Genomic DNA, 139,446 nt, shown 5'->3' with positions numbered 1-139,446 from the left:
CCGTTGCTCCATTGCGTAATATAGCGCCCGGCCCAGCGGATGAATACATTCGTCCACGACCTACTTTGCCGTTTGTTACTTCACTTTTCAGTGATTTTTTTTAACCGAAGACAAATTAAGTCTTCATTTGTATTCACACAAACTACCATATGCAACTGGGTTTAAGTGTATGCAAATTTTAAATTTCAACATGTTTGTGCTAGTCGCAAGTCCAGTCAGAACCAGCTAACCCGACTCCACTTTAAAAGTAAATTTAAGTTAACATTGAATCAATGCAACTGTCGTCTTTTTGAACGTCGCCATCTCTACCTATGTACAAAATAGCAGAAATTCTATCAATGTACGTCGTTCCTTACTCGTTGTAAGCATTGTTAGTGGAGCCCCGGAGTGTGGTTACATTGCCACCAATGTGCTGATGTAAGTTTGATTTCAACTATCAAGTGCTCTCAATAAACTCTTTCATGTCTCTGATGTTAACTAGTACCTCTGTGATGTGTTTCTACAGGTTACATGTTGGACTGCTGGACTGACTGTTGGACAGCTCAACAGGTCGGTCCACAACTACAGTAACAGTACTGTAGGCCTATTATAATTAAGGATACTAATGGGCTCTTTGCACAAATACGCTACTTCCTGAACTCAATGGACTAGATGCCACGCATTTCCGACTTCCGTAAAACACACAACAATAATGTTTAATGTTACTGTTGGTCGCGTCCCAATACTGGCTTTCCACCGCCACGCACTTCCGACAAAAGTGTGACGTGTACCATTTTAAACGCTCGTCTTCTTTCATTGATCACCTATCTTGAAAAAGCCTCATGCATTAAATCATATTAATGACAACTAATGTGGACAAATACTGCACGCACATCATCGTGCCGTGCAACAAACGCGCCTACAGTAATTTCACCTGCCCTTTGGCACAAATATCATTGCAGTATAAAAGGCAACATAAAACTATTCGTGCGAGTATTGGGTGAAAACCCGTAAGTCCCGCCTCCTCCGTGGCATATAGTCCATAGCACTCCTTCATTTCCTGATTTTCATGAGTGGACAATCTGATTAATCCAGGTGTGCCTGACCTCACTAACCACATGACGGCAGTGGCCAGACACGCCTGTATTAATCAGTTTGTCCACTGATGAAAGACAGGAAACAAAGGAATGGTGTTACATTCAGGAAGTAGTCGAGCTGGGCAAAGAGCCCATGACTGAGTTTTCATGATTTTTTTTTGATGCACTGTCTGCCACTATGGATTTGAAATGAAACAATATGCGATTAGTGTTTACACATTCAGCTTTTATAAGGCATCAGGAAGTAACGTAAAAGTAGGCTTACATTTAGCCTACTTAAAAGGACAGTGTGTAGAATTTAGCGCCATCTATAGGGTGAGATAACATTTTTAATTGCCTACTATTATTTCAATAATATGAAAAAAAAGTTCTGTCACATCAATATACAATTAAAAAAATATATATATATAATCGGAGGTCAAGTAGTCGCTAATTATGTTACATAGATCGCACCGCGCTGTACTGGAGGCTGGCATGTTTCACCATGCATCTTTCTGTTACGGATACCCAGAGAAAAACTTGGTGGTAGGTTTGCAAAATGTGGTCTCTCTGGCTACGTTCACACTGCAGGCAAATGCAACCCAAATGAGTTTTTTTTGGAGTCAGTCTAAACCTTTTTCAAATCCTACCTGGGTCACCTACATATATGGTCCTAGATCGGATATGTATCCGAATTTTTGCAATGCAACCTTTGTCTGAATGGCCAAAACTCCAATATACGCTCTGCGTGGGCGGGAGAGTACTCGGTTGACGTACTTGAATCTGCTGTGACTCTGTTTTGAGTAACAGTTATGACTTTACTTGTATATTGGACTTTAATTTAATCCCACTGGAAACATGAAGCATAAAGTTGACATTTGTGGTGATAGTAGTAATTTAGCTATGCAGAAAGTTCATTTATTACACAGTAAATTCAAAAGAGTAAATTTAACTCTATTTAGAATGGGAAGAAATAGACTCAGTTTTAGACTAATATTTACACTTGGACGAGAGTAAAATTAAGAATTGAGAGAAAAAAAAGTCACTCAAGGGTTGCGGAATGAACTCACGACCTTCAGCTTGGGAGACTGCCACACTACCACCTGAGTTATGCTCCTCCAACTGTTTGCATATATCCAAGACAAGGCCAAACACATCGCTTTTGGTCTCTTGGAGTTATGAAGAGTCCAACTGAAACGAGCGATATACTGACAGCAGGAGCTGCGTAGCTCAGGGAATAGATCAGCTGTCTCCCAAGCTGAAGACCGTGTGTTCGTTCCTCAACCCTTGAGTGGCTTTTGTTATTTTTTCCTATTCTTTATTTGACTCTTCCAAGTGTAAGTATTACTCCGTTTGCTGTTTACCCCGGCGTCGGCGCTACCTGTTAAATTGTAAATGTAATTACAATGTATACATAATGAATTAAATGTATAATGTTTAAACATAAATGTACGAGTTTTATTAATAGTTGTCTTAGAACCCTCAGAAGCAGACATTTGATGCAGAAGGTTTTCATTATGCTGAAGTGTCTGAATGTAATTTTACAGTTTGGAAATACAGCCTACAAGATGCCCAACAACAACAAAAAGTGTTGTATAGCAGGAAACAGATTATGTCCATCATTGTGAAGCAAGATAATAAAGAATAAAAGTGTCTTAAAAATTGAGGATTCCTTTAAAGGTTATGAAAGGAACTTTAAGCTTTGTCTTTTCGTCTCCTGAAGGGCGGGGCACACCTAAGCAACTTGTACGAGCATGTTGCATGCTAAATGGAATGCAGCATTCGACTGTGTGCTTTTAGTATCATTTCAAGGTGTATAAAACAGGTTTGAAAGCAAATCAAAATGTTTGTTTGTAGCTTATCACAATCACATTATGGAACTCTATCTTACTATAATTTACGGTACATGTGAAAGTTAACATTTAAAGCGTTAACATTTGATAAACCTGCAAGTACCTCTTAACTCCTTTCTCTTCCTTATCCTTTGGTATTCTTGCGGCAGAAGCGTAATCTGTTAAATAGGCTTAGTGGTGGGAACACATTACATGTTAAGTGTTTAATTCAGGGATTAAGTATGATAAATGTAATTGCAAAAGTTGCGAAAAATCAACATGGCAAGCCTGAACAGCCTGTGACAGCATGAAAACAAGGCCACGCATACTTCACATCCCCAAACGGGTGGTGAATAGTTTAGCTGATAAATTCTTACCCCTGTTCAGGCTTGTTCAGGGAAGAAAAAGAGATTCTTGAGGGACAACATATTCAAACTTCTTGTACTAAAGGTGAAATCCTACAAAGCTAATTATTTCAATTTCAGACTTAAAACCATTACAAAATAATAATAATAATAATAATAATAAAAAGCTTTGAAAAAATATTGATTTTCTTATTTTTATCTGAGTGTGGTTTATTCATTCACTTAGCATTTTAGTGCTAACCAGGGCTGGTGGGCCGGCGTCTTATAATAATAATAATAATAATAATAATAATAATAATAATAATAATAATAATAATAATAATAATAATGATAATAATGCATTGGATTTATATAGCGCTTTTCTAGACGCTCAAAGACGCTTTACAGAGGAATGGATACATTATTCATGCACTCACACATTCACACTGTGGTGGCGGTAAGCTAATTAAGTAGCCACAGCTGTCCTGGGGCAGGCTGACGGAAGCGTGGCTGCCAGTGTGCGCCTACGGCCCCGCTGACCATCACCAAACATTCGCACCTTCCATACACCAGTGTGAGTAGCACTGGAGACGATGCAGTGCTTTTTATTTATTATTTTCCTCTATTTTACCCCAAGAGACTGGGCCACAATTTAGAGGGACTAGTCCATTAATTCATTTGGAATATAGACAAACTGAACCAACATCCGTCAATATCAGCGGCAGAACTACTCTATGTGTTAGACAGCGGTGGTCGTGAGTCGGGCCAGGCCGGCGGGCTTAAGTCAAACTACCAGGGCCCATTTTTTTGTGCCAGTCCAACTCTGGTGCTAACTACAACTAAATAACAATTAAGCAAAATCATGTAAGAGGGATTCTTCTCACCGTCCTTTTTGAAAGTGATTCAGTTAGGTCTGGTCTTTGTTTTCCAAAATAAAAGTAGATGTTTGCAAACGTCTTATTGGATTAAACACAAAAGAATCAGCCTGATTTCACAAAGACCTATAAAAATCAGAGGAGAATTAATGCTAGGAGGCTGAAATCAGAGGACTTGGAGAAGTTCAAGTTAAACAATGATTACTCGATTATTAAAATGGTTGTCTATTAATTTGTTAACCGATTAGTTGTCAACTAATTGATGAATTTTGAGAAATCTACTTAGCATGCTGTTCAGTAGTGGATGGTCAATGGAGTGCATGAGATCTCCATTGGTTCACCACTTTACTTGAAAACACGAATAAAAAATTAAAAATGGTGACTCAAGTGGTCTTTATCTATTTTTAGATGAGCAACGTAACTAGTGTAGTTAATGATGAGTAAAGTTGTTTCATTGTGCTCCTTTGTCCGATTTCATGATGCATTTTCTGGTCTGGGGTGCACAAATCATTGCCCGTTGACTCATGCTAAAAGTTTGAAATACACAGTTAGCTCTTCAATGCAATACATAGGACCTAGGTGGGGAGCAATATTCCAGATCCCTTAACTGTCTTAAGTTTGAAGTAGAGCATCACTCTTATGATGAAAATAAACAAAACACACAAACGCACATTTATATATTTTTGAGAGAAGTAAAGAAATTGTCACACCCTCCTGGAGTGCATTAAATATTGAGTAGCAAGAGGGGAAGCGGAAGCATGTTGTTCCTCTTTGTATCTTAGCAAATGTCTCCTCTTGACTCACAAGGCCGTGTTCAGACACACACAAAGAAAATCTATAACGCAAAGAATTTCACGCGTTTCTTTATACTGGGCAAGGATGAACACTGTGTCTCTATCTGTACAAGATGTGTGTCGAGTGTCCTTTCAGAATTCTTCTTCTAGGGGTTCACAAATCTCTGTGCTTAAGGGCTACATTAAATATTTTAAGTGGTCGGATGGGTCAAGTCATTTGGATATGAGTTAAAAAAAAAAAAAGTTAAATGTTGATCTAAATATAATGTTTAAACAAATCAATGTATTAATGCATCAATTGTATTAACTGCTGAAGGCAGCTGACTTGGCAAAAGGCAAACTCCACCCTTGACTTGTCCACAATCAATCCCAGGTCTTACTAAAAGACATGCTGTATTTGAGGAAAGTGCATGGCAAACGTGACTGAGATTAAGGATGACCCATCTGCATCTCAGTGTGTCATTATGCATGTGTTCCCCACACGCTCACCCACATGCACAATTAGGCCTTTTCAGAGGCCAGTTTGGGCCTACACTGTCCATCTGTGAAACTGATCAACACTCCATTGATTATGTATGGATTTCACCCACACAAAATTATCGTTATTCCTGATTGACTGAAAGTCAACACATAAACAAGGTGAATTTGTCTTCTTGCATTAACAAGCCGTGTTCCAAATTTGAGAAGCATTTACAGGCATCTTTCTACTTCCTGTTTCTTCTCCAGTTCAGAGGCCTCTTGATTGTGAGAAACAGGAAATGCACCGGTATCACGTTCGCGCATCGTGTTGACATTTTAGTGAGTGACATCTACGTTTGACAGCAAAGCTCGTTGTTGTTGTCCTGCTTCACATCTAGTTCGCCTCACACACTGACAGCATTGTATGATAATGTTGAGGCAGTAGAGAAAGGCTGCAGTGTTCCTGGCCGATGAATAGTCATGATTCACAGAGTAGGATGAAGTGAGTTCTTCTCTAGATGGACATTCTTATGGCGCTTCGCTCATCATGCTCTCTTTCACGGCTTCATTGAAACTGGCAATTCATTTCTCGCTTATCTTTCTTTTGGGGTTTTCTGCAAAGGTGGCACATATAATTACTTTTTTTTTTTTTAATGGCTGACACCTGCCTACTTTGGTTTCTTTAACGAATGTGGTAAAAGAGAGCATATCCTGTGCAACTTCTCATTTTTTCTTTTCAGCTTAGTCTGAATTCAAAGTTTGGACTCAAGGCAGTAATATGGCTATTTCTGTCATAGAAACAAGTACAGAACTATATTTATTTGCCAAATTAAGTAGCACGGTGGTACAAGTGCTTAGCACGACTCACTCACAATTGTGATGTTTGGGTTTTGAACCTCAGTTACAGAAAAAATTAAAAATTTTCAGAATGTGCCAAACCATAGGTCTATGTCACCATAAAAAAAAATCAGTCCTGATCCAGTAATTGTCATTGCTGTATTCTGAACTCTGTTGTGTTTGCAATATTAAATGCTTTGTGCTTTTTTAAACACTGTAATACCCTTCAAAATGTGTAATGGTTAATCATAAGGGTAGAAATGCATTTCATAATTCCACTTTGATGTAGAAATATAGTTAAAAAGATTATTGAAATAAACAAAAAAAATGCATTAACTGCAAGATATTTAAGGGGGGTGGGGGGGTGGGGGGATCAAATTCCAAACTTCCCTATGCCCGACATGCACTTTATAATAATGGTAAATGAAGACAATATGGGTGTGTGTGTTTTTGCACACACCCAAATATCAATGGAAGAAGGCAAATTTACCTGAAAATATGAGCAAAAAGATTTCAATACACAAGCTGCAATAGTTATCATATCATAGCCCCTTAAACGTGGGACATTGTGCTTTAAATGATAAAACACACGTGACTGCGTCTTGCCTCCGTGTGTCCTGTATGTATGTAAGAAGAATCAAGTGTACTGAAGTGTACTTCCAGGCACTATTAACAAAGTGCTGCAGCTAGTCCTGTCTGCTAGTAGATAGAGCGCTTCACTTTTTTTTTTTTTACCAACTGTCCTGTGTGTGACGCAAAGTTGCGTTTATGTAAAAAATAAATAAATAATATATATATATATATATATATATATATATATATATATATATATATATATATATATATATATATATATATATATATATATATATTTTTTTTTTTTAATCGTTACAGAATAGAAATACAGTATTTCGATTCCAGAATTTGATAATTCGTTGATAATTAATTCAAATGGTTCATGTGATACCTGGTGAGTCATTCAGTTGTTTTTGTCTTCTGCTTTGGAGATGACCTCGTGTCCAAAAGTCAAAGTATTCAGCACCTGGTTGTTCTTTGAAGCACCACACCCAGACTTATAGAGTCACACAAGACATACAGTCAGCACTCAGCAATCAGCTCCATAAATATTGGGACATCGGATCCATTTATCATATTTTGGGCTTTAAATGTCATAAAATGCATTATAAATGAAACAAACCAGATTTGCTTTAAATAGAATTCAGACATTCTGTATTAATTTGAGTTTGTTTACATTCAGGTCAACTGTAGGAATTACAACAGTTCACTGACCGATGTGCCTTCCACTTTAAAGCAACAAAAACTAATGGGACAACTGGCTGTTTGCTGTTCTATGGTCAGACTCAGCATGCATGGCTGTGCTTCTATGGGGCCAGAACCGCTTTTTTTTTTTTTAAAGGCTCTCCACATGCTTTCCAGTTTGACATGGAGAAACAAAAACATTCGCAATTAAAATAAATGAATAAAATAAAATAAAAAATAAGTGAAACATCTTTGATAGTTTCAATTGAAACTTGACACTGGCTGACATTTTCTAGACTGTGCTTGCACACTAAAATTGCCTATAAGCGTTTTTATCATGGCTGCTTTACTGGGCGCAAGGGTGTTATGCTGCTTAACTTAACGTCTGGTGACACCTTGTGGCCGTAATTGTCAACAGCGTCTTTGTCTGTTTTTTTGGTGCATGAAAAAATGATACGAGAATGATGCAAACATGCAACTATAGTATTTTGTCTCTCTGTTGTGAGAGTGATCACTGAATTTTCTTTCAGAGTTTAAAATTAGTACAACACAAGTGAAATATAAAATATGATAAATTATGAGCAATTTTGCATTGCACCTCCTCCAACATTGAAATGCATAATTCAAATGACTGGATATCAGCATTTTCCACAGTCTTTAAATATACAAATAAAATAGGGTTCTTATGGATCATTTGAAGATGTGTAAAAAAACAACAACAACAATCAAATTTAATTTTTTTTTAATGCCGCCTTGGTGATCTATGGGTAAATATTTCCCATGCTGAAACAGCAATGCTTAAATTCCTACTGTATTTTCAAAAAGTTATTGATGATTAAAAATATAGACATTCATAGTAAAGGCAATCCTTATTTACAGCACAAATGGTAATGGTAAAGACAAAAAAACTAAAAATTATGTGATGATGGCTAATGGCTAAGGAAACACAAACTTGTCACTGAGCCACTAAAGCTACCCAATGGTCAAATTGACCTCTGAGATTAGTTGAAAACATGCCACAATCACAAAAAAAAACATGGAGAACAGTGAAGATTTTGGATTGTGGTATACACAATACAGTACACACATTTATTTTCTATAATGATTGTCCTCAATAGGTTCACCGATTAGCTGGAGCCTATCCCACCTGACTTGGAGCAAGAGACATGGTACCTTGGACTGGTCACCGGTATATCGATAGGCAAAATAATTTGCACTTAAATTGACACCCATGAATCAGAGTTCCTGGGGTAAACCCACACAATCATGGGGAGAACATGTAAAAACCTAAATCTAGATCTCCAATCAGTGAGTCAGATGTCGACACCTTCTTAAAATAAACACATAAACTTTCCCCCCCAGATTTTTCAGGAAACACAAAAAAATTGAACCATTTGCGTCATGAGCAGATGATTTAGGCAAGAAATAATAATTTTTGCAAAAAAATTACATAGTTTTATTTAATTTTTTTTAAGAGGGTGACAATGTACTGCCAATACCGCGCCATAGTGTCTCACAATCAATTATCAATCCCTGCAACACAGGAACACAACAGTGTTATATATCCCCCACCACCACCAATAAAAGGCTAGGTTCACTGGTTGAGGCTTGGATTCAGGGGGGTTCTAAAGCTAGAGGAGAAAATTCCAGTTTTAAAATCCATTACATCTGAATTATTGCCACACGGACTTCCTCAGCCCAGTGTTAAAAGTCATTTTGTAAGACACAAATCAGGGTATTCAAAGAGGCTCACAGGATTAAATTTTTTAAGTCAACAGACAAGGTTTGGTACCACTTGGTGTAGTAAATCACACTGACTGGATTGTATTGTTATAAGTAGAAGCCATGGAAAATGACATTCTGTAAACATGGCGATTCCAGGCAGAATTGAATGATGTAATGTGTGGTAGTTGCCATATGAACGCATCTAATATCTGGACAGTCCTGCAGTTAGATTACAAAAACAAAAACTGCATATTAAAATTCTCTCTGTGACAGTTTTTTTTAATTTAACATTTATTATACTGAATTCATCTCCAAAAGAAAGTTCTAATTTCACTCTCAGCAGGATATGAACAACTGACCCTTGACCTCAGATACTTAAGGATTGAGCTAATACTCATAATTCCTCTTCCAACAGCAACATACTGAACCCCATAAACAACAAATTATGTGATTCAGTGCAATACAGTAGTACTTCACTATTCCAATGGCATTTTAGCTAAGTTTCTCATTTGGCATATGCATCATTTCTGCATGTCATCAAACAAACAAGCAAACCAACCAACAAATACATTCATACATAAATAAATACAATGGAAAACCTTTACAATTGACAGCGAATACTACCGTAAAGTAACTAAACATGACTCTTAGCAATGTCTTAGAGATGGGGATTTAAACACTACACCAAATGTAAGAGCATTGCACTTGGCCTAAAGGTGTAGAGATATCAAATCAAATCAAATGTTATTTATATAGTACTTTTTAAAATAATAAAAATGCAACTCAAAGTGCTGTGCAATTAAAACATCCATAGTTTATCTTAAAAAGAAAACCCAATTGATTCACATTCACTATTTTGAAACTACACAATACATAGAAATATAACACACAAGAAGGATAGAAAATGTAAGTGCTTCTAAAATATATTAGAAAAATAAATAACAAACTTTACCATACAGTATCCTTCCCAAAATAGGGAGGACCCGTAACGATTGTGTACATCTTTTTATTTTTTATTTTTTTAGCAGATTGCAATAGGACAATACGGCATGACAACCGAAGCGTCCTCTGTTGGCCCCACTAGTAAACAAACAAACACTTTTGCTATTTGACCAAGACAAAGCGATTGAGAAAACGGGGTCATTGGCATGAATGAGTTATTTTCTTTTTGCATTGTGGTACGGTAAAAATCTTCTCTACCGCCATAGGATGGATATACTACATTTAGTAAAATGCATACAGGGGCGACCCAACAGCAGTCAAAATATACATTTCAACAGCCAAGCTGATTAAAAAAAAAAGAAAAAAGTAGTGAAAATTCAAATATAGTTAGCATTAACATAACCTTAAGGATATTATACTGCCATAATTTCTAAATCAGACTATCCCGCCATTGAATGGTTGTTTTGGTAACTGATGCTGTTTGACTTAAAAATCAGTGAGGCTTTGGTTGATGGACTAATTCTCTGTTATCTAACTAAGAAAGCTATGATCGCTTGCGCGTGACTTTTCTGTTGCTTAGATTATTGGCACAGACATGCTCTTTTGACTGTGAAATGGATAGCATGCTGTAACGCAACCAAACATTTTATACATGCCTGTGAGAAAACCTCTTCCACAAACATATTGCTGGAGGATAGTTGCCAGTTTGCCTCTTTAGAATTGTCTGCTCCACTAGGTATTAGGTATTGGGTATTGTACATACAAAAAAGCCTTCAGACTTGAGTTTGGTTGAACAACTTAAGGCTATCTGGTGAACAGGACTGGAGACGACAACATGAAGTATTGGGTGCAAACATGCATTGACAGAACGCTCCTATAGACATGGCAGGCATCGCCATGGCTTGTGTTTATTTTGCCGGATGTACTCCGCTACACACATATGGGAGATTCTCTACTACCTCTTCAAAAAGATGGAACACTCATATTAACTTGCATGTAATGATGTTAACTAAACATGAATAGAACACAGACAGCAAGGTTGTGAATGAATTATTGTATTTAGCTAGTTGTCATTAAGATGTCTACAAGGACTATTACAATGTGGTCAAAATGCCACAGTAGTGTGTTAGATAATCCAACTTCATGGTGTTAAAAGGCTAATTGATAAGGAGACGATTTTTAAGTCATGTCAACACAGACGTCAACAGTCTGAGGCCGGGAAACAAGAAATACTTCACCACATTTTTGCTGTCAAAACAGGTTGAACAAAAGGATTCTGTTCAGCTAATATCTTGCAAGTCCACATTTCCCTCCTCCTTATTCGCAGTAAAACTTGTTTAGACTCTCCAATCTGCAGAATTACATCATAGAGGAGCTTAAAATCAAAGCGATCCAAAGAGGAAACAGCTCAAACTGTTTTTCTAGATTTAGTCTCGTATTGTTGCACCACGACTTTAAACATTCCTGTGAAAATATTACATTGTGGGTGTGTTGCCATTCGCTAGTCCTATTGTTTCTATGCCTGAATACACGCACACATACTCATCATAAAAATGTAGCAGAATAAATAATGAAACTTTAAAGTGGCCCAAAAATTTGCACACATTGAATACAATAATAGCTTCTTAAAATGTGTTTCCTTTATTTCATATTTTTTTCATGTGACATGCTACTCTGCTAACTACAATGTGTGTAATAAGTGGTTAGATTATACTACATCAAATTAAAACAACAACAACATGATTTTATTGTCTACAAGTAATTTGATTAAAACGAGTCATTTTGTTCATGTACTGTATATTCAATCTGATGCTAATTCAGAAAATGGCCGGATGGATATTAAATATGTATATGTGTGTGTGTGTGTGTGTGTGTGTGTGTGTGTGTGTATATACGATATATCCCAGAAGCTGATGTCCAACCTGTCATTATGGGGTCGATTCCCCTTTCAAAAAACAGGAAAAAAATAATCTCTAATGTTTTCAGCGACATTACTACCATCATTTTGTCTTTCTCAACATAGGCTGAAAAGAAACATTAAAAATATGTCTTTAATAATTTTCGTCATATTATGTGTGTAGTAGTATTTTTATAGTATGTCCTCATAGTATGAGCATTTAGCATCCACACAGTGATCGTGAAATACCCACTGAGTTTAAAAACATTTAAAAAATGTACAATATAGTATATTTGTTAAACAATATGCAGTCAGTTTGCTAGGTGAGTCATGTAGCTAACACTCATAAAATGCTAACATTGTCCAAAAATGCCCACCCTGCCTGTGTATCCTGGCAGGAAGTTCACCTAAATGATAATGAAGATGATGATGATGATTATTATTAGCAGTAGTAACTTAACTGTTTCATGTTGCTAAGGTCCACGCTCATAAAATTACATTAGCCAAAAATGTCAACAAGTCCTCCAGCAATAACAAGTCTACCCTGCCATTGTTCATTCTGTCAGCAAGCTCACCTAAATGATGACGATCATTATTATTAGTAGTAGTGGAATTGAAAGACCATTAATTGACAATAATATTATTATTATTAATAATAATAATGATAATGATGATGATGTTGATAAGTCTATGTAGGTTGGCCCAGGTCGGACAAGCTGGTGCCCTTGCTGGCTATGAGTCATTGAAGATAATAAAAGCACAGTCACACATTGCACCTGTTGACCATGTTGATATTTGACAGGAATGCTAGGCAACAGTGTGTTGTTTTCAGACCATTTTCAGTGTGTTTTGTATCTTTTGAGATTTAAGAGGTAAAGCCTTGAAAGTTAAAAGTTCATGATAACCATCGCACACAGTTTTATGTAATAGCTGCACATTGTTCTGAAAACTGAAAGAATTTGTGAGGTTGTCAAAAACTATCCGAGGGAACACGTCAGTGTTGAACAAAATATACAACTGATGATCTCCCAAAATACACCAGACTTTAACTAAGCCTGTTTTCGGAATCGTGTATTCAGAGCTTATGCGAACAGAGACGCACCTTGACGCATGTATGCAATGGTGATTTCATTTTTACCGACTTGATTTGTGGTCAGACACTGGGAAATGAATCATGGTCAAGAAAAACCTGTCACTCGGAAACATGTCCAAACCACCACATGCAATGTCCACATGCATTTTTTCCATTATTTAGAGTTTTACTGGTCAAACCCATGTACACTTTCCTTCAGGTAAGCCCTTTTTAGCGAGTGCTGAGTGATGTTTGGTCACTTTGTTTATTGATTGTGCACCAACGCTGCTTTGCTAAAAGCCATAGGTCTCCCAAGTTGGGGCTGCTGGAAGTGACCACTGGCCCCAAAATACAGACAGCACAACGTTTGTCTTGTTTCTGCGGCGATGTGCTGAAAGTGGTCGGCATTTCGGCTTGTAACGTGCTGCAGCACAGCCTGGTAGTCTTCAGCCTCGGAACAGGATAAATAAACACACGCAGCTATACAAACACTTGGTCTGGAGCATGGAAAGGCAAAGGCAAGCAGGGAGCATAAATATATATGGAATGACTGATATGATGTTGCAATATTGCCTTTTCCAGCATTTTAAATGTTCATATAGAAGATATTTGCTAATTTGTAGACAGCTGGGGTCAGAAAAATTAAGCTGATATTGATATAATGCTGTTTTTATAAGAAACCACAATGGGCTAAAAAGAATAGGGATTTGAAGAGAAGCTTTTATTTGAAAGGTTTCACAAAATTAGTAGTACTTTTTGAGGCACTGACCTACGTGAACAACCTAAATTCCAATATTTTTTCCATTAAATTAAATTTAATTTAATTTAATTTAATTTAATTTATTCCAGTCTATTCCCTTAATTTCAGAGCGTTTCTAGTGGCTGCACTGCTTCCAAATGTGATTGTTTTTGTTTGTACAATCAGATCAGTCTTTATGTGTTGTCATTGCAATCTAATCTGCCCAAGGCCTTCGGAATCAGTAGTGCTGGTTGTCGTTGATGACATCACCATTTTTCCATCCTCTGATTGGTTGGTCAGAGCAAAACTTGTTGCGGCCAACTTTAAATGGCAAAACAGGTCTGTAGCGAATTTCATACTTAAAGGAGTATTCAAGGATTTTGTCATCCTACCAGCTCACCTGCTCGTTCGGGCCTCTCAAATGTCGCTAACATGCAACCTCATCATCATCATCTTCATCAGTCTCTGCAGCCGGCCACATTTAATAGACTGATATCCTCCTGTGGCTCTCAGCTATTTTCAAATTACGCGATGAGCAAGGTGGCGCTACAACAATGAATGGCTGAATCCAAAGCTGTACGGCTACATGCTACAAACACTCGAAGTGTGTATGCGCAGCGAGCACGCACGACGTTGTTATGGCAGATTAATTGACAGGATCGAGAAACAATCATTAAGATGACCCACCCAGAAGACACAGCGACCAAAACAACAACAACAACTGGAATACAACTTTAACTCATTTGCCCCCCAAAACATATAAATACTTTCTATTTAAAATATTACCATGCTCTCAAAGACGTATGCGTTTTTTGTTTTTTTCAAAATCTTTTTTTAATGCAAGAGCATAAAGAAGGCTTTGATGCCGCCTCTGAACTGAAGAGAATGGTTGAAGCAATGGTAGTTATCACAAAAACGGCCAGCAGGGGGCAACAGAGAATAAGAGATCAACCAGGGCCGGATTTGTGAATAATGATGAAACTTAGCTATATATTCTAATGCTAATTGCTGCAAAACCGAAATAGATAGAAATATATTTCTTTTCCTGATGAAAGAAGAGACTATAGCAATAGAACACAATATTCTGTGGGCCTTGCAAAATCCGTCAAAATCCAGTAAAACAGCTGGGAGCGAAGGGAGTTGCTTCAGTGAAAATGGCTGGGAGTGAATGAGTTAATAATCAGCATCTCTGGTGAGTAAGATTTTTTTATCTGAATATTTTATGTTTTCGTCATTTATATCGTCGCTACTATGTGAACCCCCCTTTTTTTGTACGTTTTGGGATGAAACTGAATGCAGACATGCCAAAAACGTATAAATAAAAAAAATTAAAAAATGGACATACTGGTAAATGTTTTTCACATAGCAGCGACGATCTGCTATTATAGTATACTGTTTTTGTTTATTAATGGTTTCTGCAATTGAGATGTTAGTTATGATATCTATTTTAGTTATAGATTTCTTATTTCACTTTCATTGATATCTCATTGGATATTATGAGCTTCCAAGATGTGTATTGAGTTGTTTTCCATCTCCAATATCTCTTCAGCAGAATGATTTTTTTTTTCAGACAGACCTTGTGAGTTGGCACTCGCACATTATGTAACCATGTAATTTGAAGATTAGCGAGTCATGGTGGGGGAATAATACTGTATGGCATAACAGTTTCTCACCAGACTACAGTATGTCCTTGTACCTATATAACACTTGTTCTCATCAGGGTCACGGGTGAGTTAGAACCCAGGTGACTGGTTGCCAGCCAATCATAGAGCACATATAGACAAAGATTCATGATCACATTCACACCTCTGTACAATTTAGTCTCAAATTAACCTAACATGCATGTTTTGGGGATGTGCATGGAAGCCAGAGCACCCATGAGAAAACCAACATAAGCATCGGGGAGAACATGCAAACTCCAGACAGGAAGAAAGGAGGTAAGATTCGAAACCCACATCCACCTCACAGACTCATCCCAAAAATATGAATAATATCACAGTTATCAAATGGATATATAGCATGGTTAATAAGAAAACAGTAAAATAGTTAAAAGCTTCAGATATTTTAAGCAAATCGTATCACATAATTGATCAGAACCCTGTGAAACAAGAGACGGGGCGAATGAAAACATTACTTTTGTAGTGGGGATAAACAGCAAATTCATTTACCACCATCACTAAGGAGAGAATCAACAGTGCAACCCTTTCCTTTTTTCCCCCCTAATGTCATGCCCCCATCCTGTGACAAAATGTTCTGTGGTGAAGTGTTACACAATAAAGTAGCAGCAGTAAACACAATGTTGCCTAAATGACTATTAAAAAAATTATAGAAATAAGGCCACCCTGTTGAATGGAATCTTCCCTGCGGTGAGTATGACGTTGAAGACATAGTGCCCCGATAACAGCACCGTCATATGGTGATGTTCTTAACCGGTTGCGAAAGATGATGATGACTCAGTGCAGTCACATGTTAAGTATTGATTGTGAAATCATCCCAGGATGATGTCACTGTCGCTTGATCAGAGGCCCATGCTCTACTTCCTGCCTTTTTTTGTTGTCTTGGAATGGAAGGCATGCCTCGAGGCTTGTGCATAGTGTTCTTGTAATTTATGGGTTAATATGTTGAACAATAAAATACTGTATTAGAGTGTCTATTTCTGTCAGTGGTCACATAGCTGCAATCTTACAAATGTAACTGTGCACCAGGAGCATTATTCTCAACAAAACTTATATAAATCTAAAATGATGCCCATAAAAAACTGTTTAAAAAAACACACACACATGCATTTTTCTCAACACCCTAAAGTGTTTCATTTTGTGCTCTCTTTCAAGGAGAACCATATGAGCCTTATGTATGAACATTTTCCTGACCACTAGCCAAACACTATTGCTGAAGTCACTCCACTAACTGGTTCACACAGGAATATACTAATACTAGTAGGGAGTCCATTTTATTTTCTAGTACCTATAGTGGGGATTTAACCGACTTAATCAACTGCTACATCATTGTAAATTTAGTGTGCACTCTTAGGCAAAAATGCTAACAAGCATTGGTTTGTAACACTGTTATGGTAGATGCTGGACAACTTGTAGTGTCCATTCGTAAATATGAATCTGCACATTTTAGCTCAATACCTGTTTACAAATAGTTAACCTTAGTACAGTCAGTATAGCAAACAAACAAAGGAAAAAAGACATACAGGTAAATATCCCAAAACATACATAAAAGAAAAAACATAGACAAAAAGTTTACACTCATCGACCTTTACCCCTTTTACATTCTCTCCACACCCGTCTGGAATGGGACCTAGTTACTTTTCATTAGAAAGCAAATACTGCAGACTACCAGGTGGAATGCAATATTGGGATACCACAATAAATGACATAAAGAAAATGGGCCTACCTGAAAACCACTGTTTCCATTTATATATATTCATATCTAGACAGACAGACAGACGGACAGACAGGTACAATAATGAAGGTGATGGCATGTAGTTGACCGGTTAGCACATCGGAATCAAGTTCTGAGGTTAGGTGCTCAAATCCTGGGTCTGGTCTTCCTGTATGGAGTTTGCGTGTTCTCTTGTGCTTGTGGGTTTTCTCCTGGCACTCTGGCTTCCTTCTGTGTTTCAAAAGCATGCATTTAAGACTCTAAATTGCCCATAAGTGTGAACGGTTGTTTGTCATTGTGTCCTGAGATTTGCTGGCGACCAGTACAGGATGTCCGCCGCCTCTTCCTAAAAAATCAGATGGGATAAGCTCCCGTTCACACTTGACCCTATAGGAAAAGTGAAAATTGGTAGATGGACAATGAAGGTGCAATTTTATTAATTTGCATTTAAGGTGTGTCTTTGAAACTTAAAATAATTGCCTTGGGTGCACCTGATCTTAACAAAGTAGTTTATTACTATAGAAAAACACATTTTCTGATCATTTTAAAAGGAAACCAAATGTTTTCACAAAAAGCAATTTGTTTATTTTAAGTAAACTATTAATAGTATTTTTCATTGGGATGGAATAAGTACCAATTGCTAGAAATGACCCTTAGACATTTTTAAAAACACCTTCGATTTATATAGCTTTCATTACACGTAATACTGTACCCGGAATTTGAAGTTCTCTGTAGAACTCGTTTAAGAAACAAACCGGAAGTGACGACACGTCTGAAACACTTTTCCGTATTTAGTGTTTACTATACGGATTCGTTTCGTTGTGAAAATCGCTTTGACAGGAAATTATTCTGAGTAAAAGAAAAATATTATCATTTAGTTGTATTATTTAAAAAAATTCTTACGCTTGGGGTAACGTGTTGACCTGTTTACCCAGGATGCACTTGGCTCTTGCCATCTTGTCTGGTGAAAGAGAGGCAGCTGAGCAGGCAGGCAGCAGCAGCAGCTAGCAGGCGGCCAGCAACCGTGAGCTTCCAGTTGCGGTGCTCGTGGCTATCTGTCAGCTAACAGCCACAAGTAACTTACGACACTACGAGGCAAAACTTCAACGACTTCTGAGGTCTTTTCCCTCTCTCCTCAGCTGGACTATACTTTCTACTCGAAGGGGCCGAGAGGAATGTTTACATTATGATTCCACACCTGTTGGTATTGGGGCAGGCGAAACTAGCTCACTTGAGCTAACTCGGCTAGTCGGCATATAGAAGAAAAAAGAGAAGTGGGCTCACAATCCCGGGCCTGCCTCAGACTGAAGTCCCGGGGACAGCTGCTGAACAACTCGGACAAGGGCCTGCTTGTTGCGGGCTCCCTGGGACCTGACACAAGGACGGCCGACCCGGTGTCAGAGAGAGGCCGGGGAGGAATGAAGTGACCGGACACCGCGCAACGTCTCAAGAGTTTGGGAGAGTCTTGGACCGTGCTTGTGACTTTTCTCCGGTTGGATTTAGCGAGAGGTAAACGGCATGGAAAAGTCCCGTGGCGGTACGTCTCGGTTTTGTGTCCTCCTCCAGTGAATTTACCAGTAGGTTTCATGTGGGAATACACTGACTCGCCAGAGCTAGCCAACATGTCGAAAATGCCAGCGAAAAAGAAGAGTTGTTTCCAGATCACGAGTGTTACTCAGGCTCAGGTGGCGGCCAACAACACCGCGGACGACACCGAGAGTCTGGACGACCCGGACGAGTCCCGAACAGAGGATGTTTCGTCGGAAATATTCGATGTCTCACGAGCTGACCTTGCTGTGTGTGATCGGAGCTCGTCCGAGGAAACCTTAAACAACGTGGGAGACGCGCAGGATGTTCAGGCGGCTTTGACAGCTCCTGTCAATGGGGGTCTCGCTAATAATAAAAGTGCATGCGGTGGTCGTGTGACGCCGCAGCATTCGGTAACAAGTGTGCCTGTGGCAGCAACAACTCAGCCAATTGTCCCGGCCCCTGCCGCCACTGTTGCTCCTGCGCATACCTGCAGTTCTCGATTCAGGGTCATTAAACTAGACCATGGTACCGGAGAGCCCTTTAGAAGAGGGAGATGGACTTGCACTGAGTTCCATGACAGAGACTCTGATGCAAATGGCAGTCGGACTGTGGACAGTATCAAGCCAAATGTAACCCTCGATCACAGTGTGGAACGGGACAGTGGAATCGGGACCACCAGTAACACCGTGGTCTCTACCAGTGCTTCCTCCTCACAGGCTTTGGAGAATCCCGTGGACAGCGGCCACTCGGCCACACATCCCACTCATTCTTTAGAGACTGCGCAGCAAGGCTTTGGCTCGGTCCCGCTGATTGGGAGTGGAGCAAGTGCCTTCCAGCCCATAGGGTACTCAACAGCGACATCATCAAAACAAGCGCAACCTGCTGCTCCCCAAACCTTCCTCTCAAATAACCTCATGGGTGCGCACCAAGGTTCCCTACAGCAAAAGTCTCCCATCATGCCTCCTGCTACACAAGTCCAGCACTTTCCTTATTCGAACCATCTTGGCAGCCAGTCAGATTACCGGCAGCAGCACTTTGGTTCAAGCACTCTTCCTATTACTTCTCACTCTGTAGGTCCCTCGTCTCTTATCATGACAGCTGGCTCAGTAGCCCAGGGGCTAAGTGTTGAGGCAATCTCCACCCAGGGCCTCCACGTGGCACCAGGAGGTGCTCAGCAACAGTTGGTCAAACCTACACAGCCCTCGGGAGGGTTAGGCCTTGCCCCCACATCAACTGTTGCCAGCGGTGCCCTGAATGTGCCCGTCACAGTGCCCACTTCCACCAGTACCCCTACGGGTGGGGCGAGTCAGGCGCCTGCGGCCGGAGGAATCACCCCAGGCCTCCTGGCTGGATTCAGTAACAAGGCAGAAGATGGTTGGCCCAAATCTGAAGTCCTACCTCAGCCCAGTGGCAGTGTGGTGCCAGGAAAAGACAGTATGAAGCCTTTCATCACAGAGGGTCTCGGCCTTCCCAGTCCTGCTGTCAACAGCCTCTTTGGCATCCAGATAACCATGGATGGTGATGAGGACAGGTAAGAGTGTGTTTTGTAATCTGTACTATTATAAAGAAGGATTGTTTTATTATGCAGGGGGCGTGGGCTCAGTTTTCTACACAGGGATGGTGTGAATGGTTGTCATTTCTATGTTTACCCTGTGATTGACTTTTGATCAGTCCAGTAGGGATAGTGATATCATATTGTCACGATATGAACCTCACAATATTGTGGGGAGGTTGGTGATGGAAGAAAAAAAAAAAAGATCATCATAACACTGTATGAAACGTCACGATATTTTATTGATGTCCCAGTGAAACTGGGAGACGGGAGGAATTTTCAGACATTTTAATGAAAAGGTGGTTAACATCCTTTTTAAACGTTCGCCCCATCACACAAAACTGTTTTCAGCCATGGGAGAGTAGAGTTTACGGAGGTGGTAAACAACATGCACAGCAGCAAAGATGTAAAACAGATTATTTATTTATTTATTCCCTACTGTGACTATGAGAGACATCATTCTGGCCTTTTAGCTCTAAAATCTTGTGAATGTTGAGTCTTTACTTGCTTACAGTACCCCTTAACATTCACACAATCACAAGTTATTTTTAGGGGCTGTCATTGGGCTCTAATACTGCTTGAACTAAAATGTCGCCACAGTTTGTTAATCAGAAGTGAAAACGATCTGCATAAAAAGATGTTGGTACCAAAAATGACCTATTTGGCAAATGTGTCCTGTATATACAATGTTCTGTTGTTGAGTACGTCATCAAATGGTACAGCCAGAGGAGGAGGGGTGGGTTTTCAGCGGTACAGGCCTGCTCTATATTGTTCACTGTCTAGATACTGCCAAAGCTTATTATTGTTTATTAAGGAACTTTATCCCTGCAGCATCACTATAGCTGGCTTGATAATGTGCACTAATCAGGAACTGTGTGCCGTTGCCCCAGATAATCATGAAAGGAACAGCCTTAGCCCTTTCTTAGTCGGGAAGACAGAAAAGAGAGTGATGGAAAGTGGACTGACATCACTGCACGCCTGTGTAGCTATGACGATGTTGGCAGCAGGATAGGACATTTAATGGATGTGGAGAGGAGAAGGTCACTTTTGCATTACTCACACACACATGCGCACACCTATGAGGACCGTAGTGAGCATTTAAAGTGTGTGTCCACGCGTGTGTGTGCGTAGGATGACCTGGCAGGATGATGTGTGCTCTGTGGTCTGGTGCTCAAAATCAAGTCTTCCTAGTGTCTTTGTTGATACATCAGCGTAGCTAGGTGTTGACTTGTTTCTTAACTCAGATTTTTTCTTCTTCATAATTGTCTCGCCATTGCAATTTGTCAGGCTTGTCAAAGTTTAACTATTTCGTTTGATGTCACCTTTTTATGAATTTTGGCACCTCGTCTCTTGTCTTGTCTTGTCAAGGATTATCAAACAGTTCAAGTATTTCTAAGGTTGTTTGAAGAAATTACCCCTCCAATTAGGTTTTGGCATTTGACAAAACATCCTGACTGACAACAGATAAGTAATTTTATAGAGTCTACAAGTTTCCTTATGCAAATTTTCAAGTAAATGTAAGTACTAGACATTTTTTGTATTCATTTTAGATTTCTTAACAAAATATTTTATTTCATATGAAATGTGCATTATTTTAACACCTACCTTAAATGTGTTGTAACTTGTAACTAAAGTGACAGTATCTACTAAAGTGTCTTAAGTTCTAACTAAGAATCATACGTGATCGTTTTAAAGTTGCTCGATGCAGAAAATTGAATTTCGAATTGCTACTGCCACATGTGGCCAAAAAATGAAACTACACACTTCTCCTCACGTACACAATGCACACATGACGTCACATCCGCAGACAGAGGGCGGGAAATTAAAACCTGAATCTAGTCTGAAAACTATTGGCTAGAGACTTGCAGGAGTACCTATTGTGAACAGCTAAAGTGCTAATCTGCTAATTAGAAGTTGTTTTAGTCATAAATGGTCAAATAAAAAGGCTAATGTAAAGATATTTTTGAGCAAATTCCTCCATAGGGCAGCTTTAACACCGGAATTAAGTGCTTTGGTGATGGAGTACACTTCACAGAAGTCTGGCTGGAACAGCGTTAAAGCGGAGCATATCCAAATTTTAACAGCAAAATAACAGGCAAATTAGTAAGTGTCTGGACTGTGGACTCTGGAGAGAAAACCATACTCGCTAAACTGGAAACCTGAAATGAAAGAAGCTATGCACGTTTTGAATTAAAGAAATAAAAACAGTTGATTATATAAAAAAGAAAAGCAATTGTTAATTCGATATTTGTCATATTTTTATTGTTTAATATAACCCTTGCTTTAGGAGGTCCCTTGGATTAACCTGCAATAAATTGCTCCTCAAAATTAGAAATTTGCTCCTCAAATAAAGTCATTAACAAAACTGCTCCACAAAGAAAAAAACAAATCGAGCCTTGGACTTGATCAACATTGTCTTTGCTGGTTGCAGCCAAAAGTGCGCTCTATTATCGCTCATTTGCTTTGAGCTATCATCAAACAATCAGTTCCACACAATCGACAAAATAACAACAATTGATTAAATGACAAATTGTTACTTGCATGTACAGTACTACTTTGCATTATGAAATCTGGTAACTGCTACAGAGAACACAAAATTGTTATTTGTGCACGTAACAAAACTCTGAAAAGGACACGTGGTTGAATCTTTTACGTTCAAATACAATAGTCAATATCTACAGTATTTGAGTCGTCCTCATATTCATGAAGTTACAGCCAAGTTATCCACCTGCTGTGAGCCAAAAAATGCAAACCAAAACGGCCGTCTACTTCTGTGTCACCGACGTCATCATTTCATCACGTGTAGTGGATGTAGTCAGCTGTGAACCGAACATATAAAGGACTCTTTCACTAAATGATGTAAAAAATAGCAGTCAATTAAAATTTTTATTTCACCTGGTTAATATGATTTTTGCTCCTGAACAAGCTTACAACATTTGCACATCAGGGCTGTTAGTCGTCGCCTACATCTCAACATGATTTTAAGCAGTTATCTGTGAGGCTTATGTAAGTTTTTAATATAGTTCATGTAGCACATAGCATTAAATGTTCTGTTTTCGTTATTCTTTACTTACCAGGGGTCAAATAGCGGAATACATTGTGGCGCCATGTGATACTGTTTGTGACACATTATTAGAGAGACCAAAAAAAAAGTTTTATTCTAAGAGCACCAACATCAAATTCAGTGTGACATTTGGAAATCTGTGTGAATTACAAAATTACAGAAGGATGAAAGCTAAATGCAGCTCTGGCGCCGATGATTGCCTACCCTTGAGCTAGACACTTTAAAAGTAATTGTTCAGGTTTTTAAAGAAGTTACATCCATCCATTCATCATCCGAGCCGCTTATGCTCAGGGGGGTTGCGGGCATGCTGGAGCCAATCCCAGCTGTCTTCTGAATGTCCCAGCACATGTTCAGCCAACGGTTCCCTATCAAGAGCTATCAGTGGTCTGTAAAGTGTTGGCTTTTCTGTACTGGGTAGGATAGAACTTGCCACCAGTACAATTATATTTACATGATTGCGATCAGGTTAGAAGTCTGTCACCTCTTCAAGCAAACAAGGCAATGAACTTGGGCCCAGTCATTTGCGATAACTGACGTGTGTTGCCACCACAAAACCTTGCACATGCACACATACTGAATGTCAGGGAAAGTTGCAGTCTGATAAGGAGTGCTTTGAATCGTCAAGTTGCAAAATGAGTTCCATCACAATAAAATATGTGATCTTGTCATCATTGTGAGTTGTTTGACTACAGGCTAATTGGGATGATGGTGAGTGGGAAAAACATTGGGATCTTAACTTATCACTGTATTTAAAGCAGCATCCACCTTTAATATGGACATGAGTGTCCTATGTCATTACAGTAGTTTTCATTTGTTCTGTGGTGGACTCACTCCAAGTTATTAATAAGGTAGTGTATTTAGTTTTAGCTGATCAAATATTCATAATTTTATGTTAAAAGTGTATTCTCTGTAAATCCACCTCACCGTAACTGCCATTTCACTTTAGTAGCCATTAGCCAGTTCATGTAAACTAAAAAGTTTTAAGATTTATCGCTTTTCACCATCCTGCACTTGTTTCATAATATTCAAATTGTATGCGCTTGTAATCAGCTTGCAAAAACCCTGTTTTTATGATGATGATATCTTCTAGATGTTTAACATAGCTACAAATACAAAAGACTCCCATAAGACTTCAGGCAAAAATATTTTCCATATTTAATTGGACAAAAGGCTTCCACAATAGCGAGATATCAGGATGTGCACACTATGTATTTATAGTGTTGTGCGTGCCCCTCCCTCCATTCTCCCTCTTGGCAGTTTGACAATCTGAGGGGGAAGGGGCATGGATGGCGTGCAATGGAGAGTCGAACTGGGGAAGGGGACGTGTTACGGGTGGTAAATGGGTGGCTGCCATGGCATGGACACAAGGGAATGGCTTATTTTCCACTGATAGTGTAGCTGGGCTGCCTTAACCTCCAAGGGACAAATTCCTGGAGCCCTGAATGGCTTGGATTGTCAGCTTGAGCTCACGGCTCGCTGCCAGCTTGATTTTGGGCCACTGGACCACTGGCCAAATGTGGCTAATGTGAAATATTCTCACTCTGGTTTAGGATTGAATAAATTAACAAAAAGTGTAAAATAAAATAAACAACTTCATGTGTTTTAGTCTTTGTTCAAAATAATACACGTTCAACTGTTAAGCATGACACTATGGAGTCCAAAAATTGGGCTTAGCACTACATCTGAAAAACACATCACAATATAAATTGTTCATATCAGCTGATATCGATAAATAACAATTGTTTTTTTTTCTTCCTATTAGAAAAGGGATTAAGGATAAAATACAACCATCCAGAAGAAGCATACCATTCATATTCCAAAATATAGGCATTATGGGTATATGTGTATAATACACACTGTCTACACAATACTAGACAATGTGCAATTTCTTAAGAAATTGTGTGTGAAGGCTGTGAGGCTGAATGAAAAACATGTTTTCTGGAATGATATTGAATGATGTTGAAGTATAATTATTAAAATGGACAGATATACAATGACCTGGAAATAGGTGAGCATGTTAAAGTTGAAATGGTTTGAATCCATCAAGAAATGTTCAAGTAGTCGGCAGGTAAATGCTGAACAGTTGAAAATTGGAACAGTTTGAATCGGTGAATAAATGTAGAAATTGTAGTGGAAAAAGCAGAAAGGGGTAGTAAGGTGTTAAGAAGGCCACAACCTTCACACAATAATATGGTTAATCTCCTTATTTGAAAACCCGACTGAAAAGTATAATTTAACGAGTTCTTACACAGTAGGCGTTTTGCTTACTTGAGAATTGTGACTTGGTACAAACATCCAAGTAGGCTACACTTTCTCTCAAGTTTCAGAATTTTTTTTTTCGCAAACTGCCAGTTTTTTTTCTTGTATATTTGTGATTTATTTACTCTCACATATTTGCCACTTTATAATGTCACAAATCTGTGAGTTCATTCGTCGTAAATTTGGGAGTGTTTTTTTTTCTTTTTTTCTCTCAGGAAATCACGACACCTCCCCTCCCCCCATTGAATATGCTGCAATGCTGCATGCTGTTCCAGGAATAAGAACTATGTGTATACCATTGGTGTTTATTGGCTTTTCCAAAATGCTCTGAAGCCAGAACTGGTTTGACCCCACTTTTGAGTGCTTACAGTATGTTAAGTATGCACAGCTTATTTTAAAGGGAGTCCTCAAACCAAAAGGAGAACCCGTTGACAGCTGCTTGTTACCAGCCTGTACTTGCTACCTAAGTGGAGCTATGTTGAGCCATGTGTGACGTTCCAGTCTGAGTCTCACATCTTCTCCAAGAGATGTTCACAGTCAAGTCACTTGTGATAAATTTTTGCATTTGGGTAACTTTGATACAGTCTTACAGCAGTTTTATCATAATGGATATACAACAATACAGGGGAGAGAGAAATAATCAATTCTTAGATATGCGGATGTTGCTAGAACAATCAATGCATATTTAAATATGTCATTCACATGGTGCAGAACCCAAAGCAGCCGAACCCCCCCCCCCCCCCCCCCAAAAAAAAAAAAATTCACTCTGAGAAAGGTGATCACCTCATGTCAGTGATTGCTTCATTATACTTAACTGAGTGGGTGATCCCTTTGTAAGTGCGTTTGATGGATGTTTCTTGGGGTCCACATCCTTCAACAACATCCAAAATGTTAAAATATGCTCATTATGAAAATTAATGTACACATTTGTAACTCACCACTATTCTCCCTTTGGTTTTCCCGGACATATGGCTGCTTCTGTTTTGCTTGACCTACTTACTATATGCAGCATTGTGAGCCGTGTGGAAATGGATGTTAGAAAAGTAGATGCTAGATTTTGTGTAAAAATTACGATTTCCAGTACTCTAAGTGTACACCGGAAAAATATAAGGCCCACAGTTTTGTTTACTGTTTATGTTGGTTTCAAGACTTTTAAATGATGGCCACAGATCAGATCTTGGGCGCCATCATTATGAAGAAAGCAGTTAACCAATTTCTCTTGATGTACTTGTCAAGTTGTCATAGCCATACATTCTGTGAGAGTGGGACTCACGACTGGAACAAGGATGTTTCAGTGCTTTGGGCCTCTGGAGCCAGAGATGTCTGAGTCGTTACTAATGAGGATGTGAAGAAAGCATGGCAGCCAGCTGCACTTGAGTCATCTATTCTTCTCTCTGTGCGCTCGCTTGCTTTTAATGGGTGTCATCGACTGATCTGAGTCACTGGTGCCTATGACTGGTTGCTTATATTGTAGAATAGTGTGGGATTTGCTGCAAAGAAGTCTTTCTAATAATTCCGCTTTTCCACTAGACCGGTTCCACACCGAGTTGGCCTGGGATGTTCACGTTTCCATTTAACATTTTCAAGGCCGAGCGGTTACAATGGAATCACCTTTTAGAACCATCTCTGAAGTGGTTCTGAAGCGCTCATCGTCGGAAGCCGAGCTGTGATATGTGAACGTTTCTGTGCATTTGATGGTCTATACTTTGCGACGTCAAAGACAATGGAGACCGTCTGGTGCTGTGCGTGTCTAGTGGAAAAGTAGCTTAAGTTACACGAAGATGTTCCCTCGTCTGCAAAGGCAAGCAGTTAAGGTCTGAAAGACACAAAACTTCTATTTCCTACTTTTTTTTTTAAGTAAGTATGAGTGAGTAAGTGGATGTGACTCATTGGGCTGGATGAACTGCTAGCGGTTAATTCACGTCAAAAAGAAGAAAAAAACTCAAATAGATAGTACATTTACTTCTCAACAAATTAGACTTTATTTCTAAATTGTTAGTCATCGTCATTTGCAATTTGAGTTGATGCAATGTGGTTTCCACTAAAGTTAAGTTTGTGAAAATGCATGTTGTCATTTTGCCACTAATATCAGCATATTCAACTACTGATCTCTCGCATGATGAGCTAATTTCATCAAAGAATCTGAAAACAGGAAATACTGGCTGTGATTTGTCACAGGAATCTGCTAGTCTTCAACCTGACCTAGAAGTATGAATGCCCAGGCAACAAAGCAAAACAACAGGTCGGGAGACACTGGATCAAAGGCAGATTACAAGTTTGGAGTTATGGCTCCTTAAACGTAATCACACTTTTTACGCATTAATGGCAACCAAATAGAATGAAATATAAAAAGACAAATGACTCAAAAAAAGTGTTGCCACCCTTGGTAGGGATATTTTCTTCCATCATATTAACTAAGAAATACAAAACAACAAATAAAGTGGAACAATTCGATTTGGGTTGATTCAGTGGGATTGTGACTGTTTGATATGGTACACCTCGGTTATCGAGGGTGTGATACAATGAGTTTCTTGTTGAAACTAGACAATGTGCAATTTCTGAAGAAATTGTGTGTTAAGGCTGTTAATCTGAAGAAAAAACTGAGGAATTATCTGGAATTGATATTGAATGATGTTGAACGATATTGAATCTGATTTAAGGATAATTTTATAATGCATCAATTTATTGGTAGTTGAAAATTATTGTGATTGTGTTGGTTAGTCACCTGTAGCATGTAAATGAGGTGAAATTGTGAGCGCACTATTTGGCTAGCTAAGGCAGACCCAAAAATTCTAATATGACAGAGTTCAGTAGGTCATGAATGAAGTTGAACCCTGCGAAGCAAAATTGAGCATACTGGGTGACTTTGTTGCCTCAGGCTGATGTTACCAGCTGGCATCCTTCTGAATGACCCACCCATGATGGTCATATGCTGACTCATCATACTGTAATTCACATTAACAATTATGTGTGAGCTCAGCTGCTTTTTTAAAATAAGAATACTCAGATTTGTGTGAAATACAAACAGTATTTTCTCTCTACTTTACTGCAAACCTGAGCTATGATCTTATTTTATTCTACTCAGTCTTGTTAGCGCTGAACTTAAAAGGCTAAACAGTTCGCAAAAGAATCTGTAGATTGCAATGTTACTTTATAAAATAATTCAGCACTTGCTGTTTTTTTTTTTTAAGTTGAGGTACTAAACAAAGACACTTTATTTCTTCATGTTGTGTTGCAGTCGAATGGGGGAGATTGAGTTTTCAGTCGTATAGCAGAGACTTAATTTAATCAGGTACTGGCTGTAAGCATGGACCCATGCAAAGGGTCAAGTCCCTGTTTTTTTGTTTTGTTTTGGTTTTATTAAGGGTTGGGGGGGCGCTTTTCTCGTGTATCACAACAGGATGAGAACTCCTCCAAACATTGCAACATGTTTTGAGACTATATACTTGTCTTATTAGTAATAATAGTAAGGTTAAACACAGGCTGTTTCATTATACAGAACAACCTATTTCAAATTTTAAAATAATTTATTTACATAGGAGACCATGCATGGAAATTAAAACTGTGCCAGGATTAAACTTTCGTCATAAACTCTCAAATCACAAAGAAAAATTCTCGGCTTTCATAAGTGTAAAAAGTATTGCTAATTTTAAAATGAAACATTCAAGTTTTAAGGACATGGATGTATTATGAAAGGGGTTTGCATCACAGATGTGCCTCATGAACATTACTTTTTAAATATGTTATGGGCAAAAACAAGTTATCTAAGGTAAGCAACAAAATCAACAAACACTTGCAATTTTCCATGCATACAATGATGCTCGAGCCTTCAAATGTGTAATTTACCGGTACGGTAACTTCTAGTGTATATTACTTTTTCATATCTTTCCTTTTAACATCCCTTGTTGAGACTAATCTTTCTTTTGAAAGACGTGTAACTAAAAACTATATAAGATGAAGTCACATGCAGGGTTAATCATTTGATTCTCATTAACCTCTAGTCTTGTGACATGTTTTTTAAAGCTATTTTAATAAATTCTAATTGTTGTTCCATCCATCCATCCATTTTCCAAACCGCTTATCCTCAAAAGTGTCACGGGCATACTGGAGCCTATCCCAACTGTCAATGGGCAGGAGGCGTGTACACCCCCTACTGGTTGCCAGCCAATCGCAGGGTACAAATAGACGAACAACCATTGTTGCTTAAATAACTGAATTGAAAGATAGTCCATGGGGAAGAGAAGCTGAAGTAAGACATTTCCAAGCTGCAATTATATCCCAGCTATATGATTTATCTTCCTTTTTGTGTCCAACTCGGCGTCACCTGTCTGAATTTGCTGCTGCTTACATGATAACTAGTTGCAATACTTTTGCTTAGGAATGAGTGACTAACTTCTATTCCAGTGAAAACCTGCTAAGAAGCTGTGTCATGTGTAAATTGCAGTTTAGAGAAATGACATGTTATACACAGTTTCTATTAAGATAGAAAACAAAATAAAACCCTCTATGAATCTTCACCATCCACTATCCAGGTATTTAATTGACATAGAGACATTCAGCATTCACCAACCTGGCCTACCGTATTTATAGGCATACGTGTATTTATGGGTTACGCAGCATTTATCTTTCATATCAGCATAATTATTGAGGGACCATTGTCTTCTTGTCAAATTACATAATATTTTATCCAACCCTATACAGTATATATATTTACTGTTACAACACAGTGCCGTAGGCCCTGTTAGACAACTGAACCATATTTGAAAAGGTTTATTATCCAAACAAAGCTTTTGATTGACAGAGGTTTTGCTTTCTAAACTCCTTGTCAAGCACACATAAGACCACATATCGGCCCTTCAGATGTGACAGTTTGGTGCAACTTTGCCTTTGGCATCTCACAAGGGACCCATTCTTGGCATCCTGTTGCAACATGCTAACTGAGCTTGTATTCATTGCATATTTTGGATTTTAATCGATGTATCTCACTGTAACCCCAATGCTGATTTTTTTTTGTTTCCACAAATATGCTTCAGTTTGCGAACAGTCATACCATCTATCCATGTTTAATGCTCAGTTGTGCTTTCTGCCTAATAACTGTGCGTGAACATCACTCACTCTGTGCGTCACATATTTAACATACAGATAACTATCTTTTGTTTTTTGCTCTAAATTAGCCCTCAGTGTTGCTCCTAAGAAAGGGAAACATGCAAGTAATTGTGCAAGTCTTAAGAAGCCCTGTGTCAGAGTATGGTCCACATTGCTGACAGTAAGTCAGATTTGTTTCCAGTGAGGGTTGCACTCCGCCAAGGCTCCCAGCTACCAATTCTGTTCCTAATTTTTATGGACAGAATTTCTTGGCACAGCCACAGTATTAATAAGGGGGTTTGGTGGCCTCAGTATCTCTGCTTTTTGCAGATGATGTATGTGGTACTATTGGCTTCATCAAGCCGTGATTTCCAACTCTCACTGGAGCGGTTCGCAGCCGAGTGTGAAGCGGTTGGGATGAGAATTGGCACCTCCAAATCTGAGACCATGGTCCTCAGTTGGAAAAGGGTGGAGTGCCCTCTGCGGGTTGGGAATGAAATCCTGCCCCAAGTGAAGAAGTTCAAATATCTTAGGATATTGTTCACAAGTGAGGGCACAAAGTGGCGAGGGTGAGAGAAGTTGAGGCTTCCGTGCTAAAGCTGCTGCCCCAGTGACCTGACCCTGGATTAGTGGTAGTAAAAGGATGGATGGATGGATGGAATATCTATAGTTTAATATATACAGTATGTCCTTGATGTACAAAGATGCATGCTTTTAATTACCGGTATGTATTTATTTATTTTGATAAGAAGTAATAGGAACTGGATTATGGATCATTTTGATGTAATGTATAATTACTTAACAAATTCCTTCATCCTTTCTATATCGTCTTCTATTCATTCATATTTTATTAACATCAATTTATTATAAACAGTTGCGTAGTTACCATAATCCTATACAAAAGGCTGGATTGACATGCCATCTAAGATTGATATTAAGCGTCAAATTTAATAGTTGGATCAGGACTTCATTTAGTACTGACTTATGTAATTTTGTGCCTTACGTGAGAAGACACACTTTAATGCTTACCTCACTTCTATCCCTGACTGCGTTTGAAGCCTTTTCAGTCAGCACCTCTGATATATGAACCTGTCACTTTGCCAGCTGAAGTCATTGCACTTACAAATTTCTCTCACTGTACCTATAAAACCAGGCATTTGGCTTGTTAAGAGGCCCGAGCTCACAGGTGCTGTGTTGAAGAATGTGGTTAGTGAGATCTTAAAGCTTACAGCATTGACATACCTCAACAATGCATGAGGACAATGTCCCGGGGGCCTGTCACGGTACGATTATCCAGACAAGAGATAAAGCTTGTATTGGCCCTGATAGAGAAAGTTAGCTGTAAATCACACAGCAGTTCAGACAGTTAACTTCTCCTTACTTACAAGTATTCCTGCTTTTTGTTTTTCGCCCCTCTTTGACACTATGTGCTTTATGACTTTGTAGACCACACTTACCCTGGTTGAACAATCACCCCATTGGCATTGTCACATTTATTGTGCAAATAATGGGTGTCTGACATGGACCTGAACTCTTCAGGAATAATACCTTACTGATATACAATTTTGCAAATAGCTGCCTGGTTGCGTTAATCTATACATATTTGAACATTTGTAACTGCAGTGTATCTGAATGAATGTAAATACATTCATAATAATGAATTAGTTCAAATGGAAAATGGATTTGGTTTTATATTATTCAACTTTTTAAACAGTCTACACTGTTTTACTATTTCCTCTGACCTATTGTGCATCGGCGTCTTCTGGCACGCTCACTCGTGCACTTTCTCGCCTTCCCGCTCAAAGAACATCTTGCTTCCTTTACTCACGTTTCTCTTCTTCTTTTTTTCACTTTTCTAAAAAAAAATATGCAGGAACCCATCCACTACTTTCTACCAAGTTTTCCAACCTAGCGGATTACAAGGGCCAAAGCCTGTCAACAATAGGTACGAGCTCGGGTGTGTTTACATGTTTGTTTGTGTGGCCTGGAGTGGGCGCCTCAGTACCCATTCAATGCACCCAAACAACCTACTAAAATTAGTCCACCAGTAATATTTTATTGCTTTGACATTTATGTCATCCAAAGGTGTAATTTACTAACATGTAGTTCAGTTTATTTGATGATGTGAGAACGGATTACGATATCATGACACAAATCTTATGTAATATGTTTGTTGACAGTTGGCCAACGTCAAATAGGGAGTGTTGCACCATTCTCACCTGTAATACAATACAATTTTAACTGCAGAATGGTACACTCGTATGTATAATAGATTTGCTGGAACGACCACCAAGCGTGTTAATGGGTTTACCCACAAATGTAGTTTTGATGAAATGTAGTTTTGATGAATGAATAGCAAAACAGAGATTATTGTTGTTTTTGTTGTTGTTAATAAAGTACAGAGAAATATTTTTAGAATTCACAATCATTAAGTTTTGGGACTCCTCTACTTTTAGAAATTGAGCAATAGTTTATTCCATTAATAGTCTTTGAGGTATTGAAGGTTTGGCAAATGTCTATGTGCAAATGACTTGTGGGTATTTCAGTCACTGATTTTTTTATAATGCATAGTGATAGGTCGATAGATATCACTACACTCTCATACACGTCAATGCATTTGGTGACACTCCTGGCAGTTTGTAAGCCATCAGTGATAACGTTTTGTCAGTCTCAATTTCTGTGACTATGTGCCTAGAAACAGGAGGTTTTACAGTAGCACTGCAAAGAGCAGATCATATTACAATAACACGAGCAAGGCTTTGGTAGTTGAAGCATTCTTCCCTAAAGTCTCTCATTTATTTTTTCACACGATGAGAAGGTGATTATTACTCGTTTTGCATTCTTGGCCTGTTGAGCCAGCCATCTTGTACCTATGCTGTGGTTCTCTTATGTCATACGTCTTCGGGGGCAGTAAGGGGGAGTAGCCTGCATAAGAGTTGTATGCACTGAAGTTGTGTTATGAATGACAGATAAGTCAAATATTTGTTGTTGGGTTGATTAGAAAAAAACAACACTCTGACTTGTTGAGTTTTGGACTGCTGCCAGTCGTTGATATTTAAAGTTATGCCATATGCCATTGCTGTGATTAACTTCCTGCCATCAGAAATAGACAAGGCACATGTTGATAAAGGACAACAATGGAGAAACACCTCTGGGGAAACTTGAAACACATTGTGGCATCCTCTGTGGAACTGTTAAGTTGCATTGTTGAACCAACCTCAGTGATACACGGTGAGTAAGGCTCTCAACAACCTTGTTTTTCTTTTTCTTTTTTTCTTTAAGGAGCTGTTTTGGTAATCATGACATGGACAAGGTTCATCCCAGGGGTGTGAAGCAAGGGTTTTATTAAACAATAAAAATATGACCATATGTGCATTTCCTTGAAACCTATAGAAACTGTAAATATCCAAAATGTCATGTATTATTAATTTTTCATATCGGGGTTGACAATAAGCATGGATTTTAAACAAAGATGGGCAAAAACATCCCTTATGAAAATGAAACTGCACAAAAAAAGCCACCACAGGGTGCTAGACCTGCACAAATTAAAATCAACCTGACTTTTTTAACAGATGTGCTGCTTTTAATATCGTGACATGACGACGACGATATTGTGGCAGTTTTTAATATCGCGATATCACGATATTGCCGTTATCGTTACATCCCTACATATTAGTGGTTCTGTTTATGTTCCCATTCAGCTCCATGTGGCCTGATGAGCTGACTGACTAACAGTTGAACTTTTTTCAAGGCTTTCACCTAATTGCAGGCAAAGGATGTTACTTCCTTAAATCTCTCTTTGTCTGTAGACAAGTAATCTGTAAGGTTGGACTTGCAAGGTTAGACGTGATAGGTGCTGTGGGATAATTTGAGTATAAACAGGACAGTTCCTGTAAATCTGTATTTGCAAATTTTGCTCCCAGCCTGCTCTTTCTACGCAAGTTTTTGGTACTTCTATCCAGCTTGTGCTTTATGACATGAAATAATCTGACATCTCACAAATTGAATTTGAGATTTGTAAATGTTACTTAGATTAGAAGGTTGCTTAAAGTTACGTCAAGGGATTGAAAAGTGCTTGAATGTGACTTTGCAAATGTGTATAAACGTAGCACAAAGTTTTATTTAATGAGAAAGTCACAAAATGTCCCTTTATGAGTTGATGTAACAAATGTTTAAACATACCGTATTAGGTTGCTGTAAATCAGCACTATCACTGAAAATGTGACTGGAGTAAAAAAGAAAGAAAAGAAAAAAAGAACAAAAATAACCATCAATTAAATATTTCAAGCAGTATCAACAGTTTATGCAACATCCTATGAAGCTGTGTTTGTTGTTTTTGCAAAATATTTTCATTGGCACAGACTCAATTGGAATCACATTCTTGTCTAAAAATGAGAAACACGTTTACTAACAGGCTTTGGGGCATACTTAAAGTACCTTACCCAACCCAATTCAATTGAATCGTTCTTCAAAGACCGTGAGTACATAATTTTGAATGGATTACTAGGGCTGAGCTACAACCCTTTGTATATTGTGCCAAACTCTGATTTTAAACTTGGCAAGACTTTATAGTTGCAGGGCGGAATTGATGTGCGGATATCTCAACCATCTCCCAAAAGTGTTCTTCTTATGTAACTAACCACAGACAGGTCTTAAAAGTCGCTACTGTTTTGGAGGTAGCATTTGCATCTTGTCAACGGTATCTTTGGAAACCTGGATGACATTTGACCTGTATTTATACCACAAGCGTTTACTGAGCACACGTCTCCCTAACAGCGTCCTATTGCTTCACACTTGGTCAGTTCATGACTTTCATGCTCAGGAAATACCTATTACAAGCATAGATGTTTCTATTCAGCCTTCAGCAAACTCCCTCTCTAGATATCTAGAAATTAAGAAAAATTTCCCTAAATCCATAGATTTAAGTAATCGGACATTCAGCCACAAGCCGATTTTCATTTCAAAGTATGACTTATAAGCAATATCCCAAGTAACATGTAAGTATAAGCTTTTAAGGTACCGCGTCTAATGCTATTAGGTGGACACATAACATCTTCTTTAGATAGGATAGCCAAAGAGAGCGTCCTTGATCTTGTGATGGGTACACTGCTGAATACAGATGCTCTAGTCTATTACCATGAACCCTGGATTTTTCCAATATAACCTATGATTTATCAGCTAATGCATTCCAGCTGGGCCTTAATCACATTAGGACAAGTAAGTGGGGCATATCCAAATCCCGCAAATGATTTAAAGAGCAGGGCTTGGTTTTAGTCGAAGACCATTTTGACACTGATTACTTTAGACTGAACAACCATAAACATGGACCCCTGCTGTGTTTGCAAATTGAGCTTGGTCACACAACACCTCACAAATGCCGTCAGGAGCCAAAGTGGTGGAGTGCCAACTGCAAACATTTCTGTTCCTATGCAAGGGGTTTAAAATAACAAGATCTTTCATGACCCATTCAACATGATGGCTCAAGATCAGCCACATTCTCAAATATGTTGATTAAAAAAAAAAAAAAAAAAAAATCAATTAATTGACTCCTTAAGGGCTTTGATTACTTCCCATGCCCTCCATCATCTGGTCTGTGTGTCCTTTGGGAGGTTCACTGGTGGGCTTTGAGACATATGTAGCACTGAGTTGTTGTTGTTTATGTACAAGTCTGGGGATTATGTAACGAGTGGGGCCATTCCTTCTGCATGTTTTTGAGGAAGCTTTGGGGGCTGTAGGCACACCTTTTAATGACCTCCTGATTTCATGCTAGAAAAATAAAACTTCCATCCACAGACAAGTCGTCTCTCATGTAAACCAGGTTTTGTTTAGTCTCCATTGTTTATACTCGGTCCTCAGACCTCCACATTGGTAGACAACACATCCAACAATCCTTTTCCTCATAGGCACATATTAACATACTTCCAGCAATTGTCATTGTTAACTGCAGATTACAATAAGATATTAGTCCAGGTTATTTATTTAACAAATGTTTGTAATCAGGGGATTTTAAATGTGTTTAATGATGTTGGTAAAATTTAAGTACATATTCAACATAAGGTACTTTACAGTTGATTTAAAAATAAATAAATACAATTTTCTTGCTAATTTGGAGTTAAAATTGTCAGTCATGATTGTAAACCCATAAGAAACGTTTCAGTTTTTAATTGATAAAATAACAAAATGATTTCATATTATTTGCAATATTAATTGTTTTTATGCACAATTACAAAAATACTATTTCATTCATGACATTTTTTCTCCACAGCAATTACAATATCCAACATAAACAGCGGTTCCCAAGCCCTAGTTAGATGCTCTCCCTTTCCCTGTTGCATTTACAGTCCCTTCCAAAAGTATTGGAACGGGAAAGTAAACTGAAGAAGACATTGGGGGTTTCAGATCAGAAAATTTATATCAACAATTCAGGACAGAGCACCTTTTTGTTTAAAGCCAACCACTTTTCAAGTGAATAAAAATGTGGGAACTGACATTATTAAATTAACTGATAGTGAATAACATTTAATATTTGGTGGCATAACCCTTACTTTCAATAACTGCATCAAGCCTGGCTGCAACCCATTGACTTCCCCTCAGACTTTGCATTCTTCATTTGAATTGCTTTTACTGCAGCCTCTTTCAGTTTTTGTTTGTTTCTGGGGGTTTCTTCCTTCAGGTAAAATGCCTGCTCTATTGGGTTAAGGTCTGCTGATTGACTTGGCCAAGCTAAGACCTTCTACTTTTTTACTCTGATGAAGTCCTTTTGTTGTGTTGGCAGTGCGTTTTTGGTCATTATCTTGTTGCATGATGAAGCTTCTCCTGATTATTTTGGATACATTTTTGTATAAATTACCAGACAAAATGGTTTTGTAGACTTCAGAAAGCTGGAATTCTGAACTTTTGTCTCATATTCAATTATTCATCTTTCGATCTGAAACACAAACGTCTTTATTATACGTAAGAAAAACGACAACAACAACCTTGTCGTTTCAATACTTTTGAAGGGGGCTGCTCTCAAGATTCCTATCAAGCCCAAAACGGGTCACAATCCTGCCTAGGGGTCAAATGCCTTAATAAATGTGTCTTCTTAAAGTGGCCTCAGGCACACAAAAAAACTGTGATCCATATGGGAAGACATTACTGTACTTCGAGTTGTGCAATTGAAAACTTTGCTGACATCATCTGGTGATGTATCCAAACTGCACCTTGAAGAGAGAGAAAAAGCAACAGTGAGCATCCACCGCTATTGTTGTAGTCCCCGCCCTCCTACTTATTGTTTTGAAATCAGCTCATTGTGGGGGATGTTATCTCTCAAAGACAGATTTCATTTATCCAGCTGCCTCCCCCTCACTGGGATTATTTGTATGCATAGGGACAGGGACGTGTGCCGGTCCATCTGTGTCCCAGTGGAGAACTCGTTGATTTATGTGACGCCATGGTGAGTCATGTGATGTGGTGGCATGCGCTTGTTGTCTCATGCCATCCTTATGTGAAGTCTATCTATAGTGGTGAACTTGTAGTGTGCCAGCAGGTCATGCCCACTGAATTCACGTTCCCCAGCAACCCAAAAGCTTGTAGAAACAAATTGCCTGGACATCCTTTTAGTCCTTGCTGTGTCGTGTCCCAGCATGATGCTAGCTCTGACACAGATGTCTGGCTCTGGAGGCACTGGCCTCGAGGCCGGAGGTGTTCACGGATGGAATGTGCTGAAGGTCCCATTGGAGGATGCGTATGTGGATGCCGTTGCCGTCTGCAGGGCAGGCCCATGCGGAGGTTAACGCAGCAAGAGGTCCTTATATAAACCACCACATGTCTTCCCTCTTGAATAAAATGTACTGGGTGCTTTGTTTTTGTTGGAAACAGAATGGCAACAAATTAGATGAGGGGATTTTGTCTGCCTGCAGGCAAGAAGAATCTCAGTCACTTAACTAATTTGAATCCAACCGGCGTGTCTCTCGCTGTTGCTATAAAACAAAATGCATTTGAGGAAAGGTTGTTTATTTTATTTTTTTATTCATTTATATATTGACACCAACGTGAAAAGGCTCTCTTTTTAAGGGTGGAATGTGTTCACCTTGGTTGTCAGGCCTCCAAATCATACAGCCTAAAAGTGGTTTAAAAGGGTTTGTTTTTGTTCCCGAAATCAGATTTTACAGGCAGCGTAAAAGGAGCCCATCTACTGCAATTATTAGAGAGCACTTAAAATTAAGTACTACTGCGACTACTACTATTACTGGAAAGTGAACCAGCTGTCACCTTTTACATTCAGTCTTTCCTGAAATGTTTTCCATGTGTGCATTTAACAAATTTAAAAAATAAGATCATTTTCACAGCAGCGTGCATAGATACAAATCGTGTGTGGCTGCATTATGTACTGAATTTTGTGTATTTTACATCCGGCACCTTGTTGGGCAGCTATAGGTCTCGCAACGATGGACCCGAAGTGTGTAATTGGCAGCAATTAATTGCTTTCTTTTTTACATCGTAGTGGCTTTGAGTTTGTGTTGAAGATATCAGACAAAATATCCCAGGCAGTAAAATGCAGACAGAGGCTGTATCCTAATGTCCACCATTATCCCCTGACCCCTCATTCACCGTATAACACTGCACTACATAGTTGCCTAATATATATTGCCCTTATTCTGTTTGGCGATTCGGACAGTCTGCTAACTACTCTCATACCGTGCGACCGCCGTACATGTCATGATGCACCGGTGCGTAAGATCGCCAACTATTTATTGTGAATAAAAATGTGTTTAAACTGTATTTTATTTCCTTCATTGTACATATTTTCGATTAAAACGAATGAATTATTTCCGTAAGTCCTAAATACAGGTTTAATTTATCAATGTATCTTTTGATGTAAAAGTACACAAAGTAAACCTCACCCACAGTGTTATATAAATATACACTGACTGCTCGAAGTGATGACCTACAACGGTATTTGTGACTAGGCTAGATATAGTTGACACTGGCCCTCGGGAGTCACAGTGGACTATTTAAGCCAGGCTGCTGCATAAAAATATAAGATGTTTAAAAGAAATGCATTTCGTTGTACAAGTAGGAGTGGCGCTTGCTTTACTCCTCCCCTGTGTTTACGTCCCATGTGACCACGCGAGCTGCCTTTTTAAGACAGCTTTCGTCTTGTGCGCTGCTGTTGGATACACAACGACGGAACGTCGAAGTAGCAACAAGTCATAGCTGAAAGCTACCTGGAAACTTGAGGAGTTTGTTTTTTTGTGTGTGTGTTTGGGGGAGAGCTTCCAAGATGCGCTGCACAATGAGCTACAGTCTGTCGTGCTCACCGGGGTCTTCTCCCACTTATTCGGGACGTTTGATGCCCTATCGAGCGAGATGCGGCAGGTAAAAAAAATAATACATTCATACTTTTGGAACGTTTGCCTTCTTTATCTGATTGTGTGTGACTTTCCACGATTTGTGCCGCGCTTCTTATAACCGGAATCTTCCCGTTTGTGTGTGCCTGTGCGTGTGTGTCGTACTAGTGAGAGGGTCGTCTACGTGTGTTATGTGCGGTGGTCGCGCTGCCTGCTCTATGTGAGCTCACTTTCGTGCATTGACATTTGAACTCACGCACGCGGACGCACACACCACGTTATACTACAGTTTGCGTTCCTTGTCATTGTCATGTCATCATGTCGCGCAACTTCCCCCCAGTGGCCACTTCGTCCTATAAAATTCAGAGATTATCTCAACTTTTTTGAGCCTATGCTCCTATTGGCAAATCTTATGGCAAACTACCAAACAAAAGTGTCACAAACTGTGGGTACACAGGTTAACTATGGATTAATTGATTATACCTGTTATTATATTACTGTCATGGATAGTAAATAAATGAAGTGAAATTTGGCATACTGTATGCCACGTTTGATGCCCTATCGAGCGAGATGCGGCAATGTTGAATGTTGATGATGGGACAGCTGGTATAGGTGACTGTGAACATAATAACTCAAGTGCTCTTGAAAATGGATGGATTCAAATATTTGTCTTTATTAATTACAACCTCGATACTTCTGTTTTGACCATAAAATGTTATTTTTATTTGATCCCTTCCTTTCGTTTGTGTCAATACTTAAGTGTTTTTACCCCCTGCCATTGGCTGGCAACCAGTACAAGGTGTCCCACATCTCCTGCCAAAAGTCAGCCAGGATAGTTTTGACATTTGCTGTATAAGACACAGTACAGGGACTGACTTGGTGTAGTAGTTTCCAGCTTCCTGATGGCCACTGAATTATCTCTTTAAAAAAAACTGCATGTAAAGCAACTCCAGTGAAATGATGGTGTCATTTAGTGTGTGATCCCAAGTTTGTGTTGAAACGGTGTGTGTGTACTGGCCAGAAGGAGGTACAACTCATTTTTGTTCATTACAAATTATACAAATGCAAATGAATTTTTACATATACATGTTTGTTATGAAACAGAGAGCGATTGTGCATGACATAACTAATGTCCTTATTCATGACTTCATCTGGAAAAATAGTTTGTTTTGTTTGTCGTCTCCTAGCAAAATCCGCAATAAATTACTTTGTCACAGTAGTCGGCAGGAGCTGGTCGACTGCTGCTCGAAGGAAGTGATGGTGTGTGTGAATGTGAATTGTGTGCGGTATCAATGCGAAACATGTGGTAACTTGTATGGTTCTCATGTCTTTGTTTTTTTCCCCTCAACAGTGCATCCGGTGCCAGTGTCGTTGCCATTGACAACAAGATCGAACAGGCCATGGTGAGTTTTAAGTTTAACACTCATTGTTCTGTGTACTCCATGATTTTTCAAATGTTAAAAGATTTTTTTTTTCTGTAACATACCCCATACACAAAGATAAAAAATCAAGTATTTAACAGCTTTGGTCATATTGTTGTGTGGTCTGCTGCGATAATTTCAACAGAGAACACTACACACGTTAAGATTCTTCTCCCAACATTGATCTCGAATTCAAAATTCTTTGAGGCAGGAATCTCACAAAAACGAAAAACAGACACTTGGTTCCGATGTTTCCCGAGCGGCTCCGAAAAAGGCCGGCCGGAAGCAGGAGCATTGTAAGATTGCGATTTAGGCAAGAAAAACTCGTTTTGGAAATCACATTTTAATGTCTGGAGAACCCAGTTTTATACAAAAAACAACATCTGGTAGGACAGCTTTTGTTTTTTCCACTGCACTTCTTTGATTGGCTACATTCCATTCACGTCACAGAGTCAAATAATTTCAGTTGTCAGCTTTGCCGCACACATGAAGATTTTTGGTCATAATGTTAAAAATATTTAATATTTAAGATTGTCAGCTCAACCCATTTTGGACCCTATTATCGGGACAAATCCATTCTTAACATACCTCAGACATAACGATAATCTTCTAGGACAATCTTATAAGACATAAGATACTGTAGTCGGGCATTTGACGTCCTTGGTTAAGATTAGACAAACGTTGCAAGTTGTATAAATGATGATGATGATGATAATAATGATCTTTGTTTCTTCAGGATTTGGTGAAGAGCCACTTGATGTACGCCGTCCGCGAGGAGGTGGAAGTGCTCAAGGAGCATATCAAGGAGCTGTACGAGCGCAACTCCATGCTGGAGCGCGAGAACGCCGTGCTCAAGTCGCTGGCCAACTCGGATCAGCTCAACCACCTTTCCAACCACGGCAGCACGTCGCCCCCGCAGCAGCAGCAGCAACACTCAGCCATAACAAACAGCAGCGCCCCCTTGACGCACCACGATGGGGGTCAGAGCGTCCCCCACCAGCCCAACATCACCTCGGCGTGATCGCCCGCCAGCCCCGAACCCAAGCGCATCCATCGTTCACACGCTCAATTCCACACCTCTCTTGAGCAGAGACAAAAGCATACCGTCCCTGCAGCGCTGCGTTAAATATGCTCCATCTAAGGAAAGTAGTGACATCATCTTGAAAGAGCCGTCGTCACCCCTTGAGAAGTCTTCTTGTGGCTACAAGATGAAGTGGACGGCGGGCCAAGGGAGCAGGAGCACCAGGGGAGAAACAAGTGGTCCAAAAGTGCAGTGCAAGACATGTGGGGAAAAGCCCAAGTGGCAAACGACGCTCCCGCAATGTCAGCATCCACACGCCACATCATTCACGGGGGCCGGAAGCGACCCAAGGGACGAGTCATCATCAGCAGAGGCGTCCGGCGGAGCGAGTCGAGTGCCTCCTTCATGATATGCTGCGACAAAAAAAGCTTACCTTAGTTGTTGTTGTCGTTTCCTCGGAGCCACCATCTTTCGACATGTAACATTTTCATTATATGTTCACGTTTAGTATTTTCATTTATTTATTTCAGGGCTGCTATTTTCTTAATGTCATGAACAATGTCACAAAATCTTTTTACAATCTGTCAGGTCTTGGCTAGTCTCTCACAAACAAGCAAGTGTCAGTAAGTAGAGCAGACGGTAGAGAGGAAACACTAAAGCAGAACTTAGTGAGTTGAAATTCAGGTTGAATGTATATTTTGTAAAGTATTCAGAGCGAACAAGGTATGTACAGTACAGGAGAGAACCTGCTAAGAAGTGAAATATGTGCTGGGATGTTTTGATAAAGCAAACTATTCTCAGAGGTTCTTTGTCTAAATGGGTAAAAAAATAAATAATGGGGGCTTGGTTGGGGGATGAAAAGCTGTGAAATTGTTGGACCTACTTTATAACCAAAGACGCAAAGCTGTAAGTCGTTATCTGTTCTCACCCCTTTATTTTTATTTTTTTAAATGCACACCTTCTTTCATTTTTTAGGCTTTTTTGCATGACCTGCATGCCGTGTACGCAAACCACTTCTTAGTCATGTTTTTAAACACAGCACTCAGTTTGTGTTTTCTGTCAATGTGTCTGTCGGTGGCTATAAGGTGTGATGAAAGGGAACAAATTCAGCAGGGTTGCCGGAGAGGTGAGTGAGAAAAAGAGCCATTTTTGTTACATTACAGATTTTAATGTATTTAACAAAACTCAGCATTTACATTTTGATTGTAGCGTTCCAACATACCCTTAAAAATACAACGTTTTCAAGATACAAACTACAAGGAGACTAGTATGTAATATTTCTCAACTTGAAGCTGGAACCCAGTCACTCATGAGAGAGACTCTACGTATTGAGATGTTCGCGTTCAGTCTCATCTGTTGTGCCTCCTTTTGCGTCACCTGCTGTCATCAGGTGATTCCCATGTGGGCTATGTGGCTTAGAACCAAACCAAAATACTTGGTGATTGTACAAGTTACAGGATGGACTCTTGACCTTTCTTTTTTTCTTCTTTCTTTTTTTTTTTTTTTTTTTTTACAAATGGGTTCATTTTCCGCTCTTTGTTTTCCTTTGTGTTTGATTTGAAGGAGATGCCGTGTACATGCCAAGTGTACTGTATGAAAGTGATCACTGAGCCTTGGAGAGAAATCTTAACGATGCCCTTGTAATGTGCTGTTCAGACAGTTTTAGTTTTCAGACAATAATAAATGACTGTTTTATTAAGAACATGTGCCATGTGTTTATTGCCCAAGCCACACATTACACTTTATTAAATCAGCATAATAACGCTTAAGCAACTTAAGAGGGGTATGCACATAGCAACTTATAATTTAACATCTTCAATATGTGAGAAATGCCATGTGACATTGCTATTTTCTTAATGGGTTCACAATTTTTAGCAAATGCATAGGTGATTAGTTGATTTTTATTCAATTAGCTTTAATCAAAAACAGTCATTGAATTGTACAGGAAAAAGCCAACTTAAAAGTATTGGGGTGAAGCTGTCAAGTCATGAAAACTGGTATTGTGTTTTATAATTGAAGGTAAAAATAAATGTATATTTAAAAAAGACAGGACAAAAATGATCAGATTCGACCTTATATCTCTCTTGTGTGTATTTGGCTACATAACCTTTTGGTAAAATTTAAAAATTAAAAAAAACAAATTTTTCCCCACCTACAAATAGTCTGACCTAATACCGGATCGCCACTCTGACTAAATACTGTCTTTATTTTTGACAATGTTGTGTTGCCAAGAAGTGGCCAGAGATTTGGTCAAAAGTGCTTGAAGTGCAGTTTTACCATGTTAGCCCTATTGTCTTTCATTTACAGTTTATGTTCAGGGTCATAGGTGAGGCTACACCCTTGACTGATTACTGCCAATCGCAGAGCACATATATGTCCAACATTCACATTCACAGCTTTACATAACTCAGAACTGACGTTCTCCATTATAGTCTCAAATTTCATTGTAGGTAATTTGAGGTGCAAATAAGCACAACAGTGTTGCATCTATGATAACGATGTCCGTATGGAATGACTTAATGCATTTGATTGAAATAAAAGTCATATCTTGTCTTTTTTTCTAAAAACAGATTTAGATTATTACATTTCATTTGCCTTGTTAAATTCTATAACCACAAAAACAATTTTCTGTTATGTAATTCAAAGGCAAGTAGACGCCGAACAAATTTGTTCAAAAACATTCTGTCCCCTTTCACAATTTCTACAAAATACTACGTGTACTGTAGATCATCATTAAAATACTGGGAATTGTTTGTTCGCTTACCGAAAATTGGATAAAAGGCTTATTTATCTAAGATTTATGTTGAGCACTGTGTGCGCCTGCCACTGGTGAATTTCAGACAGATCAGGAATATTATTTATAACCACCCTTATTCATCTGTCATCACATAGTTTTCAGTTGAGAGTTTGACACGTAATTTAGAGGGGCGGTGAAGTACGCGGAAAGTTGCAGTCTAAAACAGGCAGAAAGGAAAGACAGCTGTGGCAGAGGCATGTGTAAAATCCCAAATGAAGTCATACTCATCTACCTACCTGCCAGATAGCTGTCATTTACATAATCTTTGATCTGTATTTTATTTATTTTTTAGATGAAAAACAAAATGTAGTATCATCATATTTATCACTATTGTGCTTGACTGCTGATTATTTGACTGACACATTGTGGGTGGGAAGTTAACCCGTCAAAGCCTTCTCCAAAATTGTTGTCAATGATTAAAAAAACAAGTTCGAACCTCCTCAGGTTTGTTGGAGCATTCTTCTACCTGATTTAAACATTCAAAACAGGTCAAGGGAACATCGAAGTAGGATGTCCCAAATAAACAGCAGTTTCTAAGAATCCGGGTTTGTTGGCGCCTCCATGTGAATCGACTTTACCTTTTTAATGTCTTGCAGAATCAAGTTAATGTAATCTTATTCACACTCAGTTAGTCCCAAAGGAACCTCTAATGGGATTGGGATGACCAGTTATTTCTATTTAATCTAATTGATGTGGTCAAGTTGCCTTATACGTTTTGTTTTTCTTCCGCAGACCATAACAGTGTTGCATAATACAGTATAAAATACTCGGACACTTTGCTGATGCTTTAAAGAAGGCTTTATTTTTTATTTATCATGCCATGATGATTAGGGACGGCAGCTGTGCTTTGCGACTAGTGAGCCTTCACAGGCTTCCTCTCACCAACAAGTGTATGCATAACAGTAGACTGGTTCTCGCCTCCAAGTTTATCTGTGCACATTCTGGCTGGTTTCTGGCCATCTCTTATTTTAGCATCGCTCGGCAGGCTGGCTTTGGTCATCTCGCCAGTAAGTGTGTGCGTTTTGGTTGGCTACTTGCTTGCTTCCACTTACGAAAGCAGACAGAGTTGGGGAAAAAAACACGGCGCCACAGACTTTGGTTATCATAATGACTGGGGACGGAACCTGAGCTTTGAGGCTAACAAGCCTTCATAGTCTTTCTCTCACCAGCAAGTGTGTGCATACCAACAAGCTGGTTCTCACCTGCAAGTATCATCTGTGGGACTGTAGCCAGGATCTCACTGGCAAGTGAGCACATTCTGGCTTGTTTCTGGCCATCTCTTATTCCGGCATCGCCTGCCTTTGGTCATCTCGCCGGCAAGTGTGCGCACTTTGGTTGGCTCCCTGCTTGCTTCCACTTGGGGGGAAAAAAACACAACAACACAATTTGTGTATGCCCCGCATGGACTCCCAAGTGCCGCCTATCAGATGCTAACACTGTTAGCTAATGCTATCTATGCCGCCCAAGAAAACTTCATGCAGCTCTCTGCTTACCTGTGGGCTTTCACATCATAACAGTATCACAAGTTTCTGCATTATAGTGTCTCTATATTTCATTCCAGGATTCCAGTTTTCCTGCAATTGGCTGACAACCAGTTCGGGATGTATGCCGCCTACTGCTTGAAGCCAGCTGAGATAGGCTCCAGCACCCCCCACGACCCTTGAAGACAAGCGGTTAAGAAATGGATGGATGGATGGATTCCAGTTTTCGACCAGTCCAGGTTGAGGTCGGGCAGAGAAGCTCAATGTGGGAGGCCTTTTCAGTGTAAATTAGCCACACTCTTACATAAGAGTGGTGAGTTGAGAAGGACTGACTAAGAGACACATTTTCAGAAATAAGCAGATAACAAAAGATTGAATTGGTTGTTTAATTTAGCAATTAATGGGTAGGCAGGCACTCTATAGACTCAAATATTTGTATACAAACAATAAAAGTAAATTTCCATAATATGTTCCCTTTAATGACTTTGCATGATAATACAAACTAAACTACAGTCATAAAGCAGAAACATATTTTCAATTATTTTTTTTTTTTAGCACAAATGCATAAAAAAAAGACACTTTAACTGTGTCCTTGACTAACCTGTTTACTATTGAGACGTCAAAAGGCAAATTTTGCATTACCGTGACAGACCTCCTATATTCATGCGTTCAGACACGGCTCCGCCATTTACAGTGGTGACTCCCACCAACCTTGGTGCAACATTTGCCTCCCCAACAACTTTGTCATCAACTTGCTCAAACGTGTTCTGACTCCTTCAGACTTTCCACACTTCTTGTAAGGGGGAAAAAAAAGGCATGTAGCTTGAGGCTAGCACATCATTCGCTATGTGGACAAAAGTACTGACACCCCACAGGGGCTGAACTCCCCATCCATCCATCCATCCAATTGCAATTGTAGGGTTGCAGGTGAGCTGGAGCCTTTCCCAGCTGACTTGGGGCGAGAGGTGGAGTATAACCTGCTCTGGTCGCCAGCCAATTGCAGAGCAGACATTTCCACCTGCTTATCGCACCACTTAACAGTGGCAGAGTGGGCGAGTTTGGCATGGTAGAACAACTTCAAACATCTTCCCATTGGCATAATGGTTTCTGTTCAAGAAGTTGTGAGGATTTTTTCAGAAACTAGCCAAACAATATTTCAGTGTCACAAATCTGGGTTGCAAGCTCTGAATTTTCCATTTTATTGCATGTGTTTTTTCTTGGTAATGATACCGGAACTTGCTGATGAGCTGATCATTTGATTCAGGTGTGTTGGATGAGAGAAACATGGAAAACATGCAGGGGCTCTTGAGGACAGGACTTGGTGACCCCTGCTGTAAAAGTATGTATTTGCAGGGGGGTGGGGGTGGGGCATATTTTGAATTAAAACAAAAGTAATTTGAACTTTAATCCCTTTTCTTATGCACTGCTATGAACACAAGTATGACACTAAATCAGAAGAAGAAAAATCAGGCTTTCTTAAGTCACTCGGTTATAATTAGACTGTTTGTGTATCGTTTGAAACGCAGAATTCAGCCATCTTATGTCATAGATCCTGTCTGAAAGCAAATCTATTTGGGTCATTTTGAGCCGGTAAGCGAATATAATCGAATTTCCGCCTGCTTCCGTCCGCACCAAAAATCACAAGCATCATATTAAAGTGACACAGAATGTATTTAGTATCTCAACGTCACACGGCACCACACACAGGAAATGTTGTGCAATCCATTTCCCCGCCCCTTCAATTCTAATTGAATGACTACCCGCATGTTATGAAATGATTACTCACTGTTCAGTCATCTGAAACCACACCTCATAATTACTGCGAAGAAGACTCACTGTCACAGTGCGTGTGGTGTACTCGACTGCAGCCACGTACTTGGGAATTTACATCTGTAAACTTGATGACTTGATGAAACAGATCTGTCACCAGCCTGTAGGAACATCTTGCGTAGAGAAAGTTTGTCTAATATGCAAATAATGTGATTCCTGTAATTGAATGTATGGATCAACAGTTTCATAATCATGAGAAGGAGGAGGTACAAGCCAAACTAGTAACGAAAACATTTGCTGGCTATTTCTATTAATAGGGGGATATATCAATGTTATATTAGATTGAGTAAACACTGATCACAAAATGGCTAAAATTCACCAGGGAGCTGGAATGTATCGCAACTGACTTTGACGGGTTAAAGCAAAAAAAATAAAAGAGAGAGAGAAAAAACACGGTCTTACATTTACACTTGTGGGCAATCAAGCTTTTTTTTTTAAAATTATTATTATTATTATTTTTTATTAACCTAACATCCTTGTTTTTGGTATGTGACAAGATTCCAGAGTGTCTGGACAAAACTCATATAAGCACGATGGCCAGTGGCATGCGCAAAACACCAAAGAGGGGCTAACAAATAGCTTCTATGTGTTATTAAAACCCTTTAAGTGAAGGACATTTGAACACGAACAGTAGAGCAACACATGCATCGAGACAATTTAATAATACGCAAAGGTAGCCTATGTAATTTTATCTTCTGTCCTGTCTGTGTTATACAGCTCAATGTGAGTCTGGAATAAATTAATTAATAGCATTTCCAATCATTTCAGTGGGGAAATATGAATTGAGATTCAGCTGTTTTCAGTTAAGAGTGTGCTCAAGGACCAAATAAAACTTTTAAGTCGAGGCACCATGAAATCTTATTGTATTATTATTAGGCAAGGCAAGGCAGCTTTATAGTACATTTCATACACAAGGTCAAAATGCTTCTTAAAACAAAATAATTAATTAATAACGGTAGGTTACTTAAAATGACTAAAAGAGATTAAAGTGCAGGAAAAAGATTTTGGAAAATTGATTTTAAAATAGTGCTTTAGAAGACTGCAGTAATAGCCTATGCATGGGGTGGGGGGGGGGTATTGATTAGAGAAAGCTTTCCATTTTTAACATGGATTAAAAGTATTAGTAGTATTATTTGATATATTTCTTACTCTAAGTGCCATCCATCCATCCATTATATATAGCACTTGTCCTCATGAGAATCACGGGTGAGCTAGAGCAGCCTAACCAGCTGGTTAGGTGAGCGGTTTGGTACACCCTGGACTGGTCGCTCGCCAATCATAGGGCACAAACAGAAACAACCATTCACACTCACATTTACGGTGTACAATTTAGCCTTCAACTAGCCAAACACGTATGTTAGAATGTTAAACAAACTGAAAAACAAAACCTCTCAAACAGGGGAGAACATGCAAACTCCACGGAGCACCTAGATTCGAACCCTAAACCTCCGAAATGTGAGGCATATGTTTTAATCTCTAATCTAGCCTACTGCCAAGAATGGTAATCATTCTATGGTAATCATTATGGTATAGCGTATCCTAACATTTTACAATGTATTTAATATTAGATATTTCTTTTATTAATCCACAGACTACGATTTTGAAATTACAATCCTCTACAAATGTAATGCATTATTAGAAGACAGCTAGGACAGGCTACAGCGTGCCCACGTCCCTGAGGATTAGCAATTCAAATAAAGGGTGGATTGATGGATAGAAACATAATTCTGTATTGGGGTATGAGAGACTTTTTTTTTTTTATATAAGTGGGTAAACGTGTCCTTAGTAACACAATAGTGTGTAGATGGCGCCATCATGTGGTTAACGAATGCAGGTTGTCATTCTTTTTGGTAACCAAGAGTTATCGTTATAATGTTACATTACTGCGCATGCGTATTTAGCCGCCATTTTGGACCAATATTTACAATCGGAGACGAACAACAGGGGGCACTGTTGGCTGATGCAAATCAATCAACTAATGTTGAAATATTTTTGCTGCTAGTTTATTCTAGATGCCACGGGACAGTGATAGCACATCTTAGCTAGTACAATAGTCGCAAAGAGTGATAATATAAATGTACACGCAGGTAAATCTAAGATTAGGGTCAAAGGGTGCAGTGTTTTAAAGGCACAAACACCTCCGCCCACTGGTTGATGCTAACAGGTCGTGTGGCCTCCACTGTTTGGATTCAGGGCTCAGGCAGGCGGGGTCGAGATGGCGGACAATGCCAAACCTGTGTATATTCCTCGACAAGCAAACATGCTGCTGATGTGATATCCAGCGATTTCCAGTGATTTTTGTGCACTCGATTTCAACCAGGACATGGAGATAACGTCTGACGGAGAAACGGCGGAACGCAGGTGAGTGACAGCCGGGAATGTGTCGGGCTCTCTGGACTGGTTGTCGGTTGACGTTTTCAACTTGTAGCTAATAAATATTGTCCACCATGGACATGGACGACGCGTCAACGCTCCCCAAAAGTGTGCATTTACATAGGCGCTTGGCAGTCGGCTAAACTGTTAAAGCTAACGCCCAGCTGAGCTGCTAGGCTAACTAGCTGTCAGAATTTTTTGACAGTTCTCAAATTGACATACAGAAACGACATTTATTTTTAATCACACACAAACCTCGTTCGTTCGAATGTGCATGTGTGGTGGGACAGTGTAGGTAGGCACTGGAAGCGAGAACATTTACATTGTGTTTTATCGTAAAATGTTTTGCATAGTCGAACAGTCTTTGAATTGAACTAGTCAGTCAGGCCTGCTTGACGGTGAGTGCTCACACAAACACACAGGTCAGTCGAGCGCTTTTCTGGTGCTGTTGCTTTGGTCTGAAACCCTTTTACGTTCATACCTAGCAAAATGCGCAACGTATCTGCGCATGCGTGAGTCAATTACGTTTTATTTTTTATTTTTTAAGGCTACCAAACAAACGAGCGGCCACAAATTTTGTATGCTAGTACTAAAGTCTATGTCAAACTGTAAACCAGTGGTGGGCAAACTGCAGGTTTTGGATGTTTCCCTGCTCCAACACACCTGTTCCAATAAACAGAATCGTTATCAGGCTTATGAGATTTTGCTGATGAGCTTCAGGTGTGTTGGACAAGGGAAACATCCAAAACCTGCAGGGCTGCGGCCTTCGAGGACTGAGCTTGGCTACCTCTCCTGTAAACCTTAAAGCTTGTAGACATTGTTTAAAAGGCATTAATCTTTAAGTAGCAAAATGACAGGTGCGCGTTGTTTAACTGCTCTAATGGAAATTCTAGACTTGAACGTTAGTGTAAAAAAAATACCATTGCAAAGGTCCATTAAGTAACGTCAGCAGTAAACCTCTGTTCCTTCTTTACAATTTCTCGACAGAAAAGAAACATCCAAACGGATGAAAAAGATGGACTAAAATTGTAAATTTCTTTAACACATATATTTTTTATATTTATTTATTATAACTTGTAACCGACGAGCAGACAGAGGCTAAGTATGGAAAGCTAGCTAGCAAACAGCAAAACTAATGGAGCGACAGAACATGGGATCAGCTCAGCAGAAATGGTCTGGTGGTCACTGTCGCTTTTTAAATTGAGAAATGCTTTCCACATTGTATTGGTGTTAAATATTATCGCAGTGTCAAAATGACGAGTGATACAGTGCCTACTCGGGTTATGTGGTCAAAACAACACAACATATGGAATAATACTACGTGAGTCGTGACATTCAAGTGCCACACATGCAGATGCAGCAAAAAAGCAAAAAAAAAAACCTCATATACTTTTCGTTCCCACAGACACAGATAAAGAAAGATGACTTGACTTTGAGATGTGGTTAAATTTACTGTCATTGTGCAGAGTGCCTGTCACACAGCCAACGAGTTCTTGTTAGTCCGTATTTAATTCTTCCCTCCCTGTAGCATATTTCATGACTGGCGGTTGACGAACACATCACATGTCAGCTGCAACCGCATGACCAGCGTTTATTACCTGACCCTCAAGGAATTTCTTATCAGTTGCTCGTCCCAACTCCCCACGGATAAGATATTTAATTGGCGCTATGATTTAGTGGCAGCTTTTTAGCAGCCTTGCCGTCTGCTGACTCGAGGCAAACGGGAGGAAATCCAATGTAAATGTGAGCCAGCGCTGAATGGCTTCAAGAAAGTCAAGTATCATTTACTTTTTTGGTGCATCAGCGTTCCGCAGCTGGGAGCTGCGGGAAGTCAGTTAGTCAGTGTTTGGAATACCACACATCAGCCCCGAAGACAATGCACCCATATGTCTTTGAGTGTTCCTCTCCATGCACAATGAACAGAGGATGGCTGACATAACAACATGAGGTCATGCGTTGTGCTTGTGTTTTGCTAAAAGCACAGTGGAACTTACAACACTACAACGTTTTAAGTCATATTTCCACATTTAGGTAACAGCTTAAAAAAATGAAAACAAAACTACTGCATTATGCTTTCAGCAATTTTTTATTTACGTTTGGTAAAATTAGTGTATGCCACTTATATTAATCAAACTGATTATATTAGCCACGTTGTACAACTTTTGTGGCTTTTGAATGTAAAAACTATTGAAGATCTTTTGTTTAAAGGGATTTATCTACTATGGCAAGAGAAACAAGATGATTTGTCTGTTGTTTATTAGCTGTCAGCACTTACTGGAACTGAGCAGTTAAATCCCTGGAAATGTATTTCAGTTGACTTGAGTAATGAATTCAGCCACAACGCAGCACTTCTTCTCCGTCCTTCCTCATTCCTAAACTTCCTGCCCTCATGATCTTCCTCCCAGGCGCGAGCTCTGGAAGTTGTTGTCCAGCCTGAAGACTACAGTGGAGGGCCTCCTGTCCACAAACAACCCCAATGTTTGGTCCCGCTACGGCGGCCTGCAGCGTCTGCACAAGGACATGAACAACATTCTCAGTCATGGACTGAAGAATGAGCAGGTCAGACATTCAGACTCGGGCCAGGTCAATATCACACACTTTTTTTTAGAAACAACTTCACAACAGATTTAAAGTGTGAAGTAACATTTTAGTATGTTTACTTAATCGGCATTTAAGTGCAAATAATGTTGCTCACTGTTGGATATCGCATCATATAGGTGAAGTGAATTCGCAAGGTCATATGAGTGTAAGAATAAATTAACGGTTACCTAATAAAACTGAACAAACTCCCATCAACGTGATGAGTGATGATGTGGCAACTGTGCATCAGAGGGAGAATTTTCCTAGCAAGTGAGACTTCATGTTTCTGTTATGTACATCAAAGCTAGCTTGCCATCACTGTCACTTTTCTGTGACTACAAAAAAAAGATAAATAAAAAGCATGTTACATGATTTAACTAGTACTCCCACTAATCCAAACTGTAATGATGATATCTATTTGCCATTGAAACCAGTTTAACCTGTGATGTTGCAACACTGCATCAGGCTTTAAAGAAACATGAATCTTTTAAGTGCCAGAATTGATATGAACACTGACCAAAAAGTAAATTCCTGTTTTGAGTACACCTTGTCATTTAAAAAAATGTCTAAGGTGAGTACATTGTCAGTTACATTTATGCAAACATTATTTCCTAAACTTTTTTTTCCCAATATGTATTGCAGGTGTATTACAAACAGAGAGACTTCTGGCCATTTGTGTGGTGTGTTCGGCACATCAGCCCTCACCTTGCTGCACATGTTGAACAGGTACATTATGATACGTACATGATACATGTGAATTGCCTTGTACCTGGCGATCCGATTTGTATCACGATTCATAGGTCGCGATTCGATACTGATTAATCCCGATACAAATCTATAAATTGATTATTGCGATTTTTATTTTATTTTTAAACTCAAATATAGAAAATACTCATCAGTAAACTTGTACATGTACACTGTAAGATTTGTATGAAAATGTATTTATTTATTTGAAAATTCAGGCTTATAATTGAGCCACTGCATTTAACAAACAGGTTGCAGTCTGTTTCATGTTTGAACAGGACTGAAATAAAATATTAAGGCTTAATGTTCCATTAATATAACATTCTTCCATGCTTAATGTGTAAATCCTAAACCTAAATAAGACGTTTTGTTGAATATTCCCATAAAAAATTGATGTTTAAAAATCGATTCGGCCGCATATTGAATCGATTCGAGAATTGCGCGCTGTAATATCGCAATATATTGCCGAATCGATTTTTTCTAACCCCCCAAGTACATACACATTGGACACATTATCTAATGCAAGTTAGTTAAGGAATAGAAGCATTATGTACTTTTTATATTGCGTATACAGTATATGCATGCTGTAATATTTTTTTCATGTCCGTTTAAATCATTTTAATTAAAAAAAAATCTTGAATTTCTCCTATGGCAGTAGGTAGATCATGTGTTGTAGTTTAGTGTTTTGCTCCCTCATGTAGCTAAATAAGAGCCAAGATATGACCAGCAGACTATGAACAGAATTGTGCAATCTTGATGTTTGGTTGATTACCATGAGTAAAGAATAGCTCAGTTATTCCCCCCGCTCCCTTTTTCTTTATTTGACTAGTTGTCTTTCTGTCTGTTCTTCCTTTCTGTCCATAGTTCAGTCAGCTGGAGCCGGTACTGAGCAGCCGGGTGCAGAGTGCTGGCGAAAGCTACAAGGCTGAGCGCTGGTTGCTTTACAGCTTGCAGGTTCACATGCTGTCGGCTCAGCTCAAACCTCTGCTCAGGTGTCACGGACATGCAAGGAAATACTACAATCGTAAGGCATTCATTGTCGTATTCTTTTGTCATTTATTTCTAGTCACCTCTCTCACTCAGTTTTTTTTTGTTTTATTTTGTTTTAGAAGATGCCTTTGTGCTCAGTGAGCCACATGTCACCGCCATGTTCCAGTGTCTTGAAGCTGTGGAACAAAATAACCCCAAACTGTTGGCCCAAATAGACACAGTGGGGGTGGGTCTGTTTTGGTTTTTGACGGGTGGTGATTTCACATATACCTTTCATTGATTACAGATCCGAGCTTTAACTTCATATTTCCATCCTGCAGCTGTCCCCTCTCAAGAACCCGCCGTGCCTCGGCCTGTTGAAGACCCAGAGCCTGTGTGTGTTGCCCGGGGCTGGCGGGCCCTGGAGAAGTGCTGATTCGACACCGGCGAAAGAGTCTTTAAATCGGAGGCTCACCACATCTAATTGCTCCCTCAGAGATGTGGCTGTCACAAACACCAGAAGCAACATGATAGGAGTGAGCAACAGTACAAGTGAGGAAATATTGCAAATTCCCAAGAAGCTTTGTAATCCGGTGGTCAGCATGAATGAGTAAATAGGTTTATATACAAAATTCGAGTTTCCATTTCAGACTCAAGATTTTTATTTTTTTTTCGGATTATATGATCTGATATAAGGCTATGAAATGAGTTCATCTCTGCATCTGCTGTGTTCTATTGTAGATCCTACCTCACGAACCAGCAGCCTAGGTCCTCCCTGGGTGTGTTTGACCAGCCCGGAAGAGAGCGAGCTGGGTGTGACCCCACCTCCTGGACATGCGTCCATACCCTCCATATCTCTTTCAGAGTCTCCCTCGCCCTCCTCCCCACAGCCTGACGCGGGAGACTCGGGTGACGGCGAATATGACGACGGTCCAGAGTACCTGGCCATTGGCAACCTGGGTCAACGCATTCGCCGCAGCACCCAAAGCTCCACGCACAGCAGCGAGCCCAGCGAGAGCAAGGACGACCAGTCCATGCAGCCAAATCCTCTGGCTCTACCACCACTCAGGCGCTCGTCTTTTTCAGAGGGCCAGAGGGAGCTCGGCAGAGGGCCCCGAGGACATACCCGCTCGTTTTCTGACACGGGGGTTGCCCAAAAACTCAGGAAAGGTAAGTAAATCTGAATTGGTGTTAAATCACCAATATCAATATGAAGCAATGTCCTTGAGACGTCACCTTATCGTTTGTGTCCCAATGATTATAGGACAGTGGTTCTTAATCTTGTTGGAGGAACTGAACCCCTCCAGTTTCCTATTCACATTTACAGAACCTTTCGTTATTGAAAAATAAAATGATTTTTGTCAAATTCAAGACATATGTATAGAGGTTGAACAAAATGAGCAGGTTGAGTACCCTTTTCATCAAATCTTGCTCTCTTCACCTTGAATTCAGAAAGCTATGTGTTCTTGCGCTCCACATCTCCATTCAGCTTCAGGAAGTGTTCTTTAGTTTTGCTAGTTGTGCTGGACTAGAATTGTTAACTTGGCGTTGCAAATTATGTCTGTAGCACACTAAATCCCATCACTCAACTCTACTCTATATTTATAGAGCACCTTAAAACAAACAATCATTGCTGTTTTCTTAAAATGCAATCCAGGGGCATCAGATACAATGGGAAAAAAAAGCAGAGGGCCCAGAATTGAACCCTGTGGAACACCATACGTTCTGTTATACTTGTGAATTCATATAGCACATATTCGCCTGTCCACTTTCTTTTTTTTGCTCAACATAGTTAGTATTAAGGGGTTAAAATAATAAATATCATCCCAACAGTCACAATTCAACCACTCTGTGCACCAAATTCCCTGCAGCACAGATAGGCCAAGCTATGTAGCGTGATCACCTGCAGCCAATAATGATATAATCTACATATTACATAATCATATGTGTCGGGTGTATGTCTCTGAGACCGACTGATCGAACCCAGGTTAAGTCCCACTGATCTTGGAGCTAAGTTTTCTGCGGTATAATTCCCCTGGCAGGTTCACCCATGGCAAACCGGTCCGAGGTGATTGACCAGTCAAAACACGACTTGGAAAATTCCTTTGAACTTCGATGGTGGGGGAAGATGCTAGTCCGACGAAGCAGATCCAAATCTATTGAGGGTCAACTCGGAATATCTAGCCCTTTTAGAAGGATTTTCAACCCACGTCCCGGGAGAGACTGGGGAAGTTGAGTCAGAGTGGACCATGTTGAGGTGGCTGACTGGAGCTTCGGCCAAAAGGTGTTTGGGGCCTGTTGTGGCAAAAATCCCCGAAAATGCTTAAGCACCGCACGTGTGTTTAAGGAATGACTCATCGACTAACCTTTTTGTCTAAGATAAAACTACAATATTCTCTTTGCTCCCACTGGTTTCCCTTCTTAGTTGAGGTAACATGCTCTCTTTCTGCTCTACTTCTTTTTCTACTGTTTGCGGGAAGGAGGGGCCCACCGGAAAATCACCATAATAATAGAGGATCCGGTAGCAGGTTGTCAGTGCAGTTTCACTGTACTCCATCACTTGAACCCTTCCACCCTTCTTTCTTTTCCACTGCATGTGGATGAACATTCCTTTCCTTTCATTGATATCAAGTTCCATTTTCAGTTTTTCAAAATTGTTTGTTTTAAGACCATCGTGTGCACCTTCTTTGCTATTGTTGTTGTTCCTGCAGTGATCGTGACATTTTCAGACTGACGTGTGATCAAAGCTCAGCAGCCATAATTTTGTCTCTGCATGCAAACCAAAAAACTGTCATTTTGTGGAAGAAAAATATTAAAAGCCATTTTATTTTCCCATTTTCATAAATGTGGCTTAAATGACATTAGTGAACGTGTGTAGCGCTAAATATGCATGCTTTATTCCTCAGAAACGGGGAGCGAAGACTGCTGCGTTAAGGAGTACAATCCTTTCACACCTCAGCGCAATGACACAAGCACGCCCACTTCCCTTTACATGGAGTCTCGTGAGTATAGACATCCTGACACAGCATATCTTGCTCAGTTTGTATAAAGGAAATAGGATGTTACAAAAAAAAAAGTTTAATGCTCGACTTCCCTGACAGGCAACAGAACAACAATTCCGGAATTAGTGTTCCCCGCTATATCACAGTTCTATCGTTCTTGTCTGCATTTTTTATATTGTTTTTTTCCCCCATTTTCAGTATTTACTAATGCCTCTTGTGCGTCGGAAGAGATAGCCACAGTTGCCAATGCACTTTCTAACTGTTAGGTGAACTCTCATAAACCCAATGGCATTCTCTTTTTGAGTATGTATTTTTTGTGGTTGCTGCAGATGGATCCCAATATAGCGGGACATCAGATGGTTTGTTCAGGAAGCCATCAGAAGGCCAGAGCCTCATCAGCTACCTGTCAGAGCAGGACTTTGGCAGCTGTGCTGACCTTGAAAAGGTTAATAACACTTGATGCTGAACTCACAATGTTGGAGTTGACACTTAAACCGGATGAGAAAATGGTCACCTCTTACAACAAGCTCCTGGTCCTTTTTACATTACGCAGGAGAACGCTCACTTCAGCATCTCGGAGTCTCTTATCGCAGCTATCGAGCTGATGAGGTACAATCTGCGGCGTCAGCAAGAGGAGGGTGAAGAGGAAGGAGACAGTGACTCTGAGATTCAGCAGCTCAAGCAGAAGATCCGCTTGCGAAGGCAGCAGATCCGTCGCAGCCGCCTGCCACCCTGCATGGCCTCCCAGCACCGTAAGCTGCCGTTAAACTGCCCAGAAAACTGTACAAAACCAATGTGGGCAAATATATTCAATTGCTATTTATCGTACAGTGACTGAGAATGCGGAGGTGGATTTGTCTTTTTTTTTGCAGCCATAACAGCTTCTACTTTTCTGGGAAGACTGTGTAATAGATGTTGGAGTGGTTTTGGTAATTTTTGCTCATCCAGTCAGAACATGTGCTGTCTCTAGCATAGTTCATCCAAAAGGTTTCACAAATAAGAAGTCGAGTCAAAACTCTAATTGATTAATTAAGCAATATTTATGGATATGGGGTATTTGTGGTGTTCGTCTTTTCAGTTGTTAGATGTAGTAAAAGGCAGCAACTCTGCCAGTTAAGCGTAATACAGTGGACCCCTACTATTTGCAGGAATAGGGACGGGGCTGGCCTGCGAAAAGTAAACATGTCATCACTGAATAATTTATGCCAATTATAATTGCATTGGGAATGTACTTATTTATTTATCTTCTAAAGGGAAAGTCGTCCTTAAACAATTCTTAAATATGTTTTATTTGACCTCACAATGTAAGCATGACATTCTGATTAATATTACATTTGTGGAATATGAGTTATGCCGCAAAATCCATCTCAGGGGGCGGCCATTTTTCCACTTGCTGTCGACTTAAAAGGACGTCACAGTTGCGCAGGGCTCAAGCAACAACCAATCACAGCTCAGCTGTTTCCTGAAGCTGAGCAGCCTGAGCTGTGATGTCATTTTCACTCAACAGAAAGTGGCAAAATGGCCGCCTTGTGATATTGATAAAAACTGCAGAATTTTGCTACTTAGCTCATATTGTAATTTTATGCATTATTAACCAGAATACCATATTTAGACTGGTGGTGCTGCATAGACCATATTATTGTCAATAATTTTGGGGGGAGTTAACTTCCCCTTTATACCCAAAATATATCGCTCAGCAAGTGTTAGCCGCCATTTTGCGGGAGTCCACTGTCTTTATGTATATCAATCGACTTGTGTTGGTTTGTAGTGTTCCATTCAACTGATAGCAACGGTTCGAGGAGGAGCTCCCAGGACTCCGATCACGGCTTATCCGATTCCGACTCTGCAGAGGAGGTGGAGGAGTGTGAGCTACGAGGTATGAAGATGGATGGAATTGAATTGAATCAATAAAGAAGAAGCTATGGGTCCACATTCATAATAACCCCATCATCACATTGTCTTCATACTGCTAACTAAACATGTCATTGTTGATTTAATCATTTACCACACATAAATAAGGTTGCAGAATAGCTGGGTTGAAGTGTTTGTTTCTTTGTAATGTTTTTCCAGTCCTTAGTTATGAATTACCAGGGCATAACAATCATGCATAAAAGGTGTTTTATTTGCTCTAAGAACGAACCCCATTTTGGATCCTGATTTGGTTTAGTGTTCATAGTTTCAAACGTCATGGATACTGGTACATATGTATGGACTTACTTTGTTTTGATTGTATACACTACTCACGGGTGACTTCTTGTGTATATGTCTGAGGTGTGTTTCATATATTGTGCGTCTTGGGGCCTGGGTGACAACGTGTGTGTTTGCATGCATCGTGAGCAATACTTGTTTGTGTCAGAAATGTTGGTGCTGTGTGGTGATGGCTGTGCTGAGTGTTAGTTTTTGTCTCTCAGATGGCTGTGAGGGTCAGTCCCTGCTGGCGGTGTCTCAGAACGGCCTCTCCTTGTCACTTGCCTCCCTCTTCTCAGGTATCTGCTGGCTGTTGAGAGGGGGCGGGGTTCCTTGGGAAGGGCAACACACTTCTTCACTCCAAATTGAAAAATTCGGTCTCATAAGCAGTCCTAATAAACTGATTCACACAGATTGCGTCATAGATAATAATAATTAGTTTGGGAGGAAAAAAAACAAGTCAAATAGTCTTGTTTGGTGCTCCATGTTTTGTTTTGTACCTCAGAAGAATATGAGACGTTTATTTTCAATTTGGAGTCAACTCGGAAAGGTTTGTGCAGGTGCTTGTTGCTTAGTACTCTGGTGTGTTTGGGTGCTGATGCCTGCGGTGGACTGCTTAGTTATACAATCTGTAGAGCTGCCATTCATCCTCTTCTGTGTCCTCGTTCCTTAGTCAGGCTTTCTACTGGGGGGCCTAGTTGCTGTCATACTTAGTCATTCCCATTATCATTCCTTCCTTTAATCAAGCTCAATTCCAACTGCTTTTTGTTTTGTATTATGACAGTGAAATGGCCAGTCATCCTTTTAATATCAAAACAGACCAGTACAAGGCGTCCTCCGTTTGCAATGGCGTTCCGTTCATATGGCGCAAAGTTTGAACGCAAATCAGAATGTGCCATGGTCTATTGGTAAACTACAGTTGTACGGTTATAATTACAGTAAATATTTGTATGAAACACTGGCCATAAATATGAAAATAAAGTCAAATGCAAAACAATAAGTACAGCTGAAACTGAGCGTTCCTTCTTTCAACTATTACATCTTTTATAACAATACAATTAATGTTGCTGACATTCTGTTTTTCAAAACATGTTTCTCATTTTTTTATTTCAATAGTTTAAATGCTTAGCTTTAGTAAGTAGTGTTATGTGATCTGTGGTGAAGTATCATCCACTGAGTACTTGGATACGTTGCTAGTATAGCGAGTGTTGTCGTCCTGACATCACGGGACCTGATTCAGTTCTCATTTTCAATGTTGTCGTATGTTTCAGAAGCAGACATAAAGCGCAGCGTAAGCTCCAGAAACAGATCTTTTCTGAGCTCCGAGTCCATGCAAGTGAAAAATATTTTACTCTTTGCATGATGTCAGGCTGATGATGTAGTATTGCAAAATTCTTATGCGGTTGTTATTAATGTTAGTGCTCCCCTGGTGTATAGTATAATTTATGTTTTTGCTCCTGCATTATTTATGTAATTCTTCTTCAGGTCCACCTCCTTCCTACAATCCAACTCTGCGGAGTCGGTGGCCATGGGTTTGCTCAGACAGTTTGAGGGCATGCAGCTTCCTGCTGCTTCTGAGCTTGACTGGCTGGTTCCAGAACATGACGCTCCACAGAAAGTACGTCTTCGGCGCATGCTACATCGTTGGTGACACAACAACAAAAGTCATAACACCGTTTGTCGGCCTTTTCTCAGCTGCTGCCCATCCCAGACTCTCTTCCCATTTCTCCTGATGACGGAGAGCATGCAGACATCTATAAGCTAAGGATCCGGGTACGCGGGAACCTGGAGTGGGCGCCGCCTCGACCACAAATCATCTTTAACATTCACCCTCCCCCCAAGTACGTGTTTTTGTCTACATTTTGTGTTGTTTGAAATTGCTTTCATGCTAAAGGAAACACCTTTTCACCTTACAATTTTTTTTTTAAATGTTCTTCTATCAGGAGGAAGATAGTTGTGGCAAAACAGAATTACCGCTGTGCTGGCTGTGGTACTCGCATCGATCCAGGTACAATTCTCCACTACAGCTGTTTCATCGCTGGTCCCATAGCCATTGTTACACATTTTAATAGCAACCCTTTTATCCTTTGTGGGACAGATTATATTAAGAGACTCCGTTACTGCGAGTACCTTGGGCGTTACTTCTGCCAGTGTTGCCATGAGAATGCGCAAGTGGTGGTTCCCGGTCGAATTCTGATGAAGTGGGACTTCGGCAAATACTACGTGAGCAACTTTGCCCGTGACCTGCTGAGCAAGATTGCCGGAGACCCGCTCTTCAACCCAAATGACATCAATAGCGGCCTTTACAAGAAAGTTAAAGCTCTGGAGTCTGTCAGGGTGAGCCATTATCATCCAATGGAATGTTGTATTTAAACGGTTTACAATGAGTTGAATGTAGTCTATGGCTGCGGACAAAATATGACTGATGAGTGCGAAATATCCTAATTGGGTAACGGAAGCTGCATGGCTAGTGATGACTAGATTGGGAAAGCAGAATGAATGAAATCCCTGCTGTGTTATTAAAACATTTTTAATCCTCATATTCTTGCTTTTTAGGTTTTGAGAATGCAGCTGTTTCATATGAAAAATCTCTTCAAGACGTGTAGATTTTCCAAGGAGTAAGCCTTATGTTTTCACATTCATGTCACATTATTTGGGCCAATATGTACAAAATGTCACCCCCTGTATCACACCAATAATAATGTCAGTATGCTTGTTATCTCTCAGGGTTCTTGAGCAGTTTGACACTCTTCCATGTCACCTGACCGAGGATCTGCACCTCTTTTCCTTGAATGACTTTTTGTCTGCGCGCAATGGAGAATTGGCCCCCCGAATGAAGGAGTTGCTTAAACTCGGCACTGTGCACGTAGCAGGCTGCGTGGTAAGAAAACCTTGGGTTTTATTCAGTATATGGACTGTTTATTTATTGGTTTATGTTTGTGATTACCGTAACTAAATTCACGGATTTTATTTACTTTGTCCTGTTCAGCCTCTTTGTCTTCTAATTCTAAATACCAAAACAAGTATTCAATTACCAAAATAATTTGATTTAGCTGATGTCTTAGCTTTGTGCTTGTTCTCTCTTCACTGGACAATCTTCATTTAATATTTGCAAATCTTTCAGTGATTTTAATGCAACCTTTGAGTTTGAATTTGCAGGATGCAAGTTGACCTTATTTATTGGAGTTAGAAGTAAGTTCTTCCATAAGAAATAATGTGTCCCTGCCACCACCGTCAAAACCTTTAACTGTACAGTAACATTTACGTATTGAAAGATTAGCTGTTTTAGTAATCTTTTGCGTGTTCAAATAAATCAGAGTTGAGATCTCGTGAAGAGGGTCCTTGCAAGGTATTTTAATCAGAAGCTTCTGATGACACAAAGAAATTTCACCAAGCCATGTTTCTGTCCAAATGTGTGTCCTCTCTCTCAGACACGTGATTTTTATTAGAAAACGCCTCCCCCTCCCTCCAAGTACAAAATCTGATTACATTCTCCCAGTATACTAGATTGTCCTTGAACTCTCAAAAAACGGATTTCTGACGAACAGAAACTAGACTTCTTAGATAAATAAAAGACACTTATTAACTTTCTCATTTCTGGGAAAAGAGGACGAAAGATAACAAAGAGGAGAAAAGCATTACTCATCAAGCTATATTAAGTTAACATAGTTATATGTACATCTTCACAGCTGTAACTAAATTCAAAACAGTTAAAAAATAAAATGAAATAATAAAATGTCAACAGTATGTATCCTAATTGTCACACAAATGTAAAAAAGTTATTAGTAATACATTAAATGACAAATGTGTGTTGTTAACATCCAGAGTTCCCATGGGCTTCTCATAACTCTTGTTGAAGCTGATATATGCTTCAGAATAAGCACTGCAAATAAGTCACACAAAGCCAAACAGATCAAACAACACTATCTTAGTGTTTTTCCTGCCCAAGAGTGTGATATGCTTATGTTTATGCTCATCAAAGTCAGAAGTTTTAAGATTTTTGGTGGCATATTTTTCCATAAATTATTATTCAATTTCCATTCAAAACTAGTTGGCACAGGTGCTCCAACATAAAAAGTAGATGTTTGTTGTCATTTGTTGACCAATCACAACTTTTACCCAGAATTCAAACTGATGGGTGATTTATAATCCAAGACCAATTTTTTTTCTCAGTTCTTTGTGGAGATTAGACGCTGTTCTTGTTATAACATCAAAACAAATTACAAGCGTTCCTTGGTGTACAGCGGTGATCTAAGCCACATTTATACGAGAGTCAGAATGTGTTGTTTACCTAAGCCTGCGGTGTTTCCTAATGTTTACTGAGTAAAGGCTCACATTTACTTATTTGAAAATGTACCTATCAAATCGGAGGGTTAGTATACTGGCGCATTGAGGCAACCGCTTATATCTGCGAATACTTCTCCTTTTTAGTTTAAAATTGCTTACTTGGTCAACTAGAATCCTTTGCTGTACCCTGACCAATGATAGAACCCAGTTTGTGGTTTTGTGCATTTTGGTCTTGCAAATCCACTTGTCTCGTAACAGTGTCATTTTAGCTACTGCTAAATGAAGTTAAGACCATCTTTAATCAAGGACTATATTATGGATATATTATGGAGCACCAAAACTGCCAAAATTCAAAATAAATAAATGACTAGAAGTGAAAATAAAAACGGATATAAAAAATATATTATTTAAAAATTTAATTAAAAAAATATGGAAATGGAAATAAACGACCAAAAAAAAAATATATATATATACACATAACTAAATACATTTGTATTAAATTTTTGAATTATTATTTTTTTATATCCATTTTTATTTTTACTTTTAATCATTTATTTAGTCATTTATAAAAAAAACATTTTTTTTTTGTCCGTTGCTCCACTGCAAGCCGATCCCACTCACTCGACCATTGAAAGGCAGTTTGTAACAACTGAGTCCAACTCAAGACGCTTAGGATCGCCCCCTCATTTGAATAACATTTTGTCCCGGCAGTATGGACCCAAACTGCCAAAATTATAAATAAATGACTGAAAGTGAAAATAAAAACAAATATAATTTAAAAAATTTATACAAATGTATTTTATATATATATATATATATATATATATATATATAATTTTGTTTGTTTTATTTCCATTTATATATATTTTTTTATATCCGTTTTTATTTTCACTTTTAGTCAATTTATTTAGTCATTTTTTTATTTTGAATTTTGGCAGCTTTGGTCCTCCATACCTTTTATAGAGGAATCTTGTCACAAAGCTATAGTAGGTGCTTCATTTTGGTCAACCACGTCCAGTATTAACGCTCTTTCATCTGTGTATTGATCTTCTCCAGTTGTGCCAGGCAAAGGGCTTCGTGTGTGAGTTCTGTGGCAACGACAAAGACATCATCTTCCCCTTTCAACTGAGCAAGTGCCAGCGCTGCGAAGGTGAGCCCTCTCTGCTGGTAGCAGGCCTGGGTGGCCTACGAGTGCCCCCTCGCCGGAGCTCAGCTCCCATTGTCTGGATAGACTGGAAGATCTCCAAACCTCGTAGGCTGGAAAGGGCTCTCTCCAAGGACCGGAGGGAGGGGGAGGGTGGGGAGCAGGATTTCGAGTCAGCTGAGAGGGCGGAGGGCGGGGACCAAGAGGAGTTGACACATAATACAGAAGCGATGATGGGAAAAGGGGGATTATTTGGGCGTTTCTCTCCTGGGAGATTGGTGAAAGCTTTTACATGGCACCACGGAACTGAAGACGATCAGGAGGTGACAGGCGGGAGCGAGTCTCAGAAAGAAGGCGGGGAAGAGGGTGATAAAGGAAACGAGGAGACAGGCGAGGTTTTCAGTAAAGCCGGGTGTAAGAGTGAAGAAGGTGAAGATGGTCATGCAAAAAGAATCAGTTTGGTTAAAATTCTCCACTTGGACCGACTGAAGCAGAACTTCTCTAAGAGTGACAGGAAGAACAGTGACAGCGAGACGTGTAGCAGCCAGGAAAGTTTAGAGGAACTGGGGACAAGTCAAGGGAGGAAGGAGAGATGGTTTGGTCGTCTAGGCAGGACCTTCTCTAAAGGAGACACCAACGACATCAAAACGCAAGCAAAAGAGGAAGAAAAACATGAAGAGTCTGAGAGAATATTGTCTGGAGGTGGCGCTGTGGGGGTGGGCGAGGGGAAAGTTGTAAAAGAGACTGAGGACAGCCGCGACACGGACGGCGGACAAGTGGATTCGGTTCCGGTCCAAACCAACTGGCGAGCTCGAAAGACTCGCAGAGCCCGCAGAGTCACTCGAGGCAGACAGACATGCGAGGAGAGGGAGGATGATGGGGCCAATGAAGAAGACGTTCATGGATGAAAAATAGACTCTACTGTGTACAGAAGCACAAAATGATTCATACTGTGGCACATTTTTAGTGATTGGATTTTATTTGGTGAAGGAGTATTTTGTAGAGTTTTTTAAAATATTTCCTGAAAGAGAAATTGAGATGACTTTATTATTGTATTGGTCTTTTTTTTTTTATATATATACGAAATTGGATTTTCAGCAAAGTCACAATTTGACACATTCATGAAAATGGTTTGAAATCTTAATTTTATGGTGAAGGTGAGTTGCAGGTCTGTCACTTTCCTTTGGTGGTAGTAACTGAGCACTTTGGTGGTTTTGGGGAATTTGGTCACTTGGCTTGTGAATGCACAGATGGTGGACTGTTAAAACTTTTGGTGGTGGATGACTTGAGGTAAAGATGTTGGGCTTCTTTCTTGCTTTGCTCTATCCGCCTTCAGTTTGTTCCTTTTCACACATTTAAAACCACTCTTTCATTTGTTGAATGTGTCAAAGAGGAGTCAACATATTAATCTTTGCGAAATAAATTGTTCAATATGTTTTTGATATTCCATGAAACATTTCTATAATTATTGCAGCTTAATATATATACAATATATGCATTTGGCAGAATGAAACCGCTTATTATATATTTACTTGAGAAGATTAAAGTAAAAGCCATTTTAAAGTCACATTAAGGACTTCATTTTTGACTATTTCAGGCTCTGTGAACATCCTGAAGTGCTAATTTACACAATTGTGTGAACACGCAAGCACAAAATCCCAAAGTCAGATAACGACTTTGGCGATGTATGGTGTGACGTGCAATATTACTTTCAACGCAACAGAGCAGAAGTGAGTCAGATGTTTAATTTATTAAAATCCTGTAAATGGTCACCTAGAGCTGAAAGACCAGAACAACAACAGAAGAGTGGCACATAAAAGCGGTGGGAAAATGGCGGCTTGTTCAGGCAGTGTGAAAGGGCTTAATGTTTACACTTTTGCATTTCATTGGAACATTTCTCAGCATGTTGCACTTTGATTCCATTTGATTGTCAGGTAGTCATGTAGATAACAAAGGTATTGATGCTATTTTAAGTTTATTTTAGTTTGAGTGTGTGTTTTTTGTTTTTTATCATTTTTACATTCCCTTGCTGTTACTTGAGTTTCATTCCACATGAACATGAAATAAACACATTTTGGAATGTTTTACTCATCGTTTCGTGTCAGTCCCTCATAGTTGGTCATGTATGTGGAAGTCGTGTAGATAAGCGCAGTCGTCAGTGTCACTTTCCTGCTTGCTATTCCCTCCTGCCTCGCTGCTTCTCACCTTTGCACCTTTTATAGTCTGCCTCGCATTCTGATTGGCTGGCACCGTTCCCTTAAGGCACAACCGGTTGGACTGGTTATTTTCTTGAAACATGTTTGCACTCTGACGCCCGTGTTATGTTCTTTTGACAGCATTACAACTAACGTGTTTTTTATATGATGTTTCTCCACCCAGATTGCCATGCTTGTTACCACCGCGTCTGCTTCAGAGCAGGCAAGGACTGCCCCCGCTGTCAGAGGCTGGCCGAGCGCCGAGAGAGGATGGCGCGCAGGAACATGGAGCAGCAAGAGGACGAGGGCGGCGGAACTTAGTGGGGAAAACGTCGAGACAAGAATAGCAGAAGAGCACAATGTGATTGTAATGCCTCCGTTCCGGCCGGTCATGTGCTTTGTCAAACTAACTGTTATTTTCTGCAAGCACCTTTCACTCTAGCACTTAACACTGGAGAAAGCGTCCAATATGAAAAATGAGTTTTGTGCAGCTTTTGTGAGAAGTGTTTGCTGCCACGCCAGGTGAGATGTTGCAATTTCTCTACTTAGAAAGGCAAGCTATGGTGCAGCGCCATGCCACGGAGCCAAAAATTGTTCAATATCATTGGCACTTAAATGTTTTCCTCTGCAGTAAAACATGCACATAACTAATAATCCAGGGTTATTTGTTGTTGTTTTTTGTTAGCTCCTGGCAACAGTGACATTTACATGCTTCAGACATATTTAGGACTTGTAGTTTTGATTTAAAATGGATGAATTATTATTATTATTTAAAAAAAAAAAAGAGATTCCAAGTACAAAAAAACCCTTTTGCAAATGGTTTTCAATGTACATTCCTCCCGTTATTGTGTTTTAATTGATTTTTCGTTTTTAGTGTTTTATTTTATTTTTAGACACCTGTGCCTCAAGACCAAAAAGATTGGCAGGGCTAGCTTGCCAGGCTAATTATAGAGCTTAGTAGCCACAAAAGATGATGAAGAGCCATCTTAAAAGGCATAACCACAGCAGAACTCACAGGTAAGATAACATTTTGGCCAGAACTTTTCTACATTCTAAACAGAAAACATATCTGAATGCTTCAGTCAGCGTTTTTGTTTAGGGTGGTTGCCTATGTTAAAATATTAGTTAGGCTAGTTGATATGCTGATAAGGAACATAGCAATGCTGCACCATAAGCTAAATCTATGCATTTAATGCTAGCTGTGTGGCCAAAGCTAGGAAAGACTTAGCTAGAGCTAGCTAGCAGCACATCGACTAGATTTAGCCGTTGAGCTAAAACCAGGACAAAATGACCGAGGTAAAGCCACCAGCACACCTTTAGTTAGGAGTGGGTTAGCAGCAGTTGAGCTAAAAGCGAGGGCAGCGGTAAAAGCTAACGGCCTTGTGTTGGTCCAGTAAGATTTCAGTGATGAAAACATTCTTAATGCTCATTGCTTTGTTACACTTTGAATTGTGTGTTGTGTTATTAGACTGACTTCATTTAGCCGGTATGTCAACCTGCTGTACTTTATGCACGAAGGTTTACACAGGCCTAATCAGCACTTAACTTTTCTCTAAATGTCACTGAATTGGCATTCCTGGAGAAATTTCAGTTTATTGCACTGACATAAAAAAAAAAATCAGGGAGAGGGATGGAAATGTTAAATGTTGGATTATTTTCTGATGTTTATCAGAACATTATTATTCACTTGACCAGAACTGGTGCACTCATTAGCGTATATGCGCTCCATGCCAAATGCACACTTAATTGAATCAAAAACTAAGCTTAAATGGCCTTTTTTGTTTGATTGATTTTTTCCTCAAAATATTACCTCCATAAATCAAAACTAACAAAAGAAAATTTTGGGAAATCACAAAAAGAAAGTTGTTATCCATCCTTTTCCGTACGTTTTCAAATGGCGTCATGCCAACTTGGTCCTATTTATGGGTCCACCCGAAGGAGACCAAAGTACTATCGTCCTTATAGAAATCTGTCCACTAGCATTGCAGAGACCAATTTAGCATGAGTTGACAGCCTAGCCTCTTCTGCTGATCCTGAAGGTTCTGAACCCACAAATTCTATGTTTGATTGAAAGTGTATTACAGATGAAATTATTTTCTAATATTGAAATTTAAATTTTTATAATGATTGTGTTTTATTTAATCATTATGGAATTTTATTGACAATAAAAGAATGGCAAGACTGTTGATGCGAGTTGTTGCTTGTTTGCTGCACTCATCCACACTTTTAATGTTCCGTCAGATTTATTTTTTATTTATTGCAATTACCACAAAGTGCAATGAAAATTAAATATTGATATAGAAGAGCTTGTGTCATACAAGAAAAAGAAGGGCCAATATCAGCACTCTAGGTATGGATTAATCATTTATTGCTATTTGATTTTGTGTGATGTGTTGCGACAGGCTCACAAACAATGTAAAGCAGCCATCAAAAATGGCCCTGAACTCCAGCATAAGCTTTACTCACCGTATTCTGGAACTACTTTACTACTTTCTGCCAAATATGATGTTGATGGATGTTTTGCACTTTTTGTATCAGCTAAGCTGGGCTGATCCAGATGCACCACATAGTGATTATGACCAGGGCGTAGCAAGAGATAAGCAGGAGATAGATGCGGAAGAGCAGGAAGTCGAGGACATATCCAACATGGCACCATTGATCTTGGAGCTCGTTTTCCTTCTGCATGGAACTCAGGTGAGAACGGAGCTCGCTCAGGTGATGACATATCTGCTGGAGCTCGGCCATCGCGGCAGTGCCTGGTAAGTAGATGATTGGGTCACTTTACAGTCAGAAATATCATGTTTCACCAATTTGGCAACCTTTTTTTTTTTTTTTTTTAAATAAAAGCATTAAATATATTTACCTTCATTGCTTATTGGATTTTCGGCTGATGTCCTGCTTTCTGATTGGGTGAGCGGGCCAGGCACTTGCGAAGGTTTTTCCGGAGTCACAGATGGAGGCCGTGACTCTTCTTGCCAGCGGTAACAGATCAGGTTGGCGATGTGTTTAAGGACCACCAACCTTACCCAGCGTGGGACTTCTTGGTATTTCATGGAGTTGTTGTGGAGAACGTTTGTAATAATGACAGTCTCCAGTAGACTGATCACCATTAGGGCAAGACACACTGAGAAGTAGATACCTGCATTGGGGAATACACGTTGATTAGCGAGAACGTGAGGTAGCAGTAGCACTACAGTGGAATGTGACTTTCTGTGTAATATAATGAATATGATAGTATTTCTTAAAGGTATAATTATATATATTTATGGATGTATTCATAAAAATAATAAAAAAAGGATAATTTTGTGTATTAAGAATGTGTTGTATGCACCCCCACTAATTTAAAATTGTCACACAGTTAAATATTCCATTTATGAAATATGAATTAATCAGCAAAATCCACCCATTTTATCAATCTCAGCTGGCAGCCATTTTGCCACTTGCTGTGGACTGAAAATGACATCACTAATGATCAGGGCTCAGGCAACGGCCAATCACAGCTCAGCTTGCAAACATTACATGACCAAACCCTGCAAGCAGGTTAATTGCGATTGGTTGTTACCTGAGCCCTGATCAATTGTGATGTCATTTTCAGTTGAAAGTAGGCCTAAGTAGCAAAATGGCCGCTCCCTTTGATGAATAAAAACTGGTGGATTTTGCTGCTCAATTCATATTTTACAACCACAATATTAATCAGAATGTCATGTTAAGACTGTTGGTGCTGCATAGAACATTAAGAAAAATTTGCGGTAGACGTCCTCTTTAACACAGTTAGTTTACAAATGAGAGTTAAAACTAATATGCTAAGTGAAAACCATTTAGCAACCCACTTCTCTAGGCCTGAGCTCATCTGAAATAAATAGACACAGTGAAAAAGTGTGCTGTGGTCTGACGAGTCCACATTTAATTTTTTTGTGGGGGAAGTCATGGACTTCGAGTCCTCCTTATTTCAATGTTAATCATGATGGTGGTACTTGTATAGCTTAGTATTTTTTTTTTTTTAATAGATGTAAAAGTGTGCTGTGGTCTGACGAGTCCACATATAATTTTTTTTGTGGGGAAAGTCATGGACTTCGAGTCCTCCTTATTTCAATGTTAATCATGATGGTGGTACTTGTATAGCTTAGTATTTTTTTTTTATAGTTGTATCAGTGTAAAGTGAAACCAATTTGATAAGCACTGCTCTAGTGCACATGTCCCAACCTCTGACCTATGATGGGTGTTCCATTGGCGGTGCTGGGCAGCAGGTCATTCATGATGAGCAGGAAGACGGTGTAGCCCAGGATGAGTGTCATCTTAAAGGAGGCCCGATCCACGCTGTGGGGCGGCAGGTAGAATGACAGGATATCAATGAGCATGAGGAAGGAGCTGGGGATGAGCAGGTTGACCACATAGAGCACTGGCCGTCGTTTTATCACCACCTGAACAAGGAAAAGGACGTTTTCAATGGGAGCATGATCCCGAAAATGTTTCCCTCATGAGATGGGAGTATGAGTTTCACTCACCCAAAAAGTAATGATATCCCATTCGTCAATCCCAAACTGCAGGATTGAGGTCTCTCCCAGTATGTCCACCAGTTCCCACTCGCCACTGGCTTCCAGGTAACGCTTGGAGTTCCCTGACATCTCTTTGAAGGTCAATGCTGGGCTTACCCTCACGTCACGTACTAGAGAACAAACAACATGAATGGTTTCCTAGCGTACAACCGCGTTATGTGTTTTCTTACTGGTGTGCATGTAGGAGCCGAAGGTAAAAGTGCAATTCTGCACGTCGAAAGGAAAACTGAAGATCTCCAGGTTACAGGCCGAGACGAGACGCAGCATCCTGTCCCAGCGAATGTGACCCGTGTGGTTGACGTAGACGTATGGACAAGCTTGGGAGACGTCATCGTCCACACTGGATGGCAAGGTGGATGGTTTAGGCAGACAAACACATTTAGTTGATCCAGAGATCCATGCGGGAATTATTAGGTATGTCGGCACAATTTAATGAAATCCAAGAACTGTATCTGAAGCGTTTTTATTTGTCAAATACTTTATGTAAAACGCACATGATGTGCTTTGCCTTATCAAATGATAAATTCGCATTGAGAAGTAATTTGCAAAATGATTCGGCCATTAAAAAAAAAAGTTTTTTTTTTAGTGTAGTAATGCGCAAAAACAGCAGCAACAACAACCACCAAAAAACAACCTTCAAAAGTAATAATAAAATCTGATTTTTAACACATCTCTTGGACTATACATTATTATTATTATATAAGGTGTGGTTTCTTAGTTTACAAGCAGTTTTATGGAATGTAATTATATTAACATTTAATCACTTAATGCACATGTTATCAAAATAGGACGTCATGCAAAAGAAGACGTACAACTCATAGATGATGATATCTGGAGACCAAAGTTTCTTCACGGGGAGCGAAATCCTGGAGACTCCGTCACACTTGTCAGGATCCCAAACTAGAAACTCATGATGCCAAAACTGCAAAAAAAGTAATCAGTGTGTCATGATTTCCATTGTGTTTCTGGAATGAGATATTTACTGTGAAATAACAAGGCAAGCGTTTGCTGCCCTATAGAATCAGAGTAAAATAATAAATACGCTATAAGCCTACAGTTTTACATAATTTAATATTATATACCTTCTGTATTTAAAAGAAACCCCGACTGTAATGACAAGTTTACTCTATATTATTTATTTGGTTGTTACTAACATAAGTATGAGATTCATTTTTCATAAATCATTTCCAGTTTAATACATTTTGTAGAAACTTTATTTGGACGTACGCCGCCATTGTTATTTACGTCGCAACGCATCCAGTGCGTATTGACGAAGAATGGCGGCTGGCTCTAGGCCAAGCAATGTAAAACGCCTATAAAGAAAGCAAGGTAATTCTCCGTTACGTTCCTAAAGGGACGATCAAAACTTTCAAAATGCGTCTGGTGAATGACGAGAGCACGGCGTGGGGGAGGTGACCCGATCGCGTGTTGTTTCTTTAGGAACGTTTTGAGGCTTACCTTGCTTTCTTTATAGGCATTTCACATTGGCTTTTACTACGCACTGAATGCGTTGCGACGTAAATACCAATGGCGGCGTACGTCCAAATAAAGTTTCTACAAAATGTATTCAAGTGAAAACAATTTTGGAAAACTGAATGGCATAGTTATGTTTGTAACAACCAAATAAATAATACAGAGCACATTTTTCATTACAGTTGAGGTTCCTTTTAAGGTAGTTTTTTATTTGGGGTTATCAAATCATATATTGTTACTTAAATATGAATAAATAAACTAAATAAGACAAACATTTGGGGCTCTGTTTTTGTGCCATTTCTTGGTAGAAGGTTGTGTACCATTGTGGAATGGAACGCAGTTGACTCCTCAGCCAATCGAAGCGGCTCCCTCCATTCCCATTAAGATCAGGCCAGTGGAAGTGCACATTGCCGAAGCAGAAATTGACTCGCTGTGGTCCGTGCATGGCATTGGCGTGTGCAAAGTGCGTTCATACAGGTAGACTGCAAAATTTCCCTTTACGGATGATGTAGTCAGCCATGCATGTGACATGAGCAATTGGAGACCGCCTTGCACCCTGATCATGCAGTTCTGTCCATGAAGCGCAACACGGTCCCAAACATGGTTGACAAGACGAAAATGACAATACGTCCGTTTTTGTTGTGCACAGGCACCAGTCTACAAAAAATTTAAAGATTTAAAACTCAAATACAATAATATGGAGGCTACATACCAGTCTCAGCCACAAGAATGTTGTAAGAATCTGGGTCTTCTCATTCTTAAAAACAACAACACACAAATAAATACAAATATCCCGTGGTTGTGTTGCAGGCAGATTCAAATTGTAATATGGAAAACAGTGATGATGATGATGATTACAATTTAACAGAACAACATATGTAAGCCAGTTACGGTCTTCCTGACAGATTCGCTAAATGAATAACCACAAGGTGTGAACTCACCACCCCGAGCACCGCGTACAGTGTGAAGGAGATGTTGGTCACCGTGGGATTGCTGAGGTTGACCACCGGTCGGAAAGCTTGTGTGTCAAAAACGGCTTGCATGGATTCATGCGATGGACCGCTCTCGCCTTCTTTACATGACAGTTTGCTGCCACACTGTGACGCTAAAACTGCTAAAAGTGGGGAGGAAATATTAGTTAACGCTAAGTTCTATCATTCACATAAAAGACAAACAGAGCACGTAATACAAACGCTTCAGGTAAAACAAGCAAAGAAGAGAATACAAATGATTACCTGTAATTAACAGTAGAGATGGAATAAGGTTGATTGTCCGACGCAACCAACGCATGTTGGACGTTTCTTCTTGCTCAAATATAATTAGAATATAATATCATTGAAAGAAAGCTCCAAGCATGAAGTTGAGTTAACTGTTGATACAACACTGATTGCCAGCAAATAGGCGCACACACTTTTATAATTACACTCGCATCACATTGGCTGATATTGCATGAAAATCCCTGGAGATTACAACAACTCATTGGCAACAATTTAATGCCCGAATGCTAAATCTTAATTTGTTATCATCCTTACTGGAAGGCAAGTTTTAACCAGAAAATATAATTTGCCTTTTAGTAGCACAAAATGCGGAAAGTGTTAGCAACGTAATAGAATTGTGCTCACATGGAATAATAAACATCAATGCTTTAAGTTATTAACACGAAAGACATAACAATAAAAGTAACAATGTTACTAAACAGTTAAATACTATAGAGTTACTTTAATTGTTTGAAAAACATATTTTGGCATTTAGAAGACGGTAGTTATGGAGATGTTGTTCAACACCTTCAGTAACCATTCGACCATTTAATTTTTTTAACACCTCCACCTGAGGGACTTGCAGGATAGTGAATTTGACACTCTCGCATGTTAGTATGTTGTTGAATCCTGGTTGAAAAATTATGCAACAATCTTTCTGTATTAAACGTTTAAACACATTTTTCCCAGTACTTAACCAAATCTTTTTACCAAAACATTTAGAAAGATCATATCGTCACCCTCTTAATTGGTTTTTTTTTTGCCTTAATCATCTACTCAATGATGCAAATGGTGATGCAAATCTGAAAAAATTATTTAGGTGATTATTTTAAGGAGGCGTTGATATGTTTGCTGAATTCAAGACAATTGCAAAATGAGTGTTGATGAACATATACAGTACATGAAAAACTAAAAATGAATAATAGCAATTATGTTGTTGATTCTGATGTCCCATCAAGCTATACTCATTCGGGACACATGTGAGCTGCCCTTACACCCTGCCAGCCAATCACATGGAATTATGAGCATTTTGCACAAAACTTTCAGGTTTCTGCTAGAAAGCAAAATGGATGGAAAATGGAAATAAAAGTCAAGAAAGACTACTAGAACATCTGAACTTTATTCAGGATAAATCAGAGGCACTTTAAATGATGGAAGGTGGATGCTAACTCATAGTTAACATCCTTGAATCATATGACCATATACCAATTATGAGAGGGTGTGCACACTTATGCAATGTGTCATTCATGATTACTGTTTGCAACGGTGATTTCAAATAAACAATACAAAATATTTGAACACAAAGCAAAAACGGTTAATTTCTCAATTTAGTTAATAGAATACATGTATAAAACAATACATGACAAACAATAATTTAAAGGGGAAGTCAACCTTAAACGTTTCTTGACAATAATATGTTATATGTGACTTCACTAGTCTGCCATTACATTCTGATTAATATTACATTTGTGGAATATGAGTTATGCAACAAAATCCAGCTGTTTTTTATCCATTTTAGGGGGCGGCCATTTTGTTGCCGGCTAGATGTCATCACAGTTGCTCAGGCAACAACCAATCACAGCTCAGCTTCAGAAAACAGGTGAGCTGTGATTGGCCGTTTCCAGAATACCACATTTAGACTAGTGGAGCTGCATAGAACATATTATTATTGTCAAGTATTTTGATGGGGGAGGGGGGGTTGATTTCCCCTTTTAAAAGGGGAGAAATTATGCTGCCACATTGTCAAACAAGCAAGAAAGTAAATCCGAATAGAATTAAGACACATGCCAGTTTCTATGTGCTATAATGAGGCGTTGTGTGAGTAGACCCACACGCCGATGATGGTGACGAAGCTGACAGATAAGAAGAGGGCGTAGATGGCGAACAGTAGGCGGTCTATGATGAAACCCACTTGGATCCACTCCTCTGCGCTTGGGCTGACGTTCCTCTCCTGTTCCACTTTCATCCGGATGACTCGGACGTCTCTTCCCAGGCTCCTCAGCTCCTCCACGGCTTTGTCTTCATCCAGCGGCCCCTCTGGTCCGTGGGCTTTCCCCTCACCTGCTCTCAGAGCGGAAGCGTCCATTTCTGTTGCGGAGGAGAAGCTAACGGTAGCTAACAATGCATCTTTGTTATTTGACTTCCTCGTGTCTTCGTGTTACCTAGTGTGGCAGGATTTCGGATCGTCTGCTCCACTGGTGTGTGCTTGGGAGGAAGCAGAACCAGGCGGCCAATTATGTGGACGACAAACAGTCTGATCCAACGAGGGACGTCTGAGTAGTGAGCAGAACTGTGCAGCAGGTTGGTGATGAGAATGCTCTCCAGAAGACTCACGACCATCAGAGCCAGGCAAAGGGACAGGAACACATCTGACATGAAAAACACATGACATATTATGTTAGGCAATTCTTGGACAATGATTTGTAATTTGATGCTACACATTCCGCAAACCTACTTATAAGCGGTATGGTGTTTCCAGTGATGGGGAGCAGGTCGTTCATGAGGAGCAAGAAGACGGTGTAGCCCAAGACGAGGGTCATCTTGAACAAGGAGCGGTCCACCTTCTGAGGAGGCAGCAGGAAACTGAAGAGGTCCACTGTGATGAGGAAGCAGGACGGGATCAGCAGGTTGACCACGTACAACATGGACCTGCGCCGCACTGAGATCTGTTGGTGGCAAAATTATGAAAATGAGATTTTGTCACGATGTGCGGATATTTTTCTGGAGGCAAAATACTGCAGGCAACTTCTTCTTCTGAATTATACTGTATAAGAAGCGTCCTTTCTTTAATCCAGCCCACTAGATAGTTTAGATTTAACCCTATAAAGCCTGAACCATGAAATATATATTAGAGAAAATTCGATGACTTTTGATTTGTGTCATATTTGATGCATCCTGTCAATAATAAACAGACATATCAAACATATTAGTACAGTATTTCCAAGAATCAGAAAGAACATTTCCCACTGGTGATACTGCCCTCTAGTGGATTATCCATGCAATGCATGTGTCAGATTATATATGTCAGGGTTTTTTAATAGGAAAAAAAATATTATATTCATTAAAAAGAGGCCTCAAAATGTCTGTATTTAATATAAATTTGGCTTTATAGGGTTAATGTAAAGAGGTAAAATGAACTTTTAAAAAATCAATAATGTAATTGGATAAAAATTGATGAATTCATTTTAAGTAATTAAAAATGAAAACAAGTACAAAACTGTTTTAAAAAAAATCAGTAATTAATTATTATTTTTTTAATAAATCTTTTGAGTAATTATAAATCATATGAATGTGCAAGACCACTATTTTTCAGATCAATACCAGTTTAAGATCTGAAGTTTTGATACCAAGTACCGATACCACTTGTACTTTTGATGCATAAAATTACTCCCCCAAATGGCCAATATATCACAATATAGCATTCTTTCTTAAATTTGCATGAAATTAATTGGCAATTTTCTATTATTATGATTTTTTATTTTTAGTTCCTGATAGGTTATATCGGCCCGATACCGTCCCTAGTATTAGTACTCGCCCATCCGTAACAAATAGCCTGTACATATTAGCAATATTATTTTATCAATATTAACTCTTGTTAAACTTTTTTATTTTATTTCTACCTGATCAGCGAATGATCTATCAGGCCACTTTGAAAATCAAATGAGTTTCTTGAGTACAAAAGTTTGTCCACCGCTGATGTAAACTAAGTTTACAACCTTTAAGACACAAACAATTCCTAAGTTGACCCTTACAAAGAAGCGAAGCTCTTCATAAGTCTTGTTACTCGAAGTTGGCAACTGTTGATGTAATGCTTTGATTCCAATGAGCTCCCATTCCCCCATCGTAGCCATCATTTCTTTGGAATATTTGAGTATTTCTTCTGATGACGCCAAGTGGCCAATCGTGATTGCAGGTACTGAAATAAAAAATATTTTCGATGACTTTCATTTGAAATACTGAATGAAAAGAAGAATTATATTGAGGAGTTTTAATTCATCGCATCATATGAGACACACAATCAAACAACAGAAGTGCTACAAACTTGTCGATATGTGAAAAAAAAAAGGAGCATGGATCAGTTAGTACTTACAGTGCTGCAGGTAGGCGTTAAAGGTCAAAGTGCAGTTCTGGGTGTCAAATGGAAACGTGTAGATGTCGAGCCTGCAGGAGCTCACCACCCTGACGAGCTGTAAATCGAACACGAAGCCGTCGCTATACACGTACGTGTACGGCGTAAATTGAGCCGAGTTCTTCTCCATACTGCAGGAAGCGGACATTTACGAACACGTTAATCAAATTGCAACGTGCTGATTTGTACTTTAGTTAAGCTTGAATATTTTCAGGCTGCTAATTATTGCTCCTCCTTCAGTGTTAATTGACTTACAACTCATTGATGACCATATCGGGGACCCACAGTTCTTTTCTCGGGACTGTAATCCAATAGGCGCCGCACTCGTTTGGGTCCCATTTTACGAACTCATTTTTCCACTTCTGCAACGCAGAAGCACTGATAAAGTCAAATAGAAAAAAATATATCATGCGAACCAACAGTCCACCGTGCTGTCATTCCCTTTGAAATAGTATGACTCACCAACATCTGGATGATAAATGTTGTGAAGATCTGAGCCTTTTCATCCTGAAAGAAGAAATCGATATGCGCTTTAAACTGAGAGAACCGGTGACCTTATTTCAGATGAATGTTAAATGTCCCTCACCACCCCGAGAATGCCGACAAGGATGAAGGCAATATTGACATGCGTGGTGGTTGAAAAGTTCACGACGGGTCGAATGGAGCTGAGGTCAAAGACTGGCCTGAGAGCCTCCAGCAGGGCGGGGCCGTCCGGCCGAGAGCAGTTGGGCATGATGAAGCTACACGATGCTTAACAAAGAGCAAAGACAATCGGCAATGAGGTGAGCCGGCATAAGGAACATGTTGGGTCCACTTTTAAAAACATTGACTTAAAATCAGCTCTATAGAACCGTGTTATCTTATTTTGAATTGCATTATATCTAAATATGATGGACCACCAATTAGAGACATACTACTCTTAAAAACAGTTCAAATAAACAATTTATTTGTCTTAATCTCTCTGCATTTTATTCTATTTACAAGTCACCCACAAAAATTCTACATAATCTCAAAAGAATGAAATTGTACATTTTAGCACTGTACTGCAGGCCTGGACTGGCCATCTGGCGTGGAGGGCTGGACTGGCCATCTGGCGTACAGGGCAGATGCTCTGCGGGTCGAAATGGTGCTATTCAATAATTATTTTTGCTCCATTTTACCCCAAGAGGCCGGTCCACAATTTAGAAGGGAGCTGCCCATTTATCCATTTACAATATAGAAAGCAAACTGAACCAATAAACATCATAGGTAGAGAGAGCTATGTGGTAGCCAAGGGTGGTCAGAAATTGGGCTGGGCTCAGCCGACTGGTCGAGTCCAGTACTTCTGTACTGTATTACATACAAACTGGATTGTACTGCATCAAAAAGAGCATTAAAAAATGTCCTAGCATGGCAGACAGCTGGAAATATTTTGTCACAAAATGCTTTATTTTAACATGATTTTAGAGAGTTCAATTTTGAAAATATATTATTTTCATAGTTTTCATAAATAAATAAAAAAGTAACATAAAATAAGGCATCTCACTGAATGGCCCTTATTTGATGGCACTTTCAGACTGATGACGACAATTAGCCAGGAGGCTATTAGCATGGCTCAAAAAGTCAATAACAAACAATTAGAGGAGGTTTGCAAAATAGATGCGGTCTGCATGTTCTTACCATGTGTGAAGAGAGAGATGAAGATGAAGAGAACCACACAAGGCTTGACTTTCTGCGGGCAGCGCTAAAAACATTAACAGCGGGTCAAAAGTGGTTGTTAAGTTGAGTAATGGTGGGATTGTGCAAAGTGCTCCCATTTTAGTCAATTACTTTCATACTTGCCCTCTTTAATTTCTTTCTTTCTTTTTTTCTTTCTTTCTTTCTTTCTTTCAAAGAATGTGCTGCAAAAGTGCTGGGGCCTCCTCTACTCCCTGGCCACCAATATAAATGCTCTAATAACATCTCTATATGTCATCTACTACTTTCCCTTTGAGAGAAGCTATTGCATTCAACCCCAAATTTTCCCATTACACATCATAATTGGGAGTCACTTATGTACCTATTTTACCCCAAAACACAATCAAAATTACCCTACTAATATAATTTCATGCAGCATTCTAGAGTCAATTGACTCTGTATCTTTTTTATTTTAGTTTATTATTATTATTTTTTTTTTTTTCCAATGCAATGAGTGGGTTCTGGCACCTGTTGAAAAAAGAAGAAGAGATATTTCGCCTTTTAACATTTGTTTTTATTTGTTTGCTTAACCTTAAATTATCTAGGTCAGGCAATCGAGAACAGATTCTCATTCGCAAACATGAACTGGTAGCAGACATCAGAGTAAAACAAAGCAAATAAACCTTTTTTTAAAGCTGTTTTCCTGAAGGGAACCTTCAACTTGGAAAATTGTTGCTGCAGTTAGCTGCTCCGGCTAGCTCCTGCTAGCCCGGTCACTCGCCTTGGCTGCTCTCTCTCTCCGAATAGTAATTGGGGATAGGCTAGGAAAGTGTGGGCTCTCTGAGCCACCGTAGTATGCATTCTATTAGTTCACCACTAGATGTCACTACAAAGTACCAACGTCGGAACGACTAAGAGAAATTGAAATGAAGAATAAAGATAAGCCAAAACTATCAAGTATTTGTCCATATCATTTTATTTTTAGTATTGTATACTTTCACATAACATCTAATCAGCACTAATTGTATATGAGGGATAATTTAACAACCACTTTTCAAAGCAGAGATGGCAAATCCAGATCCAGAAAGTAAAAACACTGCCACAGTTTGGCTTTAGCTCCTTGTGCTAGCTAGCGAGCTCTTTAGCTAGCTCCCCGGGTGCTCAGTTACCTGCCAGGCTGCTAGGGAGCTCGCTAGCTAGCACAAGGTGGTTGTGCAAGCTAGCGAGCTCCCTAGCTAGCTCCCCGGGTGCTCGGCTACCTGCTGTTGAGCTAGCTAGCTAGCACAAGGGGCTAAAGGCAAACTGTGGCAGGGTTTGCCACCTGTGCTTCAAAGTAACATAATAAATTAAGCATGTCAAAGTTGTAATCTACTGGTTATAGGATTTGACCCAGATGATCTTGATGGTGATGAAGCTGACACATAAGAAGAGCAGGTAGATGCCAAACAGCAGACGGTCCATGATGTAACCCACCTGGATCCATTCCTTTGAGCTCTGGTTGCTCCCAAACTCCTCCTCCACCTGTAGGCGGAGGACCTTCAGGTCTCCACCAAGGCTCCTCAGCTCCTGCAGGGCCCTCCCCTCCACTGCCGATCCCTTCTCCTCGTGAGGGTCGACATCACATCCGTGCTGTGTGCACACATTTCTGCCTCTAGTGTCTGTTAAGAGAGATTCAATGTATGGGGTTTATCAGAAAAGTTCCAGGACTGGTGTCACAAAAGATATCGTAACCTAAACTATGAGATCCTATGATATTTACTTTGTACAATGTGTGAGAAGAGGTGATTAACCAGCACTGATCTCTGTATACCTGCATCTTTGACTTCTTCCCAAGGCATTCCAACAAAACGACCCAGGATGCGCAGAACAAGCACACGTATCCAGTAGGGAACAGGAGAGACGTTTTTGGAGCTGAGCAGCAATTTGGTGATGACAATCGTCTCCAGGAGACTGGCCACCATCAGGGCCAGACATAAAGAGAAGAACACATCTGGCATAAAAGACAGGGGTAAGTCACGCACACATTCAGTGGTCAAGAATTAAATAAACAATTGTAACCCGAGCAAAGAAATCTATACAAGTTCCTTCTTGTTTGCTTGAGATTTGAATTGCCACGACATGGAAATCCGTACGTGTTTGCCCACACTGTTTATGGATCACGCAAATGATCAATGCTGCCGATGTTACACTTCACCACACTCAGGAATTTGTTTATAAAATTGTTGGGCGCGTGTGCTATTATTGATGCAGTCTCACAGACTGCTTGGCGGGGAGACCTCTGAACATGAACACGCATTAATTATTTTCCTTTCGACTTTTCCCTTCAGGAATTTCAAATTGTAAACCCATGACAGACGTCCATCTATCCAACAATTTTCTATCCCGTAGTGTTAATTTTGTTAATGAAAACTAAACAAAAATATTTTGGTCAACACATATTTCACTGGACGAAAACTAGACTAGAATAAAACCCTCATCCCTAAACAATAACTGGGACTAAATCAGTATGAATTTTTGCAGACAAGACAAAAATGCACTCCACTTAATAAAAACTGGACTAAAATTTATGAACATTTTAGTTCATGAGCAAAAATGAGACTAAAATTATATGATTTTGTAAAACCCTGTTTCTGCTAACACATAGTGGAAGCCGACCCCCCCCCCCTTTTTTTTTTACTTTGATCTTTCATCTGGTATACATTGTGTTTATATATGATGTATTGATTCCCCCAAAATATATAAAAGTTTAAAAAAAATGATACAACTAGCCCCGGTCTCCCCTAAATTATAGTTTGAATGTAACAATCCAACGGCTAAAATCTTCCAACAATAATGCTAATCCGACCGCTAACTAATGCTGGCTAACTTACTAGCTTCTAGCACTGAGCCACAGTAGCCACTTGTTGAAATGCTGTAATTGTGTGTGAATTTGTTTTTCAGCAAAAAGATGAGAACATTTCAAATGAAATAGTTTTAGATCCGAAATGTTCAACATTATCTGCTAACAAAAAACAAACAGGTGTAAAATGACTGTCCTGACTAAAACTAGACTAAAACGTTGACAGTTTTTGTCGACTAAAACTAGATGGATACAATTATAATTTCTTGGACTAAAATGCTAGATTTAAAGTAGACTAAAAATGAACTCAATAAAAATGGGATGGGGTTGACTAATATGATAAAATGGTAAAAATCGAGCGTGATTGAAAGTGTACTAAAACTGAGACTAAATTTAAAAATGTCTGATCAAATTAACACTACTATTCCGCTTGTCCATATTACAGTTTCACGTGAGCTGGATCTCAGATGATATTGGGCGAGAGAATTACTACTTCTCTCTTGGTATTGAATGTGCCACAGATTCTGTTCCCGTGTCTTTTTAATTGTTAGCTCCAATCAATAGTGCAGTTGGAGCAGGAACTTACAGATTCCTATTTTGAAGCTCTATTTTCATGACTTTTGCAAATCTGTGTCATAAAACTGCACAGAGGCGTGTTAGACCTGGTGTTGGTTATTTCGCAGCCGGCATAAAAAAACGTGATCGTGAGTGTGGCGCTTACTGATGATGGGGATGGTGTTTCCCGTGATAGGCAGCAGGTCATTCATGATGAGCAGGAAGACGGTGTAGCCCAGGATGAGGGTCATCTTGAAGGAGGAGCGGTCCACACTTTGCGGAGGTAGCAGGAAGCTAAAAAGGTCCACTGTGATGAGGAAAATGCTGGGGAGCAGCAGGTTGACCACGTACAGCGTGGACCTGCGTCGCAGTCGGATCTAGCGAAAGAATTGAAAACATTTTGCTTCCTTTGGACTTTGATGAAGTATTCTTATCTTCAGATTCGGTTCATTTGCATGCAATGCAATCAGACATACGTGAAATTGAAGCTCGTCCACGTAGGTATGTTCACTCTCATGGTGATGATTCAGCTTTAAGGCAGTGATGCTCAGCAGCTCCCACTCCCCTAAAGTGGTCATCACCTTCTTGGATTTGGCTGTGATTAATTCGTCAGACATCGACTGGGACACCGTCATGTCACTTGCTAAACAAAATAAAACATGTTTAGTTGTAAAGGCCAGAATGTATGGATTTTGTATTATGTAGAAAAAGGTAGCATTTGAGTAATTTTGTTTGTCATGTTAGTGACTGTAACATACTTTATATTCACGACTACGACATTTTACGTATGCTATGAACTTGTTCCTCTATGATTAGTCAATTTGCAGTCTAATCTAGCTAATTCATTCAAACCCAAAAACATATAAATGCGTTTTTTAATACTTTGTCCTTAACTCCCCAAAATGTATGTATACGTTTTTTAAATGTTTTTTTTTAGTGCTAGAACATACAGAAGGCTTTGATGTAGCTTCTGACATGAAGAGGTTGCTTAAAGCAATGGTAGTTATTACAAAAAAACGGCCAGCAGGTGGCAGCAAAGTATAAGAGATTAGCCAGGGCAATGTTGCAACAAGCTCTTGTCCCCAGTGTTTTCAACAGGTTGCTTAGCTATATTCTAATGCTAATTGCTACTAAACAGAAACAGATACAAATATACTTTTTTTTTTCATGATGAAAGAAAAGGCTCTAATCTTTTTTTTTTGTAGGTTCCATATTTTTATACAGTAGTAAGAGAACACAATATTCTGTGGACCTTGCAAAATCAGTCAAAATCCGGTAAAACAGCGAAGGGGGTTGCTTCAGTGAAAATGGCTGGGAGTTAATGACATCAACCATCTAATGTTAATCTATCCTTTCTTTAACAGGGGAAATCCTCTGGATTTGATTTAATGTCTACTACCAGCAAAGCATTCCACAGTAGCATAGGGGACATTTTCAAATTACAGAATTTAGGAAATTAAATTTGCTTTTGGCACTCTTCCTAAAAAAAAAAAAAAATGGAACAAATTGTGTCCAGGGAGAGATTTTTATCTTCCCAGAAGAGCTGGTAAAAAAAAAGAAGAAGAAAAAAAAAGAACAATTCTGGGAAAAATGGGACGGGTGGCAACTTTATTATTATTATTATTATTATTTTGTAGATTCAAGCACATTTATTTTTCTTTTTTTTTACGTGTATGAAATGTATGTGGTTTTTTTATGACATAGTGCAGACAAGTATAGTCAAAAAACAATCATTCTGTATTAAGTTAATGTCTGTTAACATATTTTTTTCATATTTCATTTAAAAGAAAATTTCCAAAACAAGTCCAAGGTCCATTGTTAATTCTCACTGTAAACTGTGGGGAGCTGTTTTACTGCAGAAACATGCATAGTGTCAATGCGTACGTTGAGGATCTGTTGTATCAAAAAGAGTACCCTTCTCAAGAAATTAGGGTTGGGATATGTTTATATTTTAAGTCATTTTCTCCTTTGCATAACTCCCATGCATCATCTATATAATTGACTTCCTTATTTTCACATTTTCCTTAACTAGGATCAAAAGTCAAAGTGCAAAATCCGTTACCCAAGTTAACGAGGGAGCCGAAGGTAAGAGTGCAGTCCTGTTTGTCAAAAGGGAAGGTGTAGATGTCCAGGTTACACGAACTGACAACTCTGCTTGGTTTTGCGTCATGCATTTGTCCATCGCTGTGCAGATTCACATATGGAACAAGTGGAGCTTTGTCTTGATCCATACTGCAACACACAGATACGCACTTAGATGTACAAATTGATGTTTTTATTTCTCCTGAAAACGAGGGAGATGATTATATATTACAGAACGATGCGATTATATATTTTTATTTGATTTGTTCAAAATAAATGTTCACAGTAGTCACAATAAAATGAGTAAATAATAGGAAATATTCGATCCGCTGATTTATGCAAGTTCACTTCTGTTTGAGTTGCTTTTTTTTGTTTATTTTTTGTTTTTTAAGGCGTATTTGTAGCCCACTAAAAAGAAAAATAATTTAAAAATTTAACCAAGTTTATACACTTTTTCCGCAAAACTCTTTTTTTGTGTGTGTGTGTGTGTGTGTGTGTGTGTGTTTTTTTAGTTTTCTAGTTAAGACAGTGAAAAAAAAATATCTGGGAATGTAAGCATTTTAAAACAATACATCAAATGACGGTCCAACATTGTTGAATTGTGTTGTATGTTTACTGATGCACAGATGCGAATCTAAGAAACACACCGATTATATTTCGAAACTCACAATTCACGGATGAAAAGATCTGGAACCCAGAAATTCTCTCTGGGAAGAGTAATCTTGTCGGTGCCACACTGGACCGGGTCCCAAGTGACAAACTCATTCTGCCACCACTGACGCAATGTGGATATGAATGCAAACGGAAAAGTGATAACGTTGCACGTCATTGCAGTTTCATCATACAACAACAAAAAGGATGCATTACTTACAAAAGTCTGCCAAAGATAAGTCGTCAGGAGTTGAGCTTTCTCGTTCTGAAAAACACACGCTTCAATTAGGTCAGAGTTACATTACTGTAAAGGCAAATGCACATTGTTTTTTTTTCCACTTGCTGACATAACTATTAATTTGATAAATTAACTCATCCGCTGCCATTGACGGCTACTGATGTCAAAAAATAATTTGAACTATTTTTATTAGTTCACATTTCTCCCCCACTTTTGTTAACAAGTGTGAGACAACCTAGAATTTTTTTTATTGTACATTTAGAACGGATATCAAATTTGTGATTAATCGTGAGTTAACTATTGAAGTCATGCGATTAATTACAATTAAAACATTTGATCGTCTGATGCCCCAAAATTTGAATAATCTTTCCTTTTCCTTTTTTTTTTAATTAGGGGCATCAGGCGATAAATTTTTTAAAATTGTAATTAATCACATGACTTCACTAGTTAACTCAAGATTAATCACAAATTTCATATCTGTTCTAAATGTACAACACATTTTTTTCTAGGTTTTCATACTATTAACAAAAGTGGGGGAAAAAATGTGAAACTACTAGAAATAGTTCAAATGAATTTTTGACGTCTATCGCCGTCAATGGCAGTGAATGAGTTGAGATGAGATATTATAGACATTTTTTGTGTAAGACATCATCTTTTTAAAATTGTCACTATTATGTGTCCATATTGTAACTACATTTCATATTTAAAACTGTCCATAATGGAGCAGTATTTGTTTATGAAATTTATTAATAAAAATGCACAATTTTGTTTTAAGTCATCTAAAATAATTTGTATAATTTACTACTACTAATATCACATTTCACCACAATCAAATTATTTCAAAAACAGGTTTCAAAGTACAGTATTTATAGACCAGCTGTTATACAGTACATATCGCATATAAACATCATTTATGGATTTATAATGGGCTGAACATACCACTCCTAATATTCCATAGAGCAGGAAGTGTAAGCGGACGTCGGTGGGGGTTGTCATGTTTATGACTGGCCGAATGGCGGCCATCTTAAAGATCGGCTTCAGGGCCTCCAGCAGCGCCAGTTGGTTCGGTTCGGAACAGTTTACCTTGACGGCGCTGCAAGGAGCTGAACAAATAGTTTTTACTTAAAATAAATTATTTACTTATACTCATAAAAAAAAAAACTCAAGGGAAACTCAGCACTCAAAAAGAAAAAAAAAAAAAAAAAAACATACCTGGAATAAAGACCAGCAGCATAATCAACGTGAGCGACATTGAGAGCAGATTCATGATGTCAAATCTTTTTTTGTGCCTGTAGAGAACTTATCATATTATTAAAATATAGCTGCCAATTTCAGACAGCATAAAAAATAACTTGCCTATCAGCCAATAGAAGACTTGAGTTCTCCTTATCAGCCTGCTTGTACATACTGAAGGTATATATAGTGGCACTGCACCTGAAGCATGACGTTGAGAATTAAAAACATGCAAAGAATGTGGTTAAAGGCAAGCAAAATTCTGCAAAGCAAGGCAGCCGCTTCAATCTTATAGGAATGTATCCCAAAAACAAAAAATAAACCGCAGCCCCAGTGCATGCACGCGTGTGCGTGTGTGTGAGACACGGATTGTCACGCCTGCTGATCACAAACAAATAAAGTGTTTATGCCCTGTGAAGAAGAGGCTTGCTCTCGTATGGAAACACATCACCACCATTTTTGTTTAAAATAAACAGACTGTGTAACAAATACACTACGTAGACTAGATCATCAAATGAATAATAATCAAACACAAAAAAATAGCAAACAATAAATGCACTGCTGGAATAAATTCAGATTTCTGAATATGTTGAAAGTTTTGACGATATACGTAATAATACTTTATTGTATTTATTTTTAATAATTTTTTGGGGCTTTTAGCCTTTAATTGATAGGACAGAGTGATAGAGTGCCTACAGTGCTGAATATTGTTATATGTTGCAGAACATATAAATAGCTACAGTATATCTTAGATATCTTGTTTAAAAAAATACTAAAAAATATTATATACTAGTACATAGCTACCACAGAATTGTTTCTGTAAATTAATTAAGCCTTATATTTATTGACCTACTTCCACACAAAACATTTAAAATGAACTATTGTGTAAAACCCCAAATAAAACTTGTACTTGTAAAGCTGTACTCTAATTAAAAAAAAAAACGTATACAATACTGTGTGCGATGCATCATCCAGCTTTTGCATGAATGACGGAATCGCATTACTATACCTTAATGTCTTTTTAGCTATCTGCAAAAGGCTCTCAAGGTTGAAGCTGCACAGTTCACAGACACCAATTTGTGACCCATAATGCATTTGGTAAAAAGAACAGATTGAAAACAGTATAAAAGGGTGACCTTTTACAAAGAAGGCACCCTGGCGAAAATGGTGATCATATTATCTTCCTAGTCAGCACATTGAAAATGATGCATTGAACTTCCTGACTAGCAGTACGTGAAGAGATCAGTAAAGAGTGTTAAGAAATCTCTGAGCAATTGTGGCTTTCATTGGATTTATTCCACTGTGTATTTTGTTGGACAAAAACTTTCTTTTCATCAGTCGCTCTTATTTGAGCTTCAATGCTGTTACGTCACCATCGTAGCAACGGAACTCTGTCGTAAAGCGAGGACCTGTCAGTCACTTCCGGTGATAGGGTGGGGGGTGGGTATCAACTTCCGGGAATGTTATGCTCAAACTTTCCAGAGCGAGTGAAACACTGCTCGCTTTACTTTTCTGCGCCACAACTCTTTGTTAAGCTAATATATCACTGACATGCCATGGAAGGCTCAGATTCTTACCTCATACGACCCAACTATCAGTACAAGTGAGTTGTTTGACGCTAAATCCGTATCGTGTGACGTTAGCTTAGCTTGTAGCCGTAGCCTTGCCGACGCTCGCGTTGCCTAGCTACCGTAAACCGACATTTTCCAATTCCTTCCACCAAGATTTATTGTGCTCATGCGTTGTCATCATTGTGAAATATTTAAAACACACTCCATAAAAGGCTTCAAACTATGCTAATCAAGTTGACCGTCGTTTGGTATTTATTAAGCTCTTAAACATAAACATGACCTTCTTAAAATATGATCAGGCTGGCCGCCGCTGCATCGTTAGTGAAGCAGATCAGAATTCTACCGCAGAAATTACATTATTAATTACGATATAATCAGTATTAGTGCCAGATTTCAGACGCCATTATTTTAGGTAGATGATGTCACGAGAAACGCTTCTCAGAATGACACAATGAACTTTTTCCGCCACTACAACCTACATCAACAACAACAAAATAGAACCATTTAAATATTAAATTAGCCTCACAGCATTTGCTTATTGATCAGTACATCTGCACAGTTCTGAGGCTCGGGTTTCAAAACAAAAGATAACTAATTTCAAGTACTCTTTTATGTTAGGTAATGTTTAAGGATTGCATGTTGGACTGAGGTGTATTTTGTATTCTTTCTGGCCTTTATGTAACATTTTAGATTCAAGTCTGCTGTTGTAAAGGAGTGCATTCGTGAAACAGTGAAGGCACGCCTGTTAGAAGCACAATATGACCCAGATGAGGTCGCAGAGATTACCCGCACACTGGCTGACTCTGTGAAGAATAAAGTGAAGAGTGAGTCCTTCATCAGACATTAAAACAATGAAATTGATATCCAATTCAACGTTTGCGTTATTAGTAATCACTGTGTTGTTTATTTTTTTCCCCTTCCAACGCAGAATTAGGGTTTGACAGGTACAAGTTTGTTGTGCAAGTGACCATTGGAGAACAACGCGGACAAGGAGTCAAGTGAGTGACATATTGATTCAAATGATTATTTTAAAGCGTTGAATAAAATGTGTTGGATTTGACAGGATGTCGTCAAGGTGTTTATGGGATGCTGATACAGACAACTATGCAGAAGATGTTTTCATGAATGCAAGTACTTTTATTCTTTTTGGTGTGCTGTGTGATTTTTGGAGTGGCTTCATGTTGGTGTGTGTTTATTTCTGAATATTTTTTGTCACTTTCACAGGAAAGCTTGTTCTGTGCTGTGGCCGTGTTTGGAAGCTATTTCTATTAATTAAGAGTGTGGATGGAGGAGGATGGCAGCTACGAATGCGAAAACTGCGGCAGAAATCCTTCGGTGACACGCTCATCATTCCAATTTTTATTTCATTGACTTCTTGTTAACTGCGGGTAGCCCTTTATGAATTAAATATATAATTAGAAAAGGTGTTAAAATTTAATTAAAGACCAATACGTAGATGATGCTGATAGAGAAATATTATATTGATTAGAATACAATAATGTACATTCCTGTATAACTTATTTCCTACAGGGACCACATGAGTAGCCAAGTGGGCCTGTTCTAGGAATTGCTCATTATTGATATGCATCTACCTTTTTTGTTGCTTTTCTTTTTAAATCAAACTTGCATTAGTGTAAACTTTGAAATTAGAGTACAATACCCAATCATCAAAAACAACAACAAAACTAGGTACAGTTCAAAGATCAGTACTATAGCAAATTGCCAATCTGTAGTGTTTGTGGAGAGACACAACAGCGGTATAGACCCCAATTAACCTATAAGTAATTTGAGCAAAATTGTTATCCCTTTGTACCAGTTAGTACTAAGTACCCCCAAAAATTTGCTTAGTTTGAAAAAGGTGAGTGACCCCTGCATAAATAGCTATGTTAGTGAATTAATACGTCTTGAAAAGTGTCAATCAAAATAAATATTCTTATCTTGGCTACAGGTCTTCATTGAATCATTACTTTGTGCTGTTCGAATGAAGTGTCTGTTGAGCACTCACAAGGTTGTAGATTCTGTGTCTTGCATGAAAATGAAGTCAGAAGTCATTTCAAATGTGAAATAGGTCATTTATTTTCCGAGTGGCTCTCTGTTTGAAGAGGTCCTCTTAAAGTGGTCACAAATGTGTTGTCCGGAAGCTGACATATTGTCTTGTTTAGAGCGAGGCCTCTCGGATACTGAACTCATCTCATTTTCAGCATCTAGCATACAACTAAATAAATCAACTTTATTTTTGTATATTTCTCCATGTCTTTGTATGCATTCAGATAGACACATGATATAGTGATGTTGCACCATAAAACATACTGAAACTTATTTTGAATGTTATCCAATAGGTATCAGTGGTTGTTGTCACATAGTCAGCAATACAACATTTAAAAGCATTTACAAGCAAAATAACTAAAGTCATTCTAAAACAAAGTAAATAAATAAAAAGTAGTTTCTTAAAATTACTATAAGAACTGACAGTGCAAGAAAAATATTTTCTAAAATTGTATCTAAAAAAAATGCTTTAATAGATTTAATCAGAGGCATGGGAAAAAAATGCAGTTTTTAATCTGGATTTAAAATGACTTGCGCTGGGCTGATTTCACTTCTGTTTAGCTGTTTTGCATTGCCGTTAACATGGTATCCATGTCAAAAAATTGAGTATTTTCCACATTGTAATTTGTATTGGGTTTTTCAAATAAATTTAAAAGTTCTCTGAAGTAAACCTAGCCTGTCTTTGCAGATGCGCCTAACAAACAAAAAAAAAGCAGAAAGTGCTTGCTTTGCTCTGTTGTGCTTGTGCATGCACTGATAACACTATTAGTTACTTGTATGGAAGCAGTGACTTTGTCGAAAGAATTATAATTACATACGTGCACAAAGTTTCTTACATTGGTTAGTGTTTCTTGCTGTCTAGTAATCGAAGACGCTGCTGTGTTAAGTTTGTGTTATGACGTGGTGACTGATACAAAATGGCAGCACTGCGATGTTCTGTGATTCATGGTGATTAGAGAAATATGTTTTTTTTTTTTTAATATATATACATTTTAGCATTTAAGATTATATTGGAATGAAAGTTCACCATTTTCACAAGCCCTAGGTAGCAGTAAACCTTCATAAAACAATGACTCGTACACATCTATATTATGGTGCCCTGATTTGTGATTATTATTATTTTTTTAGTAAAGAAATGTGTATTGTCAACAAATTACAGTTATTTTGTTGTTTGGATTTCTAAATGTTCAACCACAACAGCCATCTATTATTAACTTGCAAATGTAAATAAATAATCAATGATTTCCATGCATCCTTGCTTATCACAGTCGGTACCACACAATCCACCTCAGATAGGAATACTTAATACTCAAAGTTATAATAATGTTTATAGTTGATTACAGTGACATAAAATGAAGCCAAACTGTACTATCACATTTCAATATGCAGTTGCATTTACATCCGATCATTAAATTAAAGGTTGCGCAGTCTTAGGCCCCGTCCAGACGGAAGCAAAGCCGGCTTCGTTCCTCAAACAAATCTCGTACACACAGAAGCATTTCAAGACTTGCGTGTGTCCAAAAGAAGACGCTGAAGACGTTTTAACGGCTGTAACGTATATGCCAAGTCTGGAGTGGCGCTGTAGCGCAGCCACAGGGAGTTAACGGTAAGCGTAGAAGAAGAATCACACTTTTTTTCCCCCCCTAACTTTATTGGAATCTACAGAACAAACATGGCTTTGCCTGTATCGAAACAACAGAAACAAATGACAATGGCGGCTGATTCAAGTGCGACACCGCTTGTTGAATGTGGGAATAAACAAGCAAAATATTTTGCTGTAAAAGTATAAGCAAGCTAAGGAGACTGCGCAAAACGACTACGACACGGCTATCCGCCATTGTTGTTGTCAGTCACGCAAGAATTGGCGCATACGTCATCAATCTGCGACAATGCGTCGTCATCGAGCTGCGACCATTACGTCACCGCTGGAGGAGTATCCTGCATATGGTGTCCAGACGGACGCGTACGGGGCGCGTTTTGAAATCTTTCCACTCTGGAGCCCGCTTTCAAAATTGATTGGTTTCAAGTTCTGAAACCCCGCTGTCATGTGGACGAACGGCTTAAACGGTAAGAAGCTTGTGAGGATACATTGAAATTGTGTGGACGGGGCCTGAAAAATGTATCCTCAGCCTTTATCTTGAAAAAATGAAGAGGATTTAAAATGAATGATTAGATAAGAATTTGTCAAGAATAACTTGTCTGTGGAAAATGTGACCACAATGTCTTCTTTCTGGTGTCCCTGGGCGCTTTCGGAATTGCTTGGGCTGGTCGTTTGCCAGTTTCACCAGTTGGAAAATGTTAGGCTTTCCATTCCCACTCAGACCACATTAGACTAATTAGACGAATGAGCCATCCTTCCAACCATCCATTTACGATACCGCTAATCCTGCACCCAGGACTTGTTGCCAGTCAATGACAGCGCACACATAGAAGCAGACGATTCATACTCCCGTCTGTCACTGAGCGGGGAACTGACCCCATGCTGCCTGCAGGTGCAAGTCAGGCAAGTGAACCTCTCCACCGTTGATGACATCTAACAAGGCAGAAGCAATTGACTGAATATGCTCAGGTATCAATTACGGAAATGACTCGTACTGATTACATAAACATGGCAGGGGAGTCTTTCTCCTGCTGTTTTTGCTGTACTTCAGGTGCTTCAACGGAACCTCTTGAAACGGAAAGTCCAAATCCAAACAACGATTTATGCAAAGCTGTCATTGCTAAATTTGCTCACACTTGTAATCAAGCAGGAATCCCTGTCAGGTGCTGCCATGACATTGCCAAATCTGTTGCCGTATATGAATTGAATGTTTGCATCACACAGTACATAGATACTGTATATATTCTATAGAAATGTGATTGGTCTCATGGTCACGTACGTATATAGAAGCATGTAGACGAAGGGCTCGAATTTTCTGCCCAGTGGATGTCTAGCGTAAGGCACGGTCTAAATCGACACAGGGGTGGGTTAGACTGGACTTTGGTATTTTTGAAGATGCAAGCAGCTTGTATGCAGAGGTGGGCACCGTTTTTTCCGTCTGCCCATCACTGATAGATACCCCCTTGGATATGCGGAAAAAGATGGCTGGCTGGATGATTAGACATAAATCTTGGTTAAGCAATCAGTTTTTCAGAGCTTCATGTGTTCTTCCAGAAGGGTCTAACAAGAAGGCTGTCCTCTCATGGACAAGGTTGTGCCTGTGCATTAATGCGGAGAGATTTTCCAGTCCTTATGTCGGAGCAATGTGGTGATTACTAGCTGTTGTTTCCAAGCGAGGTAGTCACTTCATATGTGTCAAGTTGCCTCTAGACTTTGCACATTGCTTCATCTTTTTTTTTTTTGTGCAAATCGGTTGAAGGGCTTTAAGCATCTGTCAGTATGTAAGCCATGACTTCAATTCAGAACACTTGTAAGGACCTTGAGAGATGAGATCAGATGTCCAAAATGATGAGCTGAATCCTATTCGGCTGACTTTTAGCGAGAGGTGAGCTACACCTGCACATGCAATTGCACCTCAATAAACTACAATATCATGAAAAACTTATTTCAAATCAAAACTTGCATTATTTAAGGGAATGATTTTCCTGAGATGTGAATTCCATCAAATTCCATCAAGCTCCATCAATCCTGAAGTTTGTGATGACATTTATACTTGTGAAGAGTTTCATTTAATAGCGTGCCCCCACCAGAGATGTCATTCTGACTGTTCACAGCTGCTCTATGACTTTCAAACCTCATCACCCATCTTCCATCTGCTCACATATTCCAATTCCATTATCTGCTCCCTGGTCATTATCAGTAAGTAGTAGGTTTATATGCGTCATTTATTAGCAGTTATCTCCCCCCTATGCTGGATTGGGTTCCATTCGTTTGTATCTGAAATTGAAGATGCAATTGTGCTCTATTTCACACACTCAAAATGACACTGAGTGTAATTTGTATATCAAATATGTTGAAATTAAATTGAAATTAAAACAAACATGTTGCACACTTGTACTCTTATATAAAAACCCTCGTGCAACTTTGGTTATAGGACGCATGAAAGGTAGAGTTGAAGCGGCTAGCGCAATGCTAAAGGTGGGCTTGAGTAATACATGTCTAGGGTTGATCTGGTTTTATTTATTTATTTATTTATTTTATTTTATTTTTTTTCTTGGGAGAGCTCAGTATTGATCATTTGACATTTCATCATCATTGTTCTCCCTTTTTTTTTTTTTGTATGTGGATGTGTGTTTGTGCGTGCGTGCGTGCGTGTAAAAAAAAAATCCCATACTGTTCACCTAAACCGAACACTTCAAAATCCAGCCAGAGTCGTGGGGCCGCCAGGAGACCCGAAGAGGGACCAAAGAAAAGCGAAGCCCAGCACCGACCAGACACCACCCACCGGGCCACTAACCAGAGTCCTTCACCAACCCCAGAGACATCTAAATTCCAACAAATCAGGGAGACCTCAAGGGCCCAAAGGAGAAACTGAGGAAAGGTAGAAAGGACAGACGAAGCAGAGTGAGATCCACAGACACCAGCCTCCACCGATTCAATGACCTGAGGAAGATTGTGTCTGAGTCTCGATAGATGCTGGTGTGGTGGATCTGGCATGCATGAAAATCTCCACCAAAGAGGGGAGGCGTCGACCCCCGCCAGGACAGAGCAAGCGCAACACCTCAGGGCCCCCCAGGCCGCGGCAGCGCCAAAAGACGACCCCCGGGCCCCGCAGGGGCCACCGGCCGGAGAGCAAACCCAGGAGCAGGACCCCGGGACCCCGGCTCGCTCCCCGGATACTGGGGCCCGCCCGAAGTGCCCGGAGGCCCACCGGAGCGGGGCGGGTACAACACCAACGCCGCCCACCCCCCGGCCCCCGGAGCGCCGAGACCCGGGCCACGGATGGAACCCCCGGCCCAGGGGAGGGGGAGGAGGACGGACAGGGGAGGGGGAGGGGACGGGGGAAGGAGACGACAGGAAGGGCAGGAGGCAGCGGCAGGGCCGCAGAGAGAGGGGGAGAGGAGGAGGAAGGGCGACGAGGGAGAAGGGACAGGGAGGTGGAGGACGGGCGGGGAGAGGCGAAGAGGGAGATGAAGCAAGGGGGAGGAAGGGGAGGGTAGAGGGAACCACGGGGCACCCCGGCGGCCCACAGGCCCCGAACCGCGTCGCCGGGCCCAGAGCGACGGACCGCGCCGGGGCGGCGCCGCCCCGAACACCAGGGAGAGCCCCGCAACACAGCACCCCCCACGAGACCCAGGGAACGATCAAGACGCAGCCGCCACCCAGCAGCCAACAGAGGGGCAGACCCGCCCACGCCCAGCCAGAGGGGGACAGCACCTGTAGAGTTAGTCCCCTGGCATGCAGTGAATTCGAATATTAGCCCTTAGTGCCCATTGGAGGTGAATCTGCTCGATCCTGTTGGCAGCAACTGGGTTCCTGACTATAAAAACACAACCATTAGTTAGACATTAGACCATTAGACCATTAGACAAACTGCCAAATGCAGAGACATCAATGTAAATTATCACGATGTGGTGGCTCTCGCTAACAGGCAGAATTAAATAACCAGAATTAGGTTAAAATATTCTATATACGTAGACCATATTTCTATGAATTTTGATATTTGTTTTTTATTTGAGGCCGATATTTTTTCCATTAAAATGTGATTTATGAGGAGGTTAGACCATTGGTCGATATTCAGAGTTTGTTTATTTTTCCAGTTAACAAGAATTGTTTTTTTTTGCGATAGTAAGGGCTACAAGTGTAGATTGAAATTGTTAATGTGGTAGGTCAGTTGTTGTTAAGTCACCTAGCAAACACAAGTTTGGAGATAAAGGTATCCTACAGTCCAAGATAGCGGAAAGTTTTTCTAAGACTTTAGTCCAGAAATACATAACCGGAGTGCATAACCATAAAGCATGAAAATAAGTGTCTGTAGTGTTTTGTAAACATTGGAGACAAATGTCGGAGTCGGAGAGTCCCGTTTTCTTCATCATATATTGAGTAATGTATGTTCTATGGATAATTTTATATTGGCTAAGTTGTAAATTTGTGTGTTTTGTCCTTTTAAATGCATTTTCACAAACTTGAATCCAAAAGTCAGATTCCGGAGCTATAGACAAGTCTGTCTCCCATTTTAAGATGGGTAAAGACATTTTATCCGTATATGAAAGTAACATATATTTTTGAAAGTTTTTTTGTTGTTGTCGGAGAAAGCTTGGTAATATCTTTAGCTAAAACCGGCGGTTGGAGCGTACCCTGAAGTGTTGGAATTTGTTTCTTTATCATATTTTTAACTTGCAGATAATGTAAAAAATTTCCGTTTGTTATTTTGTATTTTTGGAGCAAGGATGTATATGATATAAACATATTATCTGAGAAGAGATGGTGGAGATGTGTAATTCCTTTCTGCTCCCACACACCTAAATAAAACGATTGGTTGTTAATTCGAAAGTCAGGGTTATGCCATAGGGGAGAAAGCCCACAGGGCTCCACTTGGGCTTTTGTAATTTCTAGTGCCTTCCACCAAGCAGTCAGGGTGGCGGAAATCATTGGGTTTTTAAAACAATTATGTCGCTTAATTGATGTTGTAATAAAGAGTAAATGTAGAAGTCTGAGGTTATTACAATCCTTCTGTTCTAGTTCCAACCAACAGTTAGTGTCTCTGTTGGGTTGTGCCCATAGAACGATATATTGTAGCTGGTTGGCTATATAGTAGTACATAAAATTTGGTGCCTCTAGACCACCTTTGGATTTACTTTTCTGAAGAGTAGATAGACTAATCTTTGCTTTTTTTTTATTCCAGTAAAATTTTGTAACGGCTGAGTCCAACAACTGGAACCAGTTAGCCGTAGGTTTAAATGGAATCATTGAGAAAAAATAGTTTATTTTAGGTAAAACTTTCATTTTAATGGTGGCTATTCGTCCTATTAGAGAAATAGGAAGATTATTCCAGCATTCCAAGTCACTATGAATGTTATCCAGAAGTGGAGAAAAGTTTAAATGAATTAAATCAGTTAATTTAGGTGAGATTTTTATGCCTAAGTATTTTAAATTACCTATAGGAAATGAGTAATGTGGGTCCTGGCTTGCAGGGTTCCATGAATTTTCTGTAATAGGTAGAAGTGTTGATTTTGTCCAGTTAATAGAATAATCTGATAACTGTGAGAATTTAGTTATTAAGTTAAATACTTCCCCTAACGAAATCGCCGGGTTTTCTAAATAAAGTAAAATATCATCGGCATATAAATTAATTTTATGTTCTGTTACCCCAGAGTGAATTCCTTGAATCCTTCTTTCCTGGCGTATGGCTATTGCAAGTGGCTCAATAAATATTGCAAATAATAAAGGGAATAGTGGGCATCCCTGTCTTGTGCCTCTCTGTAAAATAAAGCTCTGAGATATAATCCCATTAGTAGTAACTGTAGCTTTGGGAGAATCATATAATACTGACACCCAGTGGATCAATGATTTCCCAAAGCCAAATTTATTTAAAACAGCAAAGAGGAAGGACCAGTTAACTTTGTCGAAAGCTTTTTCTGCATCCAACGATATAATAACTGCCATCTTATCATGCCGCTGTGACATGCTAATAAGGTTAAAGAGCCTCCTAATATTATTAGTAGAGTGACGATCTTTAATAAAGCCTGTTTGGTCGCTATGAATAATTGTCGAGATTACTGTTTCTAGTCTAGATGTGAAAGCCTTAGTAATAATTTTAATATCAGTGTTAATTAGTGAAATCGGACGGTAACTTGATGGAAGGGTGGGGTCTTTTTCTGGCTTTAATAAAAGTTTAATTGCTGCTGTATTCATGTGTGGACGTATGTAACCATTAGTTTTCATTTCTGTTACTACTCTTAAGAATAGCGGAGCAAGCATTAACCAGTAGTGCTTAAAAAATATAGCCGGATAACCATCTGGGCCAGGTGCCTTGCCATTAGGCATACTATCTAGAGCACTGTACAACTCGTTTATAGTAAGTGGCGCCTCTAACATATCTTTATATTCAGTAGTTAACTGAGGCATATTTAAGCTACTGAGGAATGCCTCAATATGCTCAGGGTCAGGCTTGTTAGTTTCTGAGTATAGGTTGCGATAATAGTTATAAAAAATTTGATTAATTTCTTCTGGTGACTGTGTACATTCACCAGTTGTCCCTTTGATAGCCGTTATAAGAGATTTTTCCCGATTGCGTTGAAGTTGGTTTGCAAGAAATTTACCTGATTTGTTATTATATTCAATCTGGTTTTATTTTGATAACAAGCTTGTGACTAAGGAAGTACAATTTTTTTTATATAAAATTATTAAAACATTTTTTTTATTTATTTTTTTAAAGGAAGTACAAAAGAGTGCAAGACCCACAAACCTTCCCTGCTTGGCCACAGTACTCTATAGGACTGAAGATTGAATATCTAATGTTACTTCTTCATGAATATGCAAAAGTATCCACTTACACCCCAGGATCTCCACCGATCACTTTACTCTTTGTAGTTCACCAAACCAAGAAACTAGAGATTTTAGTTATCCGTGCATCACGAGGTCACAAACCTATAAACTATAAATGCTTACCATTGCTTGACTTTTATGAGCCAAAACCTTACGAATCTTGGTGCCGTATCATTTGGAAGGCCAATTATTTAAAGAATGTTTACAATGATCAGTTAGAGCTTTGAGTTTAGTTACAGGTTGGCTAGTACAATATTATATCAGTACATCGCTAATGTGTTTATTTCAAATTGACAATATTGTTTTGGATCACAACTTAATAATGTGAGAAAAGTCAAATGAAATGAATGGCATTTTGCCCAAAACAAAATGTTGCCAGTTTGATGCTGTATTGTTTGGAATGTACAATGAATTAAAACATTAGAGAGGCAAACTCGTACACAGATGTGAGGACAGTAATTTAATAGATGTAAATTTGACAAATTTAGGTGAACGGCTTTCCTTTTACTGGTTTGAAACAACACAATTTCAAATGTATTTCTGAACTGTCCATGATTGTATGACATTATTAATAGTTACATCCACAATAGCACAAAAACAAAACATTTAGCTACAGTTTCAATGAGTTCACATTAAAGCCATTGTAAGCGATACACCGTACACAGGTCAATGCAGAACCTTGTAAAAATATTGTGAAGCATTTGTGTCATTTAAAGGGTACACCAAATACATGAGTTTTAAGGTCACAGCTTGGTTCACATTCAGTACAGCAGGGGAACTGATTAATAGACATGACTGCTTATATTTTTGTTCAACACAAACAGATAACATTTAAATTCAAACCTAAAAACTGCAGTAAACTATCTGGTAAATGAAAGATTCTCAAATATTTTTTTAAAGACATGATCAATACAAGTGCAGCACTAGCTGTGGTTGTAAGAATTTGAATGCTGGAGCCAAGAAAAAACATTGGAAACATATTTTAGATCCTTATTGTTGCATCAACAAGAAAGACCCCAAACGATCTTTTGAAACAGGATTCGGTTCTTCTGATTTGGAAAAATGATTACTGCGTTTTAGCTGACAACATAACCAATGTTAATCACTTTGGATTTTGGGCGTAGTTTTTTTTTTTGACAGCTAAACAGAATCTGGTTGATGTGTCCAGGCCAAAATGGGTGACTTCATTTGTCATATAATTATTGATTAATATGTGAAAAACACTTACGCCCATTTATTATTTTATTTTTTTACGTTTATGGGATGAAACTGAATTCAATGAAAAACACTTCTGCCAATTAAAAAAATATATTTTTATTTTTACGTTTTTGGGATAAAACTGAATGCAGACATCCCCAAAACGTAAAAAAAAAAAAAAGAGGACAAAAAATGGAAATAAGTGTTTTTCGCATAGCAACGACGTTATGCTGATTTAAATGTGAAATTATGTAATGCCTAGAGGATTTTGAACTTTGAGCGTAAATTCACTATTCGTAGTCTGGTGTGCCCCCCCCCCCGCAAATATCAGGGGTCCACTGTACTGTGCTTGTGGATGTCTGACAAATAAATTGAGGACAAATACAAATGCTTAAAATAGACAACCCCAAACAATAACCACAACATTATATTAGGACAAGCATAACCACAGAAAATAAAATCCAACCTTCCTTCCAATTCTGTTTTCATAATTTGGCCTCATGCTGCAGTAATTTTGAATCAGTCTCATTGTGAAGGACAGCAAACAGATGCCTAACATGTGAAAGTGGTCTCTCCTTTCACCGCCTGCTCTCCATCCTCTGCCTCCCCTTCCGTAGCAATTGCTCCGCTGCTGAGCGGCGCTTCATTTAGGGTACTGCGTAGCGTCACTCGAGTGACACTTAAAGAATAATTTCTTGGGATGGCGTTGTGCGGCCGATGGCACATGACATCCTTGAACATTTCTCGAAAACGTGTGGACATGAGGTTGTACAGGATTGGGTTGACTGCTGAGCTGAGATAGAAGAACACTCCGGAGATGATGTGCACATACTCAAAGACTTGCCGACGGCTGTCGGTCCACTCGGTGATGAAACTCCATACTAGGCGGTCAGTGTGGAATGGGGCCCAGCAGATCCCAAAAACCACCACCAAAACAACTGCAAACAAGAAAAAAGATGATGCATTAGCATTTTCAATATTTAATATGAGACTATTGATTATTTCCTTTGAAATTGCTTAAAATATTTTTTTTAAATGGCTATTTTTTTTTTTTTATGTATGTGATTTAGTTACGAAGATCCCAAATAGCAGGTCACAAACAGATTACATACGATACTAGCGTCTCCATGAGGAATGCCATGCACTCGGCACCACGCGTAAAAGTGGTTACCATGCCTTGCCGAAGTGCCACGTCTCTTCTTTTATTTTTTTCTGGAGAGCTCAGTATTGTTCATTCGGTAATTTTACCGATTTGACATGTCATCATCATTGCTCTCTCTTTTTTTTTATTTTTATTTATTTTATTTTGTTTGTGTGTGAGAGTGTGTATTCATTAGTTCACCTAAAACCTATTAAAAAAATCCCACACCGTTCACCTAAACCGAACACTTCAGAACCCAGCCAGAGCCGTGAGGCCGTCAGGATCCGAGGAAGGACCAAAGAAAAGAAAGGAAAGTGAAATCCAGCACCGACCAGACACCACCCACCACCCACCGGGCCACCAACCAGAGTCATTCACCAACCCCAGAAACATCCAAATTCCAACAAATCAGGTGCCACGTCTCTTCTGACGTCGGCGATCACGTTGCGCCATCGTTCCCTGTCTTCTGTCAATCGTATCAACTCGTCTACTGTCTGCACTCCCCTCACACCCATCAGCAGGCTGTCCATGTATTTTGTCCTTTGTCTACCTCTCGCTCTACTTCCCTCCACTCTCCCCATTATCACAGTCTTTTCAAGATCGTCTTCGCTAATGATATGTCCGAGGAATCGTCATTAGCTCCCTCGGGCTACCAATCCTTCTCAGCGACACCCAGGATATTCTCATCATTCTTCTATAAAACCAGATTTCTGCGGGATCAATCCTCCGTCTCGAATCAGCCAAGATGGTCCTTTCAGAGCCATACAATAGGACCAACCGCACATAACATTTGAACTCATTCACTGCCATTGACGGCTATAGATGTAAAAAATTCATTTAAACTATTTTTTATTTTTATTTTTATTTTTTTGGGAGAGCTCAGTATTGTTCATTCAGTAATTTTACTGATTTGACATGTCATCATCATTGCTCTCTCTTTTTTAATAAAAAAAAAATATATATTTTTTTTTATTAATTTTTATTTTATATGTGGGTGAGTAGGTGCATGTGCATGTGCGTGTGTGCGTGCGTGTGAGTGTGTATTCATTAGTTCACCTAAAACCTATTAAAAAATCCCATACCGTTCACCTAAACCGAACACTTCAGAACCCAGCCAGAGCCGTGAGGCCGTCAGGAGACCCGAGGAAGGACCAAAGAAAAGGAAGGAAAGTGAAAACTACTAAGTGAAAACTACTAAGTGAAAACTATTTCTATTAGTTTAACATTTTTTTATTCACTTTTGTTAACAAGGGCATGAAAACCTAGATTTTTTTAAATTGTACATTTAGAACAGATACAATTTGTGATTAATGGTGAGTTAACTAGTGAAGTCATGCGATTAATTACGATAAAAAAATTTAATCGCATGACGTGCCTAATTTTTTAATAATCTTTTCTTTTTTTCTTTTTTTTTTAAATCGTGTCAAGAGATTTAAAATTTTTACGGTAATTAACTGCATTACTTCAATAGTTAACTCACGATTAATCACACATTTTACATCTGTTGTAAATGTACAATAAACATTTTTTTCCTAGGTTTTCATATTCAAAAGTGGAAAAAAAAGTAACTAATAGAAATAGTTTAAATTAATTTTTGACGTATATAGCCGTCAATGGCAGTGAATTAATGAGTTAATAGCCTTACCCTCAATTTTATTTTCATATTTATATTAGAAAGTAACAGCCTCATCCTAAGATATGCGGTCTTTGCCATTCCGATCCTCCTTATCTGTTTCTCGCTCCTGCCATCTTCTGCTCCTACACCTCCTAGATATGTAAACGTTTCTGACCGTTTAATCCTTCTGTTTTTCAATCGGCTGTTTGCTTCCAAACGTTTTTATCTCCTTTCACAATTGCCATTTCTTCAGTATTTCTTGTATTTATTTTAAGCTTCCTTCTATTACATGCTTTATTCAAGATGTTAACCATCAGTTGCAAGTTCTCCTCTGAAGCCGCTATTAGCATTGTATCATTTAGCTTTTTTTTTTAAATATTTTTTTAATTTGGGACCATCTCTTCAGTATATTCAAGACAGCCCCGACGAGATCACTCTCGTTAGGGGTTCCCCCATCCGCCATCCGGGGGACGCGCCTGGTAGGAGTTGTCTCTCCCCCAAGGTAAAAGTGGTTAAGGACGCTCTATTTAAAAGCGGGAGAGCACCCCTGGTGCAAAAAAGTTTAAAGTGATGCAATTGAAATTGTTAGTGGATACTCATTTACATAAACCGTGCCTATATTTCCCCAAAAACGTTCTCAATCTTTTTCTTATTTTCAAATGGTTCATGTGATCAAAAAACTTGCTGTACAAAGAACCTAGCAACATATAACATAATGTCAGTTACTTACTTAATTAACTCAGAATTTATGGTGGAGAATGCTGTTCATAAAACATGTATAGAAAAAAATATATATACAGTATTTATAGATTAATAACCAAACAATATTTGCACACATTATTGTTCATCAAGACACGCTGGTTGGAGTTACGTCACAAGCAAGACAGTGACGACATGTGTGCCTTTGATGTTTTGGATGCTGGTTTGTAAATTGTAAATCTCTGGAAATGTTTTAGGATATTAGTAAACTCATAAGCAAATTCTCAATTTACATTATTACCATTTTACCGTTTTCTCAAAAGCTAACTATCATTATTTGCCAGTCATGTGCTTTAACCACTGCACTATTGTGGATACGGAAGTGTCTGTGACATTGTACGTAATTGTATTTAAAAATCAATACATCTGAAAATAAGGATTATCAAATGACATTTAATAAAATGGATGTTAACTCGTTGGATAATGACTATTTCTGAAATCGAAAAAAAAAAAGTGTTCTAACCAGGGTTTGAACCCACACACTGGCATACCTGCACAATGCCAGGCAAGTGCACTATCCAGTGATGTATTTATATAAAAAATTGTCATTTAATGAAAGGCAAAGGTCATTCCCAGGATGGCCCGAATTTTGGAAGCAAGAAATTTGAACGGTGTAAATCGGAAGCATTATATGGAGATTTTTTGCATGCCGAAAAAGCGTGGAGAATAATACGTACCTATAAATACAGGTTAGAAACAACATTCACACAATTAATGACACAACAAAGAAGAAAATCAAGGGAAACGTACACAACATTTTGGTGACCTGCCGTCGTCTGGCTTTTTGTTGTTGAGTGCGGACACTACAGAAGCTGTCCTGGCCGGCGCCCGACTTTGCTTCCATTGTTTGGCGCATCCTCTCCTGTTTGAGCTGCAGCCCAATAAGCGTGTATAAAACACTAATGGTGAGCATGGGCAGGAAGAAAAATAGCAAGGTGGTCACTTGGATGATCAGGTTATAAATCCACTGCGGCTTCACCAGCGTACACATGGCCGAGTCGGGGATGTCCACGACGTGCGGCCCGTCGGGGCTGGTGAAGTTACTGGTCAGGTAGGCAATCCCGTGCAGACTTGTGTTGGGAAGAGCGCACAACACCGACATACCCCACACCGTCAGGATGACCCTCCTGGCGTGGGTGCGGGTCACGACGTATTTCGCGCGTAGCGGGTGCACCACGGCGATGTAGCGCTCCACGCTCAACGCCGTTACATTGAGGATGGAGGCCAAGCAGACCGTCTCGAAAAGGAAAACCTTAAAGTAGCAGCCTCCCTTCCCAAACAGAAACGGGTAGTTCTGCCACAGGTCGTACAGCTCCAGCGGCATCCCCAGCAGCAGCACCAGCAGGTCCGACACGGCCAGGCTGAACAGGTAGTAGTTTGTCGGCGTCCACATGACTTTGTTGCGTGCGATGACGGTGCAAGTCAGCACGTTGCCAAACACGCCCACCAGAAATATGACCATGTAATTAATGAAGATGGGAAGCAACATGGGTGAGCGTCGGGGCCCCAGGTATTTCTCCAGAAGCTCGTCCAACGTCTCGCTCGCGTTCTCCACGTGCGCGTAACTGCCATTGGTGTCAGGTGGCATCTTGTTCGAGTGGTGAGAACACCTACGAAGAATGACATTTGAAACGTCGTTCTGCGTTACATTAATAGAGACGGATACACAGTTGATTAGTACAGACAAAGCTTTGAATATTCATTGCATTACCCAAATAGATTTTTCCGGTTATTAGTACTTGATTATTTGTTTTTACTTTAACTTCTGTTGACATTTAACATTTTCAATTTATATTTTTACTGTTTTTGAATTTACTTATAGGTATATAGATGCCATATAACTATGTGTAGTTAAATGAATAACACTGTGATAATGTTTTTGTGAAATATATTGGAACCTCTCACTCCCTGCCGGCTCTTGAGATAAGAATGTGTATGTTTTAAAAGTTGTCAAGTTCTCATGTCATTAGTCATTTGGTCGTAAAAACTGAAGGTCAAAGCCTGTCTACATCATTTCTCCGAGGCTGGTGGGGAGCTGAGATAATCGTATCAGTATCATCATGTCTACTTATTAAGAACACTAATTCTTTGTCAAGTCTAAGGGGGGGGGGGGAGTCTTTTGTACTAGTATAAAGCAACTGTGTGTTTCCATATTCGACACACTGGAAGCTTAACATCACCTTTCGAATGTAAGCTTTTTTTCCTGTGTCTTAAGAGCTCTTAATAAAATCCTTGCAAGGAACTTTTTCATACGATCTCAATTCTTATTTATTTGAACACGCAAAAGATTACACTTAATAAAGTAATCAAATAATGCCTTCACTTACTATATTGGAAAACCTGTACCCGAGCTGGGCATTATGGCCTGAAATATCACAGAATAAAATCAATCCCTTCATGGTAACATGTTTATCGCAATATAAACATAAGTTTAAAATAGTGCTTTCAATCTTTAACTCTTTAGTTAAAACTTTAACTCTGCAGTTAACTCTGTAAAGTTTAAAGAGTCTTTAAAGAGTTGAAGCTTTAATTCAGGAGTTAAAGATGTATATACTCAACAAAAATATAAACGCAACTCTTTTGTTTTTGCTCCCATTTTTTTTATAAGATAAACTCAAAGATCTAAAACGTTTACAACATACACAACAGTGACTGTTTTTTCCCCACAGTGACCCCCCCCCCCACCCTTCCCCCCACCAATAAAACAAAACCGCACCTTTTAGAGTGGCTTTTTACTGTCAGCAATCGAAGGCAAACCTGTGCACTAATCATGGTGTCAAATCAGCATCTTGATGTGGCACACCTGCGAGGTGGGATGGATTATCTCGGCAAAGGAGAAGTGCTCACTATCAAATTTAGACTGGTTTGTGAACAATATTTGAGATAAATGGTGATATTGTGTATGTGGAAAAAGTTTTAGATCTTTGAGTTAAAAATGGGAGCAAAACCAGAAGTGTTTGTGTTTATATTTTTGTTGAGTATAGCTTTAACTTTGACAGCACTAGTTAAATAATTGAGGTATTGCTGAATGGGTTATACTGTATAGTTCCTTAGCAAAAATAAATTGATTAAAAATAAAAACATAAAAAACCTACAATAAAAAACAAACAAAGCTGTAACGTAGTTTGGAGAACATTTTAGATTATAGATTTACTTAAAGCAGTTTTATCTGAGTAGGCTTTCACCTCAATTCAAATTCAAGAGTCAAATTGGAATTTAGGAGTCTTTCTCAGTTCATTTCAGAATTTTGCTTAACCCTGGTAGGTAATTAATTTCTGTTTTTGGAGCTGCTGCCTTATTTTCTCTATAGACATGTGTTAATAAACCAGCTAATTTGCTGTAGTGTGTAAAACGTGGGTAAAGCGCTGACCTACTTTTTTCTTTAAAAAAAAAGAAGTAATTTTTTAAAATATTGTATAACAATAAAAAAAACCATCATTTTCCTTACAACCCTCACGATCAACTTGGGAGCAGTCCACGGTCTACCAGTTTCCGTAACACGGTGCACTCTGCCTACCATTTGCCGCACAATGAAAAGTGCACATTTTCATGAATTTATAAACACCACCGGATGCACAGACAGGATGTTAAAAAGTGAATGTGTCCAGGCAAAAGAGAACGTGTGGTCACCCTAGCTTACCATTACTCTGATAGTTCCCATGCAACGGGAAAAACAGCGCTATGGCTAGCTGTTCGACGCGGACGCAACGATTTCCTTCAAACAGCCCAGATGTAAATAAGTTATAACACATTTGCCAAGCAATCTCCAAAACTCCCAATTTTCCACTTCTCTTGTTGAAATCTTATATCAAGTGTGACAGTGAGGAGCAGACGGAATGAATGAGATCAAATTACGATCTGTGGTTGAATAAGAGCTCCAAATCATGTGACCTGATGATCTTAAATGTAGCTTTCCTCAACAGACAACTTTTCTTTGTTGATGATGAAGACCACTTCTTTGTATGTAGGGCTAAAAATGTTGAAATGCTTTCAAAGATTTTTCTCCTGATTGCCTCTAATATGCAGACTTTATTTTGACAAAAGACAAAACAGCAATATAATGTCTTTGCCTTTCTAATGATTTGTACGTTTTGGAGCTTGCATTTGTGATGTTGACTGCAGTCTAATCATGCAGCCTGTTCCATTTGGGAAATTCAATCAGCCAATTCAGTGTCCTGAACATATAAATCTAGAGTTAAGGTTAAATTGGTCCATGATTGGCAATTTAAATGTATTCTATTTTAGGCCCCTGAGCACGCCGCTCCAGGCAATATAATTTTTTCTCGCAAAGTGTGTGTGTGTGTTTTTTTTTAATATACTATTGTGCTTTGCCATGTATTGGGTTATTTTTAATCAACTGCAGCTCCACCGTGCTTTGCTCAAGGATAACAGTGACTCTAATGATACTTCATGCTCATTTATTTTGACTTGTACCAGCGACCACTTTATCTTGAAGGTATATGACAAACCTGCAGCACAATGGCGAATGAAGCGATGCATCTCTCAGAAGTTCTGGTTAAGGAGGAAGCAATTTGGTCATTGGGATTATAGTGGTCATTAGGGCCTCCACTAGATGAAAGTCGCATTGATAATTCCAGCGTGAACTGAGTTCAAACTTGTGATTATAAAATAACTTATATGCATTTGTGGCATTTGGGGTATTAAGTGAAATTACGATTCAATGAACAAACCTTACGTTTTTTTTTTTTTAATGAGAGCATACGGGTGAGGCATATCGGAAAAACTGTAAACAATTTTCTGCCATTTTTGTATTATTGATTGCTGATCAATTAGAATTCAGTATTTTAAAACTATACTAATATAATTTTTGTCCTTATAGGGAAACATTATTATAACTACATGCTGGCAATCACTCTCCATTGATCTCCATTGTGATGAAACACAACGAGCAGCAAAAATGAGTTTTCGTTTAATGCTGACAACCATTATTCACTTGTGTTTTGTGTGGTTCCTGCTGAGAAAATAAGCATGACACATGTTGCACAACGGAGTCAAATTTAGAACTATATTTCAGGGTTTCCTGATATGCCCGTTGGCTGTTTTAGTTGATTGTTGCCAGCGCCCTTAAAAGTTGGTTCTATCCAAATTGGGTGAAAAAGGGACCGACCCAACTTTTTGAGTTATTTAGTTAACCCCAAAAACCGTGTCAAATGAATAACCCACAAAACAACACACACACAAAAATGGGTTATAGTCATTTGATCCAACTTTTTGCACCTTTAAAACTGCTGGGTCAAAACTAACCCCATTTTACTCTCTAAAACTACAAAATTGATCTGACCCACTACTTGGGTCAACTTGACCCAGTTTTCTATGTTGTTTTGCTCAAAGGAAACCGTTTTTTTGTACAAAACAATAATTTAGATAAAGGGCTGTTTTGATTAAAAAATAAAAAAAGCCCAGAAAAGTTAGGTCAAATTGACCCAAGTAGTGGGTCAGCTCAATTTTGTAGTTTTAGAGAGTAAAATGGGTTACTTTTGACCCAGCAGTTTTAAGGGTGCAAAAAGTTGGATCAAATGACTATAACCCATGTATGTTGTTTTGTGGGTTATTCATTTGACACGGTTTTTGGGGTTAACTAAATAACTCAAAAAGTAGTGTCGGTCCCTTTTTGACCCAATTTGGATAGAACCAAGTGTGGGTTATTTATTTAACCCCCAAAAAGTGGGTCGATCCCTCTTTGACCGAATTTAGGTTATTTTAGATCTCAGAGAGAAAGAGAGAGAGTTTGTGCGAGAGAATGTGTGTGAGACAGAGAGTGTGTGTGAGAGTGAGCCTTCAGCTGCTGCATTTGGGAGTAAAGAGAGTTGGCCGAGAAGACTGGTGCTTGACAATTTGACCCCTGCTATGTAGCGGTTTAGCCTTAGTGGAGTCCGCTCGCTTCAAGGTACGCCATGCTCGTTTCTGGATGGAGAAAGGGCACAAGGCATTGAGCTTGAAGTGAAAGAAATTGAGCCAAATGAGCTGGAGGCTCGGGCCTGCGCGCCCACGTGTCTTGAAACCTATTTAACCTATTGTGCTGTCTTTATTGTATATCAGATTAAGCCAGATGGGGCCCCAAGTTTCATCACTCACTTGCAAAGGCTTAATGTTGTCACCGATTCCTATTGGTTGATTAGAAATGAGGACTGCATTGACAGTTTGGGTACTGCGAGTTTTGTGAGCAAACTGAATTTAGTGAAGGGTTGCTGGCTAAGTTTCTCTGATGGAGAAACTTCCATCATATCTGCTTTTGTAAGTAATGCCGTTTTACAGTGAAGCATAACGATCCTCGCCATTCGTACATTCTTCAGCCACTTAACAGTGACTGATAAATGTGCAGTCAGGTGTCTCAAACTAGATTATTCCAGATGGTTTTGTGGTGTTAATGCATGGGATGAACTCAGCAACGCCGTTCATGAGGTGTTGAGCGATTTGTCTATTCTTAAATTGAAGTGTGCGTTCAGGGAGATAACCATTTTTAGTGTGGTTGCCAGGTTGGTGAAGGACAAACGTGATCTGTCACAGATCATCTGCTCTCGGTTTAATCTGGACCAGGATGAATTCTCCAGATTTCATTCACCAAGCAAGAGCAGCAGTGGAATTTTTTGAAAATGTTCAATTTCCCTTCATTCATGAATTCCTTTTTAAATGATTTATTTTTGATGCCACTGATGTGTTTTTGTTTGTTGCTGGCATGCAATTTGTGGAGTATGCTTCCTTGTTGAATATTGTTTTTTTACCATTCATTTCATAATGCTGAATCATAAAGTCAAATTGTATTTCATTTTTATTTTATTTAAATTGTTGCATGTTATTTGATCAGTCTGATGGATTCATGTACTGTAGTGCCGAGCTTTGCAAACGTTGAACAAAGAGCAAAACCCTGTGTGATTGCACGTCACTTGAGCTATGACTCATTAAAATCTTCTGTGCATGACTTGCTTGCCATTTTACCCTTCATTGATTTTTATTTGCACTCGTAGACCCTAGACTTTACTCAGCGTGACATCTTTGGTGAGATTTTATTAGTCGCCCCACTTCATCTGCGATGTAAGGTGCATATGCTTACAAAGGAAATCAAATGGCATTGTTTTTAACGGTGTCGTTGAATTACAGGGTGACTTGAAAAGATTGCAGCCATTTGATTGCTGCCGATATAATGCTACTTAACTAAATTTTTCTGATTATTTGAAAGAAAGAGATAACAAAAGGAACCTTTTCCGAAAATGCCTTGAACATCTGACTGTGCGCAGGATATTTAAATCTGTGCAGCGCACACACTCTTCAATATTGATTACGTATTTTAATTTGTTCAAATTAGCGGTTCCAAGTTAATAGTAGTTTTAATATAATCACAGTGTATTTTCCTTCAATTTTGTGGCGCACCATGAAGCCATGGGATTCGCTATATTATTATTATTATTATTAATTATATTTGCACATGTGATATTGGATCAAATTATTTAACATAGACAAGGATTCATAAGTATTATGCTTTGGTTACATATTTTACTTTTGCCTTCCGGGCACCCTGCCAAATTGAAAATGTAAATAGGTATAGTGTAAGGGATGGCTTATAATTGATAGTTTTTTATATTTTCTTTTGCACAGTTTGAACTCTAATTCATTTTCAGGCTGTTTTGTGTGTGTGTGTGTGGGCGGGGGGGGTTCGATTATCTGTTCCCCCTAAAATCTAATTTATAAAACCTGGTACCGCTTGCATATAAATTCAGACCTTTGTGTAGATGAAGGTCACTGGCATGCAAAGAAAAAAAGGAAATTGCAAATACCATACAAAAAAAAAGTTATAGGCAAAGTAGTGGGCAGAAACTGAAAATGTAATTTTTTTTTTTAAAAAAGGCAGGGCTGGAGGTGCAAAGTGGAAATGCTCCCGTTCCGAACCCTACAATACTTTCCCCCCATCCTCATAGAGCTGTGCAGTAAAAAAAAAAAAAACAGCTAGTTATCATGTGAGGGAGAACAAATTACCCAAAGGCAAGTCATTTTTTTCCTCAGGGGTGCTGGGCTGGCTTTAGGTTTGATAGTGTGGGAAAAAAGTTGGCGCACGAAAACAAATGTGACTTTTATGCATTTAGTGAGGCATAACTTTCTATTCCTAAGCTGCGGATTCACTAGCAACACTGTTCAATAAAAATACATTCCAGTTGTTCACCTTTTTTTTCCCAGACCAATACCAGTAGTCACCATTACTGATACCAAGTACTGATACCACCTGTATATTTGATTTAATTGTTTTCCTTAAAATTTCATAAAATGTATAGCAATTTTCTATTCTTCTAATTTCTTTTTTTTTTTCTGGAGAGCTCAGTATTGTTCATTCGGTAATTTTACCAATTTGACATGTCATCATCATTGCTCTCTTTTTTATTTTTAAATTTTTTATTTAAATTTTTTATTAAATTTATATTTTTATTTTATTCTTCTAATTTCTAATTCTTGATTGTAAAATGGCCACAACAGATCCATACTGGTACACTGATACTGGTATCGGCCACCTTTGCGAGTACCGATACCTTGGAAAAAAAGACCCCTGATACCGGTACTTGCCCATCCCTAGTTTTTTTTCATACCATCACAGAAAAAAAAACCAAATATTGGCAAACAGGGAAAAATGTGATGATAACCATAGAATCACAAATGTAGGTGTCTGCGCTGTTCAATATTGCATAATTTCCTCTTCTTCTTACATTTTTACACTTGAATGTTAAAAGGGTTGAAATGTTACAGAAACATTTTCTAATCAGTTGACGTTTCGGAGTGATTTTCTGTTTTCTTGTGAGCATATTTCAAAATAGCTAAATGTATTTCCTGTTCCTATATGTTGATAATAAATCATATTTTTTTTTACTTTTGCCCCAATAGAGATCAGATGATTATTTAAACTGTACACTACCAATAAGCAGAAAAAGTTGCAAGACATGTCTTACCTTGTCCCTTGCGTGTTGGAGATGTGTGTCTTGAATGGAGCGTGAACAAAATGCTGCTCGCTCGTCTCTGGCTCCTGCATCTGATCAGTAGCTCTCTCCTCCAGCCTCCCTCGCCATCGCCACATGCCACCCTTTGTCGTCAACATCCACCCTCCACGTATTATATGCGCACACGCCGCCCGGGCATTCAAATTCATAATTATGTCCAGTGTAATTACATAATTGCCTTAATGCTAATTGTGGGAGCCGTGCGTGCCTGACACTCGCATGGTAACCGTGTGCTGATGTTTTGCATTCACTATTGTGGAATTATGATTTCATAAAGTGGAGACACATTCCTGCAAACATATGGTAATTACAGCTCAGATGTAGGCTATTTGTCTTAATGTTTCAAAGTAGACTACCTGTCTTAGGTTATCTTGGAACTTATTTTTTGCTGTTGCATTCATATGCAAATCTCTGCGTTTCTAGCACACGCATCCTCTCATAACTTCGGGGGGGGGGGGGGGGGGGGGGGGGGGGGGGGTTGATTAATTAAGTGTTAAACGTGGCCGCAGAGAATTGCGGGAAAACCTCATTGATCAGATTAAGATGGGCGTTTGGAAAACACATCTGCCCACTGAGGATTGCCTGCAAAGTGAAAATTGGAGCAATCCGACCACAGATGACTTTGATTGATTATCAGCAGGTGCTTTTCAGGCCCAATGGCTCACTCTTTGTTTTGTGAGGGTAGATGGATGTTTGAGTCAATTACAGCAGGTAGAAGACCATGTTTTGAATTAATGAGAGTCAGTTGGCTTTTATTTGTTGCACGAGTGAGGTACAGTAAAATATGCCATCATTGAGCTATTAAACTCAGCAGGTACAACAGGTGTCACATTTTTTTCTTCGACAGAGTAGTAATTAAACTGCAAAATTAATGTGTAGGAATAAACGTGCCATAATCCTTATCGTTCTCTTTTTGAAGTGATTCAAATGTGGGTCATCATCCGCAGTCCCTAATTTGCCTTGGAAAAATTTGACCGAAAAAGACAATTGGTGGGTTTTGAAAGATTATAATATGTTTTGTAATCTTTTGCATGTTCAAATAAATCAAAGATGAGATTCCTGTGAAGAGGGTCCTTGCAAGGTTGATTTATTACAGAGATCTCTGGTCACACAATTGCATATCACCCAAGCAGTGTCATCCAAGAATGTGTGTCCCAGAGTTTGTACAGAAAAACGCCTCTCTCCTCCCTTCAAATACGAAAATCAGATTACATTCTCACAGTATGCTAGGTTGATCTTTCACATTTAGACAAAACAGAATCTCAGTATGCTAGATTGAACTTTCACATTTAGACAAAACAGAATCTCAGTATGCTAGATTGAACTTGAATTTTCACAAAAAGGACAAAACAGGGAATTTAGACAAAACAAGATAACAGATAGGTTAAGGTCGAGTTATATTGAGTTTGACATTATTACACCTGCATTCTACACATCTATAACTAAATTCAAAATGGTTAAAATATAAAATAAAGCATTAAAAATGTTAACCACTTCCATCCACCTATTTTTATTTGAATTTTCAAGAATTGCGAAAAAGAAACTGAATGGGAACGCCAGAAATTCAAAAAAAAGGCCCAAAATTCGAAAAAAAAGAAGTTTTTACGCTTGGAGGGGGTGGTTTTTGAAGCGTATCTAAAAAAGGAAAAAGCGCATTTTGGCGATGGAAACAGGTTTTGCGAATAAACGACTACAAGACCGGATATACGTCGCATGATTTGACCGATACTACGTCACACGCACGTTTGTAGTCACAAGAAATGGCGGATGATAAATTAAGATATGTTTAGGGGAGACGAGGAAAACACGATTCTTTTTATAAATAATTAAAGGAAAAAATATTAATGCATGTTTAGATGGCTTTATTAACATCAGCTCTCAATGTCACAACACACTTCAATTACATGCGGGTGGGAAGCCAACGAGACAAACTACTTCCGTTCAGTCCGTCGAAACCAACATTCCCACCTGGAACTCCCCATTGTCCCAAAGTTCCGTCACTCCAACGTCATCTCACGACGCATATTCGCAAAAGAAAAGTGGATAGAAACGGGCAAAAGTCACATGTCCGTTTTGCGCATTTTCACAAAATTTGCATAACAAATTCGAAACATTTGGATGGAAACCTGACTAGTGAAAGCAATTAAGCCTGTCAAGCTTTCTGTGTCACCAAGATAATTACAGTAATTTCTGGACTACGAGGCACACCTGATTATAAACCGCGCAAGGTAAATTTGGGGAATACTCGAGATTTGCATCCACAGATGCTATGATTGTGACAAGAAAACATTATGCATTTACAAAAATGTGCAAAGTTTGAGAATTATGTAGTACTGGTCACATGGAGAGTTTGTAGGAAATGTTTTTTTAATTCTTGTAACCGAAGTTCCAACTCATATCCCTAGCAGCCATGCAACATGATCCTCGGAGCTGGAAAATATTCATGCAAACTGAACCAAGATCGTTTTCATTGACATCTGTTTCACAGCTGCCACGTTAAATGAAAACTGCTTCAGTTAAGAGGCGATGAGGGCAACAAGTGAACTGACTAAATGTCATGACATCAAAACAAAAAGAACAGATGGAGGCTCAAGACAATTTATTATAGCATGATGAAATTGTTCCCGTTTTTCAATTTGCACCCAATACGAGCCACTCAGCACGAGCGTCGACATAATATAATGAAGGACAGCAGCAGAGCAAAGAGAAGCGGCAGCCAGACAGGCCGAAATTCAGATATCGGGGTGAAGCAGAGTGTAAGACTAGTTGCATAACCTAACCATACCAAAATCACAAAGAGTGTAAAAAGTAGTGACAGAGGTAGCAACTCCATTCCAAAGTAATGGGGCCTAAATTGAGGAAAAAATCTCCAAAAATTTCAGAGTTACACTACTGATTTTCTTAAATTCTTAAAGTATTTTACATCCTGAAAACATCGAGGGTACCACCCATCAAATGGGAAAATTAAATCCAACCCTTAATGAGCTGCATATTTCCTGAAAGACAGGCTGTGAACAAGCCATTTAAATTGTGTCAATGTGCAGTATGATGTAATTTACAAATACATGATTATTTTGTGAACCAATACAATAAATGTGAGTAGGCCTATTTCAGGGGTGGACACACTCGGTCCTCGAGGGCCGGAGTCCTGCAGGTTTTGGATGTTTCCCTTCTTCAACACAACTGATATATGATCAGCTCATCAGCAAGTTCTGCATAAGCTTGGCAACGACCCTGTTGATTGGAATCAGCTGCGTTGCAGCAGGGAAACCTCCAAAACCTGCAGGATGCCGGCCCTTGAGGACCGAGTTTGCCCACCACTGGCCTATTTGAATGTCCTAAATTCCTTCTCCGAAAATGGACATTATATTAACTCTATGGTGACACCCTGTGGCCAATCATGATAACTCCCATAATTTGATTTCTCCTTACTCAAATTTGTTTTTACAAAAGTATGAAAACACGTTATCAGCATTACAACAAAAACATTTTTTAATGCTCCAATGAGAAGGTTTAGCAACATAATTTCGTGGCTACTATTTTAATTATTAATTGTACACATTGCGACATTTTCCTTGTTGCAATGGTTTTCCTGTGAAACTGTAGACCTTGGGTTACAGAAGTGGCAGACTACTGTTAAATGAGAGCCTGGGGCGTGGAATTTGAACAAACTTATATTACGGCCACGCAGCTGAATTCCTCCCACATTGCAAACATATCATGCATAGATTTTTGAAGGCTCAAAACTGTCTATTGAGTGTGAAAACTTATTTGTATGCGTGGCCGGGCGATATTTGAGATATAATAATGCTTTTCTAACATTCATTTCATATTAAAACCAGAAGATAACAGCCACGTAGTCGTTTTATTTTGAAAAGATATCCCGGATGTGGATATTTTTTTATTTTTTTTATAAACACGAACATTTTCGGACATGAAGTAAACTGGTTAGCATTCAGCAATTCAAAGGTCATAGACACGGCTCATTGCCACGCATTACGAGGTAAGTTTAACCTCTAGGCTTTATTGTGACCATTTTTTTTTGCTTTTTGTTGGTTCTGACCCAGCCATTTCAAAATAAAATACTGCCCACGGGTTAAGTGTTACACACTTTTTTTATGATGTTTGCCTTAATTCTTGTCGTGGGAAGTTCTCTCGCAAAAAGAAAGGGACCGCAAACAAAAATGGAAATTGCAACAGACCACAATTTGAACACCTTTTTCAAAACAGTTTCTCAAGTAGATACGTTATTTAATAGTCACGCTCGCGGTTTTGTAAAGCGGGTTTGAAGCAATCCCGTTATTATTACCCGAAACTGCTGCTTGCGACTACACTATGTTGGAGCTGTTACAGTTTCGTAATTGTGTCATCAATGCTGCATACGTTAGGAAGCACCTGATTTACATTCATGGGCTAGGGCATTTATCGCTTTTTAATTTTTAATTTTTTTAAGACCGAGTACAGTCTAAATAAATATTTAGTGCTCCAAATACCACCATCAATACTAACATTAAAATGAACATTAAACTAACAATAAAAACTGACGTTAAACTAGAATGTTATTTATGCAGTCACTGCTTAGAACTATTGTATTATTATTTGTAATTTTATATATGGTTATAGTATTTATATCTACATATTTTAGAAGTATTGTATAATTGTAGCGTAAGTACAGGTTTTTTTGCTTTGTTTTTATGAATACTGACATGTTAATAATAATATAAAAAAAACATTATTATTATTATTATTATATAAAATAAGTAGGATCTTATGGAAGGCGTAAATGAATATCTTTATTGACAGACTCAGGTCCATTAAAATAATTTTTTTTGATTATTGTTATTTTTGCTTTGTTTTGATTTTTGTTTACGTGTTCAGAATAAAAACAACCAATTAAATACAGTAGCGTGGAGGACCTTTAATGTTAGTCAAAAACAAGAGAAGTTTCCCACCCTAATATGCATATTTAATATTATTGCAGTCAGGCAACTGTAACATTATACAGAGTTGGAATATTAACATTTTACTAATATATTAAATTGCATGTAAACGTTAAGCAAAAAAAAAAAGAAGAATGAATATATATATTCTCTTTACCACACTTTGAGAATCACTGCCATAGAGTAAATATTACATTCGATTCTATAAGTGGAGATAGTTTTATAAGACTAGGAAGCTTATTAAATTTAGATTCTACTGTACTATGTTCCCACACCCACAACACTCATACAGAAAAGTCTTGTCTTCATTGTTTGTAGGTGTGAGTGTGAATGGTTGTCTATACTCTGACCGGCAACCACTCCAGGATAGGCTCCACTCACTTGTGACCCTGATCCGGACAACCGGTGTTGGATGGGTGGATAAACCAAAGCACTGCTGTACTGTACATAACCGAAACATATTTATTTGTGTTGTGTACAGGAAGATGGCAGACAACCCTGCCAAACCCAACCTCAGCCAGTCTCAGGCAGAATACATTGTCAAGAAATACTACAATCTGACTCCCTCTAAACTCCGCAGTCTGCCCAGCTACGATGACCAGAACTTTTGCATTGCGGCTGCCGAAGGTGGCGCGTATGTGCTGAAGATTATGAACTCAGTGCACACTCAGGAACCCACAATGATTGAACTTCAGACGTATGCAATGAACTTTCTGCACGATAATGGACTTCCTACCCAAACAGCCCAGAAAACAGCCATGGGGTACCCCATGTTCCTCAAACGCATTGGTAGGATCCACTATTGACTGAGAGTTAAATAGATGAATAGATACTGTAAGGTAGGTCGGTATATAGATAGACAGTGTTGCAGTTGTTACATGGCGAGCAAACACTGACCACTCAAGTCCCAAATTAATTTTAAATGTATTATTTTCCACTTGAACAGCTTCACTACCTTCATAGTAAGATATTCAGTTAAAAAACGGATACAAATGTCCAATTATAGTTTACAGGCGGAAACAATGGCCGTCATGTGCCATCGTTACATCCGAGGATCATGTGACACAACTTATTAGTGGTTCACGTCACAAAATAAATTAAGCAAAAAAGGTAGTTAAGGTGTATACTGTGATGCTATAAAACCTCCCCAGCCCAGTTAATGATCGACCCGTCTTGCTGATAGTCAGCCCTCACATTCTGCTTACACGTGTTGCATCACATCACACCTGCATTAAACACACCTTCAGATGTATTTGTTATTATAGTCTAGACCTCTTCTTTACTTTCTTTGGCAGTTAGATTAGACTGATGGATTGCTCAATTCAATGATGACAAAACGAGCTGATCTCGGAGGAAAGTGGCCACTGAGCGCTCAGCAGCAGGCAACAAAGACACAGAGGGAATGCATTTCAGCTCCTTGTAGAAAAAGTAGTGATATATATATATATATATATATATATATATATATATATATATATATATATATTAGGGGTGTGAATTGCCTAGTACCTTGCGATTCGATCTGTATCACGATTCATAGGTCACGATTCGATACCGATTAATCTTGATACGAATCGATAAGTCAATTATTGTGATTTTTTTTAAACAAAAATTTAGAAAATACTTATCAGTAATTTTGTACATGTACACTGTAAGGTTTGTATGAAAATGTACTTCAGGCTTATAACTGTGAGCCACTGTATTTAGCAAACAGGTTGGAATCTGTTTCATGTTTGAACAGCATTGAAGTAAATTATTAAGGCTTAATGTTCTATTAATATAGCATTCTTCTATGCTTAAAGTGTGAAACCTAACCCTAAGTAAAACTTTAAAAAAAAAAAAAATCCATAAAAAATTGATCTTTCAAAATCAATTCGGCTGCATATGAATCGATACGAGAATTGTGTGTTGTAATATCGCGCTAAATTGCCAAATAAATGTTTTTCAACACCCCTAATATATATATATATATATATATATATATATATATAATCAGAATGTTTGCAGATCCCATTTATTGGCCTTGCTCATGTCACATACAGTATTACATTAAAGTTATGGGCCAATTAGATCCATATGTCAAGTTTATCCTTTTTTTTATTTTTGTCATCCCTCACCCAATATTATCAGAAAAAGACGAAAGCTATCATACTAATTGTGGAATTGTTTCATTGTGGCAGATTGTGGCTCCGGTTTACAGAAGTACCTGGTGCGCCTGTTGACTTATTTGCCAGGAATCCATATTTCCGAGGTGCCTTCCTCACCACAGCTACTTTATGAAGTCGGCCGGACAGCAGCCAAAATGGACGTCGCCCTCAATGAGGTTCAAACAATTCTGTTGATATGCATTTGATTTCCTTTGGTTGGTTGCAGTAGTTAAAACAACGAAAATATACTGCTTTGCTCTAATTTAATATTATTGTGTATTTCCTATTTCTATTGACTCCCCCCCCCCCCCCCCCCCAGATGAAACATCCTCAACTTAACGTACTGGAGAGGGAGGACTTCATATGGAGTTTGTCAAGTATTCCCCTTCTGGAGAAATATATGAAAGTACTCGAAGGAGACCCTCTTCTGGAGGTTGTGAAGTCCGTCCTTCATCAGTACAAAACCACCGTGGCGCCCCAAAACTCCAGTTTCCGCAAGTGTAAGTGTTGATATATATATATATATATATATATATATATATATACATGGTTTTGTCTTTCCTCAGGCCTCATTCACGGAGACTTTAACGATCTCAATGTGCTGGTGGAAGCTAATGAAAGCAACGGCTACAAGATTTCTGGCATCATCGATTTTGGGGATATGAACTTTGGTTGCTACGTCTACGAGCTGGCCATCACCATCGCGTACATGATGCTGGAACACCCCAACGCCATCGAGGTGGGCGGAGCCATCCTTGCCGGCTGGGAAAGCGTCTTCCCACTCAACGCGGCAGAGAGAGACTGCCTCTTTTGGCTGGTCCTGTCACGCCTCTGCCAGTCAGTAGTGATTGCTCGTCATTCCGTGACTTTGCAACCTGAAAACGAAGAGTATCTGATGATTTCATCCAAGAAAGGCATTCCCATTTTACGCAAGCTCTTTGAGATGGGAAAGGAGCAAGTGGAGAAAGAGTGGTTCCAAAGTGCTGCTCAGTTCAGTGACGGGAAGTAAGTGAGGCAAGATTTTCTTAGATTCATTCGCGACAAACAATATGTTGTTATGTATTTTGGATGATTTGTCAGCATATTTGATCGGCTTTGATGGACCTTCCTGAGTTTGAGTTGAGACTGTCCATTAAAAAGAGTGTTTGATATTTTACGCTAAAACCTTTCCACTTGAGCTAAGATTGTTATTTTCCAAGTATAACTTAGTTTATAAGCATACAAAAAGATAGACGTTTTAGACCAATAATTTTTTTTTAAAAAAGATAACGCGCTCATGAACGTTTTGGAGAGTGCACAATTGGTTGAAGTCAAGGTTGGAGTGTAGCTAAAAATGATCAACGTAAAGGATTACTAATCTACACGTACAATCATACACACGAATGAATGATCAGGTGTTGTTTTGAAAACGACATTTCTTCGTGTTTCTCAAAACGGTTGGTAAATACTTGTTATGTAAAATCATTGGTCTGACCTCATTTCAAATGTCAGTAACTTTGATACTTTTGTACTGATTTCTGTTTCTGTACATGGAAAAAATACCCAACTTTAAATATTTGTATATTTCATCATAAATTTGGAAACTGTATGTGTGCATGAAAGCTTGATTGTACAGTATGTGTGATGCGTTAAATGGGAATGCATTGCTGTCATCGATAAATAGAATTATAATGATTATCTAACTTTCTGTCTGGAAGATACAGTTCTGATTGAAATATTACTACTTCCCTAAACAAAGCACGTGGGAATTATATAATGCAGTAGTCATGCAAAGACTGCCTTGATTTTTAAATTTTTAATTAATTAATTAATTTTATTTTTATTTTATTTCTTCTTTTTTTTCTTTCTTCTGGAGAGCTTAGTATTGTTCATTCGGTAATTTGACCGATTTGACGGACTGCCTTGATTTTGATTTTTACAATGCTGCCATGAGCTGGGTTGAACACTAGATGGCGACATCGTTCCATGTACACTCCCATCCTACTTTGCAGGCAATGGTGCCCTTTGTTTTTTTTTTCTCCAAATGTCCTATTCGATTTGTATACTTTTGAATGATGGACGGTGTACAGTAGTAGAATACAGTGTATTCATTTAATAAACGGAGAACAGTATGTAAAAGTTTTTCGGAAACCAAAATGTGGACCTGTAAGAACAAAGTGAACACAATATTGTGACTGACATATTTGATTTTGCTATGAGCTCAATAGCACGCAATATTTAGCTCAGGAAGAAATGCAGATTCTTAATATTTTAATATTAATTGTAAAAAAAAAAAAAATCTTTACATGTCTTTTTTTTTAAGTACAGAAATAACAACACAATTCCAGTGTAGCCTGAAGCCATAATGAAAAGTAACAACTTTCTTTGTTCATGGTGTACTATTTTTAATTCACTGTATAGTTCCCTTGAATCCAAACACAGTGAATCTGCTCTGCAAGGGCGTTTATCTGACTCTCGATGTTGTCCTGATGCTGCTGAAGGCATATCTCCTCTTCACTGCCTTATCTGCCTCTTCTCACGTGCCTTGAAGACCCCCCCATCCCTTTCCTCCTCGCCTTTGTAATCCACAATCCATAAATGATGGCTGGAATACAAATGGCAACTCTGAGGACTTAGTTGAATATACCAACCCCACTCAAAAGTGCCATTAATCCTCTTGGCATTTGAAAATAGCAAGCGCTCTTTTTCATACGGCACTTATTTTAAATACAGCAGACTGAGCAGAGGACTCTAATTTATACCTAAAAAGGAAGGAAAAAAAAGCTTTCAGCTATAATTAGGTTATTTTGAATGCATTTTTATTTTCTTTGTATTGTGCACAGTTTGTATATTTCCATTTGTTTACTTCTTCAACAAAATGCAACAGTGAAGAGGAAAACGAAGGAAATCGATAACAACAGAAAAACTCTTTCCTGCACGTTAAGAAAAACGTAATGCGCAGCCAGCTGCATTTTGATTATTGTGCCAAATGTTGATTTTCGATGTCACTTAACAAACACCTGAAAGGAGCATGTAAAAACAAAAAAGTCACGCGCCACTCTAACAAGCTGGTTCTTCCAGTCGGATCACTTTGTTTTCAGAGCCTAACTGAATGTTGACCTCAGTCATGGACTTTCGACCTTTTGACCTACAAAACTCCCAAAGAAAGAAAATAAGTACATCCTTAAATGAGTGTCGCACATTGCCACTTCTTGTTACTACAGAAGGCATGTGTATAGATAAAATTAATTATAAAACAATAAATAAAACAATTACAATACTACAGTATTGACAATAGAATGTGAAATGAGTTTCATGCAATATACAAAAAAAGTTTTTTTTATTTTAAATACTATATTATTTTTCACTGTCAACGGATAATATATCAGCCGGTTAAAAAAAAAACGACAGCTAATTAATTGCCAATGGCATCGAGTAGAGTGCACTGCAAGTTTGATGTACTTCTCCAGACTTTTCTTCACACATTCTCCGCTCTATTTTTTGACTGCACAGTGATGATCCCAATCCACCCACACACCAAAAAAAAAAAAAGATAGTTTGAGCTCTTAGTATAAAATTGATATCTGACACTTGACAGTAAAGTCTCACACACCCCCTCATACCCGGCAGCCACAAGTAGATACTGTCCATCTATTGATTTTCTAGGAACTTTATTTGTAGTTAATGTTTAGACAAAAAAAAGTGTAAACAATTTTGTTTGGAAATGAAATCTTTTTTTTCATATACTCAAACAGGCTAATGTCACAAGAGCTCACACAATTTTATGCACTCACTCTCATACCCTGCAGGTGATATGTAACTTCTGTAATTGTGTACCTTTTAGTTTATTTCTCTCTTTACTGACAGAGGCTCAACTATTCATTTAAAAGCTGCCCATAATTAAAAATTAGGGGTGCCAGCCGATTAAATGTTTTAATCGTACAATTAATCGCATGACTTCAATAGTTAACTTTCGATTAATCGCAAATTATTATATCTGCACTAAAATGTACAATAGAATGTAATATAAAATATTTTTGTCTAAGTTTTGATACTCTTTTTAACAAAAGTGGGAAAAATGTTAAACTAATAGAAATATGGCTGCATCTTTTAGTCATTGATACAGTAATTTTATAATTATTCATAAAATTTAGTTAAAATTAAAAAGATGTACTGTAATGTGAAAAATGAGTGTGATATTGATTTGTGTAGAGGTAATTTTTTTTTTGCCACTAAATGGCATAATTGCATTTGTAAGCCGTTGGTGACAGCTCAGTGCATTTTTCTTTTCATATTAAGAGCTATCTAATCTTTAACATGAAGTAACTTGTGAAATTCTGCACATTTTTAAAATTGTAAAATACAACCTCACCCAAGTTTTGGGCGACCATGAATCACGAGTTTAAAAAATTAGTGGTGTTAAAGGAACTTCAAATTTACGGAAGAGGATAAGGGCCAATGAAGAGAGAAAAAAAAAGTTTTGCAGGATTCTGACTTTACTCTCAGAATTCTCACTTTAAAGTGAGAATTCTGCCTTTAATCTCAGAATTCTCACTTTAAAGTGAGAATTCTGCCTTTAATCTCAGAATTCTGACTTTAAATTCAATCTCAGAATTCTTACTTTAAAATCACAATTCTGACTTTATTCTCAGAATTCTGCCAAATTATTATTCTATTATTATTATTCTGACTTTAAAGTCAGAATTCTGATTTTTAAGTGAGAATTCTAACTTTATTAGTGCTACTATTATTATGACTTTAAAGTCAGAATTCTGTAGCACTAATAAAGTCAGGATTCTGACTTTAAAGTCAGAATTCAGAAAATAAAGTTAGAATTCTGACTTTAAAGTCAGAATTCAGAGAATAAACTGAGAATTTTGACTTTAAAGACAGAATTTTGAGATTAAAGTGAGAATCCTGCCAAACTTTGTTTTCTCTCTTCATTTTCCCTTAATCCTCTTCCGTATAAATTAACTCAAAATTAACACACTAATTTTGACACTCCTAATTAAAATACTTGTATTACACTTACAACGTTTTCATCGTTGAGTTTTTTGTTGTTGCTTGAATCGGAAGAGCAGAGTCCGGGCTTCTTTTAAATTTTGAAAGGTGTTGAACTCTATTATGTGTAGACAAAAGTATCCAGTAAGAGCTTGGCTGCAATATTTTCCAAGCGTCACTAATTTGTCCAACTGATGTTGATGTCATGGACAGCACAGGTCAGGTCAGGTTGAGAACTGCTCCACTGTGACAGTCCCAAAACAACAATCCAAAACGTGATATCAGTGCAGACACGCAATGCACAGCACACGACAGAATAAAGACGTCTGATCATCGGGAGTTTTTATTCCAGAGAAGTCGACTTCCTCTCTGACATTCTGTTGGCCTTTCATAAAGTAAATTAACAGCAGATCCATTTGATTGTCACTGTGTTTGATTAGTGAATACCGTTCTCAAGGTTATGGCACAGAACCTTTAAGTGTTTGACAATGTGCTCCATGTTAATAACACACTACATGTAACAAGAGGATGGAGGACTGTTGTTTTTACTTGGGTAGATTAATTTAACTTGGCAAAGTCTACATTATGAGCAGTGTTGAAACAGCTGCTTTGCCTTCGCCTCGACAAGCACATTTTATTTTCCCGTTACCTCTTGCTATTCGCTATTTTTTTGTAATATTAAACACAATGGTCTGCATCTGGCCTGTGTCACGAGTGTCAGCGGCCTGTGCACATAATAAAAGCCACAACACTTAATCTAAATTAAAGAAAAGAGTTGACAAAGAACCAAGAGTCCTTATAATAACATAAAGGGTGTTATTCCTTTGGCATTTGATTTACATGCCGGCTAATTAAAGTGTTTCTGGATTGCATATTATGTAGTTATAATGAAAACTATATTGTCAGCCTAACGACATAATTACCAGTCATTTTTAACTTTCTGTTATCAAATTAAATAAATACCAATAAACTTGTTGTACTTGTGGTTTTATCTTGGTTTCCCGATGATTAAATATGACTTAAGCTATTAGGCTAACGTTGCCAAATATGCTGCATCCTATATTTGCTCATCGCCATCGCAACAGAGTTGTGAAATAATAGACATGTTAAGATAAATGTAGAGCAAGCAGATAGGTTCCTCTATAAAAAAAAAAAAAAGTAAGTAAACCTCAGTTTGCATTGAGTCAATTGCCGCAAGCTAACTTGCTAGCTAGCTTGTCTAACTGTACTTCTTTATACCGGTTAGTTCAATGTCTGATGTACAGCTGTGGAAAAAATGAAGAGACCACCTTGTTTTCTTCAATTGCTTGTTCATTTTAACGTCTGGTGCCACCTAAAAGTGACTGACACGGACACAAAAAGAAAACATGGAATGCCTAAAAGCACTGTTTTGGCAGTACATGTCCTAGCTATATATTTATGAACTAGGGGATGTTTAATACTACAGTTTTTTTTTTTTTAATTCAGAATGATCAATACGAGTAGCCTACTAAACTCTTGATTGTTCACAGATACCGATAGCAAGAAAAACATACAATACTTTTGATATATAGCAATGTTTTAGTTCTTGATCATACAATGGCCACAAGAGGGCAGTATTAGCTGCAATTGTCGCAAGTACAGATACCTTGAAATAAGGCCAGTTATCGACCTGATACTGACACTTGATACTCATCCCTAAGATCTTAGGAAGTGATTTTGGTCAGTATATCAAGAAAAGCTTTGGAAAATTCCTCTATCAGCTTTTAAATTCAATGAGCTGTTTTTGTTTTCATTGATATACTGGTCCAAACAAATGTACTTTTACTTGCACTATAGGCATTTAAAAAGGAACAGGAAATTAAAGCAACAAGGTGGTCTCTTAATTTTTTCGGTGCAATTGCAAACTTTACAATATGTCATTAATACCAACATAAAGATACACTGAAACTCGCCCGGTTTCACAGTGTCCTAAATTACACTTCAAATCGACTTCATCCTCTCTCTTTCCCAGCATATGTCACTGTTCGATGAAAACCATGCATGCTGCTTTTATCAAGAGCTATAGAACAACAAAGTATTATGACAAATTTATTAGACAAATTAATGAAGAGAAACATACTTCTGCTGTATGTACTGTATGTATGTAAAAAATGAGGGGGAACGGAATACATTTAATGTAGGCCTATTGCTATTTTATTCCAAACATAGCATAATAAAACATGTTTGTTAGTTTTTTTAATTGGTTTTGTTTTGTTTTACAAATTGGTCGTATAGGACAGAAACCCAAAAGTTGGCCTGGGAGGAGGACAAAGGAGAATTAAATCCCTGCGGAAGAGTTTGTAATCTCTCTCTTTTTTATTTTTATTTTTTAGCAAATTGTATCCTTTGAAAAGAAAGTCAAGGAATTAAGGCGAACTCTGGTAAAGTTGTTTCACTAAAACATGAAGTCATATAACATTGTGCGGGGTGGCAGCACAAGTTAAGTCAACAAAGGAGCTGTTTTCCAACAGTAATCTTGTGTCTCTCACAGGCCCGCTGTTTTTAGATAAAACAGACGCCAGTATGTCATTTCCAGTAATTCAGCCAAATCATCTTTCTCTCAGAAGGGAGAAATTGGGGTGACTTTGGGTTGCTGTTTGTTTGCTTGCTGTTGGCAAGATAAAAAAAGAAAGAAGAGAATTAAGATTTAATTCTGGCCATTGTTGCTCATGACTCTTCTGCACAGCAGAGTAATCACCATAATATTTGCGTCGCTCTCTGAGATCTAAGGAACTAGAGGACATGTGTTTCTGATAAGAGTGCTAAGGTGTTTATATATGCGCAATTGTGCACACGTATGTGGTTACGAGACTGCAAGTGGGAAGAAAAGAACCCATCACAAATGGGGAAAAGATGAGGAGGAAAAAAGAGGTGAGTGGGTGGGCGATGCTGATGTCTCCTTTGTGAAACATTGGAAGGGATCGCGGGTGTTGGCGTGACCCTCCCACGTCTTATAACATCTTAACCTCATCGGCCAAAATCCCTATGAGATGCATCATTGGCCTCATTCATTTTCTTTTTGGCCAGCAACACAAGATATTGCAATAGGCTCGCTCTGTCGCAAACTGTATCCAAATCAGTCAACCTTTTTTTACTTTCTGTCCAAAGCTTTACTATTGCTTGGGTACTTTGAGATTTCCCTATTTGAAAAAAGTTTAAACATGTGGAGGAAGTATAGACAGAGTAGAAGAAAATATAGAGGAACCTTTAAATATTAGAGGTCGACCAATGTCATGGAAGAAAGCGAGTTAGACTTTCAAGTGTTTTAAAGTATCCACAAAACATCTTGACAAGATTCTTGTAAGTAAACAAATGTTGAGGTGTGTAAACTTGTTAATCTGTAAATACAAATTAAAACAAACAAAAGCACCATACCCTGCTGACGTTTGTGAATAGTGGCCAGTAACACTTTACTGTGTTCACATTGCGTCCATTAGGTGGCAGTAATGTCAAACAAGACAGGATATGTCATTAAGAGTGAAATAAAATGATAATAAAAAAATACAGAGGTGGCAAATCCAGGTCCAGAAAGTAAAATCCCTGCCACAGTTTGTCTTTAGCCCCTGATGCTAGCTAGCTAGCTCCCTAACAGGTAAACGAGCACCATGGGAGCTAGCTAACACCTGAAAGTAAAAACCCTGCCACAGTTTGGATTTACCCCAGTTGCTAGGTAGCTCCCATGGTGCTCGTTTGCCTGCTAAGGGAGCTAGCTAGCTAGGTAGCATCAGGGTTTAAAGCGAAACTGTGGCAGGGTTTTTACTTTCAGGTGCTAGCTAGCTTCCTAGGTAGCTCCCATGGTGCTTGTTTAACTGCTAGCATGCTAGCTAGCATCAGAGGCGAAAGCCAAACTGTGGCAGGGATTTTACTTTCTGGACCTGGATTTGCCACCTCTGAAAAAATATTTATTTGCCATGCAAACATAAAATGTTGGGTTGAATCGTCAACATATAAATAAAGAACTAAATAATCTAACCCTCACACTGGGGGGACTACAAAGGATTTTGATCTAGCAAACTGCTGTTAAAGAGGTCAGAGGCGCTTTTTTTGCTCCATGCTGAGCTCATGAATCAGAGGCTGCAGTTGAGAAAAAGACACAGAGGCGTCGGCCGGCCTGTGGGATCAGAAGCAGGCAAAGACTCATGAGAACTATTGAATTATATGAGTATGTTTAAAGATGTTTGTACGTTTACGTAACTGTGCTAAATCTTCCCTCCGGGAAAATGAAATCTCAGCTTGGTTTATCTTTTACATGTGTAATGAGCGTGTGTTTTTGTTGTGCATGTCTGCAGACGAGTCTATGTTTTATGGGTCTGTTTGTATGGCCACATCTGTTTGGTTCATGTAGATTTGGATTTCTGACTCGGACGAAATTATATAAATCTATTTAAGAAGTGCGTTGCTGAGATTTATAAGCAGACTTAAACCAGTAGTGTTTTACTGGACAAACAACAAACAGAATGATGTAATACCGCATCGTGGTGGCCAAGTTGTTTTGAGGAAAGAAAATGAGAAATGTGAGAAATGTTTGTTCATCTAAGCCCAGTCGTTAGCTTAGCTGACTCACAACAAGAATTGTGTCTTATGCCATTCTCTGTGTGTTTACATGTTGATTACATGTTTTTGAGAGTACCCCCCCCCCCCCCCCCCCCCACACACACACACACACATTACAAAAATATGTACTAGTATGTTTCTAGTACTTGAACACCTGCTGTGTCATAAATCACTGCTAGTTGTTTATTAGCTGAGCATATTCGTCATTGTAACATTTGGCGATACCTAGCTAGCAATAACAGCAATAAACCTGTCTGCTTGCTAACATTAGCTTACCCCGTTACTGTACCTAGCGTTCCTTCAATGAAATGCATCTCATAACAGTTGCCAACAGCCACATGCAGAAAACTACATACGATAGTCTACCCTCTTTCATTGCTGTTGTTTATTATTGTGTGTCTCTTTCTCACTGATTTGTTCATTGCGCTCTGGTTTTTACAGTTTTCCGGCGATGGTTTATTTTACTTGAGCGGGGACCAGAATCAATGAACCATACTGTACTTTATCCTTATTGAGGTTTACACGAGCTTGCCAGTTAAACTACTGATTCATTGTGTTAAGGCGGAACAAAAACAAAAACATTTTCTTTTCATTTATTTTGCAGACAGTAGGCCTACTTGTCCTTGGCGGGTAAGTGGAAAGAAGGCAGGTGAAAAGCCATTTTAGCTTCTGTTTTGAGGTAATCTTCCCTTGCTTTACACTTTATATTTGTTGTGACGAAAATGAAACAAAAACAAACAAATCACATGCAGGGATACCCATGCTCCTCTTTTATTGATTTCTCAAGATTGTGTGGGATACACAGTAATTTTTGCATCATTTTAAAAGACAATTCAAATGTAAATTATTATTTCAGTTTATTGCATGCTGCCTAATTTTTGTTGGACATTAACAAGAACTGTTTAAACAGTTTTAGTCACTCAGGATAGGAACCCATGCAGGCAGTTGTGGGCAGCCCTAGTCAAAAAATGCCTTTGGTGAAAATGCGTGGGAAAATGGTGCGTGGTTACGTTGTGTCTCGTGTTTTACAAGTGAGCGATAATTATTTACAAAAAGGTTTTGTGGAAATTAATTTTTGGTACTTTGTTGTTCCTTGTTGTTTAAACTAGTCAGTTGCATGTGACCCATTAAAGGGAACTAAATATCACTCTCTCAAATGTCTTCATCCAACCAGTAGTTCAACAGGTAATATACTAACTTAATTGTACTATGGGCATGACCCTGGGCCACACATTTGATCTTTCAGCTCCTTTACCACGTGCTTTCAATTATGGAGAAAATAATTAAGCTGTAGAAATGTCACTATGACCACAGTCATAGCCAAGCCCGAGAAGAGTATGAGCAAAAGATGTGATCTCAGTACAAGGGCTTTGTTGACCTCCTTTATTCGAAAATTGTTACTTGATAACTAATAACGTTGGCTTCCAACCAAGTTAACAGCTAAATGAAAATATTTAGTTTAAGAGCCAGCTAGAAGGGAGTATGACTTTCGTCTAACCTCCATCCGTCACCATTTGCGACATGTTGGAGACTCTTTTTGAAATAGGACACTCAATTGTGCAAATAACCCAGATGATTCTTGTGCATTAACGATCAACCACTATGCATCTCACGCCACGCATAACAAGACTGTGGTCACAAAAAAACATCACAGTCGGCCACTGTGATTAATTTGTGAATAAATATGTAGAGCAAAAAATGATCTGTGGTACCTCCGTTTTCTGAGGCCATATACACACGTAGCAGGGTATTTAAAAAAAGGATATTTCCTTCCTCTGGGTGTAGAAAAAAATAGTGTCCACACCACCACGTTTGTAGAAAAGAAAACATCCACAGCGTTTTTAAGTACGTTCATAACAATTCCAGACCTTAAGGTGGCAACAGTTCCCCAAATCCTATCCAATCAGAGTATGCCTCCGTCAGGGCGAGGCAACTTCCACAAATTGGGCCTACAATGAGATGCATGCCAATCCTCTAGGTGGCAGTAGTGAGCCAAATACTGCTCATCACTTAACCTTACGTCACACAAGCACGGACTGTCAGCCGCTGATCTGTTTATATGCGGATCAGTGCCGTCAGCGCACACACGACTTTTTTATTATTATTAAAGTTTTAATTTTTGTTAGTAGAAAAAAGAAGAAGTTTATTTTATTGTCTGTGTGTTTTGTTGTTTTAAATTAAAATGCCCTAAATATACTTTTCTTGGATTTGAGGCATACCAGGGAAAAATGGATTCAGTTTCATGTTCCCCCTCAGCGCACAGCAATTTATTTAGCTAATTGTTAAAAGCTAATTGTTTAATTCAATCAACCGTCTTGCCGCTAGCAGTTGGAGGGTGAAGAAAGCAACATTAGCTCTTATGGTTGATAGCCTGTTATTAACTTTACTGTGATTATTAACTGTGTATATATAGAAGTGTTTTTGTGTGTGTATGAAAGTGATTAATGGATCAAACTTGCTTGCTTGTCATTCACTTAAAGCGCTCATTGGCATTCCAGTTGAATTATTTTTCATCTAAATAAGCATGAAATAGCTTTTTCTTGCTTGCTTGCATGTCAGTAGGTGAGTTTTCATTACCCTCAGTTTTGCGCAAAAGCAAGCTGGTAATGGAAACACGTGATTTTCGAAAAAACAAGTTTTTACGCTCTCATGAGATGGTTTTTAAGACGTGTCGAAATAGAAGTATTTCGCAAAAGTGTAATGGAAACACTTTTTGCGCATTACCTTGTAGTCATGTGACCCCCGCCCAGCACGGAGGAAAGGAAGTAGGAAGTACGGGGTCACTCGCTTTCGTGTCGGATCTGCCTTCGGAGGAGACAACAAGTCTTTTTAAGCACGAAGCGATTCAGCTATGAAGCCAATAAGCCGCCGTTCAATGGCCGTTACTCCGGGCAACGAGCGACATACAGCGCACGTCGTCGTTGAAATCCATCCGTCCGCACCATAACACGAGTAATAAGCGTGCGCACACACACAACACCAAATACCCGAACCCGCCCGATGAGGGGAGGGAGATGGCTTTAAAGTAATATTAAGAACTTCGGCCGTCTGCCTTCCGTAAACATCATGACCACCTCCTACGGAACGGTGAGATCCCGCGAGACGGGACATTACGAGAATTGCGCCTCGGAAGCGAAACGCTTTTCAATGGAAACACCGGCAAGTTGAAATAGTACTTTATCGAAATACAATATTGCTTTTATTTTTGCGAAAAACTGTAATGGGAACGCACCTATTATGGTGTTCTTTTGGAAATATGGCCACAAAGTTCAACCTGGCTTTGATCGGCCCATTACTCACTTTTACACAAGTTTTTTCTTTTTTCCTTTTAAAGATAAGGCTTCCATCTTGGCACCCTAAACCATATCCTAGAAATATGTTGATTGTTGTCACCTGTAATCAACAGCCAGTACTTGCCAGAAATTCCAGCAGGTCCTTCAATGTTTCTACTGGCCTTTTCTGTCTCCCTGACTCCGTTTTCTAGTCAGTTCTTTGTAATGTCACTGTTGTGCCATATTTTCTCCACTTGATGATGACTGTCTGCACTGAGTTCCACTGCCTTGGATTATTTTTTTGGGGTAACCTCTTCCTGATGGATACATTTGAAAAAGGAGAGTGTAAGCTCTTTGTAAACCATCATAAATTCACGGATATGAATCAATCCAACTTGAATCCTGCAGCTACCTTTTTTTTTCAACAATTTGGTCTTACTCTCGCTGTCAACGTCGACCAGAAAAGAAACCTCTAAGTAGTAATAAGTGCGAGGATTTATTTGAATTTCAAACATCTAGGGGAAAAGGCGATGAAACCGTTATGAGCGACATAACCCCACTAAAACTGATCGCCTGAGTGATAACCAGGCAAGGAACACCCCATGGATAGAAAACTTGAAACTCAAGCCACCCTCTAAAAGCCTTTCTAGACATCTTGCTTCTTTTTTTCCCTTCATAAATCTCACCACTATGACTGCCAACATTGTTGCTCACTCAATAAGAAACAATTTCTAACCTTATTCTCCAGTTGACTAATTAGTGTCAAGGTTTGTTAGCATTTCTTGTGGGATGGGGGAGTTTCCTGTGACATTACAATCAAAAGCATTTGTCAAAAGAGGAGTTTTTGTAAGATGTTGGGGTAGGTTGAGGCATGGTGTGTGTGTGTGTGTTGGAGTGACATGGTTTGCTTAGTGAAATGGTGGGTGGGCAATTGAATGGGAGTGATCCTGTAATGTCTCAGGAAAGGCACTGGTAGTTCCAGTTTCCAGACTCCCACGAGCAGAATCGGAAACCTGAAAGGCAGGAAGCGTTGGACGAGCTTGCGTGGAGCTAACTGAAGTATGTAAATGTGAGCTTGCTGTCCAAATGTAATCTCTCTCCCACGTATGACATACAGTTAGGTCCAAAAGTACGGAAGGGCAGAACTGTTGATGTGGAGTGAACATTTTTAACTGGTAAATACGTTTAAAACGTACTTGGAAATAGGATGTGACCAAGAGTTTTTTTTTAAGCAGCTTATATTGATTTTGAGGAGCTCAGTTTTAGCTGTGAAATTGACGTAACAAGAATTATATATAATCAAATAAACAGAAACATATAAATTAGGGGTGTCAAAATTAGTGCGGTAATTTAAAGTTCCTTCAACGGCACATATTTTTAAACGCGCGATTAATGACCGCCCCTTACTTAGAAAGCCTGTACCCGGGGAAAGCCAGTTGCAACGCAACATACACGTGAAAATTTAGCAGTGATAAATGTAATAATAATGCGTATATTTGTGGAGACAGGGATCAAGTTGTATTTTACAATTTTAAAAATGTGCAGAATTTCACAAGTTACTTAAAACTACTGAACGTACAGTAGAATATTCCATTTCAAATCGCTACTGCCACCTGCTGACGAAAAATGAAACTGCACATACTGTTCGTCACATCCGCAGACAGGGCTCTGGAAATTCTAACCCGAATCCAGTCTGAAAACTATTGGCCAGAGGATTGCAAGACAGCTAAGGTGTTAATCTAATAATTAGAAGGCATTTCAGTCATAAATGGTCCAATAAAAAGCTTTTATAGCTCTTAATATGAGAAGAAAAATGCACTGAGCTGTCACCAATGTCTTACAAATGCAATTATGCCATCTAGTGGCAGAGGAATGACCAATACAAATCAAGATCACACTCGTTTTTTACAGTACAGCACATCTTTTTAAACTCAATTTTATGAATTGTTATGAAATTACTGTATCAATGACTAAAAGATGCAGCCATATTTGTAATAGCTAAACATTTTTTTCCACTTTTATGTTAACAAGAGTATGAAACTTAGAAAAAATATTTTATTGTACATTTAGAATAGAGCTGTCAAACGATTACATTTTTAAATCAGATTAATCACATCTTAGAATTTTGATTAATCATGATTAGTCGCTTAACCAAAACGGCTTTTTTAATAAACATTTTCCCCGCCAAATTTGAAGAGCACCAGGTTGTGTTGATCATTTTGACATTTAATGTTATGAGGACGTCTTAAACTCATCCTCCTCTTTTTCTAATCAGTTAATTACTTGCATAATTTAAAATAGAAAAAAATGACCCCAATATTTTGACTTATTTTGACAAATATTCTAAATGTGATATGCAAACATTTATTAAATTCTTTACTTTAATGCATGTAATTATGTTTATTGCTCAAACACAACCTGTGCTACCTTAAACATAGACAAACGCTGTCAAGCTAAAGGATAGGGGTCAAAATTAATACTGCGATTAATCTGCGTTAATTCATGATTAATGCGATATTTTTTGGTGATTAATTAATCAGTTAACGTTTTAACTTTGACAGCACTAATTTAGAACAAATATAACATTTGCAATTAATTGTGAGTTAACTATTAAAGTCATGCAATTAATTACGATTACAAATGTTTATCGCCTGACACCCCTAATATAAATATACTCATTTTCAAGACTTGAAGAAACATTTGTTTGGAGTCTGGAACAAGTGGAAGACACCACATTTGGGTGTACATTTACACACGAACAACTGAATAATTATTTTGTTTTTGTTTCTTTGCATAATTGGTGCTACAAAGAGCTGCATAAATGCCCGAAGACGCGATCATTTTCATAATGTGTTTACCCTAGTCTTATCCAAAAGTGTATTTTTAAGACTCTTGGTTGTTTTTTACAGTTACGGTGGCCACAGTAAGCGTCAACTTTGTTTGTGAAACATTATGAGGTCGATTGTCACACATGCGGCGACAGCCCCATTTTCTGCCATTCATGGATGCATTGCAAGCACTCTAGAAATTCAAAACAGTAACACATTTTACTCTCACGACACTACACTGTTTTCATCAGGGTTTTATTCAAGAATTGTCTCGTGTAAGCAAAGCCTTAAGTTCATCTTTGGAAATGCTTGCCAGATCTTCGCTGTAGGCTCTGTCAGTTTCCGCTTGTTTGTGAATCTTACTGCTTTAAATTTGGCCTTTAGTGGCTTGAGATTAGATTGAAAAATGTTTGTCTTTAAAAAAAAAAAGCTTTTCCAGTTTTCACATTTCTTTAACTTAAATGTTTTTCTATAATCGTTTCACCATAAGCTCCCAAAGTATTTTTTCCACTTGATAAACCCCCTCACTTATGGGGTGGTTGTCCGCCTCAGATTCGATGGTGGTCTACGGAAGGTCTCTGAAGTTTCTACTTTCCCTCCAACAGGCCATTCAAGCGGAACACGAGTAACTTTTAAACCCTTTTACACATCACACTGAGATTGCACACCTCGAGGACTCGGGCCAAAATATCCCGACTGAACCGTCAAATGGACAGAATGATGGAGAAAAACGGTATCTGTGATGGATAGGATTTTGGCAAGCCTATACGGACCTGAGCTATGTTTCATTCATAAAGCAGCAAAAAATTCCAATGTTTTACGATGTGTCAACATCACAATTTATGGCCAAGGTCTAGATTGGAAATAGAATTCCATGGTTTAAATGATAACACTTTTCACTGTAAAAATGACCCACATTTGTGATTGCGGTGATTGCAAATGGGAATCTGGTGTTGGTTTGGAACATCAAAACTCCACACCTGATCGGCCCACTTGGAGCTTGTGAATACATAAAGACAAAAATCTGTTTAACTCATTTTCTGTGCTCATTGCGGCGTGTACTGCATGCATGCAACATTTGACTTTGGCAGATGCACTGTGCACAATTGGAAAGTGTTAAGTCGGTTTATTGGCGTGCACGCTGAAGAGACAGAAGTATCTGGACACCACATGGAGAAGCAAAGTTCAACATTACCTTTTCTTGCAGCTGGAACGTTCCCCGATGGGAGCAGTATGAATGAAGGATGTGCTATTAAACAAAATGCTAACTACAATAGAATACTCACTAGGATAACCAGATTTTCAAAATGAAAAAAAAAGGGATACTACAATTTAACTGAAAATTAAATATACAATAAATTCTCACCAGGAACTATTTTTAACAAATTTTATTGCTATTCAATCTGATGACCAGGGGTTGTTATTACTTAAGCAAATGCTAAATGTTATCTTGGTTGACAGTTCAACAACACTAAACAATGCAATGCACTCACCATTATCCAACTTTTTTTTGCTTGGTCCCGGCAGTTATTGTTGGGTCTGACCGGCGACCGCAGCATTAGGTTAGTAGGACTACATTTCCTATGATTCTTAGACACAAAAGCAGGAAGTAGTTCTTGTTCCGATATGATGAAAACACGCCTGCTAGTGATGACATGCGGATGAAAATGAGAGCGTGAATGTGAACGTAAATAGGAAGGAATTTCACAATTAAATTATTTTTTAGTTGGTTTATTGAATGAATCGCTATGACAACTGTGATTGACACACACACAGCCCAAACAATTGTCTTGCTGACTCAATTTAAAAACAATAAAACAAAAAACGAGACACCGGGATGGGATTTGCATAAAAGTTGGACAAAATAGTGCAGCTGGTGAAATTTGATGGTGTAACAGAAGTAAAGTGTCCTAGGACAGATTATACCCCTCTAGGATACCCCCCCCCCCCCACACACACACTTAATATTTTGCAATTAATTATCTGCTATATTAAATTTAAATCAGAAAAAAAAATATATGTATTTTTTCTACACCCCTCTCGAATTTCTAAAGATGTGTTTTTTTTTTAATCTTTTTTTTTTTATCGTATGTTTCTATAAATAAAGGTAGGTTAGGGGGTCTTCGTATGTCCTAGAGGGGTATAATCTGTCCTAGGACCCTTTAACCCATGGGGATTTATCTGTTCTAGGACACTTTTGGACAAA

General features: G+C 38.8%; 8 protein-coding genes and 1 long non-coding RNA gene across 14 annotated transcripts; 5 read left to right on the top strand and 4 right to left on the bottom strand.

The window, feature by feature from the left end:
* The first annotated feature begins 18,015 nt into the window (after window positions 1–18,015).
* On the top strand, window positions 18,016–44,187 carry tsc22d2 (TSC22 domain family 2). Its single transcript, XM_077583675.1, has 3 exons — window positions 18,016–20,282; window positions 41,395–41,446; window positions 42,201–44,187. The coding sequence occupies exons 1-3, from the start codon at window positions 18,808–18,810 to the stop codon at window positions 42,483–42,485; spliced, it is 1,812 nt and encodes a 603-aa protein (XP_077439801.1). The 5' UTR covers window positions 18,016–18,807; the 3' UTR covers window positions 42,486–44,187.
* A 6,347-nt stretch (window positions 44,188–50,534) lies between these two features.
* Window positions 50,535–70,260, top strand: rubcn (rubicon autophagy regulator). Of its 6 annotated transcripts, XM_077584021.1 has the most exons (22): window positions 50,535–50,954; window positions 53,372–53,525; window positions 54,189–54,272; window positions 55,155–55,314; window positions 55,400–55,506; window positions 55,601–55,811; window positions 56,001–56,429; window positions 57,740–57,787; window positions 58,166–58,261; window positions 58,591–58,706; window positions 58,815–59,013; window positions 60,030–60,137; window positions 60,673–60,747; window positions 61,720–61,780; window positions 61,934–62,066; window positions 62,144–62,289; window positions 62,392–62,456; window positions 62,547–62,785; window positions 63,005–63,066; window positions 63,176–63,329; window positions 65,792–65,885; window positions 68,259–70,260. In XM_077584021.1, exons 1-22 carry the CDS (start codon window positions 50,917–50,919, stop codon window positions 68,393–68,395), a joined length of 2,916 nt encoding a protein of 971 aa, XP_077440147.1. In that variant the 5' UTR covers window positions 50,535–50,916; the 3' UTR covers window positions 68,396–70,260. The 6 variants fall into 6 exon arrangements, with proteins under 6 accessions (XP_077440147.1, XP_077440149.1, XP_077440148.1 ...); XM_077584023.1 differs by lacking the exon at window positions 57,740–57,787; XM_077584022.1 differs by lacking the exon at window positions 60,673–60,747.
* A 352-nt stretch (window positions 70,261–70,612) lies between these two features.
* On the bottom strand, window positions 70,613–75,146 carry LOC144062794 (5-hydroxytryptamine receptor 3A-like). The gene is made up of 8 exons (XM_077584508.1): window positions 75,045–75,146; window positions 74,816–74,860; window positions 73,443–73,552; window positions 72,801–72,970; window positions 72,580–72,740; window positions 72,285–72,495; window positions 70,938–71,213; window positions 70,613–70,830 (listed from the first exon to the last, which is right to left on the bottom strand). Exons 1-8 carry the CDS (start codon window positions 75,144–75,146, stop codon window positions 70,613–70,615), a joined length of 1,293 nt encoding a protein of 430 aa, XP_077440634.1.
* A 1,342-nt stretch (window positions 75,147–76,488) lies between these two features.
* Window positions 76,489–79,636, bottom strand: LOC144062695 (5-hydroxytryptamine receptor 3A-like). The gene is made up of 5 exons (XM_077584331.1): window positions 79,450–79,636; window positions 79,112–79,275; window positions 77,815–78,025; window positions 77,522–77,728; window positions 76,489–77,447 (listed from the first exon to the last, which is right to left on the bottom strand). Exons 1-5 carry the CDS (start codon window positions 79,634–79,636, stop codon window positions 77,161–77,163), a joined length of 1,056 nt encoding a protein of 351 aa, XP_077440457.1. The 3' UTR covers window positions 76,489–77,160.
* Window positions 77,212–79,596, top strand: LOC144062696 (uncharacterized). Its single transcript, XR_013296438.1, has 3 exons — window positions 77,212–77,399; window positions 77,526–77,660; window positions 77,839–79,596. It is a non-coding gene; the product is annotated as an uncharacterized LOC144062696 (long non-coding RNA).
* A 2,876-nt stretch (window positions 79,637–82,512) lies between the features above and the next one.
* On the bottom strand, window positions 82,513–88,776 carry LOC144062793 (5-hydroxytryptamine receptor 3C-like). Its single transcript, XM_077584507.1, has 9 exons — window positions 88,722–88,776; window positions 88,449–88,612; window positions 87,492–87,536; window positions 87,289–87,395; window positions 86,601–86,770; window positions 85,015–85,181; window positions 84,705–84,915; window positions 82,955–83,134; window positions 82,513–82,802 (listed from the first exon to the last, which is right to left on the bottom strand). The coding sequence occupies exons 1-9, from the start codon at window positions 88,774–88,776 to the stop codon at window positions 82,513–82,515; spliced, it is 1,389 nt and encodes a 462-aa protein (XP_077440633.1).
* A 1,416-nt stretch (window positions 88,777–90,192) lies between these two features.
* Window positions 90,193–92,256, top strand: dynlt2b (dynein light chain Tctex-type 2B). The gene is made up of 5 exons (XM_077584186.1): window positions 90,193–90,345; window positions 91,004–91,137; window positions 91,242–91,311; window positions 91,377–91,440; window positions 91,538–92,256. The coding sequence occupies exons 1-5, from the start codon at window positions 90,299–90,301 to the stop codon at window positions 91,583–91,585; spliced, it is 363 nt and encodes a 120-aa protein (XP_077440312.1). The 5' UTR covers window positions 90,193–90,298; the 3' UTR covers window positions 91,586–92,256.
* Window positions 92,257–101,345: 9,089 nt separating this feature from the next.
* nmur1a (neuromedin U receptor 1a) lies at window positions 101,346–114,554 on the bottom strand. Its single transcript, XM_077584407.1, has 3 exons — window positions 114,451–114,554; window positions 106,250–107,109; window positions 101,346–102,922 (listed from the first exon to the last, which is right to left on the bottom strand). Exons 1-3 carry the CDS (start codon window positions 114,528–114,530, stop codon window positions 102,537–102,539), a joined length of 1,326 nt encoding a protein of 441 aa, XP_077440533.1. The 5' UTR covers window positions 114,531–114,554; the 3' UTR covers window positions 101,346–102,536.
* Window positions 114,555–118,399: 3,845 nt separating this feature from the next.
* On the top strand, window positions 118,400–123,706 carry hykk.2 (hydroxylysine kinase, tandem duplicate 2). Its single transcript, XM_077584244.1, has 5 exons — window positions 118,400–118,501; window positions 119,920–120,227; window positions 121,619–121,761; window positions 121,905–122,085; window positions 122,152–123,706. The coding sequence occupies exons 2-5, from the start codon at window positions 119,924–119,926 to the stop codon at window positions 122,592–122,594; spliced, it is 1,071 nt and encodes a 356-aa protein (XP_077440370.1). The 5' UTR covers window positions 118,400–118,501; window positions 119,920–119,923; the 3' UTR covers window positions 122,595–123,706.
* The last annotated feature ends 15,740 nt before the right edge of the window (window positions 123,707–139,446 follow it).

This window comes from Vanacampus margaritifer, chromosome 13 (assembly GCF_051991255.1).
Source record: "Vanacampus margaritifer isolate UIUO_Vmar chromosome 13, RoL_Vmar_1.0, whole genome shotgun sequence".
Lineage (NCBI taxonomy): Eukaryota > Metazoa > Chordata > Actinopteri > Syngnathiformes > Syngnathidae > Vanacampus > Vanacampus margaritifer.
The sequence above is the reverse complement of the archived record's forward strand: the minus strand, read 5'-3'. Positions and strand labels throughout refer to the sequence as shown.

Excerpts from the sequence above, each read along its gene's own strand:
- nmur1a (XM_077584407.1), bottom strand. The coding sequence starts at position 114,530 with ATGCAGGAGCCAGAGACGAGCGAGCAGCATTTTGTTCACGCTCCATTC. Across the intron at positions 107,110-114,450 it reads TCCAACACGCAAGGGACAAG|GTGTTCTCACCACTCGAACA; the intron begins GTAAGACATGTC and ends CATTCTTCGTAG. Across the intron at positions 102,923-106,249 it reads GCAGGTCACCAAAATGTTGT|TTGTTTTGGTGGTGGTTTTT; the intron begins GTACGTTTCCCT and ends TCTTGTTTGCAG.
- LOC144062793 (XM_077584507.1), bottom strand. The coding sequence starts at position 88,776 with ATGAATCTGCTCTCAATGTCGCTCACGTTGATTATGCTGCTGGTCTTT. Across the intron at positions 87,537-88,448 it reads TCTATGGAATATTAGGAGTG|AACGAGAAAGCTCAACTCCT; the intron begins GTATGTTCAGCC and ends TGTGTTTTTCAG. Across the intron at positions 85,182-86,600 it reads CGGCTCCCTCGTTAACTTGG|CAAGTGACATGACGGTGTCC; the intron begins GTAACGGATTTT and ends TATTTTGTTTAG.
- hykk.2 (XM_077584244.1), top strand. The coding sequence starts at position 119,924 with ATGGCAGACAACCCTGCCAAACCCAACCTCAGCCAGTCTCAGGCAGAA. Across the intron at positions 121,762-121,904 it reads TGGACGTCGCCCTCAATGAG|ATGAAACATCCTCAACTTAA; the intron begins GTTCAAACAATT and ends CCCCCCCCCCAG. Across the intron at positions 122,086-122,151 it reads AAACTCCAGTTTCCGCAAGT|GCCTCATTCACGGAGACTTT; the intron begins GTAAGTGTTGAT and ends GTCTTTCCTCAG.
- LOC144062695 (XM_077584331.1), bottom strand. The coding sequence starts at position 79,636 with ATGTCCGCTTCCTGCAGTATGGAGAAGAACTCGGCTCAATTTACGCCG. Across the intron at positions 79,276-79,449 it reads TAACGCCTACCTGCAGCACT|TACCTGCAATCACGATTGGC; the intron begins GTAAGTACTAAC and ends TTTTTATTTCAG. Across the intron at positions 77,448-77,521 it reads CCGAAATCCTGCCACACTAG|AAATGGACGCTTCCGCTCTG; the intron begins GTAACACGAAGA and ends CCTCCGCAACAG.
- rubcn (XM_077584017.1), top strand. The coding sequence starts at position 50,917 with ATGGAGATAACGTCTGACGGAGAAACGGCGGAACGCAG. Across the intron at positions 62,067-62,143 it reads AACATGACGCTCCACAGAAA|CTGCTGCCCATCCCAGACTC; the intron begins GTACGTCTTCGG and ends GCCTTTTCTCAG. Across the intron at positions 62,457-62,546 it reads TGGTACTCGCATCGATCCAG|ATTATATTAAGAGACTCCGT; the intron begins GTACAATTCTCC and ends TTTGTGGGACAG.
- LOC144062794 (XM_077584508.1), bottom strand. The coding sequence starts at position 75,146 with ATGCAAGCCGTTTTTGACACACAAGCTTTCCGACCGGTGGTCAACCTC. Across the intron at positions 74,861-75,044 it reads TGTACGCGGTGCTCGGGGTG|AATGAGAAGACCCAGATTCT; the intron begins GTGAGTTCACAC and ends GTTGTTTTTAAG. Across the intron at positions 72,741-72,800 it reads CGGCTCCTACATGCACACCA|TACGTGACGTGAGGGTAAGC; the intron begins GTAAGAAAACAC and ends TTTGTTCTCTAG.
- tsc22d2 (XM_077583675.1), top strand. The coding sequence starts at position 18,808 with ATGTGGGAATACACTGACTCGCCAGAGCTAGCCAACATGTCGAAAATG. Across the intron at positions 20,283-41,394 it reads ATGGATGGTGATGAGGACAG|TGCATCCGGTGCCAGTGTCG; the intron begins GTAAGAGTGTGT and ends TCCCCTCAACAG. Across the intron at positions 41,447-42,200 it reads ACAAGATCGAACAGGCCATG|GATTTGGTGAAGAGCCACTT; the intron begins GTGAGTTTTAAG and ends TTGTTTCTTCAG.
- dynlt2b (XM_077584186.1), top strand. The coding sequence starts at position 90,299 with ATGGAAGGCTCAGATTCTTACCTCATACGACCCAACTATCAGTACAA. Across the intron at positions 90,346-91,003 it reads CGACCCAACTATCAGTACAA|ATTCAAGTCTGCTGTTGTAA; the intron begins GTGAGTTGTTTG and ends GTAACATTTTAG. Across the intron at positions 91,312-91,376 it reads CAACGCGGACAAGGAGTCAA|GATGTCGTCAAGGTGTTTAT; the intron begins GTGAGTGACATA and ends TGGATTTGACAG.